The sequence below is a fragment of the Zingiber officinale genome, chromosome 8A (assembly GCF_018446385.1).
Source record: "Zingiber officinale cultivar Zhangliang chromosome 8A, Zo_v1.1, whole genome shotgun sequence".
Classification (NCBI taxonomy): Eukaryota; Viridiplantae; Streptophyta; class Magnoliopsida; order Zingiberales; family Zingiberaceae; genus Zingiber; species Zingiber officinale.
In genome coordinates, this window is record NC_056000.1 from 47034819 (window position 1) to 47178997 (window position 144179).

General features: G+C 36.6%; 10 protein-coding genes and 1 pseudogene across 24 annotated transcripts in view; 8 read left to right on the forward strand and 3 right to left on the reverse strand.

Annotated features, from left to right (window-relative positions):
- LOC122008840 (endoglucanase 16-like) overlaps positions 1 to 1350 on the forward strand; it is a 2161-nt gene extending 811 nt beyond the window's left edge. The window contains exons 3-4 of the mRNA XM_042564703.1: positions 1 to 251; positions 549 to 1350. The exon at positions 1 to 251 is cut by the window's left edge and continues 205 nt beyond it. Of these exons, the coding sequence (XP_042420637.1) occupies positions 1 to 251; positions 549 to 1202 (905 nt within the window). The 3' untranslated portion in view covers positions 1203 to 1350. The remainder of the gene's footprint in view (positions 252 to 548) is intronic.
- A 3563-nt stretch (positions 1351 to 4913) lies between these two features.
- LOC122008841 (probable serine/threonine-protein kinase DDB_G0291350) lies at positions 4914 to 11129 on the forward strand. Of its 4 annotated transcripts, none has more exons than XM_042564705.1 (8): positions 4914 to 5069; positions 5233 to 5496; positions 5709 to 6066; positions 6380 to 6522; positions 7731 to 7874; positions 9822 to 10007; positions 10314 to 10438; positions 10746 to 11129. In XM_042564705.1, the coding sequence occupies exons 3-8, from the start codon at positions 5859 to 5861 to the stop codon at positions 10984 to 10986; spliced, it is 1047 nt and encodes a 348-aa protein (XP_042420639.1). In that variant the 5' UTR covers positions 4914 to 5069; positions 5233 to 5496; positions 5709 to 5858; the 3' UTR covers positions 10987 to 11129. The 4 variants fall into 4 exon arrangements, with proteins under 4 accessions (XP_042420639.1, XP_042420641.1, XP_042420638.1 ...); XM_042564707.1 differs by having other exon boundaries at positions 4921 to 5080; XM_042564704.1 differs by having other exon boundaries at positions 4921 to 5496.
- A 5751-nt stretch (positions 11130 to 16880) lies between these two features.
- LOC122011555 lies at positions 16881 to 19194 on the reverse strand. Of its 2 annotated transcripts, none has more exons than XM_042567943.1 (5): positions 18903 to 19194; positions 18428 to 18583; positions 18263 to 18355; positions 18095 to 18196; positions 16881 to 17354 (listed from the first exon to the last, which is right to left on the reverse strand). In XM_042567943.1, exons 2-5 carry the CDS (start codon positions 18428 to 18430, stop codon positions 16971 to 16973), a joined length of 582 nt encoding a protein of 193 aa, XP_042423877.1. In that variant the 5' UTR covers positions 18431 to 18583; positions 18903 to 19194; the 3' UTR covers positions 16881 to 16970. The 2 variants fall into 2 exon arrangements, with proteins under 2 accessions (XP_042423877.1, XP_042423876.1); XM_042567942.1 differs by having other exon boundaries at positions 18860 to 19194.
- Positions 19195 to 23979: 4785 nt separating this feature from the next.
- LOC122011476 (biogenesis of lysosome-related organelles complex 1 subunit 2-like) lies at positions 23980 to 26678 on the forward strand. Its single transcript, XM_042567870.1, has 2 exons — positions 23980 to 24175; positions 26228 to 26678. Exons 1-2 carry the CDS (start codon positions 24074 to 24076, stop codon positions 26495 to 26497), a joined length of 372 nt encoding a protein of 123 aa, XP_042423804.1. The 5' UTR covers positions 23980 to 24073; the 3' UTR covers positions 26498 to 26678.
- Positions 26679 to 29538: 2860 nt separating this feature from the next.
- LOC122008844 lies at positions 29539 to 31315 on the forward strand. Of its 2 annotated transcripts, XM_042564713.1 has the most exons (6): positions 29539 to 29665; positions 29794 to 29903; positions 29986 to 30026; positions 30096 to 30177; positions 30603 to 30652; positions 31100 to 31315. In XM_042564713.1, the coding sequence occupies exons 2-6, from the start codon at positions 29816 to 29818 to the stop codon at positions 31313 to 31315; spliced, it is 477 nt and encodes a 158-aa protein (XP_042420647.1). In that variant the 5' UTR covers positions 29539 to 29665; positions 29794 to 29815. The 2 variants fall into 2 exon arrangements, with proteins under 2 accessions (XP_042420647.1, XP_042420645.1); XM_042564711.1 differs by lacking the exon at positions 29539 to 29665 and having other exon boundaries at positions 29726 to 29903.
- Positions 31316 to 31803: 488 nt separating this feature from the next.
- LOC122008843 (nuclear intron maturase 4, mitochondrial-like) lies at positions 31804 to 34894 on the reverse strand. 3 transcript variants are annotated; one of them, XM_042564710.1, is made up of 3 exons: positions 34684 to 34894; positions 34255 to 34485; positions 31804 to 34162 (listed from the first exon to the last, which is right to left on the reverse strand). In XM_042564710.1, the coding sequence occupies exons 2-3, from the start codon at positions 34406 to 34408 to the stop codon at positions 31836 to 31838; spliced, it is 2481 nt and encodes an 826-aa protein (XP_042420644.1). In that variant the 5' UTR covers positions 34409 to 34485; positions 34684 to 34894; the 3' UTR covers positions 31804 to 31835. The 3 variants fall into 3 exon arrangements, with proteins under 3 accessions (XP_042420644.1, XP_042420642.1, XP_042420643.1); XM_042564708.1 differs by having other exon boundaries at positions 34255 to 34500; XM_042564709.1 differs by having other exon boundaries at positions 34255 to 34540.
- Positions 34895 to 35681: 787 nt separating this feature from the next.
- Positions 35682 to 39219, reverse strand: LOC122008845 (heterogeneous nuclear ribonucleoprotein A1, A2/B1 homolog). Its single transcript, XM_042564714.1, has 6 exons — positions 39090 to 39219; positions 38935 to 38975; positions 37422 to 37585; positions 36978 to 37077; positions 36714 to 36886; positions 35682 to 36516 (listed from the first exon to the last, which is right to left on the reverse strand). The coding sequence occupies exons 1-6, from the start codon at positions 39128 to 39130 to the stop codon at positions 35908 to 35910; spliced, it is 1128 nt and encodes a 375-aa protein (XP_042420648.1). The 5' UTR covers positions 39131 to 39219; the 3' UTR covers positions 35682 to 35907.
- Positions 39220 to 39981: 762 nt separating this feature from the next.
- Positions 39982 to 46268, forward strand: LOC122008846 (calcineurin B-like protein 3). 2 transcript variants are annotated; one of them, XM_042564715.1, is made up of 10 exons: positions 39982 to 40197; positions 40746 to 40802; positions 40880 to 41031; positions 41404 to 41486; positions 41726 to 41785; positions 42789 to 42897; positions 43513 to 43565; positions 44405 to 44485; positions 45110 to 45222; positions 45896 to 46268. In XM_042564715.1, the coding sequence occupies exons 3-10, from the start codon at positions 40911 to 40913 to the stop codon at positions 45948 to 45950; spliced, it is 675 nt and encodes a 224-aa protein (XP_042420649.1). In that variant the 5' UTR covers positions 39982 to 40197; positions 40746 to 40802; positions 40880 to 40910; the 3' UTR covers positions 45951 to 46268. The 2 variants fall into 2 exon arrangements, with proteins under 2 accessions (XP_042420649.1, XP_042420650.1); XM_042564716.1 differs by having other exon boundaries at positions 40746 to 40793.
- Positions 46269 to 49206: 2938 nt separating this feature from the next.
- LOC122008847 (elongation factor Ts, mitochondrial-like) lies at positions 49207 to 55323 on the forward strand. 4 transcript variants are annotated; one of them, XM_042564719.1, is made up of 10 exons: positions 49267 to 49328; positions 50039 to 50091; positions 50192 to 50324; positions 50400 to 50572; positions 51409 to 51498; positions 52084 to 52258; positions 52636 to 52820; positions 53400 to 53525; positions 53707 to 53795; positions 54980 to 55323. In XM_042564719.1, exons 2-10 carry the CDS (start codon positions 50089 to 50091, stop codon positions 54990 to 54992), a joined length of 987 nt encoding a protein of 328 aa, XP_042420653.1. In that variant the 5' UTR covers positions 49267 to 49328; positions 50039 to 50088; the 3' UTR covers positions 54993 to 55323. The 4 variants fall into 4 exon arrangements, 3 of the variants coding, with proteins under 3 accessions (XP_042420651.1, XP_042420652.1, XP_042420653.1); XM_042564717.1 differs by having other exon boundaries at positions 49207 to 49328; positions 50039 to 50324; XR_006119408.1 differs by having other exon boundaries at positions 49207 to 49328; positions 50039 to 50324; positions 53400 to 53795.
- Positions 55324 to 61001: 5678 nt separating this feature from the next.
- Positions 61002 to 68660, forward strand: LOC122008848 (cell division control protein 48 homolog C-like). 4 transcript variants are annotated; one of them, XM_042564721.1, is made up of 10 exons: positions 61002 to 61908; positions 62848 to 63455; positions 65225 to 65377; positions 65504 to 65620; positions 65708 to 65812; positions 66643 to 66708; positions 66802 to 66866; positions 66941 to 67136; positions 67450 to 67590; positions 68376 to 68660. In XM_042564721.1, the coding sequence occupies exons 1-10, from the start codon at positions 61044 to 61046 to the stop codon at positions 68421 to 68423; spliced, it is 2364 nt and encodes a 787-aa protein (XP_042420655.1). In that variant the 5' UTR covers positions 61002 to 61043; the 3' UTR covers positions 68424 to 68660. The 4 variants fall into 4 exon arrangements, with proteins under 4 accessions (XP_042420655.1, XP_042420656.1, XP_042420657.1 ...); XM_042564722.1 differs by lacking the exon at positions 68376 to 68660 and having other exon boundaries at positions 62848 to 63273; positions 63343 to 63455; positions 67450 to 68346; XM_042564723.1 differs by lacking the exon at positions 68376 to 68660 and having other exon boundaries at positions 66941 to 66979; positions 67069 to 67136.
- Positions 68661 to 117307: 48647 nt separating this feature from the next.
- Positions 117308 to 118230, forward strand: LOC122010768 (annotated as a pseudogene).
- The last annotated feature ends 25949 nt before the right edge of the window (positions 118231 to 144179 follow it).

The following is a 144179-nucleotide window of genomic DNA, read 5'->3' on the forward strand; positions in this document are numbered from 1 at the left end:
TTGAGTTCGGAGACAAGTACAGGGGGAGGTACGACGAGAGCATTCCGGCCGCCAAGAGCTACTACCCGTCGGTGAGTGGCTACGGCGACGAGCTGCTCTGGGCGGCAATGTGGCTGCACCGGGCGACGAGGCAAGCCAAGTACCTGACCTACGCGGTGGAGAAGGCGGCGGAGTTGGGCGGCGCCGGCTGGGCTGTGTCTGAATTCAGTTGGGACATCAAGTACGCAGGCTTGCAAATTCTCGCCTCAAAGGTAAAATAATTTTTTTAAAAAATAATATTTATTTATTTTTATTATATATATTTCATTAAAAAAATAGACTTAGGTTGGTCGGAACATGTACCAAAAATACCTACTAGAAAGAAGCTCAAGTAGGTTTGAATGAGAGTAGTCAGCCACTGGTAATCCACTTAATGACTAACGTAACTATGATCTTATTAACAAATCCCAAAAATATTAGGAGCAATGTGCATAATTTTTAGATTCAATTGGATTTTGATGTGTTATGGAATTAAAGTAATTGTGCATTTTTTTTTTTAATGTTGTTAGCTTTTGATGGAAGAAGGGAGAAGGAATTTAGAAGAGAAACAAGTAGAGGTACTAGAGCAATACAGATCCAAAGCTCAGCATTACATTTGTTCTTGCCTCAACATGAGCACCGCCGATAGCAATGTTCGTCGCACCCCTGGTGGCCTCCTCTTTGTTCGAGAGTGGAACAACATGCAGTACGTGACCGGTGCCGCCTTCCTCCTTACCGTTTACTCTGATTATTTGACTGCCTCCGGCGAGGTGTTGCATTGTCCTCGAGGATCCTTGGGTCCTCGGGAGATCTTATCGTTTGTGAAGGTGCAAGTCGACTACATGTTGGGCTCAAACCCGTTGGGCATGAGCTACATGGTGGGGTTTGGACGCAAATACCCGAAGCGAGTGCACCATAGAGCCGCTTCAACCGTATCTTACAAAAAGGATGGGTCCTTCATAGGGTGTGCTCAAGGCTATGACAAGTGGTTTGGACGACGAAAGGAGAATCCTAACATTCTCATCGGTGCCATTGTCGGTGGCCCGAATGGCAAGGACAGATTCAAAGATATGAGGGAGAACTACATGCAAACGGAGGCGTGCACATACAACACTGCACCGATGGTGGGAGTGTTTGCGAAGTTGCATCATTTGAAAGCACAAAGCTCATCTTCATCTTCATGAAGAATGATAAAAGGGTGATCACAGAGCTCGTGTTCTTTGTGTGTCCATTGTACTGCATTGACTTCATTGTTTTTGTGAAGTAGAAGATACAAAAAAATAAATACAAATAGGAAAAAAAAAACATATACAGATTAAATAGTTTCAGTCAAGTTCAAACATAAAATTCTAATTTATTGAGACAAAATCATTCTTGTTTTATAAACAAGTTGATTAAACTTCTCATATCTACTATACTGTTTCATTGAAAATCACAACTGCCATATGACTTTAAATCTTCTTTGTCACCGATCAGACATCCACAACATGTCTTCAAAATTGCGAAGGAAGAGTTATCCACCATGTTGTAAAGTTGGAGTCGCTGACAAACACATCCCTACATAATTGGCCTTCATTTACTCATTGAAGCACCTTCTCTTCGAGTTTTAACACCCTCAGGCTTGTTATCTCGGGTTTGAGCTCTTTGATAGATGCCCAGAACACACTCGAGCTTGCAGACACTCTTCAGCATGCTTGAGCCATCTCTGTCTGTATCGGTAATGTTATGGCCTGCCTTTCGCCATGTATGGACCTCTATCCTCATTCTTAGAGTGCCTGTACCTTCTCGACTATCTCATACCAAAGCCCTGCTAGCTCAAGTCTCTTCGCACTGGCGTTGAACTCTTCCACATCTTTCTGAAGTTTGAAGGTATCATAGAAACCTCATCCTCAAAAGCTCCCATATGGATGGTGATCTGGTGATAAGGTCAGGTCCCGCCTTGTAGGAGGTCAGCGTCACATGAAAGGTCAAAGTCAAGGCGATCAACGTCTCCAGGCTAGTGTCCAATCGGACGACCCCATCAGTCGATCGGACTAAGGAATGGTTGGTCCGACGTTACTACAGCTCGATCTCGCACCGAGCTTCCGACGCTCAAAGGCCCAGTATCACCAAGGCAGGCGCCGACCGGCGGGACATGTGTCAGGCGGATATCCCGATCAACCAAAGATCATATCACAGCCAACGAAACGGAAACACGACCCAGCAAGCCTAGATAGTGAAAGTAGCCGAGCGACCAACCCGTTCGGCCCAGACAACGAAAGTAGCCGAGCAGCCTCCCCGCTCAGCCTAGACAGCAGAATTAGTCGAGCGGCCCACCCGCTCGGCCCACTTGCAGACAAAAGCTGGCCAAGCGCCCCACTCGCTCGGCCCACTAGCAGACAAAAGCAGGATCGACTGATATCCTCCTCGAGACTCGTGCCACAGATAGACATCATGATCAGCGGCATGATCAAGCAGAGAATCGTACAACGGAAGCTTCCACTGTCTTGTCAAGATATGCTCGGGTTGTTGAGGTATGGTATCAGGTACACTTTTCTGACACGTCCTATCAAGGAAAGTTTTGAGATGCGTACACGCCTTGAGGAGCGTGCACGCACACTCCTAGGAGCCCTATATAAAGGATCTCAAGCTTCGATGAAGGTATGCTCATTCTATTGTAGCTATAGTTACGCTGTTACTTTTGTTTCTTTGCTTGTTTACTATTTTCGCGGGAGATCTGATTTGAGCGTCAGAGGTCCATCATCGAGGAACCCCTCCCTGACTCAGCACTGCCGCTTTTGTGTTTGCAGGCTAGTCTCATCGGAGGTCCACACATGATCGACAGGAGCGTCACATCCCAACATCCGTCACCTCGACTCTCGGACAGGATCAGACAGATTTTAATTTCTTTAAGGAACTTAAGATATTCTTGTATTTTATATTTTTATTGTAGTTGGAATCGATTTTCTCTAAAACTCCACGAATCACATCGGCTAGGTAATTCGCATAGGAAGTAAACAAGTAGACAGTTTTGTATGTATAAAGTTGAAGCTCAAACTAACATTTCCAAGTTATTCATCTAAAGACAGTATAATATGATGTTTGTAAATCGTTTCTTTAGACTTTGTGAAACAAAATCAGAATAGCTGCACTTTCAAAGAGATGAATGGATAAGAAACTCACCAAATCGATGTCATTGAGCAGTGTTTTGAGTGATTCGACCTCATCACTGAAGGATAGAGGAATTGCATCTGGAGAATGCACTGACACAATGTTCTGCACATCAACGAACTTTTTTATCCTCACTTCGTAAAGAAGATGCTCCAAATATTTCTGCACATCATATGGAACCTGATGGTTCGATATGGAACCAGGGAGCTCTCTTCAGGCTTTGGATTGAAGTGCTATGGTTTTGAACACAGGAAATGTAGAATTCTCTGGAATTCTTCATTCAAATTTGACAGAGGCGAAATCAAACAGCATTGAACGATACCACCTAACATGGCAAAATGCTAGAAGAAGCAAGTCCATTCTTCATTTATGGAGAGCATGAACAAAACCACCATTTCCGACAAGAGGAATCCCAAATGTGACACAACAAAGATCAACCTGATCATGCAAGTTGTTGAATTTTCGATTTTGTTGAATCAAGTGATTCCTTATTGTGCAGGATTTTTTTGGTTCCAATGCGGAAAAGAAACAAACAGGTAATAGGCAAGTTTTGCCTACACAAGTGATCATATTCGGAATTTGAGTCAGACGAAGATCGGCTGAGATGGTGTTAGTATTGACGGAGAGATGATTTTGACACACCTAGCGTATGTGCAACAGAATAACAGCCCTGCACGTGAAACTCAGGGATAGTGGTGACAAAGCCAATAGTACTCAGGCGCTGCGCACACTCAGACAAGCACACGAAGTATTAGAGACCAGAAACCAGGGAAAAAGTCTCCGGTGCAGACCTTCTGACGCTTAAGTTAGGTACTTTTTCTCGTCCTCTGATGTCAAGGCAGATACTTTTTCCCCATAAGGACAATGTACGAAGGAAAAAAAACTGTAGAAGACAAGTGCAAATGTGCGCGTACTCTGACTAAGGGAGAAGAGCTCTCTTTTTATATGATGCTGCGTACCTTCAGAGCATGCATGTTGTCAGAGAATGTCGGGGATCAGGGCCTGTCGGGTGAGAAAAGATGTATGGTGGGCTCCTATTGATGGAAGGAAGGTTTCATTCGTATGTGATAGTAAACCACTGGAATACTCCCTGATGTATGACAATTATTCTCTGGCAGAAGGTTACGATTCTCCGACATTATTCGTCACTTAGTACTTTCCATCCCGCCCAAGTTTAGCTACGGACAGCTCGTGATAATCATTTAGAGATACCACCTAACCTGAGTCTCGATGAGCAGGCTGAGCCATGGCGACCCGTCCAAACTTTATCTGTTATCTGTATCTGAGACTGTGATGAGGCACCCATCCTTCACGCCTTGATCGTTTCAAGGCCGACTGAGAATTGTTTTAGTGAAAGTACCCGACCTGCTCACACAGCCCGAGCTGAGAAAGTCCAATCAGTTAGGGGTAGGTCAAGAACTAATCCAGGATGCCTCTTATGTCTCAGATTTAGGGACCTATTCTGCCTATGCCCGACCAAGAATTATCCGACTAATGACATCAATTACATGAGACAGTCTAACTTCTTCTTTCTCCTAAGTCCTAACTGTTGACTGTCACACCCCTTGATTTTTGATCGTCATGTCCTCCTTGACTTTTGACTATCCTTGAGTGTTATGTCCCCTTGACTTTTGACTGCTTGTCCTTATCGGACCACACCTACATGCACCGTATCAGCAAGGATTGCCAACCAGACAGATTAGCTTACATCCACAGCGAGTAAAATGCTTTCGAATTAGTAGCTCGAAATATTTAGAAACAATGGGAACATATGGAATTGATTCTCAGCAAAACTAGATTAAAGCTGCGATTTCTATTCTCGTTTACAATCGTAGCAAGTATCTCCAATTATTAGCTTGAAATGCTGGGAAAAGATGAACAAAGCTTCGATTGATCATCTTGTAATATCAAAGTTGGGATTTTTTTTATCCTCGTTTTCTGTCACAGAAAGTCAAATATCTTCGAATTATTAGCTTGAAATGTTCGGAAGAGGCGAGAAAAGTTTGAAATTAATTTCTTAACAAAATCTGGATTGAAGTCGGGATGGATTCTGTTCTTGAATAGGTTACCTCCGTTGGAATCGGAGAAGCGTCAGGCGATTCTTGAAGGAACGGAGAAAGGCTCCGTTGACTGCGGCGGCGGCGTTCTCGATGCTCTTGATCGAGGTGAAGAGGGTGGCATCGAGCTCGGCTTCGCCGAAGTGGGAGCAGGCGCCGGGAAGAGTCAGTCCTGCGAGGCGGCGAGGGCTGCCCTCCTTAACCATTTTCCTTCTCGATCCTTTTCGACCTCCTTCGCCGGCGTCGGAGAGAGAAAACGAGAGCTGCCGAGGTTTGTTCCATGAACTGGGTCCGCCGGCGTTGACTAAGGACAGACGTTGACTTAAACTTGGTTCGCAAACACATTATTTATAAATTAAATAATGAATAAAATTATTTTCCCCTTTTTTCTTGCATTTTTTCATCCATCTTTCCATCTTTTTTTTTTTAAAGAAAAATCTGTTACTTGTAATTTTGTGATTCTTATAATTTATATATTTGAAGTTGACTTCTGGACAAACAGCACAAACCTTGCTCGAGAACAATTTTAGGTTTTTATCAAAGAGATTGCTGGATTCTACAGAGCCCAACATTGCCTCCAAGGCTTAGGGGAAAGAGAGAGAGCGAGAGAGGGCGAGAGAAAGAGGAGGAGAGATGGGATGCTCCATCTCGGGCCTCAACGCCCTCTACGATGCCGTTAACGGCGGCGGCGACGACGTCTGGATCAACGACAACCGCTTCCGGATCCTGAGGCAGCTCGGCGAGGGCGGATTCGCCTTCGTCTTCCTCGTCAAAGAGGTCGTCGCCGATGGCAACTCCACTCTTGCTAGCAAGAAGTCGATCAATCCCTCCCACAACTCAGGTATCGCGTCCTGTCTGCCATCAATCTACACTTTCCTTGTCCGAAATCAACTCTTGATTCTAACTTCGTGCGATTGGTGCTCTGATCGGCTGTTCTTTCTTGCCCCACAGAATTGTTACTTGTGGTCTAGTTTAGTCAACTGCATTACTCTTTTGTTCTGTGTGAAAAAGGGTTCTTCTTTTCCGGAATAGTTCATCGGACCTAGTCAAAATTGCAACTCATTAGATCATCTGGAAGACTGAAAAACCCTGGGACAAGTTAATTTGTTGTAGTTGTACAATGAACAAATTTGATGATTTATGCTTTGCTTTAGATGATGGAACATATGCCATGAAGAAAGTCATTATCCAGACAGAGGAGCAGCTGGAGCTGGTTAAGCAGGAGATCCACGTCTCGTCCCTGTTCAATCATCCTAATTTGCTTCCTCTCATTGACCATGCTATCATTCCTGTTAAGGTCTAAATTTCTTCAGTTCGCTGTTTTTTTTTTCTATAATTAAATGCAAATATTGATGTTTATCATTTAGCTCGATGACAAATCCATCTTAATAGTAAGGAAGGTCAATTAAAGGTTTTGTCTTACTTTTGTATTAGTATTATTTTTCAAACATGTGTGTTACTTATGGGGCTGGAATATTTTGCAGTTTCCTATGTTTGTTAAACTCTTGATTACTAATTAAAACATTTGTATTTCATCCTTCTTGCAAACTTTCTAGTCATATATGATGGAATAATGGCTTGATTTGATTAGCAAACCGGTAGTAGTTGAAGAAAATTAGACAGAATACACAAATCTATTATGCCATGATATATTTGAAGGACTGTCATATTGCTAAGCATATTGACTTTATTTTTACACTTTTTCCTTCGACTTGGCAAGTCAAACCGATGCTCCGTCAATCTATGTAGTTTAAGTTCATCTATACCAAATTCTTCATCAAAAGCAACAATTTGATTCATTGGATGGTTTGAACTTAAAACCATTTTACAGTAATCACTTGCTGCAAATGCATTTATGTTTGGTGCAAGTGCAATCATCAATAATACTTGATTGAGATATGGGTTGTTATCCTCCATTATTTGCAGCATGCTTTCTAGCTGACATTTTGACTTTTTACTCTATAGTCTATACTGAAGGGGAGCCTTGGCACAATGGTAAAGTTGTTGCTTTGTGACCAAAAGGTCACGGGTTCGAATTCTGGAAATAGCCTCTTGCAAAAAGCAGGGTAAGGCTGCGTACAATGGATCCTCCCCGGGACCCCGCATAGCGGGAGTTTCGTGCACCGGGTTGCCCTTTAATCTATAGTCTATGCTATGAAGTTGTCAATGGAAGTGCTTGAATATGTGTATTGTTTAAATATATTGTGTACATACACCAAAGTTCTTGAATTGAATAATTAATTGGATCATTATACACGGTCTTTTAAAGAAACATCAATTGTGTTTCGTGAATGTCTGGAAGAGTTGACTTTTTCATGCTTGAACTATTGCTAATTTATAGAACTGATATTGTAGGACTATTTTTTATTTTCACGAACTTGGAGGACATTGTAGGCCACTTTGTGCTAACGAAGTTTCTCATGTTATTTTCTTTCATTATCATTGATAGATGAAATATTTATTTGACATGATAAGTTGAGTGCTGCTCTATTTATTGTCATATAGGGTACACAAGATGGATCACGAAAGCATGAAGCCTACTTATTGTTCCCTGTTCATCTGGATGGAACTTTACTTGATCTGGCAAAAATTATGCAATCAAAGAAGGAAAGTTTTCCAACAATCACGGTTCTTCACATCTTCAGACAGGTAAACTTATCTTCTTTTCCTCATATTTGGTTCATTTATTTTGAACGTATCTAACATACAAAAGTTGTGCTTCATCAAAATCGATTCAATTGTCAAATTCATTTAGTTTGATCAGAGATTGAACTTGGCAACTTTTCAATTGTGTACCTTTTATAATTAGCATATTGTAATTCAGTAATTTTGATCCATGCGTGTTAAAATATGGATAGATAAAAACAGGAGCTACTAACTCTTCTCTGTCTTGCCTAAAAAAATCTTGGCAATGAAGAATTGAAGTTAGAGCTATGTACCATAATTACCAGATTGAAACAGATGACGACGACAACAAAGTCTTATCCCACTAGGTGGGGGTACAAAAAAAGTTTAAGTTGCTCTATAAAGCATAAAACATTTTACCATACCATTGACTTCTTCCAAAAAGTAAAAGTTGTGCAGTGATGAATGTGTCATAAGATAGACGAGTTGACAAGAATTACTTATTTTTCTATTTCTTGAACAAATCAATTTTGTCTTTGAACTGCAATTGCTACTGAAAATGAGGAACTGTTTATGTTGTTTTGACTGAATTTCTTATGTTTTCATCCACTAACTACTTGCTTGCCAAGCTTTTTCATCTTAGACACTTATTATATTCATAAGTTGAAGCGTATGAAGGGGCTTGAACCATTGCAAGTGGCTTTTCCCCTTTTAGTTTCTAAGAAATACCTTAGTGCTGCACCTGCAATGGTCATTTATCCTTTGGAAATTTCTAGGAAATACTCTTGCGCCACTGATGCAACTAACCTTTTACGGTTCTGCACTCCACAAGGTTTTTTTCTGAATTTATAATAATTCTTTGCTCAGCCAAAGTTCAAAGTGGCACAACATGGCAATTATGTGTGAGTGTGATTTCTGAGAAAAAAAAATTGTGCTTTCGGTTTGTAAAATTTGCCACCAGTTGTTTATGTAGAGACAACTAGCTGGTAGTTCGGAAATTTATCACTCATGAAATGATAAATGTGATCTATGTAGGGGTTAAAATTTCTTTTTGAGCTGGAATTTTGGTGGTCTATCAGAATGAGGTGATTTCAGTACTGTGTTGAAGTTTTATTCCGATGCATGGTGTCGATTGAAAATTGAAAATTGAGAGAGGATGAAAATGTAGAAGAAGAAAAAAGAGAGGACAATTACATAATTAGGGTCAAGGTTCATTTTACTCTTTCTCTTGGTTTATTTACCTATAAAAATAAGAATACAGTAATCATATTAATTAAATAAAATATTAGTAGTACTATACCGTATCAATTTTCGACATGTTTCGCTATGTGTTAAAGCATGCCAAGATTAATTCAAATGAGATTTACTCATTAATGTTATTTCTCTTTTTTGTTTTTGAAAAGACTAATCAATAGTTAATTGAATTAAAATTTACCCATATTTACTTTAATGTTTATCTAGATGAATTATATGAGGTTTACTCCTACAATCTTCTTCTTAAGTAGTTTACTTTTAAAAATAAAAGCATAACAATTACACAATCAATAAGATTAGAATTTTGGAAAAAATAAATAAATTATAAAATAATAACAGTGATTACTTAGAATCATCTTGATGCATGTCGAAGTGTGCTAAGCTATGTTGAGTGTCAGCATTATAAGCACACGACATGGGTGAGATTACTCGTCATTATTATCGGTACGGTATATTTCAACTATTTTGCCAGACATAGTATGAGATTTCAAACTATGCATCAACGCCCCATGGGCCATTAGTTCATTTATTATTAAACTTGATTTTGTATTCAAAAAGATATGGTGGTGTTAATTGATCTCGATAACAATGTTGTGCCCTCTGTGGACATGAGTTTGCATACTTTAAATGCAGCTAGTTACTTTCTCAGGCTTCTATTGTTATATAGTCTTCTTGTTAGTAATTTAGTATGACATATTGCCTTTTGTCTATATGCAGCTTTGTGATGGCCTGAAGCACATGCATAGTTTTGATCCTCCATATGCTCATAATGATGTAAAACCTGGTAATGTTCTCATAACGCACAGGAAGGGACAGCCGCCCATTGCTATTTTAATGGATTTTGGAAGTGCACAACCTGCGAGAAAAGAAATTCGCTCAAGGTCAGAGGCATTGCATTTACAGGTATGAATCAGTTTACCCTTGAAGTGGTTGACTTGAACACTATGCATTGTATGTTTGTGCTAGTAATTAAATTCTCAAAAGCTTTGAAGTTCGGAATAGGATGATCTTTCTGCATTTCATCATTTTAGTATTCTCAAGATAGTTTGATAAGGTTGTTTCAATTATTTCATGGATGTATTAACTCGGTGTTGCAATCATATTATCTTTTTGCATCTACTAAATCTGATTTACATAGCCAGTACTGCTAACAAAAATTTGACGGAAGTTAAAGCCTTTTTTTTGCTTGTTTGATGGATTTCTGTGTAGGAATGGGCTAGTGAGCATTGTTCTGCACCTTTCCGGGCTCCTGAGTTGTGGGACTGCCCAAGCCATGCCGATATTGATGAAAGGACAGATATATGGTCTCTTGGATGTACATTATACGCAATAATGTGAGATTGTTTATGCCTTCTCCTGTTATGCTAATTACTTTCGAGTATTACGTTCTCTCTCATCTTGTTAGATTTTTCTCTTTTACTTTGGTGCGATCTAGTACAAATGTGTAAATTGTATGACTAATGGCATTTACATACCTTTTGAGGTTAAGCATGTGATAAAGTAGATCTATATCTATAATCGTACCAAGTAACATCCATATTTTCTAAAGAACATTTAGATGGAACAGAGAGCCTTTAAAATAACATTTATTGGCTGAGTTGTGATACCTCTGGGTCTCAATTAGCTGCTGGTTCTTGGCAGGTATGGCACATCCCCATTTGAGTATGTGCTTGGCGAGTCAGGAGGTAGCTTACAGTTAGCTGTCATGAATGCCCAGATCAAATGGCCTTCCGAACTGAACCCGCACCATCACCCTCACCCTCACCCTGAGAGCCTCCGCCAGTTCGTGGCATGGATGCTACAACCCCAACCTGCGATGAGGCCAAACATTGACGACATAATCATCCATGTAGACAAGTTCATATCCAAGTATTCATCCTGAAGTGTGAAGAAATTGTTTGTGGATCGACCTTTGTAAGTTTCTTCTTTTTTGGGTTGTATTTGCCTTTTATGTGATGAAATTCTGTAGATTCAACGATAAGTGTTACAGATGCTCTTGTTCAAATATAGTTTGTTATTTGCCTTTGTGGATTCTTGTTTCTGAAATGGCCTACTATTAACCTCTTTGGATCAATTTACAAGCTTTTGTCAAGAGCACTCTCTATTTCTTCATCTATTTTTTTTATGGTATTATTGGAAAGTGGATCGTAATTGAAGGGGTGTTTTAGCGGCAACGGTAAAGTTATTATTGTGTGATTTTGTAATTAATTAAGGATTCGAGTCAAGGATTGTTGAGTTTTCTATAATATATAAAGAAATTCAGTTATTTCTAATCCATCTTATCACCAGAACGGCATTTTATTTAATTTCAGAGTGCATACAACATTCTTGAATCAATCATATCATACGGCGATTATAGCCCTGAACAGGAGTAGTGCTCGTTGAGCTACACGTCCATTTACAGACGCAGAAGGCAAAAACATAGCAGTGCCCACCCTCTCGCCCCTGCCGTATGCATGATTCTCTGCACTTTTTATCTGTGAAGCAAATCCCCCGATATTTCTTATTCAACCCGACGCATAAATGTTCGTTGGGAGATATTTCTGCAATATATAGTTTCGATCAGCAGCTATACTCTGTTCTTGATTAATTTCATCAATATTTGACTATATATATATAGCAGATTGATTAGCTGATAGAAGATTACCTGAAGCAGCGTAGTAATGAGTAACCTGAAGGAGAAGCAGCATTGTTAGCAGAAGGAAGTACATGGACTTCATGGTGCTCAACTTACTGTGCAAAGGGAACTCTGACCTTTAGCTTTATAATGTTGGAAAACTGGGAAATGGAAGGTGATATATATATATTTTTATTTCTTTTAAATTTAGTTTTAAATGGATAGAAAAATTTATATTTATTCCGTGGAAATCTTGCATTAACTGCATGAGTATATAAAATAAATCCTTGCATTGACTGCCCTCCTATTTTTATCCATTAGACCTGTACTAGTCATCTAGACCGCCCAAGCATGGCTCACCTAATCAATACATGCATCCACCCATGTAGATTGTCCAATTTGCTCAACCTATTAGACGTCGTAGATGGCTTTGGACAATGGTGGTGCAACTATTTATTCCTTTAGTGGTGAAGGTCGATTGAGTGACGTTGTGGGGAGATTGTGGGAGCAATCATATCTGAGTGTCAATCGACTCACTTTTATGATTTGTCAAAGAGTTTAAAATATGATTAATGTGATTATCAAACCGCTCAATTGGAGGAAGGAGTGTCAATTATACCAGTTAAAATTGTGTACAAGAGATCAAATATGATTTGATCTTTGTTTTTCGAGATTCTGCATTGGACAATGCAGAAGCTTGGTACACCAAGTTGCTCATTTATCAAATTATTTTATTAAAAAATTTTATAAATACATTCCAACGCTAGATTATAGAACTAGAAAATAATAAATATTTTACCTTAATTTCTTGTCAAATTAAGCTGCATAATAATACCATTACACTCAAACACACTAAATTATAATTACATGAGGATCTTAAATTGGTAATTATTTTAATTTATCAATTTATTTCAACAAATAATTGGATAAATATTAATAGAAATTGTTATAATTTAACAATAGAAGAAGAGAGAATTGTCTTATTTAATCGTTTTACTATACACCCCTATTTATACGTTTTACTATACACCCCTATTTATAGGATAGGTGAAGTGATATAGAAATAGAAGAATACAATGATATATATATCAATCGACAAAATCAATCATCTATTATAACACTCCCTCTTAAATGATTGATAGAGAATCTAACGTTGTCTCGATAAAACTTTGTCAATAAAACTCATTAGAAAAAACCTAGATGAAGAAAAAAAATAGTACAACAATAGATACTCCCTTGATTTTACTTACTGAAGATCCTTTATTTGATGCATCAGTATTTTGTACACCAGTTTCTTGGATGTCAATGAAAGCAATGTTTTTTTTTTTTTTTGAATAAATCAACTATATTACTATTGGAATGAATTTATTGGACATTAATATCACATTTCTTTTAGAGTTTATGTGTATAAAAGAATTTTGGTAAAGTATCCTTTGTTCTATCCCCATAATATAATCTCGCTTTAGTTATTGTTAGTCCGCATGCATTCTCAACTTCCTCCATGCATTGCAATGATTCTATAGTGATTTAAAGATGTCACTATTAAAGCTTGTTTTGTTGACTTTCATGATATAACCGTGCCTTGTATAAATACGTAATATGTTTGAGATCTAGTTTTATGTTGATCTGAAAGATATCATGCATCTGTATAATATCCTACTAAAGATAAATTTGATCTTATCGAATAAAATAATCTCATGTATGTTGTACCACAAAGGTAATGAAATATGTGTTTTACACCATTTTAATGTCTTCGGGCTGGAGGAGGTATATCTTGCTAGAAGGTTAATAGAAAATGCAATATCTCGGCGAATGCAATTGACAAGATATGATAATGCACCAATTGCACTATGATATGACACTTTTGGATGAATAATGTTTTCTCCATCTTTTAGTGAATGAAAAGTATCCTTTTTTTGTGTCAAGTGATCGAACAACTATTAGTGAAGGTAATGGATTTGTATTATCCATAGAAAAGTATTTTAGTATTTTTTTTATGAGAACTGATGAACAAATATTATTTCTAGTAAATGTTCAATTTACAATTCAAGATAAAATTTTATCTTTCCTAGCCTTTCATCTCAATTTCACTTTTAAAATAATTAGTAGTCTTGTTGAGCTCTTCGAGTGTCCCTATAAGATTTAGATCATCGACATATACTACCACGATTACAAAACCTTCTTCTGTCCTTTTTTAAAAACACATGGACAGATAGCATTATTTGTATAACCTTCTTGTAATAAGTATCCACTTAAGTGATTATACCACATTCACCTTGATTGATTTAATCCATATCATGATTTTTGCAACTTTATTGAGAACATAGTCTTGAGGGTTGTATCATTTTCTTCTGGTGGTTTGAATTCTTTAGAGATTTTCATCTATATATCACTATCAAATGAACCATATAGATATGCAATGACCACATCTATAGTCGCTTGTCTAATTTTTTTGATACATCCAAACTAATCAAGAATTGAAAAGTAGTGGTATCCATCACAGGTGAATATGTTTTTTTTCTAGGCCTTTGTGAGAAACTTTGGGCTACAAGTTTGGCTTTGTATCTCACAATTTCACCATTTTTAATTTTTTTTTGTATAAACACCCATTTATATCCTATTGGAATTACATCTTCAGGTTGTTCGAACTAAGAGCCCAAAGACTTTACATTTCTCTAAAGATTATAATTTAGTCTATATAGTCACCTTCCATTTTGACCAGTTATTTCTTTCTTTACAATATTTAACAGATTATGGTTCAGATCTTCATCACCTTGCATGATGTCAAGGGTCATATTGAAAGTGAAAATATCATCAGTGGCTGTATTATTTTGATCCCATATTTTATGAGATATCAAATAATTTATTGAAATTTCATTGTTTTCATGTAACTATGATATTTTAAGAACAACATTTTTCACATCTTATTCATTAATTTCTCTTACCTTATCATCTGGAATTGCTTCTTCTAGAGCTTTTGATTTTTTTTTTTTTATATTTTTATTTTTCAAGGTACGATATCTTTAAAGACAATTGGTCACCCACACTTCTGTCGTGTTCTATATATATTTGCAAATAGAGTAATAGATGGTCCTACAAAACATTGTATAACTTTATTACATTTTTGGTATTAACAAAAGCATCAAGTAATTGGTTTGCAATTATTTGCAAGTGCATGATTCTTTCCATGTTTTTTTGAGGAACGGTAAATATATATAGATCAAAGAAACTTACTAGCACTAGATGTCTACAAATTGGTAAAAGTGAGTCTAGACTCTCAGGAACATCCTCTCAATACAAAGTCCCTCACCCTCAACCCTCAAAACGAGATCGGTTTTTAGCTTGCCATACAAGGAAAAATCACACAAGTCGCAGCTAAGTAGTGGGCTTTCTTGAACTTTCCTTTGCCTCGGAATTGTCACCAGAAGGCTCGGATCAAACTACCTGCTATGTAGATAGCTAGTCGGATACTTAGGCAGTCTTGAACTTTGTCCCACGATAGCCTTGTGATGGGGTATTGGTAGAAAATGTGATCATTTGACTATATAGCTTGCTGACATAGTGAGCAGTGTTTGTGAGGGTCATAAGACAACTTATTCGTTGTTCGTAATCGTCGAAGAGCAAGCAACTAAAAGGTAAACTGGTGCTTGGGCAACAGGTCGTGCTTCCAGACCACTGCTGCCTAAGGTACAACCATTCTTCGCGGTTAGAGAAAAAACTATAAGCATTGGCTACACCATGATTGTCTACTCCAAATCACTCCAATAGCTTCATATCGATTGTTGCAAGAATCAAAATGAGCTAATATTTTTCATTCCAACAAATTTGTATTGTTCTTCAGGATACAACTTTTCTCCCCCAGCATTGGAAAATTCATTTCATCAAAGTGGCAATCTGCAAATCTTGTAGTAAACAAGTCATATGTTAAAGGCTCCAAATATTTAATAATGGTGAATCATATAACATTTAAATCTCAAGTCCATGTTATAGACCCATTTTAGTTCATTGTGTAGGTGAGATAGGGACATGTAATGCACAACCAAATACTCGAAGATGAGAAACATCAAGTTCTCAACCATAGACATGAGCAAATAATCATAAAAAAAACCATAGACATGTTGTAATCATGAGTATTGGTGATAATTAGTTGGTCTTACATGAATCAATTATGCAATATATATTATGGCATGACCATCCCAAGTAGAAGATGGAAGTTTTATTTTTATAAATAATGGTCTAGTAATTAATTTCAACAGCTTAATAAATGATTCTACCAGTCCATTCTATGTATGAATATAGGAAATTGAATGCTCAATTAAAATTCTAATTAACATATAATAGACATCAAATGCTTGTGACTTAAATTCAGTAACATTATCAAGGCAAATTGTCATGATTGAATAATTATGGAATTGAACTCATAATTTAATAATTTGCCCAAGTAATTAGTGAATGATACATTTCAAGATGAAAGTAAACTAACATGTAACCATCTAGTTGAAGCATCAACCAATACCATGAAATTAGAGCCGTCAATTTGGATTGTGTCCGTTGGGTTGGTCTGACCCTCCAAACAATTTAAACGAGTTTGGTTGGAATTTTATCAACTCAAGCATATCTTGGGCACACCCAACACTACAAGAAATTTTACATTTGGTGGCGCTGAAACACGTCGCCAAATGTAAACAAAATGTGTCGCTGAACATTTGGCTACGCCAAAACGCGTCGCAAATTGCTCGTATGCAAATGTCGATTTGCTATTTGGCGATGCGTTAAGGAACACGTCGCTAAAGGTGTAGGCATTTAGCGACGTTTCCCGTACGCGTCGCCAAAGGGTATTAACCATTTGGCGACGTTCACCTTGCACCGCAAAATATATTTCTCGATTCAATTTTTTGAAATTATTATAATCATTTGGTGATGCAAAAATGTGTCGCCAAAGATATTAGACATTTTGTGACGCACTTCAAACGTCACAATTTGTTTATTTATTTATTTATTTTAATTTTTATGATACTATGAAAGCGTCGCCAAATTGAGGAATAAATATGAATATGAAATAAAATACTTACAAACAATGAAATTTAATAGACGTGCAATTTACTATTCACAAGTCAAATATTTTTCAAAAAGTTAAACAACTAGTAAAACAATATCCAAAACATAATTAGTCAAACACCAATTAAAAAATGTCTCAAAATGAAAGACTACATAGGTGTTGCTGAATGCCAATGATATAATGGAGGAAATCATGTGGAAGAGCTTGTCGACGGAGGTTGAAAAGAGAAACCAGGAATGACATGTTGAAGTTGTTGCAATAATGCATCAAATCTTTTTTGCTGCTCACCTATCGTCTTTTGCTGCTCACATATAGTTTGTTTTTGTTCATCGATCATTTGTTGCATAGCCGTAATTTTTTCACCATCATCATTATACTTTGAGCTGATGTTTGTGGCCCTAGGACCACCTGCTATAGATAGTTTAGGTAATGGACCTAAACCCTTGATGTAACGAGACCGTGAGCCTAAGACTTGCGTCATGATATCAGCATCTTTAGGATGGCGCACATTATCGATAGTAGAGACAGAAACTTCACTTTCTAGCTGAGTCGACCGAATTTCCACCATTTCAGCCTAAAAAGAAAATAAAATTAGTATGAAAATTAACTAGATATAATGTGAATGTCACCTAAGACAATAAAAAACTAATGAATACCTAAAAATTATACAAAGACATTTAAACCAAGGTTAAGATATTTGATACAGCAAATAATTAGAATGACACCTCAAAATCCGAGTCACTCAAGAAATGTTAATGAATAGCACAACCTACCAAAGTTAACACTCAACACTAAAAAAGAAAAATCAAATAAAGAGCAAAACATATGAATACTGACTTTCTAGGTGAGTAAGATATAGTTATATTCAGATAAGGTAGATAAAGTCCCTCAGGCTCTACGAGAACAAAATACTGAAACCATTGAGTTGTATCCTTGGTGTCCATGGAAAGCCATAAGAATGTTACAACTTACAAGACATGGTGAAGAATAATGTCAAACAAATATAAAGTATGAGATGTATGCAGTAAAAGATGATTTTAACAAATATAAGATCAATAACTCAATTATAGAAAAACATCAACACATATTTGACACATGCCAAAAACGTGCAATCAGCATTCAAAGACACAATCAAATATAATCCATGCCAGCAAAATTGTTGAGAGAATATTCAATCTACCAAACTAGAATCTAGTAAAACTAATTCAATCCATCAAAAACCAAAATCAATTCCAAGACATGAATACACCAAGTGGGAAAAAAATAATTAGTATCCATCGCTCTCCTACAACAAAAATAATAAAATACACTTACATATTTTTGTGCAGCCCAATCATTTTTCCATTGTCCTCCTTTATGAAAGAATTGCTCAAAAGTGTCGATCATGCTTGGAAGCTCTCCCGTCACAGTATCGGCCTTAAAAATTAAAGCATTATTATCATATAAATTTTAAAATAAATATTATTTTAAAATAAAACTTACAGTAGTGTGATAGTGTTGGACCAAAGACTTCGATCCATGAGCGCCCTCAAGTGGCCTACAAAATCGATTATTCGTATTCTTCTCAGATTGTTCCTGAAAAAATAAAGAATAATATTAGTTTCGGTAATATTAAAATATTTATCAACTAATCTCATTATTACTAACCATTTGTTCCTTTTTTTTCCAAAATAATCACAAAGAAAATTCCAATCATCTTGGTTTACTCCCTTATACGGTTTCCTCTTTGGCACATCCTTATTTTGCAACCCATCGAGCTGCTTCTAGTGCCTCCTCATCTTACACCTTCGTTCTTGAATATATCTGAATCATATGCATAAAGAAACAAGTATAACAAGATAAAACATCGTATAGCCAAAAACAACCATAAAAAAACTTACAAGAAAATAACTTTTTAGTTTATGAGGCACAAAAAACAATTCTTGTCCAATCCAACTATTTCACCGTCAATACAAGTTTAATATAGCAATGCAAGCAAATGCCTAAAAAAGGAGATATAGGCAGAAAAAAAATTAAATACAACTAAATAAATAATAAAAAATAAAAAGAAACTGAAACGAATAGAGAGAGATGACTAACAATAGGTTGTTATTGGTGATATGCACAGGTGTGAGCGGCGCACCCAAAACGTCGAGAATCAGCCTTAGATCGGACCTCGAATAACCCAACTTTGAAGTCGAAACAGGAGGAGCACGACAAAGCCAATGGGCCCAACTCTCATTCCACGATTCCCCTTATCGATTGCAATCAAATTTTGACCATGCCTCTTCCGATTAACAGCAGCTCCCTGAGAATCCTTCACTTGAAGCCACTTTCCAATAGAAAAAATAGATTTGGAAGGAGATGATTTGGGGATTTTAGGCGGGGAGAGAGTGTTGATGATTTTTTAGGGATTTTGACTGCGACGGGAAGATGTGGAGTGAGGAGGGTTTTGGTGGGAGATGAAATTTTACACATTATATATACAATTATTATTTAGATATATAATACTTATAATAAATAATATACCAATTTTGCTATGTTCAACCCTTAATGGAATAAGGAAAGAGAAATTACGGTTTGGTAAAAAAAAACACTATTCGGCAATGTTTGGAATGCGTCGTAGAATGATATACCTATTTTGCGATGCTTCTAGCTTATCTTTTTGCGACGCATAATTGAGTCGCGTTGCCAAAAGATAGAAAGGGGGAGGGAAAATTTCCCGCTACATTTTAGCGATGTGAGTGTTCTTCGCGTCGCCAAATGCTCACATATGGCGACGCATTAAGTTTGTCCGGTCGCCAAACAACCTAAAATAAAAGAGGGAAAAAGTAGCTGCGCAATTCGCAATTGTAGCGACGCTGAGCATATTGTGCGTCACCATATGGTAACATTTGGCGACGCTGATCATGTCATGCGTCGCAAAAAGTCATATTTCTTGTAGTGCACCTAGTCCTGTGACCCGTGCAGGTTGACCTGCGATGGGCTTGGATTGACCCGCGGATTGAGAAACACAAATAACCCAAGTTTTATATCAATTTATTATTATTATTTAGTTATAATTTTGAAATAAAAATATTACTTTTTATCAAACATGCATACCTGTCTATTTACATTTAAAATATCTGTTTCTAGATAAATTTGATTGATGAAATATTTTTGAAGTAAAACATTGAATTTCAATGGGCCCGCGGGTTGGTTGTCCTAACCTGCAACCTGCCTTGGATTGGGTTAGAGATTTACCAACCCGCCAAGACCCCCCCCCCCCCCTCCCCCAAAAAAAATCAAATGGTCAGCCCGTCATTGGTTGACCAACCCCGCCATGAGTTGGCTAGTCTAACAGCTCTGCATGAAATATCAAAATGGTCCATATAGTGGATGTATAAGTCCACATATATCTCCATGAATCCTCTCCAAGTTTGGAGTTTCAACATCAACCTTTGTAAGGGAAAGTCTTATAATTAATTTGTCTTGTGAACACGTCACAAATGAAAAATTATCATGTAAAAGAATCTTTTGATTTTTTTAAGAATGTTAACGTGAATTACTTATTATTCTTCACATCATTATTGTTTAGGATGACCAAGTAGATCATGTCATAATATGAAACTATGCTTATCAATAAACTTCTAGTTTGTTACTATGTTTGTCTGAACTATTTTTATTATAGTACAATACATCATAGACGAGAGTGTACACGATCTTGTTTTTATCTACTTCTAGCTAGATATAATAGATACAATGTAAAGATATTCAATATTATTTTCATTAAATATTTCAATATAATATCTATTTAAAGCTAAACAAATTTCTACTTAATTTACTAAGATACAGTGAATTTTCAATAAAGAGGCTTGTATCATTTTGTAAAAGAATTTTTACTTTTCCATTACCTTCAATAATTTTTAATGCACCTGATATTGTTATGTCATTATTTTTAGATAATGTTAACTCTAAAATAATATCTTTTGCTTTAAAGCATGGTATGAGTTGTACCATTATCTGTCATATACGGCATACCTTCTTCTTCATATTTCATCATTAATTTTAAAAAATAAATGTATAAATAAAAGAATTATAATTTCATACCAGATTTATAAATGAATATTTTATTAAATAAAGATATGAAGTAGTATCTTATATTAACAACTTAAAATAAAATCAAAGTTCGAAATAGAAAATACATTGCAATGGAAGAACAATCATTCCATATTTTCTAGCATATCTTCACCAATCAAATGATCAATATTATCATTTGATTGGGCAAAGAAATCAAAGACATTCAAATGAGTTATATCATTGGCAAAAATTGTCTCTATATATTTTTCCTGTTTCTTTGATCGATTTTTTTATATAGATCCACAAGATGACTTGGTATACAACAAGTATAAAACCAATGCCCCTCCATCCAACATTTAAAACATTTAGCTTTATTTTTTTTTTTTTATGTTCTTTTCTCTTTTTTACTCCTTCATTGTTATATCTCCACTGTTGGTGGCTAATTTAAATCTTTTACCATTTTGTTGTTGATAATTTTTCTTTTGGTCACGCTCATGACTTATCCCAATTTTATAATTTTGAGATGAGTTAACATTTATCTCAGGGAATGATATTCCATTTGCTTCAAGTATCGGTGTAAATCCAGTCAGACACAGTTGATGATTTTTTCATAAGTAACTCATTATTTTGTTTAGCAACTAGTAGGTATAAGATAAGCTTAGAACATTTTTTAAATTCACGCTCACGTTATTAGTGTAAGAGCACATTCGATGCATGAAAAGTAGAAAAAAAATTCTGATAAATTTTGATAATAAGTTTTGCTCCATAAAATGTGAGTTTCGAGCTAATCTTGACAGTGCACATCAACATTAACAGTCACATCAACGATATGCGAAGAGGGAGGTGGCGTATAACTTTTTAATATACGCTTTTAATATATCTTTTTTCTAAATTTATATTATTAACAGTGCACATCAACATGCACATCGTTAATAATACTATTAACGGCGTGCTTTTAATGTGTGTTATTAATAGTGTGTTGCGAAAAGTTATTTTTGTTATAGTGAGGTATGATCTACGCAAGCCGAATGCCAAACTTCGAACTTGCTGATTTTTCTATAATATATAAAGAAATTCAGTTACCACTAATCCATCTTATCCCCAATATAATGCTACATTTTATTTAGTTTCAGAGTGCATATATAATTGATTACATTCTTGAATCAATCATATCATATGCTGATTATAGTGAAGAGCAGGAGTAGTGCTCGTAGAGTGGCAGATCCATCGGCAGACGCAGAAGAAGAAAACATAGCAGTGCCCACTCTCTCGCCCCTGCCGTATGCATGATTCTCTGCACCTTTTATCTGTGAAACAAATCCCTCGATATTTCTTGTTCAACCCAATGCACAATGATTCCTTTGGAGATATTTCTGCAAGAGTTTAATTCGATCAGTAACTATATTTTGCTGTTGATTATATATATAGCAGATTGATTGACTGACAGAAGATTACCTGAAGCAGCGCTGTAATGATCAGAAACCTGAAGAAGCAGCAGCATTATTAGCAGAAGGAAGTATATGGACTTCATAATCATAGCGCTCGACTTGCTATACAAAGGGAACCCAGACCTTTAGCTTTATAATGGTGGAAATGGAAGGTGAAATATATATATATATATATATATATATATTTTAAATATATGCTGGAATATAATTAATTACTATATATATATACATATTTCTTTTAAATGTATGCTGGAATATAATTAATTACTTTAAATGGATAGGACATTTATATTTATTCCGTGGAAGTCTTGCATTAACTGCACTCATTAATTGAGTACATTAAATAAATTACTGCCCTCTTAGTTTATCCATTAGACTTGTACTAGTCATCTAGACCACCCTAGCAAGGCTCACCTAAGCAATACATCTACCCATGTTGATTGTCCAATTTGCTCAACCTATTAGACGTACATGGCTTTGGACAATGTTGGTGCAACTATTTTTTCCTCTGAGTGGTGAAGCTCTATGAGTGATGTTGGCGAGATTGTAGGAGCAATGAGAAATCCAAGTTAAGGGACACTTAATACTTGATGAAAGGAGATATGAATAAGTTAAGGATGATCAAATATCCGATAAATGAAACTTTTGATAAATTAAGATTGACTAGATATTAGATAAATGAAACTCGCGTGGAGGCGAGGTTTATTGGGAAAGGAAGTTCCAAAGTTACACCTTTTGACATACAAAGAAGTCAACTTATTAGCAAGTTAAATCTATATGGGCCGAGAGCCTACCTTTAGATGACAACTTGACTTTAAATTGGTTGTATTTGATGTTTTCAATTTACTTATGTGTGAGTTGATCTAGGATGATCTACTAACAAAATAGAATGTTTTAGATAGTTATGTCTACTTGTATGTGAGACGACTCAAGATAATTTGTTCTCAAATTGAATAATTTTGTTCAAGTTGGACACAATTGGATAGTTGACTCAATCAAGATTAGTTGACAAGGTAGTCCATTGAACTTTTGATAAAGTTGGAAGAAGACCTTTGATTTGACTAAGTTTGTACAACCACCAAAACATTCAGCTAGAAAAAGAGCAATCAATCTCTCGGAACGGTCTAATACTAGCCCATGAAGTGTTATCATCATAAAGTCTGGGATTCGAATCTCGACAAAGTCGAAATAAATACATCCCTTATGTGCTAGTCATTATTTCAAAGATTAATTGTCGTCTGTGATTTACCTCTTCCGTATTAGTCTGAGGACGGATTGACAGAAGTATTAAAAAGGTTAAGGGAGACACTGAGGAAATTAACAAAAATACTAAGATAAATGTATTCATCTTTAACCATGATGATGAAATAAAGAAGCAATCAACTAAGCAAGTGAGATGGTGTGTATCAGATTGTCCTTTTACTAAATATTTTTATAAATAACATTGCAACATGAGGACAAACAGATGATAATGAGAAATTAATAATTATTTTGCCGTAATTTCAAATTAAGCTGCATAATATCGCACATTAAATTATTGTAATTTATCAATTTATTTCTACAAATAATTCGATAAATAATAAAATATCAATTAAGAATGCTGTGAATTAGATCGATTAAAAATACTAAAATTTGCATTAACTTAGTAATTTATTCCTTAATTGCTTCTCGATTCTGGTCAAACCGGTTCAACAGCCTGAACCGGGCGGACGGAACACTCCGGCCGGCTCGGTTTGCAATTTCCCGAATCCCGGGCGGGTGAAGATGCGAAAGGGGATCCAGAACCGATCAGACCAGGAAGGCGGCGATGGCGGACGAGAAGACGAAGGCGGCGGCGAGGGATGAACTTGCGGAATCATTGGCGGACCTCTTCACCAACATCTCCACGATGGTCAAAGGCGAGCTCGAGGTTTGCCTTCCAAGTAGTCTCTTCGATTCCTTTTCATCATTTTTTTTAGCTGGTGCTGGATCATGCCACTAGCTCAGTTTTAATCAAATGTTATTTTATATATCTCCATCAAAATTACTTCTTTTGTACGTTTCTTTAGGATTCGAATCTGTTGCTACACCATCATTTTCTTTGGGAATTTGTTAATCCTAGAATGATACTTTTTGACGATATGTTCCATTTTCTTTTCTGATTGTTAAGGCATAACCGCCATGAAATGGTTCAGACCCAAATTTCTGTTTATCACTCAATTAATCTGATGATCTATCTAATTTTCTTGCTCGAATTACAAAATCATTGTTCCTCAAAGAATGCCCTCTCCTTAAATTTGTTTTCTTTTTTATGGTTGTTGCTCTTTTCTGGTCGCTTCTGTATCTTCTGTTGACTAAGAAACATGGAATTCATTTTTGTTATTTCAATTTCCTCAAAGTTTAGTTTTTTCTAATGGATGGATTCTGGGCGATGTGCATCTATTACTAGAGGATCGATAGATTAAATTAGTATGACATGTTCTGGGCAGAAGGTAAGGTACAAATGAATGGATTTGATGTTGAAATGGATTGTGCATTAAAGCTGTGTAAGATGCTTCAAGGTTCATTGTTCATGTGGTCTGTTTAGAAGGAACTAACCTACATTGCGTTGAGCAATGGAAAAGAATTAATTTTGACAAACTAATTGGAATTCTGAAAGTAATTAGACTTCACTTCTCATGGCGTGATGACCGAACAAATGATGCCTGCTGATGCAGTGCTTCCTACTCTGTTTTTCCATGTCCAGGAATATTCTGCAATAATTATTTTGATGCAAAAGATCAAGACTAAGATGTCTAAGTTGTAAGAACTGTTAGTCTAGGATGTGTGGATGATAAAGTAGCATATCAGAATGAAGCTTAGTTAACTTGAATAAAAAATAAATAGGTAAATAAATAACAAATAAGGCTTTGTTAACACTGGAATGCCAAATACTGCTGATTCTTGTTGTTTTTCTATGTAAGATATGTGATCCAGCAAGCTAATTTTGTATCTTATTGTCTGCTTGTTTGATGGAAAATGTCTTATTGAAAAATATTCTCTAATGTGCACAATGGAAAATCATGATCAATGGAAATTATACTCCTAGACTATGGAAAATGTGTAGCTTTGTTTTATTGACAAAACCAACTTCTGGTTCTGGTTGAAGAGGGCAAAGACAAGCTCAATGAGGCGCCCTCGGTCTACACCAATACATTTTGCATTAGCCCTAGGCGTTAGGTTTTGCATTGGCCAACACTACCTCTCCGTCTTGTTGGCAGCACAACGGAGATAGATTGGGAAAGGAAATGAATGAATGAAAGGAGGGGAAATATTTTTCTTTTCTCACAACCAACTGAGGAAAAATATCTGATGTTCCTTGTAAAAGTTCTCCTCTGAAAACATTTTATCCTTGTAAATTATTTTCCATGAAATAACCATATCTTGGTGTCATTCAAGCATCAAGCTTGTCATGATTCCTTAACATATCGAGTCTCAAGATAGCAGGATTACCTACCTAACATCGAAAATGTTTCACGTAGTAGTTTCATGGTGGAGGAATAGTTTCTTTCTGCAGCCGTATGACATTTACAAACATCATTATAGATGATAATTGTTTGCCTACGGGATCCCTTATTGTATGATAGCATAAAATGAACATAATTAAACCGATGAAGTAGATACTATATTCACTTTTGCTCGGATGATGTTCTCATATCCATCGAAAATATAGAACTTCGTTTTGATACACGTGCACTTCAAATTATATTATCTTGCATGATTGATCACATGCTGGATATCTTAATGTAGAAATATTTCCCCATAACTATTCAAAAGGGAAAGAAAACTATATGTTACTTCTGATGACATTTTGCTTGAAATTGATCAACCTAAAACTCAATAGAATGGAAATTACTTTGTTGGTGTTTTGTGTGTTTAGCGGTGGTTATGTTAGAATAGTCAGGTTCGTCTCTCATTTTAATCGTGAGTTTATCACATTCAGGGAACAAATAACCAGCTATTGCTGCTGGAGAAAATGAACCAGAAAGTGGCCGAGGAATACAATGGCTACGGAGACATTGCATCTGGTCTGAGAGTATTCGTCGAACAGTTAAGTGCAAAAAACCATGGTTTTGCAGAGTATGTCCAACGAATCGAGAAGATAGATCAGCAAGTAACTGAATTTGAAACTGTCATATCGATGCTTGATAGATACACCTCTTTGCTGGAAAGGAAAGTGCAATCTGCTTGTCACAAAATGCCTACTACATGAAAATTTGCTTGCAAATCAACAATTGTATCCCTCCTGTAACAACACTCAAATCATTCGAATGGATGCTTGTTTTGTGACATCCGCTTGTGATCGTGTTGTTACGATTGTCATATCTACCTCAAAGTTATCATCTGTGGATTTACGACTTGTTTGTTTGCCGAAGAATAATTTATTTGTGTTAAATATTTTCTACTGCTTGTTTTTCTTCCGCGAGGTTGCTGCATCCTTAGGTGTCGGATACTGGCAAAATATCTAGAACAAAACTATGATGGTGGATCAATGGAAGAATGCTTGTCATAGCATTTTTTGTCAAACTTCATGAGCAAAAAATCTCTGAAAGAATGGTTGGAAGACATGAGCAACTTTTTGAGCATGCTAAGCAAAAAACAGAGAATAAACTAAACACGAGGACAAATTAATCCTTTGAATAAGCACCTCGAAAAATGAGAAAAATAAAGAAGAAAAGAAAAACTGTCCACAACCTTCCTTCCTTTCAAAAATCTGACTCCTGTAAATTGCACCAAGAACTGTACGGAAGATCTGAAAATAGAGCTTGCAGCAACACAAAATTGATATTTTTTTTTGTTTATTTGTATGGAAAAGAAACTTTGGAAGAAGTGGGTTTTAAACAATATCGTCATCTTCTACACATGCACTCCACTTCAGCACAAGTCTTGTTCATTTTTTTTATTTGTTTTCATTCACTATGCACTGAACCCATAGGGCTATAGTTTACAAAATCACTATCCGGATTGATCGTACAATCCAGAAATACCAAATCTATCCAGGATTGTTTGGAATCATCTTTTGCAGTGGAATCGGAGCAAAATCAGTAAAATCATATGCAATAAATAAAATCGATACGATCCTACGTTACAATGATTCTAAACATTTTTTTATTAGAGTTGTTTTGTTGTCTTTAAATCCGATCATCTTATTACATTTTTTTCCCCAGAAACCCTATATCCTAAAGGTCCGATCCTAACCAATCTGATTATATCGATTCAACCTTGATCCTATACCGATTTTGCATAAGATCACAATCCTATGTGCACTATGCATATATATGTTTGTGTGAATGTGTTTTAATTTTGAAGGGGGTGTGTACATGTGTTTATTAATAGATTAAAGCGGATGATCAACTTCTAAAAGGTAAAGGAGTTCTTGAAGTTAGAGTTGGTCCAATTGCCTTAAGCCACAGACACTCCTCAAGGACCACACTGTGAACATGGAACACCTCAACTTTTATTCTTTACTGAAAAACTTCAAAAAATAATACAATACAATATGAATGCACAAAAATATATGATATAGTAAAATGCTTTATAGTGTTTGGTCAAATCCTACATCTATAAAATTGTTTTTCCCTTGGCCTCTCTCTTCATTTAAAAATCTTGTGTGTGTATGTGTGTGTGTGAGAGAGAGAGAGATCTTAGACTTTGAAGCTTAATTTGTTTGGAACTCCATAGCTTAAGTTGAATATAGGGCATGAGAATTGTGGAAGCAAATAAAAAATGAGATTAGGGTGTGTGAACAAATGATTGTCTTGTTTTATTCTTGTATTAGCGTATTCAGTGCATTGATCAAATCGAGATTGTTATATGATAACACTATACGTAGCCTATGACCAATACAATTTTCATGTCCATATACCTTAAAAGTGGCATAACATCAATCACATTATAATAAGTCATGAATTAATAAATTTACAAAATGACACAACTAGAGAATATATAGGCTCTTACCAAATTGAACATCAAATATACTTATGAATATTTAATTCATTTATCCTCCTATTAATGAACTACAAATAATAAAGCAATAACTCCACCTCAATCACCATAACTTGGTTACATAAAACAAATTGACAAAACCAATCAGTTACCCACAAGGAAATATGCATGACCCATACAAAATTTAATAAAGGAAGGAAAAAAAATAATGGTAAAGTGGAGAAAAATCCCCAATTCCATTCTTAATTTTGCATGCAGTCCCCCTATCTAAAAAAGTTTGTTTCCACTTTCTACATGTAAAGTTTCCTTTGCTTCAACTCCCCTCATGTAAATATCATGACCAAATTGTCCTAAGATGTTTTAGGTATAAAAAGTTTAAAAACGAGTATCATTATGATTAAATTCAGTACTTTATAACTAGAATTCAGTACTTTATACTAGAATTGAGTATATTTTCTATCAAAATTAACCCTCATATTTTTCGGTACAAATACTCTAAAAATGAGTATAATTCCTATTAAATTCAGCACATTAAATTAGAATTGAGTATATTTTCTATTAAATTGAGTACGATATTTTTCCTGCTTAATATAATTACTCAAAAATTCAACATCATTTACCATTTAAAGAAAATCTAGTAAATTTTTCATCCAATTGAGTCATTTAAAGAAAGTCTAGTATAATTTCCATTTAATTGAAGTGAAAAAAAATCGTACTCAATTTGATAGAAAATATACTGGATTCTAATTTTAATGTACTGAATTTAAGAGAAATGATACTGATTTTTGGACTTTTTATACTCAAAAATATCATGGACAATTAGGTAAACATACTTGACTAGGGAGTGGAAACAAAGTTTTTCACCACTAGGAATTGCATGCAAAATTTTAGTTACCAATGGGGAGTGCATGCAAAATTACCCAAAAAATAAACTACAACCAAAAAGATTCTTGTGGGGAAGTGTGCTGATACTGTGTTTCTTCCTCCCTTTCAAACTCACTATTAAAACTAAACTCTTAACTACCCTTCCAGTCCACACTAACCTAACAAAGCTCACAAAAACCAAGCCATAGCTTGCCATCTCTGCATCGAACCTCTCGCAACCACACAGACACAGCTCATGGAGATCGCCACCCAAAAAGAGTGAGGCACAAGCAAAGCCCTGGACCATGGTGCGAAATTTGTGCTCCCTTTGGAAAAAGAGCCCCATCTACTCTTAAATTAGTACACCAGCTTCCTTGGGTTGACAAAACCTTGCATCTGAGTTTTGACCAGCAACATCGTTGCATGCATGGCGGCATGCAAACTGCTCTTGAACAACGAACACGCATTTCTTCCACTCTGCTCCTTTTTACGTGTCTTTCTTTAATCACAGAAAAGGGCTTTAGGTCCTTCCTTCCAAGTACACCCCTGCAAGCAAAGCTAATGAGAACAAGTTAAGAGAAATAGTTAAAAAAAAGATTGTTGGAATCTTGCCCTTGACCTATGAGCTGCAATGCTAGCTTATAGAGCTTGGATCTTTGAATTGTTTTCATCCTCTTCCTCCCTTTTGCTGCATGACAGACATTCTGCTCAGGACAGAGTCATGGGGTGCTTGAGGTCTACAATTACTGTAGTTGTTATGCTTGTCTCTTTGATTTCTCTGGAGGACTTCCTTAGCCTTGCTCATAGAGGTATGTAGAGTAATTATTTCTCTTTGTTTAAGTACTCTCTATAGTTATACTGACTAATTGCACTCTAACTCCTTTGTTTCAGATTTGAACAAGAACAATATTGTGATTCTTAAGAGCGATGAGGTATAGTTTGACAAACACTCTTCCATCTTGTTGGAGTTTCAGAATTCATTCTTACAGACTCAATGGCAGGGACTAGTTCAGGCCAAGCGATGGTACAGAGGGAGGAGAATGGTGATTGAAGACGAAAAAAGCAGCATGAAGCAGAGTACAGGTGCAAATCCCAGCTCTGAGAGAAAATGTGGGCGTGGAGAAGAGAAGGAACCGAGAGTAGGGTGTGAGTTGAGCAGTAGAATTCGCCCTTCTTCTAGACTACACTTTGCTGGGCTTATACCTTTCAGCGCAGATTACCGTGCGCCAAAAAACCACCCTCCAAAGAACAACTAAAACCGAAAGGCAGGGTTGTTAAGCCATTTACATATGTCTTGAGGTCTAACTTTTTTGTCTATTTACCCGTTAAAGTGATAGATAGTAGAGAGTAACAGTTATGTATGATGTATATCTGTCGTCTAAATTAAGTTCTGTTTTAAGTGGTTTTGATCTAAGCATTAGATTGTCTCTCTAGTGTCGATTTGGGGTTATGAAAGAATTATTTCAGCTTTGTTCAACTTGAATCCATGTTTGCTCTTCTCTATGCAGGGGATGCTAAGAACACTTTAACCAAGTTGCTTCAGTCATCAAACACAGAGGTAAATGTTCATGCTGTAATTTCTTAACAATAGCTTATCCAAGAAAAAAAATTAGAAAATGCTAGCTGCAAATAGAGGAAAATATTAGCAACTTCAGTTTATCAGTAAACTAATTCACTCAGACAAAACAAATATATTCATAATGCACCTAAGCACCATTATGTAGTTATGATAGAATTTTTACTATTGATTAGATAACATCATAACAAGGACCGTGATATGTTTGAGATGTGTTCATGTTTGTAATTCCTCTCCCTGCCATTTACTTAGATTCTTCTTTAAGCCACCGCCAGTCCTAGACACAGTTGATTGATCAAATCATGTTAAAACCCAAATCACTTTTATTAGACATTATATATCTTGCATTCCTTTTAGGTGATTTTGTTTCCAATGTGCTAGTCTTAGTGTGTTCATGTAAATTATAGTCTGTTTGTCTTCTTATCACAGGAATCTAGTACCAGCACTACCAAACCCCACTTGAGAAGTGAAAGAAATAAAGCAAGTGAGATACAAGGCAAAGCCAAAGCCATTAAGGACTCATCTAATGACACACGAGACAACATTGAAAAGCTAAAACTTTTAGAGGCTTCTGATCAACTTTTCAAAATGCTGAACAGGGACTATGATCTCCGGCCGCGTCGCCATCCGCCAGTGCACAATTAGAATGTAACAATGTTCAATGAGTTAATTTAACAAAAAGTTTTGACATGGGAAACCATGTATATTTTGGTTTATTAACTACTTTGGCGATCCATAATGGCTCAGCTCATTGTAACTTTGGTCAAATAAGAAACACTACAAATCATCAAGGTGTATCGTGTCTCAAACTTTATACTGCAAATCCTAAAGGCGGATCATGTCGCCAAAATTTATCAATACTTTGAAAAAAAAAGGGAAAATTGAGTAGCTACAGCCTACCATTGGATTTATATTGATTGACAAGATCAAGTCATGTTCAAACGAGTTACTAATACTTGTATATTGCTTCCTAATAAAATTTTGGATGCCTTTCAGATTTAAACATAATTTAGCCACCAGAAACATACTTTATGATTAAAGACTCAAAAATTAAAGTTATTAAGAAAAGAGATTAAATATTTCTTCAAGGGAAAAAACAAGAAAAGAAGTTACATAAGATGTTGCAAAATACCTGAGTACAAGAGGCTCAGGCTCTAAACACACATCAACTCAGAGAACCAAACTCAACATTTTGCAGTGATATATGACCCAGATATAGATCTTTAACATGTTGACTACACAAGCCAATGCGCTTTCCATTCAAACTGGGATGGATCGATGAAGAGAATCCAGTCCTCCATCCAGGAAACCTTTGCCTCTCCTTCACATGAAGCGTGTAGAGACTTGGAGATGGAATAGTGCATCCCATTACAAAACAATCGAACACTCGAGCTGCCACTTTCACTCTTGACAAAGACAGGAGACATAATCCACTACCTAAAATCCCATACATATAGTATTCATCATCATCTAATTTAGTAGTAGCATTAGCATCGAAGTCCATATCTTCTAACGTCAAAGGGATGCCATACTGCTCCAACTCAAACTTCTTCTCAATTAACCCTTCATACATCCTATACTTTGCTGCAATAGTTCGAATACAAGACTTCCTAATGCAATGCACCATCAAGAGCTTAATATCCCCAAAGTTATCAAATTTCTCATACCATCTCAGCCACCGCTTAACCAATCCAGAGAACCAGCTTATAATCAGGTCATCATCTTGTAACACAAGTTTGGACACATGCATTGGGAAGCCTTCCATATTGATCAAACCATAACGATGCAGACATTTCTTTATAGCATTCAAGGGCACTTCCAATCTGAGCACTGTTGTGGATTTTGTAGAAAGTCTTGGTTCTATGCAAGGATCACGCAATAGTTCAACAGTGGCAGCTGTCTCAGATGAAATATACACCTTAGCCTGCTTCTGGAAATTGTAGAATGCTTCTCGAAGATCTTGTGGCACTGCTGGCTCTGCAATGTACTTAGAGAGGAGCACCTCCTCATTATCTTCTAATTTGGCAATCACATCTTGCATCCAAATTTTGAGTAAGGATTTGAACCAATGATCTGTTTCCATGCCGCCCTTGCGAAACTGTGAAATATAATCTAGCAATGGAGTGCTAAGTCCAAGCTGCTTGATTTCTGATTCTTTGATTCTTCTCAAACCATGGGCCAGCCACTTCTTGCCAATTCTAAGTGTCATGGCATCCCAGATCTCTTTCTTCTGGGAAGCAAATAGCTTGACCTTGTCCTTCAATTTGTGAACTGCTTTCAATTCAGCACTTTCTGGAGCAGACAACCTGATCACTGTACCGATAAATTGTACACCAAGTGAATTCTTTCTGATTGATGAGAGATTCATTTTATCTTCTACATCTAAATGAAGTGTGTTCTTCAAATAACTTATTACTTCAGACTTTATTTTCATGGCTGTTTCTTTAGAACCTGAAACAGCAATAAATATCTCATCCATGTATCTACAAGCACAAATTCTCGTCCGTACACAATCACCCAATTGGTTAACACTCTTATCATCATTAGCTTTTATTTGTTTACGCATCCAATTGCGAAGCTTTGAAATTTGGACATCTTTGTTGACACTATCTTCAAGACCAAGGCCCTCATATCTCATGCACATCTCAAAAATCACATGATCTAAGTTGTCCAGATATACATTCATCAGAATGGGCGAGAGGACTCCCTCCTGAGGAAGGCCATGGCCCTTTGGGAAACTACCAAACACCAAATTAAGTACTTTGGCATCAAACATATTCTGTATTAAATTGAACAGCATGGAATCTTCAATCTTCTCATTCATTTCAGATAGAATCTTAGAGAGAATTAGCTGGTCAGCTTCTTGGTTGATGAATAATGTAAACCACCAATTGTGATTACTAATCTCCTTCCCAACATAGTTTAAGGCTGATCTTTGCCCTCTTCCACTGCGGCAACCATGAGATATTTTAGAGAAATGTTGTCTGTAGACAACTTCCAGAACTAATCTAATAGCTTCTTGCACAATTTTGAGCTTCAACTTAGGAAGTGTCAAACACTCCTTCTTCTTGCTCTTTGATATAATTGATGTGGTGTGTAATTTCACATCAAAATCACCAGTTGCTAGCTGCTCTGCTAAGGAGTTGAAACAAATATCGTCCTTCTTTGATGTCATGTTGATATTAGAGTTAAGTCTAATTATATCGTAAGTGTCAGAGAGGGTATCAACATTAGCAATGACTTTGTTCATTAGATCATAATACTTCCCATTAAAGAAGTGTGCTTTCACCCTCTTCTTGATTCGAAGTTCAATTAGACGCTTGTGCTCCATCCTGCTCAGAGGCTTCTCTTTATGCAAAGTCAAAGATTCATCAGGTAGGCATGCTAAGCTCTTTGCCAACGACATCCCCTGCCTAGTCCTATCATTAGCATTTTCAAACTCTTCAAGCATGAAATTCGCCGCAGAATATCTCTTTCTTCCATCCCACTTGCCTGTTGCACAGGTAGAGAGCTCCGTTAGCACAAACTCGAGTGAAAGGCACCACGCAAGTGTCAAAAAAGAAAAGGCTGATGTGAGAAGATACCTTTAAGCATGAAAGCTGGACCGAGACAAGCATCAACCTTCAGGAGCAAAGAGGATGAGCTCAGGAGAACTCGCCCCCTTGCTGCAATCCACATTGCGTGAATACTGTATGGAATCGTAATTTTACGTTCAATGCAGCATTCTATCGAGCACATGAAGCACGCGTCTTTCTTCTAGTTGATCTTACCAACTATTAACCCCCATCGCTAAACATGCATATCCACTTACATTCCTTCCAGAAGTGTGACTAGTTTCAGATCGACAAGTAGTCAAAGTCGATTCTTTTACTATTAAAACGATTAAATTCACAGTGTAGGAAAGCCGTGAGGAACAGTTTTGATGAAAACAATACAAAAGTTGGCAGTAAATTTATCTGGAAATGAAAAACCGTTCTAGATCACGCGACATCGTGGAACGAAATCAAAGATACCTTTTCAACTCGAACTCGACCTCAATCGTGGCGGAGAGATTGGTCATCGCCGCTGAAAGGAAACCGAGGTCCGGGCGAACTATTTTTCGGCGTTCAGATTGGACAGTGTTAGAGGAGCTGGAGGCGCGGCAGTGGCCGCAAGAGGGGACTCGCCGTCGCCGACGAGTACGCGTCGGGCAGGCTCGAGGCGGCCAAGTAGTGAATATGGAATCCTCTTAAATAGCAACAATCGGCAATGCCATCGCTAAAAGGGAGTAGCTAAATGGGCCGAGCTCGGTCGGCCCATCTCAGCACATTACGATCGTCTGGTTCGTCCACAACAACGAATTCATTTAAACCGCTCAGCCCATACAGACTAAACCCATTCAATTCGACAGGCTCTTTTAGAAATTATAATGCGTTATAAAAAAAAAGTGCAAATAAAGAAAAAAAAAAATCTAAAATGTTATTGGGGATAACTACCACAAAATAAGCACAGCAACAGAATTCTATTCGATGAAACGGGTCAGTTCCTATCTTACATGCTTCCTGCAAAAAGTGTGCTTTCGTAGTCCCAAACCAGCACATTTTCCCGTCTTTAGAGTATGTGTCTATATAGGCAATACTAAAACACTACGAACCGCCATCAGTGAGCTTGCAGGCGCAGTGGAAGTGGTCAGCTTGCTTCACCCCAGTGCATGGCTTTCGAACGTCCTCCGAACCGTCGTCCATACCCTCAACTACAAACTTCTTCCTCTACTGCCTTTCCTCCATTAGCAGCCTCGGGACAGAGTGTGCTCCACGACGACACCAGATTCATGCTCCGCAAGACACGGCGCTGCCCCCGAGTTCAAGCTCTTCACAGCCCCGGCCACACAATGCACGCCATAGTTCACACAAAGCAGTGGGCAACAAGAAAGTCAGTTATTTAATCATGGCAACCAGCTACACCAGGTCCAACTGATTCGAACAAACAAGTTAACTAAAACTATGTTTGTAAAATTGAAGGAAAACAATAATAATCAAGAAATGATTTGGATAATTTAAGTTACAGAGTAGGCTACTCCAAGCTCAAAGCGCTTCGATGTTACAAGTACTGAATAGAAATTACAAGTCGTCGATATGAATATCAACGCTGGCTAATTCTCAGCTGTGCTACATTGTCCACTGCCTACAAGACTAACAACATCAATACTTCCCCGGAACACTTGCAGCTATTCCAGAACTGCATGGCATCGGCCCTTCCTATCTTCCATAAGGATGATATCTGCCAGCGCCGCCTATGCCAGGGCCCGAGCTGGTCCTGCCACCATAGTGTCCTGAGCCATAACTGTTCCCAGGTGAACCATAGCCAGCGCCAGCACCACCACCGCCACCATAGCTAGAACCACCATAACTCCCAGCTTCGCGCCCATATCCACCACCTACACTACCTCCATACCCGCTGCCATATCCTCCACCGTATGAACCGAAACGACTAGAATATCCAGCGGAAGACGCTCCACGATAGTCTCCTAAGCTACCTCCGTATCCGCCATAACTACCACCGTATTCACTAGCAGCACCCCCAAAACCACCATAACCACCAGGTCTAGGCCCAAAACTAGCTGGTGTCCTGTAGGATGAAGGACCATAGCCACCAGCACTGCCAAAGCTGCCGCCACCGCTGCCATATGAGCTACCAAAGCTGCCACCAGAGCTACCACCATACGAGCCACCAAAGCTGCCAGCACCACCACCATACGAACCACCAAAGCTGCCAGCATTGTCGCCAAAGTGACGAGTCCTAGATTCACCGCCAAAAGAAGGTGGGGCATTGCCAGGCTTCTTTGGTTCAGCCTTCTTGATTTCAACCTAAAAATGAAACAATGTCATCAACAGAGCCCGTACAAAGGGCATACAGAGTTGAAGTAAACTTGGCTCAACAAAAGAAAACTAATTACTGGTTCGATTGGTTTGAGATACTAAGAAAAATTGTATCAAAATTCTAGAAGACAAAAACTATCCCCATGCTAATGTTAAACTGTCTATCAAATCTTGCACTAACTCACCTTAGTGCCAGCTAGATCAATCATATTTCCTTTTTTCGCTAAGAGATCATCTACATCTTTTTCATTCTCAAATACTATAAAACCAAATCCACGAGATCTGTTGGTTGTATGGTCCCTTATGATTTCATGTTCCTCCACCCTCCCAAACTCAGAAAAGTAGTTCTTGAACTGATCTGTTCAGTTTGAAGTAAACATCGGATCCTAGTGTCGTCAGCATTTTTAATAAAGTGACTACAAATTATATAAAGATAAAAGATAAATTACCCTCAGAAAGTGTAGTCGGTATTCCACCAACAAATATCTTCCTTGTCTTGAAATCTTTCAAAGGAGCAGCACCTTTTGGAATAGTTCTTTTTATTTCCACCTTCAGAATCCATGTAATGAAAGGTTAGAAATGACACATTAAGGACGAGAAGGGAAGTGTCAAATACTTGGGATGTAATCTTGTAATAATGTATCAAAGGCATTTTTTTCCCCTCATTCAAACAGGGGAAACTCAGACCATAAGTACAAGATACTAACAGGAATGTCACATAAAATAAAAGATCAGACAAAATAACAAAACCAGAAACACAGCAGATACATATTGTTATAAAGAGAAAAGGCAGGATATGTTACAATTGCTGCAAGTTTACTGGTAAAAAAAATCAGTAATGATACAGTTAGAAAGAAATAATAATGAGTCATGATCACCAAAATAATACCTACCATTTTTCCATTAAACACATGTGAGTCCTCAATGACTTTGTCAACTATAGAAGCATCTTTATACGTGATAAACCCAAAACCCCTTGGCTTGTTTGTATGGCGATCTTTCATTATCACTGAATCTACTATCTCTCCATACTGCTCAAAGTGTTTTACAAATGCTTCTGCAATAAAATGAAACAAAGCATTCATTGGTTTACAAAAGTCATATTAATATTCATGTTATCCCCAGAGTAAGCATGTTTAACAAATTGCACAATAAAACATGCAGAGAGATAGAGAGAGAAAGGGGGGATCTGAGACAAATCCTGAGTCATAAATATCTGTCGGAAAGAAACAAGGTAATGGAATCAAAATCCATGGAGTTTAGACAGTCAGCTTTCATGAAGAGGTGTCCATGAAAAGAAAAGGAAAAAAAATAGAGTTCAATTTAATGCAAGTTACAAAAAAAAAGATACACAAATGATATACCCATGAAGATCAGAATGGATGAAATTTTCTTCCAGCAACAGATTAATTGATTAGCAAACCACAAGAATATAGATACACAAAGTAGCCATTGAAAAATTTTAAAATATATAATATAGAAATTTGAGCAGTCACAATGTAGAGCAGATTATCAGACATCAATGAATAATGTTCATATAGAACAAAAGGGTAAAATTTGAGCAAAAACAACTTACTGTTAGTATTACAGTAAGATAAAACAAAAGGCATTACACAAAGGTCATGCAAGAAGAAGGTTGATGAGCAAGTGTCATGATGAGATGCACCAGCAAAAGGTTTCCAACAATGAAATAGTTTACACTCCAACTATTTAGCATTTTGCACTTAAGCTCCTTTCTGATTTTCATTGGTTTGCTCCACTAAAATGGAATGACTAGTGCTGCTTTTTTCAGCCTATCTGCCAAGCTCGAAAATTTCTCAAATAATTATATCGATAGTATCTAGAACATGGAGCAATTTGCCACTATTCAAACCTTCTCTTGCTTCTTTAGCTAGCAGCTGATATTTGTATTCAAATGACAAGAGGCATGCGTCAAACCTTAAAATTACAGAAAAGTGCAATTCCAGCACTAAACCTGAATTACTGCAGCATAAACACGCAGAGAATCTACTTTACAAATTAGTTATTTCCTTCTCGGAGGAGCATAATAAGAGAAGTAGTTATTTGTTCTGTCAACGACCAAGTTGCAACAATGCTGCACAATTTAGGACAACTTCATACGCTATGTGAAGATAGAGAATAACGAAACATCATTAAATGTCGCTATTTATTCTTATCCTTGACCAAACGCTCTGTTGTTTTTTTTATTATTTTTGCGATATGTATCATAGAAAATCCAACTCGAAATGTAAAGGAAACCTAAACAAGTATATTAACAAGATCAATGTGTGGGCAACTGATCGAGAGATAGATAATCAAGATCTACATAGAAAGAATCAGATCTCTTTGATGAAAAAATGGTTAAACGAGTTTTATACTAATCAGAGCAACAAAAAAGCAACTAACCTAGCGACGTATCTTTCGGCAACCCTCCAACGAAGATCTTTCTGCAGCAACAGAAAAAAAAAACATCTAAGAAAGTGATGAAACGCGAGCAGGAAGCGAACGAAAAGACATCAAATGGAAGACTAAAGCCGGGGGAGATAACAGAGGATACTCACGCAGGGCTTGCGCCATCATGCTCCTGCATTCTCGAGCCCATGGCGAAGGCCGCGCTACGAGTTAGATATCCACACAAGGCCGCGCTTTGAGGAAGACCAAGAATTAGGGTTTTCTTGACGACTGGGGGAGGCTACGCGATGCGCTTTAGTCGCTTATAAAAATATCGGGTGCGAAGAGAGAAGTGATCTCGACCGTAGATCTGGTAACATAATCCAAGTGAGAATTTGATAGACACCGTTGATTCCGGAGCAAACCAGAGAAGGAAACCGGCCACGTTCAAGTAAACCCGATTTGATTTCTGATTTGATATAGGTTTTTTATCAAAATGATATATAAAATCATTTTGTGACCCACTTTTTTTAGATATCAAAAGTGTTTGACTCAATAATCTTACTGGATTTTATAAAAAAAAATTCATCGATCATTTAAATAAATTAAAAAAAATAATGATATGAAAAAAAAATTTAAAATAGACATATAAATTCATGATTTATCATTTCATTTTTTTTGGACTCCATCATTTTATATATTTATTCCTGAATTTTTCTTTAAAATTTTTTTCTTTTATATATCATTTTTCTTAAAAAAAATATACATACAAACTATAAATACTTAGACTATTACGGAAGACACCGTGTGCTCCGGGCAACACTTCGACGACTAGCTTAGCTGTGAAATCACGACAAATTTGTTGTGAAATAATAGTTAAGATTTAGTCATGATTTAGTCGTCAATTGGGAAGTTCTCACCTATTTGTTCGATCGAATAGTGAAGGGGACAAGGCCTAAGTTGAGCCGAAATCGATCGGTCTATTACCAACTCGGGCCGGTCCTCGAAAAAAAATCGCTGCCACAAGGAGAATGTTTCCTTCAGTCGAAAACGGGACCACAAAATAATCACAAAAAAAACGAAGAAATATTGACGAAATAATATCATCGGCGTATCACCCTGGAGACGACGACGCATCACACGGAACCCCTCCTCCCCTTTTCGATTATCTCTTCTCATCAATCGTTGGCCGCCGCCTCCCCCTTCAATCCTTGTTCCGCTACTATTCGGAGCTCCCGCCTGTCTCGACCATCGCCTGTACCTACGGCTTCAGATCCGGTAACTTTAATCTATTGTTCTCTTTTTGAATCTCGGAATCTTTGTAGCAGAGAAGCACGACATGAGATTTCCTAATTTCTCGGCTTCATTCCTTGGTTTTGATTGGGTTGGTGTACGATCAAACTAATTCAATGATTCCCTAGTACTATCACGAGGGAGGTAAATCATGGTAACTGACGGGCCAGATGGATGGGAGGGTGAGTCTTCCAGGGTGCAGGGATTTATGCCCTGCCAGCCCCAGGTTCGACCCTCGTGCTCAATGTGCAAACCACCATGGATCACCTCAGCTAGTCCGTGGGGGCGAGGTCCTTTCCATCTAGATACAACGTAGTGGAGTCTAGTTCATCTTTTAATATTTTTCTACTATTCATTTTTTATGATCTGTCTTCAAAATTCTCAAGATAAACAATCTTAGACATGTTATTATTGTTTTGTTGAATCCCTGCTGTCACGCAAGGCTTGTCCTGTGAACATTCAAATTTCTGTTCTCATCAGTTTTCTGGTAATCTGTTTCTTCTTTCAGACTAATGGTTTGATTGCATCTTCAGGCGTGCCTTGTAAGCTTGGACAACAGGACAAAATAAAATGTTGAAAAGGTTGTTCAGGTGAATCACATGCTTGTTACTATTTTGCCCAGGCTATTATGAAATGTTTAATTTTCTTTTGTTTCATCAAAATGCAGGTATGGAGTGTGCTAGCAAGAAGAAAATATCATGTTGCAGTGTCTAGAATGGTTCAAGCATTTCATTGCCATCCTAGGGAAGTGTTGTGATCTTGATTTTCACCAGTCCAAGGAACTCAAGGATCCAGAACGGTTAGCTAGGGAAACAGTGTGTATGTTGCCTTCTGCCTATATGCATATAAAGTCTCATTTTTATTATCTTCCAATTGATTTAGTCATTTCCTTTCTTTCCTTCTTATTTGCCAATTCTGTTATTTTTGGCATTTATATTTTGAAATTGCTACCATGGTGTTTTCCAACTAAATTCTACTTGATCGTTTTGTGGTTAGCATAACTGAACTACAATCTCTTGTAGGAACTATTCAGTTTTTTAATTAATTTATATTGTGTTTATTCTTTTTTTTTTATTTTAAAAAACAATTGTCATTCTTGATTGTTATAGTTTGTAATTGCTTTTGTTAATTATATGTGGTGTTCTTTTATTCATGTCCATTGTTATTCATCTTTAGAACCCATTTTTGCAGTTAGTGTGAGTGAAATAGAAGCATTGCATGAGCTATTCAAAAAGAATAGTAGTGCGGTAATTGATGATGGCTTAATCAACAAGGTAAGGAACACATTTTTTTCTTATTTGCCATGTCCAATTTATATATTGTATATGATAGTTCCTAACTATTATAGTTTGTAGCTGTCAATCAGATATCATATTTTTCAGATGACATTAATTACATACTTATAAATCACTGACGCTCTTCATTTTACCTACCCCTAATTGAACTTGTGCAATTTTATGTTAATTTACATTTTGTAATCTTCATAGATTAAACATGTTTTTCTATTATACAGGAAAAATTTCAGTTGGCACTATTTAAGACTAAGAAGAAGGAGAGTTTGTTTGCCGATCGGGTTTGTCTCTACCTCTCCGTTCCCCTCCCCTTTTGTTTGCAGCTTCTCAATCAAATTTAATTTCAACCTGAGCTCGGTGCTCAAGTGTAATTTGAATAGGAAAAGGAGAATAAAACACTACTCTTTTTTTGATTTGTTATTGCACTTAATATTCCATTGCTTATTGCTAGCAAGATTGAGCTATTAATAGTTTTAGAAAGCTCAAGAATTGCCTCATGATTTTGCTTTATTGCATATTACTGATGAAATTAGATGGTGTTAGCCACCACAATGTGTGGGGGACACGGTGTTGGTCAATTTGGATACATGCTATGTACTTTATGGACACCCACTTGGTCATTTGATTACATACTGCCCACATGGCTCAATCTCAGCCTCTGCATGATGGACCATCAAATGCAGCATTGCTATCACTATCCTTGTTGAGTGCTCTCATTTCTTTCATCTCCAGGCTTTAGTGAATGCCTTGCTTAGTTAGATACTTTTGTAACTCGTGTAGGTATTTCTGCAGCCTTCTGTAGGCATGACTTCATTCTTTTTAGCTTCACCTTTTTTCTGTCAGTGCGCTGCTCTGAGGTTCAAGGAATTGATGCCTGCGTGCTCCAATACCTCTTTTTCTGTTTCTTCTATGTGCGCATATTATATTCTTCATTTTATGATGATTATGTCTCATTCGACATTTGTTAGTGGGTACTTTAGTCCCATATATATTTTTTCTTTTCAAGGTGTAGTGTTATGTGTTTTGTCATATATCCATTGAATATGTGTCTCTTACATTAAAACTCTAATTTTCCCTCGCATCAACATTTTCTTCCAAATTTTCCGTGAGCTAAAAGGTGATTTTCAAACTAGTATGATAATTATAAGTTGGATTTGAGCTATTGTCAATCAACAAAGAGATTGTGGAAACCCTTACTTATGTGTCCTTTTAAGGCTAGATCTTTGGGAGCCATCTTTTTTTAGTTTAGTGGCTAAATTTTTTTGAATTTTACAAAATTTTCAGGTGTTTGACTTGTTTGACACAAAACACAATGGAATTCTAGGATTTGAGGAGTTTGCACGTGCACTATCTGTCTTCCATCCAAATGCTCCAATTGATGATAAAATTGATTGTAAGCTTGACAGTTTTTCTTGGTTGGTTATGGATTATTTCTAAAAAATTTGCAATTTTTTTTTTTTTAAATTTGGTTTTCATTCGATAAAAGAAGGACCTTTTTTGCATCTGAGGTTCCAGTTATCAGTGCTCTATATACCCTTGAACATGAGAAAAGGAAATATCACGAATCTCATATTTTTCACAAAATAACATCACTCGCCACTGCTTGAACTGTTTTCTTTAAGTAAAAATTGGTAGTTTTTTAGGAAATCTGTTATTTATGGAAAAAGTTATTTTGTATAACTTTTGTACCGGACTATACTTCCTAAAATTTATGGTGAGTGTAAAATTTTGTTGGAAAAATTATTGCTTTTAATGTTTTGATTATGTAATTCAATAGCAGGCCCCACTTGCTAATAGCATGGTCTTGTTACCTGATACACTACTAACATGGCATTACATGCTTGGCAAATTCAACTCTGGATAAGGATTATGATCCTACTGAATTAGTAAATTTGAGTTGAATTAGTGCTTCCTTTTTTTATGACACTTAAAAAAATCGTCTCTTAATGGAAAATGCTTTTTGATGCTAAAAGTTGGAATTTACAAGATATCCCATTTCTTATTGCAGTCTCTTTCAAGCTATATGATCTCAAGCAGCAAGGTTTTATTGAAAGACAAGAGGTACTATGCTTAATATTTTGACTATTTAAATATCCTTTTTTCCCACTAGACAATTTTCAAATTTAATCACTTCTTAACATGTATTATAAACTTCATTTTCAACGTAATAAAAAGAAGGTTCGAGAAGAGGAAATAGTTTGTCAGGTAAATGGAAGAAGTTGAACTCTACATGCAGCATATTTTTATTGACAATGTTTTAAAAAATAATAATAATAATAAAAAGACTATACAATCAAACACCTTACCATTTTTATAAATCAGATAGAAACATTCTTTTTTTATTTGATAGGTAAATGTATCTTTTATATGAATAAAAAGTGATGCAAATCTTGGAGCCCTGGGAGAAACATTCATTTTGAATGAAAGTTTTCTGGATCTAGAAAACTGAAACTGCATTCTTTTGATTCTGCGAGGAAAAATACTGCAGGTCGGATAAGCCATCTGAACTAGTTTGTCTTTTGGTTTCCTTAGATAAGCCATCTAATCCAGCTTTGTTTTCTGGTATCCTCAAAATTCGGGTCCAAAATCCTTCCCATGCTGTATGAATATCAAAATCTGGCAAAACTGCTTGTCCATGCCAATCAACAATGTAAGAATTTAGCATAGCTGCCTGCAAGAGTTCCGTAACTAGATTTAACTCTTCTTGCATATGTAATTCTAGACATTTAAGCTTTGAATCATGTTGGAAGTAAGCAATACGTTTCCAGAATGCCAAGCAGAATTAAGTTTTTATTTTGATTTGCTAGCATTTAAATTACCTTATACATCTCTGACTGCTAATTGGAAATTGAGAGCACTATTGCAGCAATTTTATTATCTTTTTGAATTTTCTGAGCCAGGTTAAGCAAATGGTAGTCGCAACACTTGCTGAATCTGGAATGAATCTTGCAGACGATGTGATAGAAAGTATCATTGACAAGGTTGAGATTATTGGAACTGAAATTGCTTCATCGACATTTTGCACGCTGCTTTTTTGTCTTCTAAATTCATCTTAAATTCTGTTTTTTCTTGAAACTTTACATTTTCTGAGGTTCTGCCACATTTTGATATGAAAACTTATATCCATGAAATTAAGACTTGATTTTGTTCGAGCTGCAAATTTATAATAGTAACCTGTTTGGTATTGCATGGTTATCTTTCAACCTTACATATTCTGTGCTCGAAATGTTTTATACTTTTTGGTTTCTGAATCTCATGTCCCAAGCTTGTGTACCTAAAAACACACAAGCATTTTTTCTATTGTCTATTATTTGGTGTTTCAATCCCATCTGCCCTTTTCTTATGTAAACTTTGTAGGCATCAAGTTGATTTTCATTTTCTGGATGGGTAAATGGAATGAATAGTTTATATTAGCATTTGAAAAGAAGCTACTAAACACAATGACTTTTATGTGCTATGAAATTAATTCAAGAAAGCACTTGGATTTATTGGATGAGGTGCTTATTATTTCTTCATGCCATCTATTTGAGTATTTAAGTGTATATTAAGACATATTTTCTTCTAAGTTCTAATAATCATATTTCTTCCATTTTGTTCTTATCCAGACTTTTGAGGAGGTTGACACAAAACATGATGGAAAAATTGACAAGGAAGAATGGCACAGCCTTATCTTGCAGCATCCCTCCCTTTTAAAGAATATGACTCTCCAATACCTCAGGTAAACAATTGTGAAAATTGTTGCCATTATGTGGGGATGAGAAGTTGGATAATTTAGAAGAAAAAAAATTGTTTACTTTGAAAGATCTGATAACTTATTCATATAAACTGTTTTACTTCTCTTCAGATAACACAAATAGGTCAGTTTTTTCATAAAATAACAGGACAAGAAGTTGCTTTCTGGTTCTCATTTAATGTACAATATATGATTACACAATAGCACAAATCTACATAATTCTCCTCCATATTATACCTTCTAAGAAGTGCCAAATTTTTACAAATCTATATGAGTTCTTAGGTGCATAATCTCATGTATGTGCCATGTGTAACTTTCACTTGATACGAAAATCTTGCTGATTAGGTGTTACTCTTCCATGATTAACCTAACTCCGATCCTGATTTCTAGATTTATTCTAATATCATGAACTGGTGAAGATGTTTTTCTTTTGTTGCACAAGCAAAGTTAGACGAAAACCATACATGTCGTTAGTAGTGGTAGAAGATGATTTTTATAGAATGGCACACTGACAAGAGCTGAAAAGTTCCATGCAAGCTTGTATTGTCTTGGTTTATAAGATCGTTAAGCGGATTACCTTTTTGGCTGTAACAGAATGCAGCAATGCAGTCTCCTTTTTATTTTTCAATTTCTCACTAATTTTGTCTATCTTGAACAGGGACATCACGACAACATTCCCAAGCTTTGTTTTCCACTCTCAAGTTGATGATTGATACATAAGCTCATGCCACTGGTCTGGATTAAACAGTTTGTGCGGGCTTGTACATCTCCGCACCATATTTTTAATTCTTTTTTTTTTATTGTAAATCATTAAAGAGAATGCTAGTAAGTCGGGAACTGGTTACCATAGGCAATTCTGGTGTGATTTGTATTTATTTAGCCACTATCATGCTCTGGATTCCTGTGAATGTTGAGGTTTTGCATCCTTCCGTCGATTTGTTTATTGAAACCAGCAGGATGCTGCAGGTATGGTGTTGTTTTGGTGTAAGAACATTTTATAATCATTCACTAGCTGATGTGTCTGTCCCGTCCCATAACTGTGTTGGTGTGTTCAAGTTAAAGCATGTTAATGGATTGATAAGTCAATGAGACTAGGGTGCAAATGAATCAAATAGTAATATAAAAATATTGATATTTGAGTTTAAATTTAAAAAATATATATAATATTCAAAGTTTGAAGTTTGAAAATATAACTAATTTTGACTAGAGCTCGATTTGAATTGTTGGAATATGTAATTGGATTATAATTTAGAATAACTTAAATTTGAATTTGGTTTGAATTATTCCAAACTTGATTTGTATATATTTAAGTTAAAATTGTGTAAAAATAATTAGAATTAAGTTCGGTTTGTGAGTGGTTCGTGAATAATCAAATAAAATAGTATAAATTTCAATTCGGATTGAAAAAAAATTAAATATGTTAGAGTTCAGTTTGAATTTGATAATGTTAAATATGAATTGAATATTTTTTTAAGCTAATTTAAAAAAGTTCATGAACAAGTTCAGTTTATTTGCACCTCTGGATAAGACACTGATCAAATCTAATTTATTAATTTATCAGTTAATTTTAAAAAATATTTAAAAAATTACTTGATTTTAGTTTTAATAAGACGCTTCGTCTTAAAATTTTTTTACAAACTATTCCTCATTACCTTAGTGATAAACTCATCATACAACAGTTTTATTTTTTAATAAACACAACGCAATAACCGGCAAATGTACTATAATATTTATGAAAAAAAAGGTAATTAAAAAAAAATAGAGTGAATGAATTTTTTTTCCCAACATCGGCAAGGGGTCAATGGGCTATATGAATACCATGATAGTTTTGTTATAATGGGATAAAGATATATTCCTAATAAGTATTGTTCTTGAGATTTTCTTTTTAATTATAAATTGATTATATAATTTATCTCTTTTCATATAATCTGAGGACAAATTGTATATGAAGAATACTTACATGAATATAATCATCTTTTTACTACCATAATAATAAAAAATCTTTCAAAATAAAAAATAAACATAGAGTCAATTCTTCCTTCATATAATTTGGAAATGAACTGTAATTTGGGAACAGACTGTGACACACATGTAATCATTGTGATAATAAAAAATCTCTCAAAATAAAAACAAAAATAGATTTAATTCCATACCGTTCTAATTCCAAGCAAGATAAAAATCCACAAATCTAAATCAAACATATAAGAAGCCAAAAAACAAATAATCTGTCCAGGTTGGGCTTAAGCCTATTTAAGGTCCTAAGTGGGAAAAAATTTTCAAACACCTTTTCAATCAGACTTGGGATAAAAAAATAATGGTTTAATTATTTTTTAACAAATTAAAATATTTTTTATAAAATTTAATTTTTTCATTGGTTGGGATGTAAAATTATTAATTAAATTTTTATATTCAAATTTTGATAATTTATAAATTTTAAACATAATATTATTATTAGATATAATAATACACCTCAAAGAGATAATAAATTTACAATTCACTTAGCTAGAAAAAAAGTGTATTCAAATTGTTTAAAAATGAATAAAGATGAAAGATGGAAAAATAACCCATACAACAACAAGAAACAAAATTAAGAAAATAAGAAAAATGAAATAGAATAACAATAGAAAAAAAAATCATGCGCTCAACTCATCATCATTTACGAAGCATAAAAAATAATTAAATAAAAATTATATGTATAAAATAACAAAACACAATACAATTATTAAAAAAATAAAAAACATAGTGGCATCAAACCGATCATTATCATTTATCAAAAATTAAATGGAAATCTTTTTAGGCATAGAGTAAAAGAAAAAATAAATCATATTTTTCATCATCTAAACCATAACAATTGTAAATGATAGAATAGAGACAAAGATAAAATCAAACAATTTATGATTGTAAATACATCTAAATAAAAATTACACTTAATGTCTATCAAGGAAATGAAATGGTAAAAATATCTAACTATTATTGCTCAAAAATAATAAAATCTTTTATTTCGATCTAACACAATATGGATGAATACATCAACATTTGAATTTAATTAAGCAAGAAGTATAGTAGTAGCACCAATCGGATCAATGTATTAGTGTAAGGTATGATTTCTTTTTTCCAATCTCAACTAGCAAGAGAAGCACAGAGAGAGCGAGTTGGAAAAAGGGAAGAAGGAGAATTAAAAAAAAACTACCTTTTTCATTTTATATTGCATGGATAAAATTAAAATTTTCTAATTCATATTCTTATTGATCAAATGAGAAAGCATCATCAAAGAGAAACTTAACAAGAGAATATTATAATTGAGAGATATTAAAGATTAATAGATTTGATCTTATAAAATAATATTTATAATTAAAAATAAATTAAATTTGTTTAAAAAATAGAGTCACTTTATAACTTTATCCATTGGAACCATAATAAGATATTTGCAAAATCGAAGCTTTGATTTGAAATTGAGATCATGTAAATCTTTAATCCTGTCGATCCTATTATAAAAATATATTTAATGTGTTATAAATAATGACCTTAATTTTTAGATAATGAGATTGTTTAATCTTTTATCAAGTGGATCCTATTCTATTTCATTATCTTTAAAAAATATATAAAAATATATTTAATATATTAAAAATAATGGCCCCAATAAAAATTAAGGTATTAGGTATAATGACCTATATCTAAAGTCGGTCCTATTTCTATTCAAAAGAAGAAATATATACATGTGAATATATCTTCATTCTCCCTATTTGTGTGAATATGTCCTTGTTGATTAGATAGTGACTAACATATGTCTTTAAAAAAAATTCCATTCATCCCTAATCAATTTAGAAGTCGACTATAAATTTATTTTATAATTTATCTCTCATCCTATAATTTAGGAAGGCTGGGAGGCAATACATATATTCATATATTTTTATTTTATATATATATATATATATATATTCGACGCATTCTAAAATTAAATATGAAAAATTCTTCAATAAATCAATAAATCAAACTGGATCCCCCATCCGACAAAATATTCGATATTAAAACCCTGCAGCTAAAGCCTCTCATGGCCCTGTGAACCCTAGCAATCCAGCAGAATCAAAGAGGTAAGCTGCTTCTCGCTGTCTTCTTGATCTGCTGCTTCTCGCTGTCTTCTTCATATGCTGCTTCTCGCTATCTTCTTGATCTGCTGATCATTATCTAGTGATTTTGTTGCTATTTTGCCTTGTTTTTGGCCTCTGATTTCCTTACTCTTTTCGCTTTAATCCGGCTTCTTGATATTATGATAAAAATTCCTTGATTGGGATACAACGGTAGGTCATATTGAGCAAATCGTTTTCGATCTGGAAAGGTTGAAGCAAAATCCTTGCCTTGCTGGAAATCAAAGTAGAAACCTTTGCGATTTAAACTTTAAACAAGAGGAGAGTGGGGTACCATTGGCACCGAAGGTAATCGCAAAGTCAGCGGTGTCTGATGTTGGATTAAAGGTACTTTGTTCGGCTAGGTAGTTAATCTATAGATCGAGAGCCAGGGGCGGCGTGCATCGAACTTCAAACGCCAAAGGCGACTGTAAATTTTCCAAATCACCTTAACTTAATTCGATATATTTCTAAAGTGTCTTCCTCGTGTTTCTTTGGATCTAATTAAATCCTTAGTTTTTTTATGCTTAGTGCACTTCGTCAAGTCAGAAAGTCACGTACTAGTTGTTCGTGCTTTTTTATTTGAAATTCTTCTTGTTGACGCATAGATCATCGCATCTACTGTAAGGTCTCTCTTTTTTAGCTTATCGTTGGTGGTGTTATGCCTATGTTTACAGGAGATTGTTCTATCAGCAATGGCATTCAGTACAAGTGCAAAGAAATCCATATGGTTAGTAGTCAGCAAACTGAATACTTTGGGGCAACCAAGTAGGGGTTATTTCTCTCCTATTTCTCCAAGACAGTTTGCAAACCAGATTGTATGGAACCAGGTGTTTATGAGAAAGTTCAGTGCCGAAGTATCAGCTACTGATCAAATAAATCGCATCAAACAACTGAGGGAGAGAACAAGTGCCCCAATTAAGGATGTCAAAAGTGCTCTTGTTAATTGTAATTGGGATTTAGGTTGGTTGCAGTTTATCACTATTATGTGTTTATTGATGTTGTTAAATCACATAATCACTTTGCTTGATGCTACAGAGGCTGCGCAAAAGGATCTCAGAAAGAGAGGAGTGGTGCTTGCTTCAAAGAAATCTTCTCGGGCTGCATCCGAAGGTTTGCTCTCACTAGCACAGATGGATAAAAAGGCTGTTGTAGTTGAGCTCAACTGCGAGACAGATTTTGTAGCAAGGAATGATACATTTCAGTACCTGGTTAGTATTGATTTACCAATGGTGAAAACAAGTAGGGTATACAATGATGACCAGTGATACCATCATGATTTTGTCCTTGAAAAAAATGTGTATAAATTGCTTCTGCGTACTTCCCACTTGTTCTTATAATTTAAACACAGAATTTTTGATGGTTCAGTATTATCTAGAATTTGATGAATCACAAAATCTCCTCTCCAAGTAGATGAACTTCTTCCATCTTAAGAAGTTTCCTTTCATCTAATTTACATTAAATTTCTTATACAGTCATGTCTGATGTATTTAATATAGGAGATTTTGGATTCTTGGTTAGCAACATTGAATGCTGTGTATCTGCCATTAACTGTTAACAGAGTTTGACATGCCTTTTTTGGCAAGCACTTGTGTGATGCTTGATTGCATGCAGATTATTAGCATGAACCATTGGCAGGCAACTTGATTCTTCAGTGAATATTCATTTTTGATATTGTATGATGAGAAGCAACTGACCCCACTATGTGGGATAAATTTGTTGTTGTTGTTTGATAAAAAGTGCCTTGAAATTCAATTTCGCAAGATGATAAAGCAACAACAGAAGTTCCAATGGCAAAATATAGTATACCTTAATATAAAAATGGTCACCAACTGTTCATTTGAATTTTTTTTAGCAAACTTCGACATCTTAATTATCCAATGCCAATATATTCTTGCTGCCTAAATTTAAATGTCAGTTTTCAGCGACTGCTTCTAGTTCAGTGCTCCATGTACAATGTCCTTTTCGAAGTCTATGCATTATTTGTGGTAACTGAATGGCTAAGTCTGGACCACTATCAACTTCTGACTTCTTGATCCTCATTCAGGCTTCTGCTTTGGCAAGGGCTGCTTTATCAATAGAAAATCCAACTCCACTATCCCAGGAAGCTTTTGCTTTTGGACCTGAATACTTGGAGGTACACATTTGTAGATTCACTTATTCACATGGTTATGCTTGCAAAGATTGTATAAAAATATTGTAACTGATTCAAATGCTGGTGGAAAAAATAGTTTAGGGTCTAAGGATGAAAGTAGAATTGTAGAATGTAGATGGCATCTGCCTTTGTGAAGTAGAAATTAATGCTCTCCATGCTTACAAGTGGAGATGTGAACTTTAAATTATGATGCAGGAAACTATGATTCTCTATTGCCTAACAAGAGTACGTGCATTTCTTTCACCTCTAATGTAAAATACTCTTTTTTTCTATTAACCTTGACTAGAATCGTGGGTTTTGTTTTCTTGTACTCCCTCCCCTTGGATTTAGAGCTATCCTTTGCTTAGTATAGTAACCACCAAAAACAAATAACTGTTCTTATAACTTTTTTTTTTTTCTGTATGTTATATTATATAATTGTTTTTAGTAATTCTTTTTCTTTCTACCATAGTGAATGAATATAAAAAATAAAATCTTTTTCTTTGAAGAGTCTTGCCATCATTATTTTACATCATAGCAATCTTGTCTTCACTAAATTTCTAATGCTGCCAAATTCTCATAATATAGAACATGAAGATTAATTTGGATCATCCCAAACTATCTGGAGAAACTACAGTCCAAACTGCAGTTACAGAAGTTGCTGCCATGGTGGGAGAGAATGTCAAGATTAGAAGAGGTTATGCATTGTCGTCGACTTCATATGGTGCTGTTGTATCTTATCTTCACACATGTCCCCAGCCAGGTAATATAACTGTAATCTTCTGGGCTGTTAATCAGACTGAAAAAACATACAATCCATCTGAAATTAGCATGTTCAATCAATAGGTTGGATTTTATAAATTCTTGTGCTTCTCTCACCATTATCATTTCTGTACTATTTAGCATGCTTCAAATTACTTTACTTTCCGTTGGTGTTTTCTAGTTTCTAAGTATGGTTTAATGAAGCTGTTTACTGGATCGGACTTTAAGTTTTGCCCAACTAATATGGTACTGCAAGTCTAGTCTGTTGACTAGTCTTGAATCTTTATAGATGAGATTATGCATCAAATTTTTAGCCGCTTAGAAAATAAATGCTATCAAATTTTACCAATATTTGGTGTTCTGATCTGCGTCTTCCAGGTTTGGGTCGTATTGCTGGATTGGTTACATTGGAAGTGGAAGATGGCAATGCTTCACTTGATGCTCTTCAGCGGGTCGGCTCATCATTGGCAATGCACATAGTGGCATCAAAGCCTTTGTTTTTGTCCAAGGAACTTGTTCCTTCAGAGGCATTAGAGAGTGAGCGTGACATACTGAAAACACAGGTGTTGTACTAAATTTGAGGAATCGCTATATTGAACTCTGTCAAAATGATTCTTGTTTAAACTGCAAATGATTTTAGATACTGGAACAAGAATAATTAAATAGGGAGAGAAAAAAGTGCTTTTGGGCTATGTTGTTGTGTGTTTATTATCTCAGTCTATCTACTACTCATTTGTTCAAGGGAGTTTAGTATTGGCATCTTTTGATGCTACTCTCCTCCTTTCCTTGTATCTCATTGTTGTAGAACATGATGTCCATACTTGTGAACTTCTGATTCTCACATATGTGTTTTTTTTATACTCACTAACTTCTTTGTTAATCTTTATAGAAGTGAGAGACTCATGCTTCTGATTTTATTTTCTTGAGCATTTATCCCTCAGTTTTTTGCTTGCATTATTTGTAAGAAACATGCTAAGCAAATTCTGTTTAGTTCCCTGGTAATACTTGTGTTGTCATTTATGTATCCTCAGCAGCAAGCAGCATTTAGTTTTCTATTTATACAAGAATATTCATTATGTTCAATTCTCTATTTTCCACTGAAGATGTGTCCCTTCTTTTTCTTTTTTTATTTTTTATTTCAGGCAGAAAGTTCAGGGAAGTCGCAGATGGTCGTTGAGAAAATGGTGGAAGGTCGTATTAGGAAGTACTATGAAGAAGTTGTTTTGTCGGAGCAAAAGTATTTCTTGGACGATAGTATTAGTGTGAAGGTATATCAGGCATCTTTTATTGCTTTTTTCTGTTTAGAAGCTTTAAAGGTTCAAGTGAGTTTTACTCGAGCCTTGCCCTATTTGAATGTTATGACAGTTCATATTTTATTATTGACAACTTTGAATGTCACTCTAAGAATAGAGTGACCAGATTTCATTTTGATTTTGATGTCATATGCAGTCTCTGTTGAATGATTTATCGAAGGAAGTTGGTTCCAGTGTTAGAATCGGCAAATTTCTCAGAATGGAGGTTGGAGAAGGAATCCAAAGGTAAGCATTGCGTCTCATTTTATTATTATTGTAATATCTTGCAGGCAAATGCAAATGCTGTAGATAACATTTGTTGCTATGTCGTTTGATTACCTGCAACTGCAATTTTTTTTTTTGGAATAGTAGTTTTTAAAAAATCTAAATTCCAAGCCTTTTAGTAGAGTTCCAGGTATACAGTAAATTGTTTTCTATTTAGTAGAAAAAAAGTAAAAAAACTATTTAATATTTGTACTTTTTTATATTTATAATGGAATATAACATGATTAGCAAATACATTGCTATGGTATAATAATTATTTGTTCTAGAGTATAATAATGTATTATTTTTTGAAAAACTTAGTTTATATTATAGTTCCTATAAATCTTCAAAAAACACAAACAAAAGGGGAATTTTTTTTCCTTGTTCTTTTATTTCTTATTGTTAATTAGGATTGCTATACCAATGATGAATTGATGATGATCACACATCTTTCAAACTAGCCAAAATGTTTTATTAATAGTGTTATTTATTTTTTTATTTAAAAATAATAAATCATGCTTCTCTAATTTTTTTTAAAATTATATACCCACACAACCCATTTGTTAAATTCTATCTTCATTTTATACACGTACAGTTTCCTGTTCTATTTTTGTTTCCCGTTCATACATTACTGTCTTTTTTATGCTCCATTCAGACTTCAAACATGAATTAATCGGTTTTATATCGGTTAACTTCAAACATGAGTTGCAACCATTTTAAGTTCCATACTATTTTCGCAACTTTTATGGTCTGACCTGTTTGGTTTATGAGATGTGTCCACCTAATCAGCTGGAAATGAATTAGAGACGATGAATAGATTTAAATTCCATCCTCTTCATTATTGTTTTCCAAACAATCAATAGAAATTATTCATTTTATTTCTTTTAGCCATAGTGGATGGGCTGTGTTCTGAAACAACAGCTTAGGTTGATCCATTCAACTACATCAGGCATTGATTCTTGAATCTAAAATCATGAGCCAGCTTTGTGGTAGATTTTGAATGCCTTCCAAAATAGACACTTTTTAGGTGCTCATTGTTCCAAAACAGTGCATTAAAATACACTTGCAATTTTTTATTTATCATCAACAAATTACACATTACATGAATCAGATACTTGTTCCTTCCTTTCCAATGTCTAAGTAATGAAGTTGTGTTGCGAATGCAGGGCAGGAGCTTAGCAGCCCTTCACACTGTTGTTCATGCTTCATAATCTTTATCAGCATTCTGAATAACATTATTTCTCCGAAGTACTTGGAGCAATAAACCCTGACAATGACTTGACGTTTTCTTCTCCATATGAAGCAAACTTTTTTCCTACTGCAATTTTTGTTGGAGAGCGACAGGAAATATCAATTTCACCTAGTGAAGTATTTATTTTATTTTTCGATTCAATCGATGAAACTATCATTTAATTTATTTTTCTCAGACATCTTTCGCTTGTTATTGTATCGTTTATGATGCGGTGGAATTAATCGATGAAAACATAGTATTTTGAAACGGTTATAGCTACATTGGAAGTGTTTGCTTGCTTGTTTTTTATTTTTTATTTTTTTGAACTCTCAATTTAATCTTTTTTTAATTATACTAAAAGTATGTTTTTTTTACTATTCGTTGTAGATGCACAATTAGATCAGTCTTATATACTTTAATTGTTTTCCTAACCAATACGGTCGTACTTTTATTATTATCATTTTATTTTCGAAATATCTTATAATTAATTTTTAAAAGTAACAATAAAACAACATAATTTGTAACACTCGTAAAAATGTGAATAAAGTTTAAAAAATTAATGCTGTTTTTACTATAAAAAAATACAAGATCAATCTATAGAGGGAAAGTTTTTTGTCGAATTTTTGAATGTTTGAATTTGATTCATTTATAATCGAATTTAAATTTTATTTAATAAATCCTAAACAAGTTTAATAATATAAATTATAAATTTAAATATTTATTAAAAATTAAATTATATATTTAGAGAAAATTATAATATTCTTATTAAAATTTATAATTTTATTCTGATAAATAAATTTAATATATATATATTTCATAAGTAAAATATAAAATTTATAAATTCAATCTCAAAATTATTATTTTTATTTAAAAGTTAATTTATGAATTTAACGAACATATTCACGAGCTAACGAAACTAATATTGTGAAATTAAAACTTGATTTATTTATCTTAACGACCCTTATTAAACGACCATTTATCTTCACGAACGCTATGGAAAGAAATTTTTTTGAAAAAAACGCTCAAGTCATTAAGAAGGAAGAACTGGCTTTACAAATCAAATAAACGGATTTTATATGGTTCGATTTAATTGATTTTGATGGTAAAGTTTAATTGTTCGGTTTATATAAAAAAAACTTAATTTGTTAGTCAATATATGTATTTGTTATGGATGTATTCTCATCTCTTTAAATAGTAATATGCTAGAATAATCAAAGGTTTTAAATGTTTTTTTTCTCTTAAACCATTTTTCTCAGATGCACATAGGAAAGATTATGAAAAAAATTTATGAAGTTAACTTTATTTATCATAAAATAATATTACATAGTTTTGTCCCTTCATCAACCATAGAAGCGCAGATGGGGAGTACATGGTTCTGTAGCTGAAAGGTCCAGGGGTCGATCCCCGGGGTGTCACTGCCTGGGGTTAACGTCTCCGCTATGCACTTTCCACCTGTGTACCTGCATTTACCTCCCTTCATATCCGTGGGACCGGCTCTAGGAGGGCCGCTGATGTGACGGTTCCACATTATTTTTTTTTTTTTTTGATTGCTTGGCTGGGTTTTGAGATTACAAAAGCAACTGTAATCAAGGCATTATATTTTAGGCAAGTTCAGTAGACAATCAAGCCATCGAATTTTTAGGTAATCTAAGAATTTTGTTAAGTTATCCAAATTATTACCTTTTTAAGTTAGGCGGAAATCTTGAGCTATTTGTTCTCATGTTTGTAAGCTTGTAACTAGGGATGAACAAAAGAAATATTAAATCGAATTAATGGATTAAATTTTAAATTTCAATTCAATTAATTATAAAAAATATTTTTTAAAAAAAATACCACAATTTAGATTTTAAAATTTCACAAATTTCGATCAAACCAATTAAATCAAAACATCACCAAAATACATAATCAATCGACTAATATACTCAACTCATTTTAAGTGTCCAAATATCAGCAAGTGAAGATATCCTCCATTAATTAATGACATCATCAATAGACTTATAAAAAAATATAATTAATTTGATAATCAATTGAATTAACTATTTTTTTATTTTTTTCCCAATTTTGATGGTAAAATTTAATCAATTAATGACATCATCACTTATAAAAAAAATAATTAATTTGATAATCAATCGAATTAACTATTTTTTTTATTTTTTTCCCAATTTTGATGGTAAAATTTAATCGATTGGATTTGTTAAAAAAAAATTATTAGGCTGAATTTGTTGTGTATGTATGTATCTTTAAATAGAAACACCATAGTGAAATCATATTTTAGAAAGTTTTTTTTCTTAAACCATTATTCTAAAATGCAATCTTGGAAAGGTATACTAAAAAATTTATGTAACCTAATTGACTGAATTAGAAAGTTCAGTTAATTCAAAAAAAAAAATACAAAAAAATATCAATTTTTTTTATTATTCAGTTCGATGGTTATAAGAAACTCAAATAATAAACCGACTGAATCAATTGTTCAATATCAGTTTATGAATGATGATGACATCATCGTTAATTGATTGATGACGATGATGATATGATCAATCGGTTGATAAGAAAAATTTATTCTATTTTAACACAAGTTGATTTGTTCAAAAAACAAACACCGATTTAAACGATTACAACTTATTCCATTCAGATTTTGCCCTCTGCAATACTTCATAGTCTTGTTCTTTCCTTTGAATGATTTGTATTTTATGGTTGTTTTTCTTTCATTGTTGAATCTGGGACTATAGGTATTGAAAAGTTTTATCCAGATTTGAAATTTAGGAAATGAAAACGCATGTGAATTCTCATTCTTTCATTAGTTTCATGATTAACATGCTTTTACTTTTGCCTTAAAATGTTTGTGAATTAGATTTTTCTAAAAACTACATGCTAGGTAGAGTTTAACTTCTCCATTTTGGATTCATTGGGTATAGATCCTATTTCATGTAGACATGACAATGAATCAAGTTTGGATCGAATTTTATATCCTTCGTCTTCATATTTATCGTACACTCATCGAGTATATGATATCCGATAGATATACTCATAATCATTAAAAGATCATATATTTTCTATATTTATAAAAACATATATACAGATCCTTTACCGGGTTCGAATAAAATTATCATCCCTAATTTCATGTGATTAAGCTCATCCCAAACATCCTTTATATAGTCTATCCTCAGATTACATGAAAGAAGGTAAATCACGGATCAACTTATAGTAAACCACCAAATGACTAATGAGTGAGAGCGATTTTTTCTCCAAGAATACATGTATCATCGAAAATAATTAATCCCTTACTCTATTATAATAACTCTATCATCTTTTGACCAACTGAGCCTCCTTTACACCCTCCAAATGTATAGATTAATGTCTTTCATAATAACATAAAACATTTAGAATAAGTGATTCGTCAGAACTCAACTGTTTCAAGGAGTCCATATCTTTAAATTTTGGGTGATAATATATAATATTATTGTTGGATGTAAACCCGTTACAATCTGTGTGATCTTCTCAGAAGCTCTTTTCCACCCACTTCTTAGTGCGTACCAGAGTCACAAGAACTTACAATCAAGTAGGTTTGAGCAGATAATCTTAAACTGTCGACTCTAGCGAGCCGAGCCACGCGCCGAGTAGATGAGTTGCGGACACCGTGAGTTGTCGAGCGGCGCCACGTTGTGCTAAGAGTTGCTGACAGGATGTCGAGAGCTGCAACACGAACTCAGAGTGGATGCCGAGTCCAACAGAGCGCTGTCTCCTTAAAATAGATTCGGCCCCTCTACGGTGTTCAGAGGATTAAGTGGGCGTCTGTTTCCCAGGATAAAACGGTAAAATCACGAGCACAACCGAGCGCTGGTTGTCGTGACGATCTGAACTAGATCCGAAAACTATCACTAGTTCTGTTGAGCAAAAGAAATGCACAACAGAAGGGAAGAAAATATAGGGATTCAAAGAGGAAGGAAAACAAGTGCTCATGTACTCTTCTCACACACGTGCTTCTCTCACACAAAGCTCACATAAAGCTCGAGTTTTGTTCTACTATTGCTTGAAGCTTCTTAATGGTCTTATATAGACCTCTGCCGATCTCTGCTTGCAACGAGCAAGCCCAACGAGCAAGTCACAACAGCAAGCCACAACGTGGCTTGCATGCATGCATGCTGTGGCTTGCTTGCAAGCTTGCCACGTGTTGTGGCTTGCTTGCAAGCTTGCCACGTGGCGAGCAGGCAAGTTTATCACGTGGCGTGTAGGTAAACTAGCGACCTTCCTTCTTTTGTATGTTGACCAACAAATTGTCTGACTGATGTTACAAATAATGAGGTTTGTAAAAAGACTCCTCGGATTGATGTCATCCGGGCCCTTAATTTTCATCCCCTTTATTTCAAATCAACCGGAAGACGTCATTTTCTTTGTGTGACTGAAACCACACGTCATATTTCCATTCAAGTTTTTCTAACAATTATCTCATGATCACCAGTCAAATATAATGAGATATACAAACTGTGTTGCATGTCCAGCAACTCCAAGCTTGTAACTTCTGTTTTTGTTTCTTCAATTTATTTTACCCATACGGTGTTCAAACTTTGTTGCTATGCATCAGTGTGCCTTTAATTTGTCGATGTTTCTACGTAATCAAGTTTATACCTTTCGAAAAACTTGAGAGTTATCTCATGCGGCTACAGTGCCATGGTTAAATACTCTTAGCATTTAATTAGATATTTAAGATTTTAATTCCAGTTGGCCGTTTAGATGGGCTTCGTGATCACTATCCTAGCTAGTTATCAATAGAAAATTTTCATAGGATGAACTAGTTAAATTTTTTTTTAAAAAAAAAATACTTGGGATTTCATGATGATAAAAGGTGAATATATTCGCCCTCAACGTCTCCGTCAATCCGTCCAAGGTCAATACGGAAAAGGTAAATTACGGATGACTATTAATGTTTGAAATAATGACAAACATATAAAGGAGGTATTTATCTTGATTTTATCGAAATTCGAATCCAGATTTTATGATGATAATACTTCATGCGCTAGCCACTGATCCATTAGAAGAGATAAATACTTGGGGCTTCATGATGATCATTATCATAATTGTTCATAATTGTCAATATAAAACTTTAATCAACTAATTGAACTTTTTTTTTTCAAAAAAAAAAACACTTAATAGGCGGACGACCTCTTGTTATCTGGAATATATTTTTTTGGTATCTTTTCCTCTACCTCTAAATTATGAGGCAAGATATAATTTTGTATCAGCCGTTTTTAATTACCATATATCGGAAGTAGTTATTGATTGATTTAATTTTAAATAAGGAAAATTGTTTTTTCTTTTGGAAAATTGATTTGTGACAGTTGTCCAATCTCATCTATTTTTAATTTTTTAAAAATTACTATCCAGTGTATAATTATTAATTTAAATAGTGAAAATTATTCCTTTTTGTCTGTGGGTAGTTTGCTTAATTTGCTAAAAATATTCCTATCTATTGTTTTTGGTATGTTTGTGATTATTTTGTTAAAAAATATTATTATTGTTACTTATAGTATTTATACAAATTAAATATATAAATAAGAGTATATAATTCAACTTACCATTGTTCTTATCTATCACCTTAGGTAATTAATTAATAAACAAAGATTAAAAAAATAATAATAACTGATATATAGTGGTGGACGTCAATTGTGATACAATTTGAAGCAGGGATTTAAGAAGAGAATATGAAAGAAAAGTATTATAAAAAATATTTAAATTAATTCATGCTCTCTTTATTTATATACACAAAGTCAATATAAGTTAAGTTTAAAAATTAAAGATTTTGATTAATCTGTCAATAAAGTAGGGGATGATTTCATGGTAGTAATATATTAATTTTCTTTTAAAAATAATTTTGATGCAAATAAGTTTTTGGATTATTTTGTCACGTGGGTTAGATGATGTTCTATATATAGATCGCACGTCAAAGAAAACTTGCAGGTTTTATCGCATAAACCTAGCTACTTCCTTCGAACCGCACCGCGATGGGAAAGCGAGGAAGGTGGGACTTCGGCCGCTCCTTCGCCGGGATCCTCCGCGATCGCATCGCTTCTTCCGGCATCAACTTCGAAGAAGTTGTAGATGTTGATGCTCTAATCGCTAATCTGCGCTCTTCGAATCGTGACTACGCCCGCCTTAAAGCCCAACCCTTTGCCCGCGCCGTACGGAGAACGCTAGCGTCTCTCAGCTGCAAGCCCGCCGCCGCAGCCGCTGCCCGTGAAGATAACGACATAGAAGATGCCGGAATTGATCCTGCGAGTCCCGGAATTTCTCGCAGCGCGCTCGGACGTGGTGACTCGGTAGACAGCCGTCTTCTTCGCTCTGAGACGGACGAGACTGTCTCCGACGCCCAGGTAGAGCCGGAGTTTGATCTGATGAAGTCCATGCTTCGTGATGGATATGGAAAGAAATCCAACTCGTCGAAAAAGGATGAGCTCGAGTCATCATGCGAAGAAGAACTGGATTTGGAAGTGGAGATGGAGAAGCCGAGGAAGATGAGGAAGGTGCAGAAGGCTATTGGCAGAAGTGGTCCAGGGAATGAGGCTGAGATCTCTATTGAGAAGGAGAATACTGGAGGTGGTGGGATATTGGATTGCGTGATGGAACAAGGGCCACGATTTTGTGATCTTGGTGGCATGAAGGAGATTATTGAAGAAATGAAACTGAAGGTGCTATATCCTCTTCTTGTGCCAGAGCTGGTACAGAATTTGGGAATTAAGCCAATTACTGGAATACTCTTACACGGCCCACCCGGTTGTGGGAAGTCAACACTTGCATATGCCATAGCTAACGAGGCGAAATTGCCATTCCACAAGATCGATGCAACTCAAATTGTATCTGGAATCACCGGTAAGATTTTGAGACCTCGGTCAAATTGATTTGTAGTGCTAGGACAAAACTGACCTTATCATTTGTTGTCACAGCTTAAAAATGAGGATTTCTGTAATAAATAGCGATTTTGATTGGTTCCTTTCCTTTTAAATTTATCATAATCATGGTAGTAATAGCTAATCTTGACCACTGCCAGTACTCAGACTCGTATTACACGCTAGATATAATCCTAGGTGCTCTGTTGAGTAATGCAAGACCCTTGATTCACATATTTACTGAAGTAATTTTCAATTTTCAATATTAAATATGATAAATGATTACCGGAACATTAAGGAATCATACTATATAGTCTGAATTCACAAGACAAAAGAAGCTGTCTCTTTGCATTCTTGCTTCTAATGGGCATATGGTCAAAACATAAGAGCTAGAAAAAGATGGCTCTTGGTTTCATTCTTGTAGAGATTCTTGGCCATAGAGTTTAAGCAATTTGGCTTTTACCTTCATGTTCACAGGATCTTTGATTTTCCATACTTGAAGCACTTGTTCTTGCCCTTTTAGGACGACAAAGTATTAAAATATTTTGTTTGTTTTGCCAAGTAAATACCAATCCTGGGATTTATGATGCAATTTTCTCATTGTGTGGAAGTCTTATGGAGTGACTTTCAATTTTCTCATTTTCTCCCTTTAAGGATTCCAATTCATGCCTTGCATTGGACTCAAGCAATGGAGTAAGAAATGGATCAATGAACCAATTGTTACTCATTTAGAAATGCACAACAACTTTACTGGTACACTTATGAGAGTTTAGTATTTCTCCACTTTATATTGTTGTTTTGCAGTCTCTAGATTTGCCTCACATTTCAATACTGTTTTTTTGACGTCTCACATTGAATTGCTTAATATTTACGTTTGTATTAAAGTGGACAATATGAATTGCCTTGTATTTTGCTGATTTAGGTGCTTCTGAGGAGAATATACGAGATCTTTTTTGCAAGGCACGTCGGACTGCTCCGTCGATAATTCTCATCGAAGAAATAGATGCCATTGCCTCCAAGAGGGAAAATGAGCAGAAGGGGATGGAGCGCCGAATAGTGAATCAATTAATGACTTGTATGGATCAATCACGGAAATTTCACAAGACACATAATACTAACTCAAAATCAGAAACTTTTGATTGGAAATCTGATTATGTTCTTGTTATTGGCACTACTAATAATCCTGATGATCTGGACTCTGCATTGAGAAGAACTGGACGATTTGATCGTGAGATTGCTTTAGGTGTCCCCGATGAAAATGCAAGGCTTGCAATTTTGTCTATTCTCACGCATAACCTATATCTTGATGGCCAATTGAATCTCTCTGAAATAGCTCGGCGCACATCAGGTTTTGTGGGGTCTGATTTGGTTTCATTGTGCAATGAAGCTGGTTTTATAGCAATAAATCATAATGTAGATGGAAGAAAAGTTCAACTTTCATTAGAAGGAAAAAGCATAGATGATTGGTGTGAAGAACGCCCTGACGTTGAAGAAATTAATAGTGTTAAGATTCGAATGTCAGACTTTAAGGTAAATTTGAAAACCGTTAATTTTATCATATTTTATCTTTTTCCCTAGTTTTTTGGTTTTATTCTCTTTAAACTCCTAGAAAATTACCAACTCTGATGCTACTTTATCTGTTACTCCATTATCCATGATTTCATTTGTTTGTGTAACCATTGTCTTGTGTAAGTCCATATTGGTATATAAATGGCTATATATATTTTTTAATTCTACTTGCTAGTCTGCTATATGTAATTATAGATCATTACTTTGTCAATGAGTTGTATGTGAAAGTTCAGTAAATCTATAGTTAACTTGTCATTTCATCTGCAAGTACACTTAAGGGGTGGAGATATGAAAAGGCGGTTTGGCAAATTAAGTTGTCTCCTTTGAGTGTGACCGCCGAATTAGATAATATTCATGCTGATTATGAATTATCACCGAATTCCCAGTCAAAGTTAGATTGGTCTTTGTTGGCCCTAATTCAATTCATCTGATCTCAATTAATGTTCAATCTAGGTTTACTAATTACTTGGGGAATGCCTTACAATATTGGACCTAGATCAATCCCAATGATTACTCAGATTGATTGGTTATGAGTCATTTTATCATTTATCTCCTCTTATTTCATTTCCATCATAATACTGTTTTTTGAATTTTTATAAAATATATCACATCTAAATTAACTGAATATATATAAGAACATAACATGAATAAGCTTTAGATATTAAATAGATTCATCTTTTTCTGAATATAGAGAAAATACTAATATGCCCTTAAATATTAACTAAATCCACCTTTTTCTGACCCCCTCCCCCCAAAAATAAATAAATAAAAGTCACTTTTTAGAAGCTTACCTGTCATATTATTTTCTCTAAATTGACTAAATATATATAAGAATATAGGATGTATGAGCTTTTGATATTACATTTTTAAGAAGCTTATCTATATATCATAGTAAATAAGTTTTTATATTATTTTATAGTATTATCGTCATCTTTCCTTATAGATAAGATTGCACAATCTCATAGTCTAGAATGTTAAATGCTGCTCCTTGTTTCTGGACCTATGATACTATTGATTTTAGTGCATTAGATGGATGTGATTATAGTGAAAAAAGAAAAATAACTGGGGATACACACATCTTAACTATTTATATAAATTTCTAATATATTATATATTTCATTTTCATGGATGAGCCTTTTTAATGAATGTGTGTTTGTTCTCCTGCGAGGGAAATGTCATTGGGTTAAAGTTGCATGGAGCACGAGTTGTCTCCCTGCTAGATTGTTAAATAACCCATATACTCATCTAGGGATGGTCCTCAATTAAAACACAAAGCAAAAATTTAGAACTAAATTTAAGTAGTCATGTACAGATACAACAATGTGTATTCAGCACAAAGATACATTTAGCAAAACAAGTAAAACAATTAGCATGCTATTTATAATCAGGTCTTATTGGAGTTCAATCCAAACCAAGTATTTTGCAAGCAATAATCTGTTTTTGTTGTATTTTAGGTTTTTATAGTTGGTTTTTGTTCAATGAGAGTAACATTGATGACTATATTTAATATAGCTGATGTCTAATATTCTGTTCCTTTTATGTTACCCTTTTTTCAAATTGATTTATTTGTATGAAGACTAAGTGATTGTTTGAATTGTCCTACATTTTCAGCATGAGATTAGCAAATTGAATCTTAGCATTGTGTAAAAAAAAATCAAAATTTTGCAATGTTGCAGTAGTGCTTTCAAACTTATTCTTTGCAATGTTGACTATTAAAATGTTTTTTGCAGGAATCACTGAAAATTGTTCAACCTTCTTCTATGAGAGAAGGATTTTCCCCAATACCAAACATTACATGGGATGATGTTGGTGGTCTTTCTTCATTAAAAAAAATATTTGAGAAGATTATAATTGATCGTATAAAATACCCTGAGGTTTATAAGGTAAGTTTTTCTCATTAGTTTTCTTGTAGTAATTTCCGTCTTGTGTATTTATAGAATATTCTTATTTTCTTCAACTTCTCCTATTGTATTATGTTTTTTCCATTCATGATTCTCTCATACTTTCAGAAAAATGGAGTCAAATTCGAGGATGGAATTTTATTGTATGGGCCTCCGGGTTGTGGTAAAACATTAATTGTCAAGGCAGTAGCAAATGTTGTCGGAGTCAATTTTATTTACATAGAGGTTTCCTCAGTCATGTTTTTGGGTAAATGCCCCTTGTTTTAAATGACTTTCAATGAGAATTTGATTCCTTTTATTTTTTTATGTTAGGGTCCTGAATTACTAAACAAATACGTTGGTGAAAGTGAGCGGAAAATAAGAAAAGTATTTCGTCGTGCTCAGGCGTGTTCTCCTTGTATAGTTTTCTTTGATGAGGTAAATGAGACATTATTTATTTGTAGAGATAGAAACTTCTCATAATTATTTGGTTTGGATTGTATGGTATTTTGTTCATTATATGTGAGAAAGCAGTGACACATTACTGAGCTCACCCTTTGACAGTTCTTTATATCGTATTTCAATATGAATAGATGTGAATACTCGAACAATACATGATGCTAGTAATTGTTGCCATATAAGAAAATGCTTGTTCTTATTCCTAAATTGGTTCATGAAAAATTCCTATTTTCAAATTTTGTTTTCCAGAAAGTAAATTTTGAAGTTATCATTAGCTTTTTAATGCTGTTGAATTTATTAGAGATGAATGGTGTCAATTTTTAAAACTGTTTGTTAACTCCGATGCCTCAATCGATTGTGCCTATCATCTATCTCAGTTTTCGTCATGCATTTTTCTTGTCTGTAATTCCTTATTAGCTATTTGTTTGCAACCTTCATGCAAATGATGGATTTTGATAACTTATGCAATAGAAAAACTTCTCTTGAATTCAATCATTGGCTTAATCCATGTGGAGAAAACACTTTTAATCCATCTATATAAAATATAAACCAACCTTTTTACTAGTTCTCAACTGCTAGCCATTTTGGCTTGTCATTTGAATCCAAAGTTCAAATAGATCATCCAGCTAATGCTTGAAAGTTATTTAAGTGTCCATATCTTTGTGCCTGGTAACTCAATCTCCATCAGTAATTCCTAGAGCAGACAGTTTTTTACTTGCTATCATACAGTTTATTTTTTAAAATTTTAATGAATGAGTTCAGTATCTTTGATACTTTTACACTCAACAAGCTTTATGTTCTTCCAATAGATTGATGTTTTGGCACGTAAGCGCAAGGGAGAAAATTCACGAGTTGTTGAACAACAATTGGCCCAGGTTTAACTGTTAAATCCCTTTTAGTAGTCAGGAGTTGACATATGCAACTTGTTACTTTTTTTTTTTTGCTCAATCACTTTGTCAATCATGTAGCTACTTCTTGAGCTAGATGGTGCTAAAGAGCGAAAAGATGTATTTGTTATTGCAGCAACAAACAGGTTTGATAATTCTAACCTCTCTTAATTTATAAGTTCTCATGTACATCTATGGAGTAAGATGTTAACCATTTCAGACCTGAGGCTGTGGATCCTGCTCTCCTAAGACCACGAAGGTTGGGCAAAGTTGTATATGTTTCATTGCCTAGTTTTGACGAACGACTACTAATATTGAAGGCACTTGCTCGAGAGATGCCTATTTCAGAAGATGTAGATTTGGTTGCTCTGGCAGAGGAATGTTCTAACTTCAGTGGTGCTGATCTAGCTTCTTTGGTATTTTTTTCCCTCTCCCTTAGGTTTAGTTTTTTTTTGCTTCTTTTGATGCTGCCATTGTTTGCTGAATGCACTTGTAATTTTGAAAGAAAAGCTGATCACTTCTTAACAAGGCCACATATAACTAACTTATCCTATTAAGTTTTTGTGTCTAGTCTTGTTCTGTGCTTAATCACTGCATTTTTCAGGGGAATGTGCAGATTATTTAATTTGGACGATTAAGACCTCTAGTATATGCACCAATCCACAAACTTTAGGCTATTTCATTTGCATTTGATTACACTTCAACCTTATTTATACTCTTATTCACCAGATGAGCGAAGCTGCCACGGCTCTTTCAACAGAGGAGATTGATTGCATAAAACAGGGTATTGAGATTACACAACAAAGTGGCATTAAGCCATTGCACTTTAGGCAAGTTCTGCAGACAATCAAGCCATCCGTCTCTGAGAAGGTAATCTTAGAATTTTTGCTTCAAGTAATTCTAATAATTTCCTTTTCAAGTTGGGCAGAAGCCCTGTGCTTTGGACTACTTATTCTCATGTTTGTAGGCTTGTAGCAATCTCTCAATCTAATGTTTGCCCACTGCAAACCCTTAGCCATTATTCTTGCCTTGAATGATTTGCACATTATGGTTGTTGTTTTTGTTTATATTCAATTGTCTTATTTCATTTTGAAAATCTTTCTTTTAGAATTGCAATTGAGATTTAGGTACTGAAAACACATGTGGATTCTCATTCTTTCATTAGTTTCATGACTAACATGCTTGTTATTTTTTCACTAAATATTTGAATATTTGTTCTCTAAAAACCACATGCTAAGCAGAGTGTAACTTGTCCATTTTGAATTCATTTTGTATGCAGACTTTTTTATATTGTGAATATACTAATTAACATCTATTAAACTGCAAATGCATATATTAGTACCTTTCATAGCAATACTAAATTTTTAGAATGAGTGGCTAGTCAATTAACTTTTTCAAACCGTCCATATGTTTAAATTTTGCATGATAAAAATATTATCTCATCACTAGTCAATTGAGATATGCAGGTCTTCAAACTTTGTTGCATGTCCTGCAACTTCAATCGTGTAACTTCTATTTTTGGTTCCTTTTTTTTTTTTTTTTTTATTTTAGCCATACAGGCCAGCTCCCTTCCTTGCTATATATTTTTTTTTCGTGCATCATAATGCCTTTCTTATGTTTTGACATGACCAAGTTTATTCTTTTTGGTGGAGCAGGAAAGAAAATATTATGAGCGGTTATCGAAAAATTTTAAAATTCGCTGATGTCCTTCGTCCATTAATTTGTAAACCTTGCAAGGTTTAGCTTCTTCACTATAAAGAGGAAAAGGAATATTGTTTTCGGAAAACTTCAAAGCTGTAGTCTTCTAGATATATATTTTTAGTTTAATGGTTTATTTAAATAAGGGATACTTTTTCTTTTATTTTGGGAAAGTTCATTTGTGAGAAAGTTATATAACTCCAGTTTTATAGCATATTTGCTTATTTGTCTGGAAAATCTGTGGGAAAGTTTTAGTCTCGTTTATCTCTAGTTTTATTGAATTTTAGGAACATTGCTCCATCAAAGGATTGTTTTTTTTTGTTTGATTTCTAAAATATGTTATTGTTGATAAAAAAACTTATCATTTTTTTATAACTAACAATTAAAATAATATTAATAATAATTGATTCAAATATTAGTGATCCATCTTTTTTAAAAAATATAATGTGATACAATCTTATACTAAGCTTCATCTAGTGGACCTTCATGATTAATGGGTACTAGCCATCGAGAATTTCCAATCTTAATGATTAAATGGGTACAATCTTATACTAAGTCTTAAAATTATTTTCAATATAAAAAGAATAAAAAATATTAATGTAATTTAATTTTGATCTTTATCAAAATTAGTTATTAAACAACATATTCTTGATTAAATAGTAAGATAAATATAGCTTGATGGTGATGTCAATTAAGCTACAACTTGTATAGATCAAGCATTTTAAGACACTTGAATTAGTTCAGTCCTTATTAAGCTTTTATAGTTATCATTTTATTTCCACACTTGTCCAAATATTTTATAATTTGTTATTGTTCTTTTACTATAACAACAATGATCCTGTCCACAAACCTTAATGTCATAAGAAATATAAGAGGAAAAGAACCGTAAGTTTTAGTACGTAGTTTTTGAAGGCCGAAGTTGATTCAAAAAAGTTTAAAATTAAACATTTTGATTAGTTTGTTAACGCTTGATGAACTGACATATTAAAATTTTGTACTCTGAAAATCTATTTCAATAGAAGATTTTTATAAGTTGAAATTTTCATACTGTTATTTTGTTTTACTGGAAGCTTATTAAATTTTTATCTAAAAATGAAAAATATGCTTTCAGATAATTTTGTGACAGTGGTGAGAATATTCCCAGGAAAGAAAATTTCTCCCTCCGTGTTACCCACACTTTTTACATGGTACACCCTATGACATCTTTTTTTTATTATTTTAAAAATTTATTTGTACTTAATATTATAATTTAACCTCTAAACCTTGGAGCTCAAAAAAATAAACAAAAATTTTTTTAAAAAAAATTAAAGATATGCTAGAGCCACGTATATATAAAAGTGTTACGTTCGGTGTTAACACTGTGCTTTAAAAAAATTAGGCTTTTAGTTATTTCAATCAAATTTTGTTTTTAGAATTTAGGATTACGTTATAGCATTAAGCAATTAAGCATAAGAAAAACTTCAAAATAATAAAATTTTTAAGATTGTGCAGCTTATAAATATATATAAGCAAATAAGCAATGCTACCCTAGATAGAGCGGCGAAGCTGCCTTCCATGCGATGAGGAAGGTGCAAATGTTTTTGACGGAAGTGATCGAGGGAGTGGGTCTGAGATCTCTGAAATTGCTTGATCTAACATAGCTATGATGCTTATTGCAGATCGAAGAAATTGAGAGGGCTAGCATTACAATGTCAGATATTGAGGTAACTTTGAAAATTAGATATGGTTATCGTTGGAAGGAACGGATGTTGAGATTAAGGCTCTGTTTACTTGAGAGAGTGGAAAGTAAAATTAAGGAAAAGTTTCCACGGTGGAAAAGTTTTCGTCGTTTAATTCATAAAATTTTTCGAAGGAAAAGTAACGCAATCCATCAGCGGATAATTTTGGAGCCAAAACTGATCACCTCAAAATCGGACGGAAAGCAGCGGATGGAAAAAAAATGACGCATGTACCCCTTTTGCATTCACAAAATTACATTATATACCAAAAGAAAATGACGCATGTAGCCTTTTTAACTCACAAAATTATACTATGTACAAAAAAAAATGACGCATGCACCCTTTTTTATTTACAAAATTACATCACAAATATTCACTTTCCTCTATCAAGGTAAACAAGTGTGCAAAGGAAAAAATTTCTTTACCCTTTCTTTTCTCTTCCTCCAAAGATAACTTTCTATCGTTGATTCCTTTCTTTTCCTCATCCACACTCTAGAGTAAACATAGCCTAAGTGTTTAGGAGGTATAAAGAGAAAGGAGAGGATAAAATATACTTAAATTGTAATTACAACTTTCTATTGAAAGTCACAAATTGAACTTATCAATTATAAGCACGGGTATTTATACTAAGTTATCAAGAGTCTCATAATTATCAACATTTAATGATGAGAGATCAAGAGACTACGGAAATAAATTCTAAATCGTAAAGGTCTTTTATTGATTTTGTAACTTTTGTGCATTTATCACTTTTCCAACTTTACTCGGTATCTCGATATCTCGGCATCTCAACTTAGCATCTCAAAATCTCGTAGCAGGTTGCAACTTGCTAGTGCAACCAGTTGGACTAGTTGTTCAGTTCTTTGTAATTAATTCCATTGGAGATATCGTGAGGCATTTTGACTGTACCTTAATGTCACATGCAACATTTTCCTCCTTCATAGTAGGGTTGCAAATTACGTCAAACTTCTTCCTAAACTTTTTGAACCTTAATCTTGACATGGGTTTTGTGAGAACATTTGTCATTATTTCTTCAGTTGAAATGTGCTCCATGTGTATCTATTTTTCCTTCTCCATTTCATTCAAATAATAGAATTTGATTTTCATGTGTTTTATTCTATTATGAAAAATGTGATTCTCACTTATTGCAATGACAGACTCATTGTCACACAAAATTATTGTTGTTGCTTCTTGATTTTGATTCAAGTCGTTCAACATCTTCCTAAGCTATACAACTTGATTTGTAGAAGTTGTTGCAGCAACATACTCGACCTCGACAGTAGACTGGACCACAACTTCTTTCTTCTTGGAGTTCCAGGTGATCATCTCTGATTTAAGACTAAAGCAGTGACCTAAGGTGCTCTTCATGTCTTCCTTTGAGCCACCCCAGTCACTCTCTGAATACATGTACAATACAACCTTTTCATTTTTTATAGCCTCAGGTTTCTTGTCGTACAATATTCCATAGTTGCTAGTACCTTTCAAGTATCTCAACATTCTTTTCGCTTCTACCATATACCCGCACAGTGGATTGGTCATATATCTGGATAGGTAGCTTGTTGCAAACATGATATCTGGTCGATTATGTGCTAAGTATAGTAGGCTACCGATCAAACTTCGGAACTTTATTGCATCAGCCGAACTCATTTCTTCAATGTCACAGTTTGGTCATAAACCATAGGAGTGGACATTGACTTACATTTCTCCATGTCGTGTGCCCTTAGAACTTGCTTGAGATATTTTCGTTGATGTAAGAAAATACCATTGTCTTGTCTTTGGATCTCTAGACCTAAAAAATAATTCAACTCTCCAAGCTTGTTCATCTCAAACTTCTCCTCCATAGCAGCTTAGAAATTTTTTATTTGAACTTGATAGCTCCCACTGATCATAATATAATCAACATATATAGAGATTGAGTATTTGTTCACCTTTTTTTGTATATGTAGAAAGTTGCTTTATTCCAAATCCTTTTGAATCCTCCCGAGATTAAATAGTCATTGATCTTTGCATACCAAGTTCTTAGCGTTTGTTTTAAATCGTACAGTGCTTTCTTCAGCTTATACACCTTCTCTTTCTCACATTCTTTGTAGAACCCTTCTAGCTGCTCTACATATATCTTTTCTTGGAGGTTGCTATTCAAGAAAGTGGATTTCATATCCACTTTATAGATTTTCCAAGAATGGTGAGCGGGCAAAGTTAAGATAAGCCGAATGATATCATATCTACCCACTGATACAAAGGTTTCAGAATAGTCTATTCCTTTCTTCTAAGCATAGCGCCATAGCCTTTGACAACCAGCCTAGTTTTATACTTGTTCAAGCTTTCAATTGGATTGAGCTTTAGCTTGTATATCTACTTCACTCCTATAGCCTTCTTGCTGCTCAGTCTGTCCACCAGACTCCAAGTTCTGTTCTTCTCTATCATCTCAAGCTCTTGTTTCATTACTTGTTCCCATTCAGGAATGTCGTTTGCCTCTTCAAAGCAAGATGCTTCTTCAAACAGCCATATTACATCTTTCATAGATGTCTAAGAGGCTTCGGATTCCTCTTACTGGAATGTCATCTTCGACTTCCTCTAAAATTAATTTTGATTGAATGTAAAATACCGGAAAATAGAGAAATAATGACAAGGGAATTTTCCGGAATTTTTGGAAATTTTTCGGGAATTTCTCGGAGCTCGTACAGACGAGTTAACTGGGATAAAAACAGGGTCCGGAAAAGCCTGTTTAGGCTACCCTATTTAAGTGAGGAAATGTTTATATTTCCTTTTCTTTTTATATTTCTTTTTCTTTTATTTATTTTATCACCGCTTCCTCTCCTTTTCCCCCTGCCCGACGCCCGTGCCCTCTTCTTACCCTAACCAGCGCCGCAAACAACCGTCTCACGCGACGGATTCCTCGCGATTAAAGCCGCGACCGAGGGTTGTCGATCCCCTTTCCTCTCTTCCTCACTTCTCCCGAGCGCCGACCGCTGTGCCGTGAATTTGAGCCACTCCGCTGACGCCCTCTTCTTTTGCAGAGTGTCGCCGCCGCACCGGACAGCTCCGGCCATCTCCACATTGTGCCCTAATCACGGACGCCGACGCCTTCCTCCTCTCCTCTGCCGATGCCGATTCTGTGAGAGCCATCACCGGCCGACTCTCTGTGCCGGTACCCGAGCCCCAGTGCCGTTGCCGGTGCCCTAGCCTCAGCCGCGACACCCCTCTCTTCAGCGACATCCGAGCACAGCCGACTGCCGTCCCTCTCTGCCCTAGCATCGGCAGCCAACCAATTTGCCTACACGGGTTCTCTGTGCCACTGTTCCCCTTTGTGCTACACTGCCCTTCCAGCGCTGGATCTCAGCCTTGGGTTGCTGTGAAGTGCAGACAGTGAGTAAGGTGATCAGACCCCCAAGGTGAGCCTTGATTTGGTCTTGCATGGTTGAGCATGTACACACTGTGAATTAGACATTTGATTTGTATAGGTGCTGATTTGGAAGGGTTGACTTGCTAGGCAACGGTTCCACCTCGCTCCGGATAGGATTATTGGCAGCAACTTCGTCTACTGTGCTGCTGCAACAGCGAATCTTCTCCCGCTATGATTTGAGGTGAAAATGTGTTTTATGTATGAATTGATACGTACCTAATTTGGTTATAGGATGATACATTGATGGCGGATCCTTGTTGTAGATTGAGTTGGTTTTAAATGAATCTAATGGAACGATTAGGGTTAAGACCATTAACCTTAGTCAATGGTTAGATTTAATTTTGGGTAGGCAATTGGTTATGTTAATTAGGGTTTTCCCTGATTTAGTTTCATGGATTTTATTAAGCTATTTAAATTCATTTGAATTGTAGCTAAATAAAATATATTTATATGTTCGACACAGGACTTTGATTCGGGACGGTATTGTTGGTTAATCCTAGGAAAACGTACCGGTTCCACTGTACAAAATTTTTTGTACAAGTGTCGAACCTTTCCTTAAATAACCTATTGTGTTCTTTAGAAGTCAAATTAGGAATCGCAGACGGAACTTAACATCATTGATTCCAAATTTAACTTATCTGTTCTTAATGGTTTAGATTTGAATCGCAAGCGAAACTTAACACTATTGATTCAAACCTACCTAGATTATTAATTCCATAAATATTAATTTCCAAAATTGGCTTCCAGGACTACATGGCGAGACACATGGCCTTCTTGGATATGGGAGCAACCACCACCGCCTAGGCAAAGCCTTTTAAGGAAAGCTAATATTTATTTCCTTAAATAACTCTAGGTCAACCAAAAGGAACAATCGAAACACAAGTTCGAAAAAGAAGAAAACACAAACTCGAAAAACTATTTCGAAAAACTAGATATAATTGCCTCTTGTATTTAGAATTCTTACAAAGAGAAAAACTAGCATGATGCGGAAAACAATTGCTAATTATACCTTCTCTTTGTATGCTAATGACCTCGAGATCTTCTGCCGTATTCCTCGCCTCGCCTTGGACGTCGTGTGAGCGACTAACCTCCAAGATGAACACCACCCAAAAGAGAACTTCTCCTCCTTGCAATATTCGGCCACCACCACCACAAAGGAGAAGAGAGCAAAGGGAGAGGAAAAAGGGAGAGGGCCGGCCACCAAGAGATCACCCAAGCAATAGAATAAGAGTTGTCTCTCATGAAGCCCCCTTACCCCTTCTTTTATATTACTTGCCCAAGGCAAATAAGGAAAGATTTTAATAATTTTCCTTTTCCCTTTTTATTTTCCTTTTCCTTCATATTGATTGAATTAATCATCAATCAATGGTTGAGATCAATCCTATTTGGTTTAGGATTGAGATTGATTTAATCCTATTGGCCGGCCCTTGCTTGGGCACCAAGCAAGGTGGCCGGCCACATTAAAAGGAAAGGAAAAATTTTACAAGATAAACTCTTATAAAATTTTACAAGCTCTCTTTCCTTAAGTAGGAGTTAAAAAAGGAAAGTTTCTAAAAATTAAAACCATGTTTTAAAATTTAAAAAACTCTCTTAAAAATTTCCTTTTTTAACATGATGATAGAAAATTTTAATTTTAAAACTTATCTCCCTTATTTTCTAAACCATGAGGATGGTTAAAAAAGGAAAGTTTTAAAACTTTAAAACTCTCTATTAAAACATGTGGCTAAATTCAAATTAGGAAAGTTTTTTTAAAAAAATTAAAATCTCTCTTTTAAAACTTATAGTTTTCTACAAAGAGAAGATTTTAAAAATTCAAAACAACCCTCCCTTTTTGAATTATTGTGGCCGGCCCCTACAAGCTTGGTCACCAAGCTATAGGGCCGGCCCCTTTAAGAGGATGTGGCCGGCCATTGCTTGGTCACCAAGCAATGGTCCGGCCCCCTTCTTGGACACCAAGAAGAGCCTTACATTTGGATGGATTTGAGACTATAATGAGGCTACGACAGGGATCTAGAGGAGAAATTGGTTTTGACCTTCCGATGAGCTTAAGTATCCCGTGTTCGCCCCGAACACACAACTCAAGTTCATCGATAACAACTCATTCCACTAAAGAGTTATTACCGCACTACCGCACCAATCCCAAATTACATTATGAGCTCCTTCTTATCATGAGTGTGTTAATCTCCCTGTGTTTAAGATTACGAATGTCCACTAATTAAGTAAATTACTGACAACTCACTTAATTAATATCTAGCTCCAAGAGTAGTACCACTCAACTTTATTGTCATGTCGGACTAAGTCCACCTGCAGGGTTTAACATGGCAATCCTTATGAGCTCCTCTTGGGGACATTCTCAACCTAAATAACTAGGACACAGATTCCTTCTATAATCAACAACACACACTATAAGTAATATCATTTCCCAACTTATCGGGCATATTGATTTATCGAGCTAAACCTCACCCTTTGATAAATCAAAAAAATAAATATTAAATATATGTGCTTGTTATTATATTAGGATTAAGAGCACACACTTCCATAATAACTAAGGTTTAGTTCTTTTACTAAGTCAGTAAAAAAGAACTTACCTAAATGATCCTACTCAATACACTTAAAGTGTATCAATGTAATTTATTAGTTAAGATAAACTAATACTTAATTGCACTACGACTATACTGATAGTTTGTTCCTTTCTATCTTAGTCGCGAGCAACTGTTTATAATTTATAAAGAACTGACAACATGATCTTCTAAGTGTGACACCACACTTCATGTTGTCTACTATATAAATTAATTGAACAATTGCAGATATTGACCAATATGATTCTTTTATTTTAGCAAATAAATGTTTACAAAAGCTAGACTTTTAGTATACACTCTAACAATCTCCCACTTATACTAAAAGACTAAGCTGTCATATCTGTTGCCTTACATCTGATTCCCATCCCCTCCACATGCCGATCAAAAGCTTTCGCTGGAAGGGCCTTTGTGAAAGGATCTGCTAGGTTATCTTCTGATGCAATCTTGGCGACGACAACTTCTCCTCGCTTGACGATGTCTCGTATCAGGTGGTACTTGCGCTCTATATGTTTACTTGCCTTATGAGCTCGTGGTTCCTTCGAGTTTGCAACTGCACCGCTATTATCACAATAAATTGTGATGATCTTAGGCAAACCAGGAATCACATCTAAATCCATTAGAAAGTTCCTGAGCCATACAGCTTCTTTGGCTGCCTCAGAGGCTGCCACATACTCAGCTTCCATGGTCGAGTCCGAGACGCATTTCTGCTTAACACTCCTCCATGCAATGGCTCCACCTCCTAGAGTAAACACATAGCCTGATGTAGACTTACTATTATCCCTATCTGATTGGAAATCCGAATCCGTGTAACCTACAGGGAGCAAATCGTCTGCTTGGTAAACTAGCATATAATCTCTAGTCATTCTCAGGTACTTTAATATATGCTTTACAGCAGTCCAATGTCCTTGTCCAGGGTTACTCTGATATCTGCTAACCATGCCCACGGCAAAACAGATATCAGGTCTTGTACACAACATTGCATACATAAGGCTTCCTACGGCCGATGCATATGGAACTGCCTTCATGTCCTCAATCTCTTTTGACGTCTTCGGAGACATCTCTTTAGATAAGGCTACTCCATGCCTGAAAGGTAAGAAACCTTTCTTGGAGTTCTGCATGCTAAAACGAGCAAGGATCGTATCTATATATGAAGCTTGGGATAGACACAACATTCTTTTCTTGAGATCCCTTATTACTTTAATCCCAAGAATGTATGCACATTCTCCTAAGTCCTTCATATCAAATTGTTTGGACAACTATACTCTTACGTCTGATAATACCTTGACATTGTTGCCAATTAACAAAATATCATCTATGTATAGTACAAGAAATATCACCACATTTTTGTTACACTTTTTGTATACACAAGACTCATCCGGACACTGTATAAATCCATATGACTGGATTACTTCGTTAAACCGGGTGTTCCAAGATCTTGAAGCTTGCTTCAATCCGTAAATGGACCGATTAAGCTTGCACACTATATGCTCTTTGCCTTTTTCAATGAACCCTTCTGGTTGCTTCATATGGATGTTTTCTTCAAGACTTCCGTTAAGGAAAGCAGTCTTGACATCCATTTGCCAAATCTCATAATCCATATGAGCAACAATGGATAAGAGTATCCGGATAGACTTAAGCATGGCTACTAGCGAAAAAGTCTCCTCATAGTCGATTCCCTCTTTCTGAGTATACCCTTTCGCAACAAGCCTTGCTTTGAAGGTTTCTACCTTCCCATCTGTCCCTCTTTTCCTTTTGTAGATCCACTTGCATCCAACGGCTTTTACACCATCAGGTGGTTCTACTAGCTCCCAGACCTTATTAGAATACATAGATTCTATTTCGGAATTCATTGCCTTTTGCCAAGATACTGCATCTATATCTTGGAGTGCTTCATCATATGTCCGGGGATCAGGTTCATGTTTACCTGGGATGAAGTCCGAAGACTCACCCAAAAATATGAATCTCTCAGGTTGCCTCACAACCCTCCCACTACGACGAGGCACCGTCTGTGGTTGTGTATCATGTGTTGCAGTCTCTTGTGGTACTTCATCTTGAACTGTTGGTACTGAAGTTGACGTGTCCTCTCTAATATCTTCTAGAACTATTTCACTCATAGGCTTATGGTTCATTACATAATCTTCTTCTAAAAAACGAGCATTGGTGCTAACAATGATCTTCTGATTTTTAGGATTATAAAACAAACCACCTTTCGTTCCCTTTGGATATCCCATAAACAGACAAACTTCTGTAAGTGATTCCAACTTGTCAGTATCTCCTTTCAGCACATGTGCTGGACTACCTCATATCCGGATATGATTCAGACTAGGCTTACGCCCATTCCATAATTCCATGGGAGTAGAAGGAACTGTTTTTGAAGGTACCATATTCAGAATGTATACTGCTATTTCTAAAGCATATCCCCAAAATGAATTTGGTAATTCTGAATAACTCATCATCGATCTAACCATTTCCATAAGAGTCCTATTCCTTCGTTCTGCCACACCATTCTGCTGGGGTGTACCAGGTGCAGTCAATTGGGATTGAATCCCGACTTCTGATAAGTAATTCTTAAACTCTCCAAAGAGGTATTCGCCACCACGGTCAGACCGTAGTGTCTTGATACTTTTACCAAGACGTTTCTCCACATCAGCCCTATATTCTTTGAATTTGTCAAAGCATTCAGACTTGCGGTGCATCAGGTAAATGTATCCGTATCTTGAATAATCGTCTATAAAGGAGACGAAGTATTCATAACCACCTCTTGCCTGGATAGACATAGGACCACATAAATCAGAATGAACCAGTTCTAACGCATCTTTGGCTCTATACCCCTTCGCCTTAAAAGGTCTCTTGGTCATTTTACCTTCTAAGCAGGATTCGCATGTTGGAAAGTTTTCCAACTCTAATGAACCCAAGAGTCCATCGGCTACAAGCCTTTGAATCCTACTTAAGTTAATATGTCCAAGCCTTAGATGTCAAATATATGTTTGGTTCATTTCCGAAGGTTCTTTCCTCTTATTAGAGTTAGAAGATGTGTTATTCATTTCTATATTTTGCTTTGTGGGAGAAATTGGATTTAAAGTGTATAAATTGCCAACCAATGCACCAGAACAGATAATCACCTTATTTCTCTTTATAACGACATTGTTACTAAAAGAGACTGAATATCCATCCAAATACAGTTTAGAAACTGAAATTAAATTCTTTCTAAAACTGGGTACATAAAGACAATTTCTTAAAATCAAATTTCTATTCCTATCAAAAGATAAGTAGACGTCTCCTACTGCAACAGCCGCCACCTTAGTAGCGTTGCCCATGTAGACGGTAATCTCTCCTTCAGTTAGTCGTCGGGTTTCCTGGAACCCCTGCAAAGAATTACAGACATGATCAGTGGCACCCGTATCTACACACCAGGTGCTAGTAGATAACACCGCTAAACATGTTTCAACTACTAGAGTATGAGATATACCTTTATTGTTCTGGTTCCTACGAGGACAGTCCGCTTTCCAATGTCCAGACTGCTTGCAGATGAAGCACTTGCCCTTCGGCTTCTTCATTCCAGCTTTCTGTCCTGTACTCTGAGGTTTATTCACCTTCTTTGCTGAAAAGACCTGTTTCTTCTTCTTCTTGCCTTTCGACTTAGAAGTAGAACCATTTTCAGCATAGTGAATCTGAGAACTGTGACGAAATATTCCTTCTGCTGCCTGTAGTTCTGTCAGAAGTTCCGCCAACGTATACTCTCTTTTGTTCATGTTATAGTTCAGGCGGAACTGCTCAAAACTTCTGGGTAGCGTTTGGAGAATTATATCGACCTGGGTTTCCCCATCGATTTCTCCTCCAAGGACTTGTATTTCATTCAGATAAGTCATCATTTTGAGGATATAATCCCTTACGGGTGTCCCCTCAGACATGGTGGCTGTCATTAACTTTCTCATTGCCTCTTGCCTAGCAGTTCGACTTTGGTGCCCAAAGAGTTCTTTGAGATTGTTCATTATATCATAAGCTGTTGGTAAATCTTGATGCTGATGTTGCAATACATTTGACATAGATGCCAAAATGTAACAGCGTGCCATCTCATCAGCTTTTACCTATTTCTTATGATACTCAATCTCCTCTGGGGTAGAGTCACCGTCAGGTGCTTCAGGGCAAGCCTCAGTCAGTACAAACTTATAGCTTTCAGCAGTAAGAACAATGTCCAGGTTTCTTTTCCAATCAATATAATTAGGACCAGTAAGTTTGTTCTTTTTCAGTATAATGGCTAGTGGGTTGAAAGTCATCCTAAGAATCACAAAAAAACTTTGGTCAAGACTCTAAATTTAGAATAATATTGATTCCTCAAACAATACTATTTTAAATTAACCAACACCTCAAATCACCGTGAATATTGCATGCCACGTTAGTGTGGACGTATACAAATTCAACATTTGTAAGAGGAGGGTGTGACCCATTAATTTTATTATCTTGTCATCCTAACTTTATGACAAATAAAATTAATAGTTGGTTTTACTTTGGTTACACAATACAATAGCAGTGACTCCGTTGGGGAGGATACTATTGAATGTGTCTAAGTGTATACCATTACTTGATACTAAGTCCATTAAATAGGATTGTGCCCCTTCAGTTGGAGAAGATCACACGCTCCTAAATAATTTCCTATAACCATCCATAAAAGGAAGTTTGATCTAGTGATCCGCAACAAACCCATCCGTTGTGGAGGGAGGCACTCAGAGCCAACACGCAAGCTTGTTGCATCACTTACAAACCAGTAATGGAGACCATGAGATTTATTAAAATCCCTCTCCCACTTAGTTATTTAAAATTGAGGATTTTAACCTATGCTAGCATACATCACATGCATATAAATATCACAGTAAATAAAAGCAATAAATTTGAAAATTAATTTTCCAACTATTATGACCTTTTCCCTCACTGTATTCAGTATGCTCCAACCCTAGTTGCTGCCATTTTTAGCCACTGCCATCGGGTCGAGTTGTCGCATCCATCTTGCTTCTTATTCTGCTGCGCCTCTGGTGCTCCAAATGTACCACGCCTCGCAAGAATCCGATTCGCGAAAAGAAAAGAATTTTACATATATCGATCCTATATTCCTCGAGGGAATGTACATGTAATCTAGATCGAAAAATAAAATTCTAAAAATAATACAGCTCCTGCTGTATTTTATACATACAATCATGCACACAAATAATGCCCTTGACATGTCCAAGGGTCCAATCACACATAATAACAATAAGCCATAATAGTTGGAGCCTGCAACCAAAGAGTTAGCACATCCTACTATTTTCCTGCCTAAATTATGCATGACATGTGCATAACCTATTTGAATTCTAAAAATACACAGAGGCAAACCCTAGCTCTGATACCAATTGTTGGTTAATCCTAGAAAACGTACCGGTTCCACTGTACAAAAATTTTTGTATAAGTGTCGAACCTTTCCTTAAATAACCTATTGTGTTCTTTAGAAGTTAAATTAGGAATCGCAGACGGAACTTAACATCATTGATTCCAAATTTAACTTATCTGTTCTTAATGGTTTAGATTTGAATCGCAAGCGGAACTTAACACTATTGATTCAAACCTACCTAGATTATTAATTCCATAAATATTAATTTCCAAAATTGGCTTCCAGGACTGCATGGCGAGGCACATGGCCTTCTTGGATATGGGAGCAACCACCACCGCCTAGGCAAAGCCTTTTAAGGAAAGCTAATATTTATTTCCTTAAATAACTCTAGGTCAACCAAAAGGAACAATCGAAACACAAGTTCGAAAAAGAAGAAAACACAAACTCGAAAAACTATTTCGAAAAACTAGATCTAATTGCCTCTTGTATTTAGAATTCTTACAAAGAGAAAAACTAGCATGATGCGGAAAACAATTGCTAATTATACCTTCTCTTTGTATGCTAATGACCTCGAGATCTTCTGCCGCATTCCTCGCCTCGCCTTGGAAGTCGTGTGGGCGACTAACCTCCAAGATGAACACCACCCAAAAGAGAACTTCTCCTCCTTGCAATATTCGGCCACCACCACCACAAAGGAGAAGAGAGCAAAGGGAGAGGAAAAAGGGAGAGGGCCGGCCACCAAGAGATCACCCAAGCAATAGAATAAGAGTTGTCTCTCATGAAGCCCCCTTACCCCTTCTTTTATATTACTTGCCCAAGGCAAATAAGGAAAGATTTTAATAATTTTCCTTTTCCCTTTTTATTTTCCTTTTCCTTCCTATTGATTGAATTAATCATCAATCAATGGTTGAGATCAATCCTATTTGGTTTAGGATTGGGATTGATTTAATCCTATTGGCCGACTCTTGCTTGGGCACCAAGCAAGGTGGCCGGCCACATTAAAAGGAAAGGAAAAATTTTACAAGATAAACTCTTATAAAATTTTACAAGCTCTCTTTCCTTAAGTAGGTGTTAAAAAAGAAAAGTTTCTAAAAATTAAAACCATGTTTTAAAATTTAAAAAACTCTCTTAAAAATTTCCTTTTTTAACATGATGATAGAAAATTTTAATTTTAAAACTTATCTCCCTTATTTTCTAAACCATGAGGATGGTTAAAAAAGGAAAGTTTTAAAACTTTAAAACTCTCTATTAAAACATGTGGCCAAATTCAAATTAGGAAAGTTTTTTTTTAAAAATTAAAATCTCTCTTTTAAAACTTATAGTTTTCTACAAAGAAAAGATTTTAAAAATTTAAAACAACCCTCCCTTTTTGAATTATTGTGGCCGGCCCCTACAAGCTTGGTCACCAAGCTATAGGGCCGGCCCCTTCAAGAGGATGTGACCGGCCATTGCTTGGTCACCAAGCAATGGTACGGCCCCTTTCTTGGACACCAAGAAGAGCCTTACATTTGGATGGACTTGAGGCTATAATGAGGCTACGACAGGGATCTAGAGGAGAAATTGGTTTTGGCCTTCCGATGAGCTTAAGTATCCCGTGTTCGCCCCGAATACACAACTCAAGTTCATCGATAACAACTCATTCCACTAAAGAGTTATTACCGCACTACCGCACCAATCCCAAATTACATTATGGGCTCCTTCTTATCATGAGTGTGTTAATCTCCCTGTGTTTAAGATTACGAATGTCCACTAATTAAGTAAATTACTGACAACTCACTTAATTAATATCTAGCTCCAAGAGTAGTACCACTCAACTTTATTGTCATGTCGGACTAAGTCCACCTGCAGGGTTTAACATGGCAATCCTTATGAGCTCCTCTTGGGGACATTCTCAACCTAGATAACTAGGACACAGATTCCTTCTATAATCAACAACACACACTATAAGTAATATCATTTCTCAACTTATCAGGCATATTGATTTATCGAGCTAAACCTCACCCTTTGATAAATCAAAGAAATAAATATTAAATATATGTGCTTGTTATTATATTAGGATTAAGAGCACACACTTCCATAATAACTAAGGTTTAGTTCTTTTACTAAGTCAGTACAAAAAGAACTTACCTAAATGATCCTACTCAATACACTTAAAGTGTATCAGTGTAATTTATTAGTTAAGATAAACTAATACTTAATTACACTACGACTATACTGATAGTTTGTTCCTTTCTATCTTAGTCGCGAGCAACTGTTTATAATTTATAAAGAACTGACAACATGATCTTCTAAGTGTGACACCACACTTCATGTTGTCTACTATATAAATTAATTGAACAATTGCAGATATTGACCAATATGATTCTTTTATTTTAGCAAATAAATGTTTACAAAAGCTAGACTTTTAGTATACACTCTAACAGGTATTTCAACGAGTATCTTGATTACCGGATTGGACCATTTTATCGGAGGCGGGTACTTTGACTTATGTCTTTTGATATGCATAATAATGTGTTTAACATATAACAATGATTGTGTTTTCCATTTGTTTCGGTTGGTCACTACATGATCTGTTACATGTTGCTTGTTTACTTATTATGCACTGCATGTTATTATTTATCTGACCATACATGCTTTAGGTAGTGACCCAACCATATGATATATTATGTTCAGGACCTAGGGTTTATTTGATACCCTATCTGTTTATGTACCTTCCATCTGATACATTGACTTGTGGTACACCTTTTATTTATGTATGGATCTTGCTATGCTATTCATGATATTGCCATGTTTAGTGTCATGCATCATCTTGCATGATTGCATGCTGTGCGACTGTCTGCTCCATTATTGAGAGCGCATCGCCAGTTACATGTATCTGTACACACCACCACTCATGGGTTAGTGGTATATCAGACAGGTGTGTGGCAGTTCTGCTGTTTGGCTCCGTTGGTCTGGTGACTCAGCGTGGTAGCCGGCAGTCAGTTCCGCTCTGTTTGGCTCCGTTGGTTTAGTGTAGCAGCGTTGTAGCCGGCAGGCAGTTGGACTTTGTTTAGCTCCGTTGGTCCGCTCATGAGTAGTGTGACTCAGCGTGGTTGCCGGTAGAGAGTCTTCCCCGTCATCATGTACCGGGAGATGAGAGCATTGCGCTCCCCCATTTATGATTTGGGGTAGGCGTATGTATGTACTCCGACAGCATCCCGTTCACTCGGTCACTCATCAGGGGTAGTGATGTCAGAGTGCACGGTTGTCACAGCCCTACCCACTCGGACTCACCATTGTGTGTGAGATGGCTGACTGGCGTCAGGGGTGACCATGTCATTGGCATCATATGCATGATGCATTTATTGTTTGTGTTTGCTGCATTTACTTGCTGCATTTATTTGGATGCATATGATTGACATGCATACAGGATTATGACACTCTCGGTCTGATGACCCAGTTACCTTTATACATTGATCCTGGTTAGTACAGTTTTCTCCTGTTTTTGTTCCAGTTGCATTTATCCTTCTCGTATTCAGGAGACTGTACGCATGATTAGTGTTGTCTGTTATTTACTTTATTTTGCATATCAGTTGTACCTGCTGAGTGTTGGACTCACCCCGCCTCCATTGTTGTTATATTTCAGGATGATGCTGTCAGGAGAGAGTTCTCGTTGTTGGTCCCCTGAAGACTCCGAAGACTTATGGATCTTTTGGTTTTGTTTTGCTTCTTATTTGACCATGTTTACACTTAGTTTCGTTTGATACCTGGATATTGTATGGATTCTTATCGTTTGATGAATTTTTTGTATGATTTGGATTTATTCTACTACATGCCTGCCTGGACGGCAGAAGAGGTTGTAAGACCGTTAGATTCGATAGAGGGGGGGGGGGGGTGAATATCGATTTGAAAATCTCGAGTTAAGACGCAGCGGAAAAGTAAAGAAGTAAAGAGATGAACACTGTTGATTTTTACTTCGTTCGGAGCCTGTGACGACTCCTACTCGAAGGCCCGTACTCCTTGAGTACTTTCGTTGGGCAATTCACTAGCAATTCGGATAATTACAATTTACGTACAAATATTGCTAATGAAAAGAAAGAAAACAAAGCTAACCGACAAACAATGAATTAAAAAGAGAGCCGGAGTGAGTCGTCGGAGCTTTGTGAACGTTGTTGGAGCGCAGAGTGATTGGACTCAGAGTTCTCAGAAGACTGATATGTTGAAGCTCCTGCCTGGGGCTTCTTTTATATGCTGCTCCGGGCGCCTGGATCCCTTCCGGGCGCCTGGAGTGTGACGTAACACTCCCAACCAGCATGCTCCAAGTGTCAACGTCGTCCTGGGGATAAAATTTGCCTCCGGGCGCCCGGAGCCATTCCGGGCGCCCGGACCCTCACTGTTCCCTACCTGCAAAACAGTGTTAGTCCGAGGCAAATAAACCCTGCAGCACAGTTTGTTAGCACATTTTTACAGATACGCTAAGTAATAAAAATTAGCATCAAGAGTATGACTTAGATTCCGTCTTTCCGAGACCGGAATCTAGTCACGATCTCGACTTAGATATCCGAAATGGATCTAAGCCGGATCGACGCCTAATGTTCCCTTCCCGGGAACGCGTCCTCGCAGTCACTCCCCTCCAGTGACTTACCTCACTTACCTGCCAGACGTCCGGTCAGCCCGTCGACCCGTCTGGACTTCTCGCCAAGCGTCCGGTCAACCCGTCGACCCGCTTGGACTTCTCGCCAGCTATCCGGTCAGCCCGTCGACCTAGCTGGACTTCTCGCCAAGCATCCGGTCAGCCCGTCGACCCGCTTGGACTTCTCGCCAGCTATCCGGTCAGCCCGTCGACCTAGCTGGACTTTTCCTGTCAGACAACAACACAACTAACTTAACCTACTTGTCATTCATCAAAACCTGGGTTAGACCGTTAGTGCTACCCGCACCAACAATCTCCCCCTTTTTGATGGAATGACAACCTGGTTAAGTTAGTGAAAGCATATGTACGAAACAACATGCATTTGTGTGGTTTTAAAGTCAGTTTGTGTTTTCAAATTGGTTTAGCTAACTTAACCACCTAACCCTTCTCCCCCTTTGGCATTCATCAAAAAAGCAAGGGTAAACAAGCATAGTGTAGAGTAATAAAAAATTCAAAGATATTGATAAAAGTACAATTTTTAACAGTTAAAAAATAGTCAAGTTGACTTGGGGGAGTTTAAGCTTTTGAAAATTTGTTTAAAGCATTAGCTTTTAGTTTTTAGAAAGCTAGCTAAGTGTTCATTTTCAAACACAAGTTTTCAAAAACCAGAGTTCCAAAACTAAGTTTGAAAAATTTATTTTTCAACACTAAGTTTGTAAACGATTTAATTTAAAACTTAAGTTTTGACAGTGATTTAAGTTTGAAAAAATCTAACTTTCATAATTTTTAACACTTGAGTTTTTGCAAATCAAATTTCAGTTTGTAAATATTGATTTTGAACTTTACTTTTAGTTTTCAAAGGAGTTTGGTAGAACTAATTTTGATAAAGTAAAATAATTAAATCTAATTTTTAAAAATCAAAATTTTAAAGTTCAAAAGTACTAGTTTCAAAACCATTGTTTAAAATATTTGAAAAGTTGAGTTTTCAAAAACTAAGAAAAATGGATAAAAAGTTTGTGATTTAAAAGAAACAATTTTGAGTTGATTTAAAAAATTTTCATAATTTTAAGCAAGTTGATTTTGAAAATTGATTTTTAAACTTTGATAATCAAAATTAAGGGAAATGATTTTGAGAAGCTTAGTTTGTAAACTTAAGTTTTGAAAAATCTAATTTCCACAATTTTCAAAACTAAGTTTTCAGAATCAATTTTCAATAAAAAGTAAAACCCAATTCTTAAAAACAACTTAGTTTTATAAGAGTACATTTTTCAAAAGTAGGTTTAAGAAATTTTTAAGAGAACAAAATTTAAAATATTTTATATAAAGGAAAATTTTTAATTAATTCCTCCCCCTGAACCTGACATAACTTTAACCAGCTGTCTAACCAATTAGGTACTAACTAACTATCAGAAGATAGTAGCTTTCACTTGGTTAGTCAGATTAAGTTAATTACAACCAGTCAGTGTTTGACTTGACTGATGAACTTTAATCTGATTAATATCTGAATTGTATTTAACGTACAGACTTATGTTGATGCACTGAAATTAGCATCTTAAGTCCAGACAGTTGGCCTATGCATCTCACCCCTTTCTATGTTTATCAAACACAAGCAAGGTAAACCTAAGGTGTTGGTGAGATGCTCAAGAACTAGACCTATGGGCACATGCATTCTAAGGATTCAAAACTAGTCTAAGGCCAAAACTGTTTTTGAAAAATCTAAAAATGGAAAGTTTTGAAAACAAACAAGTTTAACCTATAATTTGATAAAACCATTTTTGAAAGTATTTTGAAATTTCCTAGTCTATTAAGCACATCCCTAATTGTCGTCGTAAGTTGCTAAATTCACTCTCAGGGAGTGGTTTTGTAAAAATGTCAGCTAAATTTGATTTAGACTCAATGTACTTGAGTTCAATATCACCTTTAGTAACATGATCCCTGATGAAGTGATGCCTAACTTCAATATGTTTGGTTCTTGAATGATGTACAGGATTCTTGGTTAAGTTAATTGAACTTATATTATCAATTAATACTTTTACATTTGTGATATTTAAGTTGAAATCTTTTAGAGTATGCATCATCCATAATATTTGTGCAACACACTCGCCTATAGCTATGTATTCTGACTCAGTTGTAGATAGTGCAACACAGTGTTGCTTTCTACTAAACCAGCTGACAAGGGATGGACCAAGTAGTTGGCATCCACCACTTGTGCTTTTGCGGTCTAATTTGCATCCGGCATAATTTGAGTCAGAATATCCTATTAATTCAAAGTTGTTGGTCGGTTTTGTACATAGCAGGCTGTACTAACAGCTTCTGCCCAAAAATATTTAGGTAAGTTGTATTCGTTTAGCATAGTTCTAGATGCTTCAAGTAAAGTTCTATTTTTCCTTTCTACAATTCCATTTTGTTGGGGAGTTTTAGGGCAAGAAAATTCATGATGGTAGCCATTTTCAAGGCAAAATTTATCAAAATTATGATTTTTAAATTCTCCTCCATTATCACTTCTGATTCTTTTAATTTTTATGTCTTTTTCATTTTCAATTTGTTTGCAGAAATTTGTAAAAATTTCAAAGGTTTCATCTTTATTTTTTAAGAATTTGACCCAAGTGAACCTAGAATAGTCATCTATTATAACTAAACAGTATAGACTTCCATTTATTGATTTAACTCCATGGGAGTCAAATAGGTCTAAGTGTAAAAGTTCTAGGACTGAGTTGGTTTGGGATTCATTAATTGGTTTGTGGGTAGATTTTGTTTGTTTGCCTTGTTGACAAGCATTACATATTGTAAAATCTAAGTTAGGTAATTTTGGTAAGCCTCTAACTAGACCATTTAATTTACTTATGTTTCTGAAATGTGTGTGTGACATTCTTCTATGCCATAGCCAGGTTTCTTCTTTTTGTGTTAAATAACACTTGGCTGAAGAAGTGGTTAAGTTAATGGCATAGATATTGTCTTTTCTAAAGCCTTTTAGGCTTATAGTTGGATTATCTAGATGTTTGATCAAACATTCTGTGGATAGAAATTTTACCTTATACCTAGTGTCACATAATTCACTTATGCTCAGAAGATTGTATTTAAAATTTTCAACAAGTAGAACATTTGTAATTATGAAATCTATTTTTAATTCAATATTACCTATACCAATTACCTTGAGTTTACCGTTGTTTCCAAAGGCAACTGTTCCTAGGCTTTTGTAGGTTAATTGAGTGAACTTGGTGTGATCTCCAGTCATATGTTTGGAGCAACCATTGTCCAAAATCCACTTGGTTTCCTACAACAAGTAGGATTTTTATGTTAGTCTTAGTTTATCAATTTTTAATCAATCATTATTTAAGTAGAAAAATCTTAATTTTAAAATTTTGAAATTAATTTAAGATTTAGAATTTTGAAGTTAATTTTTTAAGTTTAAAATTAAATTTTGAAATCAATTTAAGTTTTAAAATTAAAATTTTGAAATTAATTTAAGTTTTAAAATTCAAATTTTGAAATTAATTTAAGTTTAAAATTGAAATTAATTTAAGTTTTAAAATTGAAATTTTGAAATTAATTTAAGTTTTAAAATTGAAATATTGAAATTAATTTAAGTTTTAAAATTGAAATATTGAAATTAATTTAAGTTTTAAAATTAAAATTTTGAAATTAATTTAAGTTTTAAAATTAAAATTTTGAAATTAATTTAAGTTTAAAATTGAAATTTTGAAATTAATTTTTAAATTTAAAATTGAAATTTTGAAATTAATTTAAGTTTTGAAATTAATTTAAGTTTTGAAATTAATTTAAGTTTTAAAATTAACATTTTGAAATTAATTTAAGTTTTTAATTAATTTAAGTTTTAAAATTAAAATTTTGAAATTAATTTTTAAGTTTTATTCATCTCACCCGATCTATATTATCAATCAAGGAATCCTATGATTTTGTGAGATGAAATTAGTTTGATTACAGAGTTTTGTTTTAACTTGTGTTAGATTCAGATTTAGTTTTGGTTTCCACAAATAGGCATTCTTCGGATAAATTTCTAAGCTTGGTGAGTCACATGGACATCATTAGAAGTAACCAACCTTTCGAAGTTTTCCGAATAGTCCTATCCACGGAACTTAGTACTAAATCTTTGTCTAACTGGTTAGGATTCGTTTAAGGGTAGCTTCGGTCAGTTCCACTTGGCCAAATGCACCAGATCGAAGCCATATCTTTTTAGACATGCGATGCCCAAGCTTCCCTAACGTACTATCATCCAAAACTTCACCAGTACCATGAGTTAAGTTAAACTTGGTCTCTCTTTAACTAATCCTAATTACCTGCCGGGTTAGTTTGTTTTAGGTTACCCTGTCGGGTAGGTTAGTTTTGGAGGTGCCAGCTATTCTGGAGCCTCCCCCTGAATTATTGGCCATTAATTTAGATTTTGGGTTTGTGTCGATTCTTTTTGTAGTTATAATCAACTTGGTGATAATCTAAATTTTGTTGAGTTTTGAATTTTGATTTTAATTTAGATTTATATTTTAGTTTTTGATCTGATTTATTCAAGTTTATATAATGTATTTTATCTTTAGGTATATAGAATTGATTAAGTCCTACTTGCGTGGTTAAGCACGCTTTCGGGACCCAAGCTTGTTTAGTTGCTTTGTGTTGGGTTAATAATGATTTAAAGGTTTTGTTTGAGTTTGACTTATATCCAAGTCCGGTTTTATTATAGCATGCCTTTTGGTTATTTAGAATTAAATCTAAATTTTTAGATCTTGTTGTGAATTTTTCCAACATTTCCTTTAACTTATTAAGTTCATTTTTTAATGATAAATTCTCCTCCTCAAGTGTTCGATCTTGAGTTGGATTCGAATTTTTTAATTGTTCCTTGAGGTTTTGATTTTCCTCAAGAAGCGATTTATTTTTATTTTCCAATTTAACTAATTTTTTATTCAAACACGAGATAATTCTAAAGAATTTATGATTTAAGTTTAGGTATACCTCTTTGGAACCTTCGGAAACGAGTACGGACTCGTGGCTCGATTCGGGTTCGGACCCGTCTTCCGATTCCTCTGATTCGTCTTCCGTTTCAGCTTCGCGAGCCATCAGCGCGAGGTGACTTTGGTGCTTTTGCCTTTCTCCCTCCGATTCGTCTGAGGAGGAATCGTCCCATGTTGCTTTGAGGGCTTTCTTCTTTGTTGACTTTGGTTTGTCAAGTTTCAATTTTGGGCATTCGTTCTTGTAGTGCCCCTTTTTGTTACATCCGAAACATGTGACATTTCTTGAGTCGGCTGGCGAACTGATCCTGTTTGCTGAAGCTTTTCTTTTTCCTGGTGAACATTTTCCTTACCAGGTTCACCAGGTATTCTTCGTCTTCAGAGTCTTGATCGGAATCTTCTTCAGATTCGGGCTTGTTCTTCTTTTCTTTAGAGGAACCTGCAAATAAAGCTACACCTTTCTCGACCCCGGCGTTAGTTTGCTCATGAAGTTCTAATTCACAAAAGAGTTCATCCAATTTTAATTTAAATAAATTTTTTGAAATTTTGTAGGCATCTACGATTGATGCCCACAAATTGTTTCGCGGAAAGGCATTTAACGCATACCTGATTAAGTCTCGGTTCTCCATTTGGTGGCTTATCGCGTGGAGACCGTTGAGGATATCTTTGACCCTCACGTGGAGCTGACTTGCCGTTTCTCCTTCCTGCATTTTTATATTAAAAATTTTATTTAACAGCAAATCTCTTTTTGTTACCTTCGCGTCGCTTGTTCCTTCGTGCAGCTCGATTAGTTTATCCCAAAGCTCCTTAGCGTTTTGATGCGGTCCGACCCGGTTCAGTTCTTCTCGTGTTAGTCCGCAGTGTAGAGTATTGATGGCTTTGTTTTCAATTGATGCCTTTTTATTTATATCATTTGTCCAGTCTTCAGGGTCTACTATGTTCCCGGAGTTGTCTACTGGAATTTTGTAAGCCCTTGTGACGCTCATCCATTGGTCGTAGTCTGTCTTCATGTAGACCTCCATTCTCCTCTTCCAGTACGAAAAGTCATCCCCGTTGAATAGGGGAGGACGTACTGTGCTGAAGCCTTCTTGTTGAGACATCTTATCCTGCACACACTAAATTAACTGGAAAACAAAATCCCAAGACTTCGTCTTGGATTAGCAGTGCGGGAGAAATAGAAACTCTAAGTTGGTGTTGCACCAATTTAGATTTTAAATGCAAAAAAAAATCTTCCAAGAAGATAATAATAATATCAGTTTTAAAAAATTTTCAGTTTGGTGGTTGCACCAAATCAGAGCGGTACCTGCTCTGATACCACTTGTAAGACCGTTAGATTCGATAGAGGGGGGGTGAATATCGATTCGAAAATCTCGAGTTAAGACGCAGCGGAAAAGTAAAGAAGTAAAGAGATGAACACTGTTGATTTTTACTTCGTTCGGAGCCTGTGACGACTCCTACTCGAAGGCCCGTACTCCTTGAGTACTTTCGTTGGGCAATTCACTAGCAATTCGGATAATTACAATTTACGTACAAATATTGCTAATGAAAAGAAAGAAAACAAAGCTAACCGACAAACAATGAATTAAAAAGAGAGCCGGAGTGAGTCGTCGGAGCTTTGTGAACGTTGTTGGAGCGCAGAGCAGCAGAGTGATTGGACTCAGAGTTCTCAGAAGACTGATATCTTGAAGCTCCTGCCTGGGGCTTCTTTTATATGCTGCTCCGGGCGCCTGGATCCCTTCCGGGCGCCCGGAGCCATTCCGGGCGCCCGGACCCTCACTGTTCCCTACCTGCAAAACAGTGTTAGTCCGAGGCAAATAAACCCTGCAGCACAGTTTGTTAGCACATTTTTACAGATACGCTAAGTAATAAAAATTAGCATCAAGAGTATGACTTAGATTCCGTCTTTCCGAGACCGGAATCTAGTCACAATCTCGACTTAGATATCCGAAATGGATCTAAGCCGGATCGACTCCTAATGTCCCCTTCCCGGGAACGCGTCCTCACAGTCACTCCCCTCCAGTGACTTACCTCACTTACCTGCCAGACGTCCGGTCAGCCCGTCGACCCGTCTGGACTTCTCGCCAAGCGTCCGGTCAGCCCGTCGACCCGCTTGGACTTCTCGCCAGCTATCCGGTCAGCCCGTCAACCTAGCTGGACTTCTCGCCAAGCGTCCGGTCAGCCCGTCGACCCGCTTGGACTTCTCGCCAGCTATCCGGTCAGCCCGTCGACCTAGCTGGACTTTTCCTGCACACTTGATCAAAGTGTCAGACAACAACACAATTAACTTAACCTATTTGTCATTCATCAAAACCTGGGTTAGACCGTTAGTGCTACCCGCACCAACAGAGGTGAGTTCATCGGATTTGAGCTTTACGAGTGTAGTTGAGTAGGGTTGATTTTGAGTTATGGTATTACTGCTTTGGTGTGCTTATATCTATATAAACTGTGTGGTGATGGTTTATTTACATGTTATTATTCCAGCCGCATGTGGCTGAGGTATATAGTGATTGTAGAAAGTTTCAGATTGTCCGCCGTACAGGGGAGGTGCTGCCGAAATTTCTTCGGACAGGGACTCCTCCGGGGCGTGACAATTTATTGGTATCAGAGCTTAAGTTTTGCGATCGTTGTTTTCGTATTTTGGATATTTGGGATAACCTGATACCAATTTATTTGGTATCAGAGCGCCAAAGTTTGACGATACTTGTTTGGTTTCCGTGTGTTGGATTTTTGAGTTTTATCTGATACCAATTTAGTGGTATTTGGTATCAGAGCAGGGTGTAATACTTGCTTTTAGTATTCTGGATGTATTGTGCTAGCCCAACTTTGCGAGTCAAACTGGGTAGTTATTTTTGGTTGCACGGATTTTTCATTACGTATATGTTTTGGACTTTCGTTTCGGATTTTATTATGGATTTCTGATGATTTTTCCGTATAGAATTCCGAGGTTAATTTGGGGACTGGACAGCGACGGAACATCTCCAGAAAGCAATTAGGTATGAAATTATTTTAGTAATTGTTGATACTTGTAGTAATATCTGTGATATAATTTAACAGATATGAGGCGATCTACACGTATTGCTGCGAGACGTGGTGCTGGACGACCACGTACGAGGACCGCGGGATCTCTGGATACGCCAGAGATGCCTTCTGTTGATGAGCCTGTCAGCCAGGGACAAACTCAGCATGCTGCGGGCGCGTCGGGCTCTCAGACCCCGATGGCTCCTTTAGAGGTACCTACCTCAGCTACACCGACAGTATCTACTCCTACTGTGTTTCCGGTACCACCAGGGGTACCATTGGCATACCCGACACCTGCTCCAGTGCAGCCTACGGTGTATCCGGCACCACCGCCACTTGGACCCACCGTGTATCCGGCACCAGCAGCCCTTGTGCCCCCAGTACATACAGTGTACCCAGCAGCACCTGCATTAGGGATACCGGCTGCTCCACATTCGGTACCATTGCCTACCGTACACCCAGCCGGGCCCACTTATGTTCACCCTACAGTGCCACCGACGGCATATGCTCCAGTTTACCCAGCAGCACCGGGAGTACCTCCTCCGGTTTATACAGCGGTACCACCCGTAGCATCAGCTCCAGTGGTTCCGCCAGTTCCGACAGCCGTTCCGACACACCTCACTAACTTTGTCACGGCACGAGCCAGGATTCCAGTGTTGGCAGAGTCGATGAAGAGTCGATTCACACTCTTCCGAGGAGACCGAGATCCGAGTGTGGCCTTGTCTTGGATTGAGACTATGGAGCGGACTTTCTTCTATATTGCTTGCTCCGAGTGGGAGAAAGCGGAGCTGACTGCTTTTCATTTATGGGACGCGGCCGACACCTGGTGGATTACCTAACGTTCCATCATCGGTGAGCAGAACATCACTTGGGCCAGATTCAGAGAGGCTTTTGAGAGCCGTTTCTTTCCACGAGCTTATCAGATGGCTCGCCGGCAGGATTTTCTGAGTCTGCGACAGAACACTCGGACAGTGACTGAGTATAATGCAGAATTTGACAGATTGGCCAGATTTTGTCCAGAGCTAGTTGCTGATGACAGTTCACGTATGCAGCAGTTCATTCAGGGGCTGGATGGACATTTGCAACTAAGACTTGTCGGTCTTGGTATCACATCTTATGCGGAGATGTTGGACAGAGCCCTCATTATTGAGTCAGCTCAGCAGAGAGTTTTTTCGGATAGGAAAAGGAAGCAGCCGAGTCAGACATCTGGACAGATCCAGCCGCCTCAGGCTACACCACAGCAGAGCAGGCGTAGTCGATCAGATCAGGGTACATCTGGGGTATCACGTAAACCTCAGAAATCAGGGTAGTCTTCTTCAGGACGTTTCCGGTCTTCCCAGCAGAACCGGAAACAACCCGCCAGCGACATTCGCTGTTTCAAATGTGGGTCCAGAGATCACATCACCTCAGCGTGCTCTCTGGGACAGTCAGTTTGCTTTCATTGCAAACTGTCTGGCCACCAGAGTCGGGATTGTCCGCAGAAGACTCAGCATATGACTTCCGGAGGGTCTGATCATGGAGGACAGTCCAGTCAGTCCGGAACTTATCGTGGAGGGCGAAGAGCCCAACCTTCGCATGGCCAGCAGCAAAGTGCTTCACCTGCAGCAGCGGTATTTGGCATGCTTGGACAGGAGTACTCCAGTGCTTCCATAGCACCCCAGGGTTCTGTTCCAGGACCTTATTATTCGACGCAGGGGCAGTATCAGATGCAGCCTCAGCCTTTAGGCCAGTACCAGACTCAGTCTCAGCCAGCTGCACAATATCAGTCGCCGTCCTCTCAGTCTTCTCTGGCACATTATCCTGCACCGCCTCAGTGGCAGGCTTCTGCTCAGCTGCAGCAGCCGCTGGCAGCGTTACCACCACCTCCTCCGCCAGAGACTGGACGTGTTCGTGCGATTACCAGGGAGGATGCGCAGCTAGCCGACAGATCCGTTTTCCGCGGTATGATTTCCATGTATGCATTTTCCGCTGATATATTGATTGATACTGGTAGTTCGCATTCTTTTATATCCCGTACCTTTATGCGGGAGATTTGTAGATTACCTACTTTTAAACTGCAGCAATTGACCGTGTCCCTACCGTCCGGTGATACTTTAGACGTCACCCAGGAGGTCAGAGGTTGCCCGTTAGACTTTGACAACATGATACTTACGGTAGATCTTCTAGTATTGGAGATGGTCGAGTTTGATATCATTCTTGGCATGGATTGGCTGTCAGTATATCATCCTACCATTGATTGCCAGACGAGGGTGGTCACCTTCCGGCCTCCGAACCAACCCTCGTGGGATTTCACTGGCATCAGAGATGACGGCATATCGATCATTTCGGCGATTCAGGCTCAGAAGCTGCTGTCACATGGCTGTCAGTACTGAGGACAGTAGTCGTTCGCAGCTCTCCGAGGTTCCTGTGGTCCGGGAGTACCTAGATGTATTTCTAGAGGTGCTGCCAGGTTTGCCTCCCAGAAGGCAAGTCGAGTTCGCTATTGAGCTGATTCCGGGGACCGCACCGGCATCGAAAGCTCCTTATCGTATGACACCAAAAGAGTTGAACGAGCTGAAGGTTCAACTCCAGGAGCTTTTGGATAGGAGATTTATTCGCCCTAGTGTTTCCCCATGGGGTTCTCCGGTATTATTTGTCAAGAAAAAGGATGGCACTATGAGGTTATGTATTGACTACAGACAGCTGAATGCAGTAACCGTCAGAAATAAATATCCTTTACCACGGATTGAGGATTTGTTTGATCAGCTCAGAGGTACATCAGTGTATTCCAAGATTGATCTGTGATCCGGATATCATCAGCTGAGAGTTAGAGACTCTGATATTCAAAAGACAGCTTTCCGTACCAGATACGGTCATTATGAGTTTTTGGTAATGCCATTTGGGCTTACCAATGCTCCAGCGGTGTTTATGGACTTGATGAACCGCATCTTTCTGGAGTATTTGGATCAGTTTGTTATCGTCTTAATTGATGACATATTGGTCTACTCTCGTTCCGAGGAGGAGCACGCACAGCATCTTCGCACAGTTTTGGAGATTTTTCGACGACATCAGCTGTACGCGAAGTTCAGAAAGTGTGTGTTCTGGCTATCCTCAGTCGGTTTTCTTGGACATGTGATCTCGAGCAGAGGTATTTCAGTTGATCCTCAGAAGATCGAGGCTATCACCAGTTGGGAGCAGCCGAAGTCAGTTCAGGAGATCCGCAGTTTTCTGGGACTAGCAGAATATTACCGACGTTTTGTCGAAGGTTTTTCGCGTATTGCTATGCCGCTGACACGCCTTACCAGGAAGGGCGTGAAGTTTAGGTGGACAGAGGATTGCGAGACCAGCTTTCAGGAGCTGAAGCGGAGATTAGTGTCGGCTCCAGTTTTGGTTTTACCTTCTGGAGAGGATGGATTTGTACTCTACACCGATGCTTCTCTACAGGGTTTGGGTGCTGTTCTGATGCAGCACGATAGAGTGGTCTCTTATGCTTCTCGTCAGCTGAAGGAGCATGAGAAGAACTACCCAGTTCATGACTTGGAGTTAGCTGCCATCATTTTTGCTCTGAAGCTTTGGCGGCATCATTTATACGGTATTACATTTGAGATTCTCACTGATCATAAGAGTCTCAAATACATTTTTACCCAGAAGGAGCTTAATCTCCGACAGAGGAGATGGATGGAGTTCCTGAAGGATTACGATTGTACCATTAGCTATCACCCGGGGAAAGCTAATATGGTTGCCGATGCGCTCAGCAGGAAGTCCAGAGGGACTTTGGCTTGCCATCGAGTTTCAGTTACAGACTTGATTCAGGGTTTCTCTGAGTTAGATCTGGAGGAGCAGGGACTGACAGAGCAGGGTATTCTGGTTACCATGGTTGCTCAGTCGTCGATCAGGACGAGGATCCGAGAGGCACAGGCTGGTGATCAGCATTTGCAGTCATTAGCAGTCAGATAGCTTCCGGGCAGCAGACCGAGTTTACACGAGACGAGGAGGGTATTATATACTTCCGAGGCAGATTATGCGTACCTCAGTCTCATCCGGTCTTACAGGAGCTACTTCAGGAGGCTCATCACTCTCGATTTGGGATCCATCCAGGCGGGACCCGTATGTATCGAGACTTGAGGCGTTCCTATTGGTGGAACGGTATGAAGAAAGACATCACAGATTTTGTAGCTAGATGTCTTGTCTGTCAGCAGGTGAAGGCTGAGCATCAGCGACCTGCCGGGTTACTTCAGCGGATTCCTATTCCTGAGTGGAAATGAGAACATATCACTATGGATTTTGTAGTGGGATTGCCGAGGACACGACGAGGCCATGACGCGATTTGGGTAATCGTTGATCGATTAACCAAATCCGCGCACTTCTTAGCGATCCAGAGGACTGATCCTCTGGATCGATTGGCAGATCTGTATTGTCGGGAGATTATCAGACTACATGGTGTTTTGTTGAGTATCATTTCGGATAGAGATCCACGGTTCACGTCTCGTTTCTGGCAGAGTCTGCAGCAGGCCTTGGGCACACAGCTCCGTTTCAATACAGCTTTCCATCCACAGACAGATGGACAGTCAGAGCGGACCATTCAGACTTTAGAGGACCTGCTGAGGTCATGTGTTATGGATTTCGGAGGCAGTTGGGAGGACCATCTGCCGTTAGTAGAGTTTGCTTACAACAACAGTTTTCATTCGACTATCCAGATGGCACCGTTTGAGGCGTTGTATGGTAGGCCTTGTCGGACACCCACTCTCTGGGATGAGGTTGGAGAGGCCCAATTGTTGGGACCTCATAGAGCTCAGCAGGATGCAGAGTTAGTCCGTACTATCAGGCGGAGGATGTCAGAGGTGCAGGATCGCCAGAAGAGTTATGCTGATCGGAGACGCAAACCACTAGAGTTCTCTATTGGCGACCATGTATTTCTGCGAGTTTCACCCACAAAAGGGGTGAAAAGATTTGGCCTCAGAGGTAAGCTGGCTCTGCGGTATATTGGCCCTTTCGAGATCTTGGAGAGGATCGAAGCGGTAACTTACCGGTTAGCACTACCACCGTCCCTGTCAGGCGTTCACGATGTATTCCACGTATCTATGCTGCGGAGATATGTGCCCGACCCGACGCATGTGCTGACAGATATTTCAGTTCCAGTTCAACCTGATGCTATTTATGAGGAGGTTCCGGTACGGATTCTCGACCGGAAAGAGCGTCAGTTGCGGAACAAGACTATCCGGCTGGTTAAAGTCGGATGGCAGCATCATTCGGACGAGGAGGCTACTTGGGAGCTCGAGGATACAATCCGAGCTCGTTATCCCCATCTTTTCACTTGAGGTATGTGATTTAGTTTACTGTTCATCATTTATACTCTTTACCTGTTGTTAGTACTTGCTGATTGGTAAATAACGAAATTTGGGGACCAAATTTTTATTAGTGGGGGAGAATGTAAAATATCAGAAAATAGAGAAATAATGATAAGGGAATTTTCTTGAATTTTTGGAAAATTTTCAGGAATTTCTCGGAGCTCGTACAGACGAGTTAACGGGGATAAAAACAGGGTCCGGAAAAGCCTGTTTAGGCTACCCTATTTAAGTGAGGAAATGTTTATATTTCCTTTTCTTTTTATATTTCTTTTTCTTTTATTTATTTTATCACCGCTTCCTCTCCTTTTCCCCCTGCCCGACGCCCGTGCCCTCTTCTTACCCTAACCAGCGCCGAAAACAACCGTCGCACGCGACGGATTCCTCGCGATTAAAGCCGCGACCGAGGGTTGTCGATCCCCTTTCCTCTCTTCCTCACTTCTCCCGAGCGCCGACCGCTGTGCCATGGATTTGAGCCACTCCGCCGACGCCCTCTTCTTTTGTAGAGTGTCGTCGTCGCACCGGACAGCGCCGACCATCTCCACATTGTGCCCTAATCACAGACGTCGACGCCTTCCTCCTCTCCTCTGCCGATGCCGACGCTGTGAGAGCCATCACCGGCCGACTCTCTGTGCCGGCACCCGAGCCCCAGTGCCATTGCCGGTGCCCTAGCCTCAGCCGCGACACCCCTCTCTTCAGCGACATCCGAGCACAGCCGACTGCCGTCCCTCTCTGCCCTAGCGTCGGCAGCCAACCAATTTGCCTACACGGGTTCTCTGTGCCACTGTTTCCCTTTGTGCTAATCTCAGCCTCGGGTTGCTGTGAAGTGCAGAAAGTGAGTAAGGTGATCAGACCCCCAAGGTGAGCCTTGATTTGGTCTTGCATGGTTGAGTATGTACACACTGTGAATTAGACATTTGATTTGTCTAGGTGCTGATTTGGAAGGGTTGACTTGCTAGGCAACGGTTCTACCTCGCTCCGGATAGGATTATTGGCAGCAACTTCGTCTACTGTGCTGCTGCAACAGCGAATCTTCTCCAGCTGTGATTTGAGGTGAAAATGTGTTTTATGTATGAATTGATATGTACCTAATTTGGTTATAGGATGATACATTGATGGCGGATCCTTGTTGTAGATTGAGTTGGTTTTAAATGAATCTAATGGAACGATTAGGGTTAAGACCATTAACCTTAGTCAATGGTTAGATTTAATTTTTGGGTAGGCAATTGGTTATGTTAATTAGGGTTTTCCCTGATTTAGTTTCATGGATTTTATTAAGCTATTTAAATTCATTTGAATTGTAGCTAAATAAAATATATTTATATGTTCGACATAGGACTTTGATTCGGGACGGTATCTCGACGAGTATCTTGATTACCGGATTGGACCATTTTATCGGAGGCGGGTACTTTGACTTATGTCTTTTGATATGCATAATAATGTGTTTAACATATAACAATGATTGTGTTTTCCATTTGTTTCGGTTGGTCACTACATGATCTGTTACATGTTGCTTGTTTACTTATTATGCATTGCATGTTATTATTTATCTGATCATACATGCTTTAGGTAGTGACCCAACCATATGATACATTATGTTCAGGACCTAGGGTTTATTTGATACCCTATCTGTTTATGTACCTTCCATCTGATACATTGAATTGTGGTACACCTTTTATTTATGTATGGATCTTGCTATGCTATTCATGATATTGCCATGTTTAGTGTCATGCATCATCTTGCATGATTGCATGCTGTGCGACTGTCTGCTCCATTATTGAGAGCGCATCGCCAGTTACATGTATCTGTACACACCACCACTCATGGGTTAGTGGCATATCAGACAGGTGTGTGGCAGTTCTGCTATTTGGCTCCATTGGTCTGGTGACTCAGCGTGGTAGTTGGCAGTCAGTTCCGCTCTGTTTGGCTCCGTTGGTTTAGTGTAGCAGCGTTGTAGCTGGCAGGCAGTTGGACTTTGTTTGGCTCCGTTGGTCCGCTCATGGGTAGTGTGACTCAGCGTGGTAGCCGGCAGAGAGTCCTCCCCGTCATCGTGTACCGGGAGATGAGAGCATTACGCTCCCCCATTTATGATTTGGGGTAGGAGTATGTATGTACTCCGACAGCATCCCATTCACTCGGTCACTCATCAGGGGCAGTGATGTCAGAGTGCACGGTTGTCACAACCCTACCCACTCGGACTCACCATTGTGTGTGAGATGGCTGACTGACGTCAGGGGTGACCATGTCATTGACATCATATGCATGATGCATTTATTGTTTGTGTTTGCTGCATTTACTTGCTGCATTTATTTGGATGCATATGATTGACATGCATACAGGATTATAACACTCTCGGTCTGATGACCCAGTTACCTTTATACCTTGATCCTGGTTAGTACAGTTTTCTCCTGTTTTTGTTCCAGTTGCATTTATCATTTTCGTATTCAGGAGACTGTACGCATGATTAGTGTTGTCTGTTATTTACTTTATTTTGCATATCAGTTGTACCTGCTGAGTGTTGGACTCACCCCGCCTCCATTGTTGTTATATTTCAGGATGATGCTGTCAGGAGAGAGTTCTCGTTGTTGGTCCCCTGAAGACTCCGAAGACTTATGGATCTTTTGGTTTTGTTTTGCTTCTTATTTGACCATGTTTACACTTAGTTTCGTTTGATACCTGGATATTGTATGGATTCTTATCGTTTGATGAATTTTTGGTATGATTTGGATTTATTCTACTACATGCCTGCCTGGACGGCAGAAGAGGTGAGTTCATCGGATTTGAGCTTTACGAGTATAGTTGAGTAGGGTTGATTTTGAGTCATGGTATTACTGCTTTGGTTTGCTTATATCTATATAAACTGCGTGGTGATGGTTTATTTACATGTTATTATTCCTGCCGCATGTGGCTGAGGTATATAGTGATTGTAGAAAGTTTCAGATTGTCCGCCGTACAGGGGAGGTGCTGCCGAAATTTCTTCGGACAGGGACTCCTCCGGGGCGTGACAGGTTTACTTCCTCATCTTCTTCATCTTCATCCTGCATGGCATTCGACATAGACATTACAGTGTGGACAATTTTCTTATCCTCCCAATTCTATACGGAATTCTGATCCACCTTAACATCTCTCGCCATGATAATTTTCTGGCTTTCAACGTTGTAGAGTCTATAGCCTTTGGAATGTAGGCTATAACCAACAAAAATGCAATTTTTTGCTCTACTATCTAATTTGTCTCTTCTAATCTCCGGAACCCAAGCATAACATGGACTTCGGAAGACTTTGAGATGTCCCAATTGTGACTTCTCACCAAACCAGGCTCCGTATTCCGTCTTCTCTTCCATAGCTTTAGACTTCGTTTGATTCTGCAAATAGACAGCAGTATTTACTGCTTCTACTCACAAAAACATTGGTAAGGATTTCTCGTGTAGCATGCATCTTGTCATGCCTTGGATAGTCTTATTCTTCCGTCCAATTATTCCATCTGAGGAGGAGTGTAAGGAACGGTTAGCTAGTGATAAATTCCAACGTCTCTCAGCATATCTTAGAACTGCCGTGTAGAGCCTCTACCATTTCCTTAAAGTTCTTGAAATTGTTGAACACTTATGACTTGGACTTCATAAAATAAACCTAAATATATCTGCTAAAATCATCAACAAATAACACAAAATATTGACCCCCACTTAACAAAGGTATATTCAAAGGACTAAAAACATCATTGTGTGCCAGTTGGAGCCTCTCCATAGCTCTTCAGACTTGCCTAGAGCTAAACGGTTGTCTGTAAAATTTGTCGAGTTGATAAATTTCACAATTTCATCCTTTTTCTTAATCTTAGGCATTTCTCTCACCAATTCTTTTCTCGACATACTAGCTAGCAATTGATAATTACAATGTCCTAGTCATTTATATCATAATTCACTCTCATCCAATTTGGCAACTATAGCATTTGCCAAAACTTCACCCCAATTCATAGGAAAGCTCCTATTCACCATTTTAATAACAACAATCAAGTCCTTCTTAGAATCTCTAATTGCACACTTTTTATCAAAGAACTGAACATCATAATCATCTTCCAATATTTGTCCTATGCTAATAAGACTTTGCTTAAGATCAAATTAAGAGTGTGTTAATAAAAGTGTCGCTACTTCAATGCTGCCTTTACCTTGTACATCGACCAGCTTTCCATCACCCAATCTCACTCTCGAGCAACTACATGAATGAACGGTATTAAACAAGGATCCGTTCAATGTCATGTGATATGTACAACCACTATCTAGCAGCCAGATGCCTTCTTTCCGTTCGATAGTATCATGCTCTTCCAGTTTAGCCATTAAGGCTATTTCTTCATCCTCCTTATCATCTCTTTTGGTTTGGGGTTGGGATTTACTTCTGCAATTTATGGCCGAATGACCTAGCTTATTGTAGTTATAACATTTTGCAGACTTGCTTATGTAAAATTTCTCCGACTGCCCCTTTCTGTTACACCTAGAACACAATTGATATGATCGGAAGTTCCATTCAAATTCCTCCTTTCCTCTTCAATCTCCTTTCTTTTCATTGAAGTTACCCTTGAACTTTGATACCCGCTCCTTGCCTTTCAATTTGGCCACCAAAACTGTCTTGGTTGCTTGGCCAATTCTATTCTCCTTCCTCAATTCAACAGCTTGTAGGGAGTTCACCAGCTCGGCAATACTTATCTGCGACAGGTCGCGTGAGTCTTCCAGAGAAGAAATTTTTGATTCAAACTTCTCTGGCAAGCTCATCAACACTTTCTCCACAACTCTTCCATCGAACATATACTCTTCAAGTAGTCTAATTTGATTAACTATTTTCATTAGTCTATCGACAAAATCTTTAACCACTTCCACCTCTGTCATTCTTATCAACTTAAATTCTCGTCTCAAGTTCAAGATTTGCATTTGTCTCATTTTGATACTTCCTTGAAATTCCTTGCTCAGCCTATCACATGCGCCTTTTGTTATTTCACAGTCCATAATTCTTGTGAAAATTATCTTTGATATAGTTGCATGAATCATGCTGAGCGCCTTGTATCTCTTGGCAATCTTCTCGACATAGAACCATTGTTGTTGTACAGTCGGGTTCTCTCTCAACTCAATAGGAGGTACATCAGACTCTATCAAGCTCTAGAGGTCGTCAGCTTTCAAAAAGGTTTTCATCTTCACGACCCACGTGACATAATTTTAACCATCGAAGGTTGGTGGTGCTCCGGCTGTGTTAGCGTGTCGCTTGTCATGTTGGAAGTGTTTAGGCTGTACGATACTTCGGGTTTCAAGTTGTTAGGGCTTTGATACTACTTGTTGGAAGGAACAAATGTTGAGGCTAAGTGTTTAGGAGACGTAGAGAGAAAGGAGAGAAGAAAATATACTCAAGTTGTAATCACAATTTTCTATTGAAACTCATGAATTGAACTTGCCAATTACAAGCACCCTCATGGGGTATTTACACTAAGTTATTAGAAGGGAAAAGTTTCTCATAATCATGAAACATTTAATGATGATAGACCAAGCAACTACAAAATAAATTCTAAATAATAAAAGTCCTTTATTACTTTTATAAAAGTCTTTTATTGCATTTGTAACTCTAAGTGCATTTATCACTTTGCCAATTTTATTCCATATCTTGGCATCTTGGCTTAGCATCTCGTAGCAAGTTACAATTTAATTTGCTAGTGCAACTAGTTGGACTAGCCATTCGATTCTTTATAATTAATTTCATTAGACATGTCATGGATGTCGTGAGGTATTTTAACTGCACCTTAATGTCACCTAGAACGGTTATCAGATTTTGTTTTATTTTTCCTATTTTTTTATTTCCTTCTCTTTAAAGTCCTAGAAAATTACCTTTGTCTTGTGTAATTCATATTTATGAGGTGACTTTTGAGGTAACTTTGTTATTTGTTGCTCTATTATATTTACGATTTCATTTATTTGTTAGCCTTTGTCTTTTGTAATTCATATTGATATATAAAAGGTTGTATTCTAAATTTCTTAAGTATTAAGCAAATAATTGCAAAAATATATATGTATATATATTAAAAATGAAACTATATTCACTTTCACCAAGGGAGATTCCCCATAGACTAGAAGTGTATTATGTGGCAAATTATCTTCAGTTCAAATTCATTTGAAATGACTTCCTAAAATTTGTTTTGTGAAATTTCATTGTTGAAATTTTCAATCCACGTTTTATTATTTACAATATCGAACCTAGATCATCATTATGGGCCATCTTATTATTCATCATCTCTTATTTCATTTCCATCATAATACTGCTTTTTGAATTTTAGAAAAAAAATACTATCACATATTCTAAATTGACTGAATATATATATATATATATATATATATATATATATATAAGATCATAACATGTCTAAGCTTTAGATATTAAATAAATTCACTTTTTCAAAGCTTATCTACCATCATGTTGATCCGAATTTATAGAAAACAATAATTTATCTTTTTATATTAAATAAATCCACCTTTTTCTTATCCCCTCCCCCGGAATAAATTAAATAAATAAATAAAATACCATTTAGAACCTTACCCATCATCATGCTAATATGCAAATTTCTAGAAAACAATATTATTTTTATCTAAATTGATTGAATATATTTAAGAATATAGTATGTATGAGCTTTTAATATTAAATCTTCTATAAACTTATCTAATCTTAGATCATAGTAAATAAGTTTTTATATTATTTTTTAGGATTGTTGTCATGTCACTACAAGAAAATAGATATTTTACGACCATCTATATTAAATAATGTGCCAACCAAAGCGTCGCAGATGTTTTTTTCTATGTGCATCACATCTAAATTGTGTCTCAACTTTAAATCTGGCCAATACTTTAACTCAAAAAATATAGACTTTTTTACCCAATTGGTTTCATCCAAAGATCGTTACCGCTTTTTACTTAATGTAGGATCCTTACTGAATGTCACTTGGGGTAATGCATTTAACTGTGCTAAAATCTCATAGCCATTAAGTCTTCGTGGTGGTCCTTCTTGTTCAACCTTTCCATTGAAATTCTTATTTCTACGCCATGGGTGTTGTACATTCAAGAATCGACGGTGGCATGTATAGCATATTTTACTCCGTAATCTTTGGGATTTAGTTTCATCAAGACATACTAGACATGCTTTATAACCCTTTGTGCTCCACCCAGATACTGTTCCATATGCTGGAAAGTCATGAATGGTCCACATCACAGCAGCATGTAATTGAAATACTTGTTCAGTCGATGCATCATATGTTTCCACCCCATCATCTCATAGCTCCTTTAGTTCGTTGATCAAAGGTTGTAAGTACACATCTATCTCTTTCCCAGGTGATTTAGGACCAGGAATTAAAAGAGACATTATCAAATATGATGGCTTCATCATTTTCCATGGTGGTAAATTATAATTTACAAGTATAACAGGCCACATACTATAAGCATTTGACATGTTTCCAAATGGATTAAAACCATCAGTAGCCAACCCTAAGCGAATATTTCGTGGATCACTAGCAAATATTTCATGTGATGTGTCAAATTCTTTCCATAATTCACTATCTGCTGGATGTCTTAATACACCATCTGTTTCAACCCGTTTTTCTTTATGACATCTCATATCTTTTGCTGTATGTTTGGCAATAAACAACCGCTTAAGTCTGGCCTTCAAAGGAAAATATCGAAGAATTTTCTGAGCATTCTTTTTCTTATTCATCCCTTCATACTTGTATCTGGGCTCCTTGCACACTGGACATATATCTTTATTCTCGTGCTCACCCCAAAATAATATACAATCATTCTTACATGCATGTATCTTCTCATATGTCAATCCTAACTCTTTTAACATTTTTTTTGCTTCATAATGAGAGTTTGGAATCACATTCAGTTTTGGAAATGCCTCTTGCAATAACTGAAGTAACATATTAAAAGATTTATTGCTCCACCCATTTAACACCTTCACATGCATTAACTTGACCAAAAAACTGAATGCAGAAAAATTAGTACAAGTATGATACAACTCTTTTTTGTGCTTCTTCAAACATTGAGGTATAACTTCCTCTAATATCATCTGCATTAATATCATCTAATTGAGGTCCACTGGTATTGATATTTTCTGCATTTCTTAAATCAGTAAACATATCTTCAAAATCATCCTCTTGATCATGTTCCTCTTCATTGACAATATTTATATTAATAGATGATGTAGTAGCTTCTCCGTGAAAGTTCCAAACTTTGTATAATTTATCAAATCCCCACCTATAAAGATGTCCTCGAACATAATCCAACTCATATTTAAACAAATTGCCACACCTTCGACATGGACAACGAATTTTAGATAAATTCAAACTTATCATATAATTCTCTGTCACCTTTAAAAACTAATTTAGTCCATTTATATATTCAGGCTCAATCCGATTCTCAATCATTATCCAACTTTTATCCATATTTATAACCTGATTAATAATATAAAAAAAAAATCATATTATTCAATAAAATAATCCTAAAATTAATTAATAGCATCAAAAGAACCCTAAAATTATCATCTAAGCATTAAAATAAAAAATTATCATTATATCTAAAGATAGGCTGGATGATTAAGAAATTTTATACACGTGACCTAAAATGACTATATTATCATTATCATTATCATCTATACCATAAAGAAGTAAACTAGATATTATCATCTATACTATAAATGACTATATTACCAAAAAAAAATATTACAATTCTGAACTAGGTAGGCAAGATTTGACACAAAGCTAAGATTAATTTTAATTACCAAGCTAAGATTTGACACAAACATGAGGAGTGGACGGGGATAACAAAAATGTAGACAAGAGATCACCAAGGACTAAAGAACTAAACTAGACAAAAGCACATAAAGATGAATAAAAATGAAAAACACAACTGACAGAAGGTTTCGAGATTCATGTCTCCTTCTGCGAAATTAACATTATCTTCTATACTATGTCCTCTTTCTGCGAAACCAGATGAAACTAGATGTTTCATGTCTACTATGTAGTTTTGAATCAAATCAAAAACTAAAGGAACAAGAAGAAGAACAGTACAGGCTTGAATGAAAAAGAGCAAACTTTGACACAAATAGGCACGAGTATAATAAACACTACATTACAAACCTATTTGGTGGAAAGAACTTATGTGAAGCACGTTCAAGAGGAAGAACACAAATCCACAGCAATAATAGGAGCAGGAAGGAGGGAAGATTCGCCTCGCCGGAAGGAAGGAAGAATCGCGTGCGACGGTGCAGCGTCGAGGGAGTCTCGCCGGAGGAGGGAGGGCACAGGAATGAGGGAGGAAGAATCGCGTGCGACGGGAGAAAGAAAGGGTCGGGAGGAGGAAGAAATGGTCGGGGCTTGCACGGGAGAAAGAAAGGGTCGGGAGGAGGAAGAAAGGGTCGGGGCTCGCACGGGAGAAAGAAAGGGTCGAGGCTCGCACGGGAGAAAGAAAAGGGTCGATTAGGGATTATAATGAGTATTAGCGACGAAATATTAAATTTCGTCGCTAAGATTTATGTTAGCGACGAATTTAATTGTTTCGTCGCTAAAATCTTAGCAGCAAACCAATTAAATTCGTTGCTATTTTTTTATTCTCGCCGCAAACTTCTTAGCGGCAAAACCATTAAATTCGTCGCTACCCAAATACTTAGCCACGAAATAAACAATTTCGTCGCAAATATTTTAGCCGCGAATTAATTCGCCGCTCGATTCGTCGCAAACATATATTTTTTATTTTAAAAAAACCATTTGCGGCGAAAACAAACATTTGTCGTCGCAAACATTTTAGAGGCGACTTAATTCGCCGCTAGATTCGTCGCAAACATATATTTTTTAAAAAAAAGGAAAACGTTTGCGTCGATACTATATTTAGTCGCAAATATCTATATTTAGCTACGATATATATTTCGTCGCTATTTTCCTAATTTTTTGTAGTGTGTTTGCTTATAGATAAGATTGCACGATCTCAGAGTCTAGAATGTTAAATGGTGCTCCTTTATTTTCGGGCTACGATACTATTGATTTTAGGGCATTAGCTGGATGTGATTATAGTGAAAAAGGAAAAAATAATTGTCCATATGCACACCCTATATATATATATATATATATATATATCATTTTCATGGATGAGAAACTAGCATGCCAACCAACGATTGAAATATTGTTCTGTGTTGGACGGTGCAGATGATTTTTATCGTTCTGCTTGAAGTGCGAAATTAGTATAGTAAGCTCCTTAATTTTGCATGTATCAGCCATGCGCCACGTGTGTACGTCACGTGATAGAAGCATCCTGGGGGTGTCATCGGATGTTTCCGACGCAGCTGGAGGCATCTCATGAAGCTTCCAATTGTGCCTGAAGTGTCCGCAAGTGATGTTGTGGGCGATATCATTGTGAAAAATTAAAATCATGATTTATTTAATTCAAACAATTCCTACGAAATATGATATTTCGAAAAGACTTTCATAAACATTATATAAAAATTATATTTAAAATTTTTTAAAAATATTTATTTTATTAATTGATATTCTGAAATTATTTTTACCATTTTAAATTTTATTTAAAAATTCTAATAAATTAAATTTATATTATAATAATTTATTATTATTATTTTATATATTTTTTTATTTTAATGTTTAATTGATATTCTATTTTTTTTTACTATTTTAAATATATATTATTTATATTAATATTTAATTAAATGAATAAATAAATAATTTATTCATTATTATATATAAAATAACCTCTTTGTATCAATTTATATAATTATGATTATTTGATTTGAGTATTGAAGAACTATAGAGTTACCTAAGTAGAATATTATGAGAAATGTTTTCATATGCCACTACTTTTGATATTATTAAGGTAATATATTATGATTTATCAAATTTAATTTGAGTCAGATCAATTTTTTTTTAAAAATATATATTTAATTATTTTTTTAATAATATTAAGTTATTCAATAATGAAAAACTTATCTAAAATTAATAAATAATTTATTTTTTATCTATCTATAATTACTATATATAAGTATAAAAATACTGAAACTGTATCGACACGGCATGATACGATACCCAAACCATATCAGTTCGATTGGGGACCGAAACCATGACACGGGTCGAGATTTTAAATCTTGATGCCAACAACCTTTATCTTATCCTTCACACACACTACAAGAAATAAAATCTTTAAAGACACATAAATACCCTTATAGTATACTTTTAGTGACACTAAAGCTATGACGACATCACCAAAAATTGTATTGAAATACAGTGTTGGCTTAGACCCTCTGGTATTATTGACATTTGTATAATGTCATTATAAAATATTTATACTAATTTCAATAATGTATTAAATATAGGAATATATTGACAATAGAAAAATATAAAAAATATTTCATTATGTATGCCTTATTATTATTATCTTAATAAGGATAAATATAAATGCCACCTAAACTAATATAAATATTATCTAAACTAATTTATATTGACAATTATAAATATTTTAAATTTGTATATAAGGACAATAAAATGTGTAATAATCTATAATGACATTAATAAATATCAATTATAATATTTTATAAAGACATTAAATATTATTACTGATATTTAATCAGAATACAAAATATTCAGTACATAATAGAAAAAAAATCCACATCATCACAATTCACACATTATACAGAATAAAAAAGTTTTATATCAAAAATATCTAATTCATTCACCATATCATCATCACAATTTACCCATCATCACAATTCACCCACTATACAGAATAGAAAATTTTACAACCAAAATATCTAATTCATTCATCACATCATCACAATTCATCCCATCATCACAAAAGTACAAATGCAATACTAACGTAAAATTATTGAATCCAAAACTAATTAAATATTAACAAAATATTGAATTTTAGAACTAACAAAGTCTTATAAAATAAAAACTCAACTAATTTACTATCAAACATCTTCAACCACCATATTATCAGCAAAATCCAAGTATTTGCCACCAACAAATACAATCCATAAATTTGTATAAGTAAATTAAACAATGAAAATATAAACCTTATAAAAATAATTTAAAAGAGTCAATATCATATCAAATGAGAAACAGATAACGTATCATTCTAGATACACCAATAGAAATCTTCACTTATTGACAACGGTAAATACATTTCATATTTATTTAAAATTTTAATAACATAATAAATATAAAAAGTTAATAATATTTCACTAAAAGGTTAAAATCATATAAGATGACAAGGCTAAACTATCATTCCTCCAACTGTATTCTCATACCTTTATAAAAGATCATAAAGTCTAATTAAATTTTCTTCTGGTTCTAGGACAAGTAGTACTTGTACTTCACACCAATTTGGTCCTAGTTTTTGTCTCCTTACTATGTTATATGGATCCATGTGGAGAAGCACTCCTTGTGCCACAATTTTTGTTGAATCAAATAAACTTTTGATCAAGATAGAACTTCCAATCTATATGAAAGTGCAAAATATAGCAAAAGTTTCAAGAGGTGTGGAACATATAATAAAATAGAAATTAAAGAAATCTTACCCGTAAGGTTGGACTAGGTATAGAACCATGTGGATTACTACTTGATGAAGTGTGTTAACTATTATTACAATTTGAAAGAGGATTTGTATTTGATTGATCAGAAATGTTTGTTTCTAACATTGCAATATGTTGGTCTTACTTTTTAATTTGCTCATTTATCTTTTCTAACTTTGTATTATGTTCCATTACTAGTCGATTGCATGTGCCACGATTAGGAACTATTCCCAATAAATCAGATGGGCTAACACCATCCCCAAGCATAGGTACTTGACTAGGTCTATCTGGTCTAATGATTTGAGCAAATATATCATTCAAGCTCACTTAGTCATTATAATCTTCAGGAAGTTGATTTTCTAGTTTTTTCATTGCAGCCTCTATAGACATGTTAATACATATTTAATAAGGTGAAAATTTTGTGTAGTTGATGCATCATATGTTTGCACTCTTGTCTCCCACAAATTAATCCTTCAAATCTTCAATAAGAGGTTGCAAGTAGATATCGATGTTATTTCCTGGAGGAGATGGGCCGGGTATCAATAGTGACAACATAAAATATGGTTGCTTCATACATATTCATGAGGGAAGATTATATGACATTAAAATGACCGGCCACATACTATGTGACACTTATATTTTTGAATAGATTAAATCCATTTGATGCTAAACAAAGCCTTATCTTCCTAGGATCCTTAGCAAATTCTGAGTGTTTATGATCAAACATTTGCCAAGCTGAAGAGTCAGTTGGATGTCGTATGTGTTGGGGTTGGGTCCTAACAATATGTAACCATCCTTTATGCGAGATTCAGAATATCATCTCATATGGGATGTTGTTTTGGATTACATGAACAAATATTGAAATCTAGGCTTTATTGAAAAATACTATAAAACCTCACGTGCAATTTTTCTCTTTTCACTGGTAGAATCATTTTCAAATGTTTCCCATATGGGCTCACTACATGCTTGTTTGCTCATTGCAAGGAAAATGCCATTGGGTTAAGGTCGTGTGGAGCATGAGTTGTCTCCCTTCTACATTGTTAAAGAACCTATATACCCATTTAAGGATGATTGCGAAAATTTAGAAAAATTAAGTAGTTATGTACATATACAGCAAGTGTATTCAGCATAAAGTTGCATTTAGCAAACACTTAAAAATTAATCTGGCATCATTTGAATTCAATTCAAAACCAAGTATATTGCAACTGATGATATGTTTTTATTGTATTTTACATTTTCTGGTTGCTTAATGATGACGATATTTAATATAGCTGATGTCTAAAACTTTGTTCCTTATATAGTTTCCATTTCTTCAAATTGATTTATTTTTATAGAACATTATTATTTTCTTCAACTTTTCTGATTGTATTATGTTTTTTTTACTTTCAGAAAAATGAATTCAAATTCAAGGATGGAATTTTATTGTATGAACCTTCAGGTTGCGGTAAAACATTAATTGACAAGACACTACAAGAGCTAATTTTATTTACATATAGGTTCCATGTTTTTGGGTAAATGCCTCTTGCTTTAGATGTTTTCCAATGAGAGTTTAGTTTTTTTTTATTCCTTGATGTCAGAGTCTTGAATTGCTGAACAAATATGTTGGTGAAAGTGAGCTGACAATAAGAGCATTATTTCAAGTTGAGGCACATTAGTCCTATTGTCAGAACCTCATTCTACATTGGGAGCTCATTATTGTTCTCACCCTTCGACAGTTCTTTATATCATATTTCAATATCAATAGATGTGAATACTTGAACAATACATGATGCTGATATTAATTTATTTGGTTGTTAATTTAATCAAATGAGATACTATCAAATATGAGACGTCCGACACGATCCTATGAAAATTTTTCACTAGTCGTTAGAATAAATCAGAAAGTGCTCGTGACGGACATATTTCCTTATTATGCTAGCATGAATTACAAATTTCATTTCTCTGAGAAGAGTTTAACGAAAGATTTTTTGGACTACTTGTAATTTTTGAAAAGCATAACGATTATGTTCCTTTGCTGATTTTCAATTTACATCCGAGAAGTTGGCATCCAACTGTTCTAGGAAATGCTCATCATACATAGGTTTCTTGGGGATTACTAGCATGCAAGTGTTGCTTAGATTGATTGCTTTCTATCAAATTTTTGCTGGAATATTTCCATTAATCTTTTGTGGGATCCCCTTTCAAAATCTTAGCCATGTTTTTGCTGACTTTCACTGCCAAGAACATCTTTTATTACTAGTCCTTGTGATAAAGGCCAGATCATTGCAAGCCAACCAGAGCATCGTTCGAAATGAACTTTTTTTTTTATTCTTCATTTATTAGGTAACAAAATTTATTTAATTTGCTCACTATTAACTTAGCAGTTAAGTATAGGATGTAGCATTTTACTCGATATAAGATTCACAAGTGTCAGAAACACATATCATAAGTATGTATATCACATAACAAGAAACAAAAGACCAACAATAGAAAATCATATCGACATGGTGGGGACTAGCAACTGGAACCTCCTAATGGCTTCAACTTGAAATAGGAAATAATCAACGGAGTGAGTTCAAGAATTCAGCGGGTATCGAGCAGACATGCATAGTAAGATATGTAGCAATCACAAGCAATAAATATAATCCATGCATATGATGCAAATAACACGATTACCCCTGACGCCAGTCAGTCACCTCACATGTGATGGTGAGATCAAGTGGGTAGGACTATGACAATTGTGTACTCTACCATCACTACTCCTGAGTGATCGAGTTGACAGGATGCTGTCGGAGTACACGTATCCTCCTACCCCAAACATAATGGGAAGCCTAAGCTCTCATCTCCCCGTGTCATAGTCAAGAGGAGGGATCTCTGCCCGCTACCACGCTGCAGTCACACTACCTATGAGTGGACTAGCGGAGCCCTAACAGAGCAAACTGCACACACCCTGCCTGATGTACCACTAACCCATGAGTGGTTGTGTGTGCAGATCATGTAACTGGCGATGTGTTCAACTATAAAGGAGCTGACAATTGCTCAGCATGCAAAATGGTGCATATATGACACTAAAGCATGTAACTCCTGAAAATATCAACCTCTATATAATATGTACCAAAAAGAAAACCGAGTCCATAACAAGGATCTAGGTATACATGCTAGATAAAAAAAACTAGATACACATGCCAGATAATAAATCTATGTACACATGCCAAGTATATCTAGTAGCTAGGCATATACCTGGTAATGCGTTGTATGTCACTAATTCTATGAACATAAATATATATGGCAAGAATCAAGAGGCATAAACATAAATGCATAACGGATAAATAATATGGGCATACTACGAGTATCAAGTAGTGACATACCAAGTAAATATAAACATAATTATTACTACTAATTATAACCTATTACGCATATCAAATAACAATATCAAAAGAGATAAGTAAAAGGTACCCGTCTCAAAACGAAGATCGTATCGAAACAAATCCCACGTTGAGGTGCTCGTCTCGAATCAAAGTCCTACAAATCACATAATGTATTTAGCTAATTATATTATCCCTACAATTTTTTAACTATTTTTTATACAACTAAAATGTATTTTAAAAACTGCCCAAGTGACATATTTGTATTCTATCACAATCACCCCATATCCTTTTCACTTGAGATGATATTATACTTGTCAATGTCTTGATCTAGCCTAATCAATTCTTTCCGTTCTCGTTAATACTTCTTTCCTCAGTAATTGCACTCTATAATTTATAATTAGCAGGGAAGAAGCCCTTAGCGATCATTTAGGCTTATGGGTCAGCAAGATAAGAGGTTGGCACAGATGCAATCGGGAGAAGGTAAAAATAAAAACAAAAACATATGTAAGAGAAATCAGAATGTAGGGGAGGGCAGGCATAATAGTTTCTTGATGTTGAAGAGGGAAGTTAGGTGAGAGGGTGAGTAAAATTTCGATTAAATTGAACTAATCAAATTTAAAAATTTAATTTGATTATTTTAAAAATTCATATTTTTCTTAAAAAAATAATTATTATTTCAAATAATTTTAATTCGATTTTAAATTCAAAACATAATTCGGATAAACTAATAAATTGATATTATCAACTGAATCGAACTGAAGATGTACCACAGTCTAATTAATTAGGTTGTTGGTATAATTAACTGATGTGATTATAAGTTTAGTTTGTCCGATTTTTATTAAAAAGATCGGTCGGTTCTGTTAATTTGAAAAAACTTCGATTTGTTCGATTTCAATTTAATTGGATTGGTCGGTTTGATTTTGAACCGATTGTTCTACCCTAGAGGCATGCTCAAAATGCGCAATAGGGACAGAGGTAGGACTACATTCACATATTACAACAGCTTGGAGAGGGGCAGCGACATTATGTATTTTAGTGAAAGAGCAAAGAAATGATACGAAGAAAACAAGTTATACGGTAGTATTTAGCGATCAATATTAATATATTATATTCAATTGTTAATTTTAATGATTTGACTAAATTAAAATAATATATCGGTTGATATTTTTAACAATCTACATTATATTCGGTCGCTTAATGACTGAATTAAAATCGATCGTTAAAAGTTAATAACAAAAGTATTAAAGATAATTTCTGTCAACAGTTGAATATTCGACTGACTATTTTCTTGTATTATGATTGAGGGAACCTATTTGTAAATAAAATTTGCTCTGCCTCATCTTCTATGACCTTGACAACTAATGTTTTACCGGTGGGTCATCCAATAAAATTCCAACAACTAACTCACTTACATATTTTTAAAAGAATATAAGAGAATCAGGAAGAGAAAACACAATAAGTTGACTAAATGAATAATTTTCTTCTATACATATGCAAAACAAAAAATATTACAAAATAATATTTGGAAAAAAATTACCTCATAAATTTTAAGGTGTTTTATATGTTGAATTATAAAATTCTCAAAATTTTCTTTTGGTGAAATAGTACCATCAATATCGTCCATGTAATATTTCTATTTGGGAAAATCCTTCTATTCTCTTATAAAAGAAAGTTTAACCTTTTTCAGTCAAGAGACATTTCAATGGTCTACATTGCAAAATAATGAGGGGGCGTTTGGTTTAAGGGAATAGAAGTAAGGAATGGGAATAGCAATCAATGTTAATGTTTGGATTACAACAATGGGAATAAAAATAAGGGAATGATTCCTTATTAGTAGGTAATGGCTTATTCCGGTGTCCCACCCCTTCAATCACTCATTCCTGTATTTACAGCAATCACCATTCCTCATTAATCCCAAAAATACCCTTAACCTAATTTCCCATCGCATTTCTCTCCTCCTCTCCTCTTTGCTTCGAACGACACCAACGCCGCCTCCTCTGGATGCTCAACGAGCTCGCCTCCCCCTACGGCGACTGCGAGCAGCACCTCGCCTATGCCTTCTTGCAGGCCCTCTTCTGCCGAGCCACAGCCTCCGGCGACCACTGCTACAACACCTCCCTCATCGTCGCCGAACGCACCGTCTCCTTCGCCTCACCCGCCGCCTCGCCCTCAAGTTCCAGGAGGCTGCCCCGTGGTCCACTTTCGGCCACGTCGCCGCCAACGGCGCCCTCCTCCAGGCCCTCGACGGTGAGCCTGCTCTCCACATCGTCAACGTCAGCAACACCTTCTGCACCCAGTGGCCCACGCTCCTCGAGGCCCTCGCCTCGCGCGCCGACGCAGACGCCCCGCGCGCCCGGCTCACCGTCGTCTCCTCCACTGCCGCTGGCGTCGTGGCCGAGATCGGAGCGCTCATCGAGAAGTTCGCGCGGCTTATGGGCGTGCCGCTCGAGTTCCGGGCTATCGCCGCCCCCGCGTTGTCGCGCCTCGCTGACGCGCTGTGCCCCGAGAAGCTCGAGCTCCGCGAAGGGGAGGCCGTCGCGGTGAACTGCGTCGGCGCTCTTCAGAGAGCCGGGTGCGGGGATTCAAGGGACTCATTCCTACGGGCTGCGGCGGCTTGCTCTGGAGAGGGAGTGCTTCTGGAGCCTCGTCGGACTGCTGGCGTGCGAGGGCGGCGCAGACGCAGTGGTGGACGGTGAGCGAAGGGAGAGAGGGAGGCAGTGGTGCCGACGGTTGGAGTGGTGCGGCTTCGAGACGTTTGGCGTCAGCGACGACGCCATCGATGACTTGAAGGCGTTGCTGAAGCGATACCGGAGGGATGGTCGCTGCTGCCGGCGAAGGGGGAGACGTCGGGCATTTACCTAACGTGGAAGGATAAAATTGAAAATTTATTTGATTCTCATTACTAATGTTGATTCGAAACAAACATCATCAATTATAATCATATTCATTCCAGATTTTGAACCAAACGCTAATAATGCAATCCTAATTCCCATTCCCATTGACTCCATAATCAAACCCATTACCATTCCGATTGATAAATTTAAACCAAACGCCCCCTGAGTTTGAATGCATTACACTGCAAAGATTAGATATTATATTCATGACAAAATAAGGACTGATTTACAATATTTATCACTATTTTAGCAATTAAATTTAAATGTATTTACTAAATTACTAACCGAATATACATAATTTTAGAGATCGAATTAAAATAATATATTGGTATCTAAAATTATCAACCGATTTTATATTTGATCACTAACAATCAAATTAAAATCGGTAATTAAAAATTAATGACAAAAATATTAAAGACAAGCAATTTAGGTTAATGTCTGAATATTCGATCATGACTATTTTTTTTTACTGTGTGACTAAGGGAACAAAAACACTTAATAAAGTCACACTGCCGGATTAGCTACGACAAGCATGCCTTATTAACTTATCTTAACAGAAAGGTCACACTCACTTTTCTCATATAATGAATAAAATATCACAAATCAGACTGAATAATTGCCATAAATTTTTATTTTCATAGATAACTAATTTATTCACATTTAACTCGTCAAAGAAAATTATACAAGAAGCAAATGTGGAAGTGCTACGAAATAATCTTTGTATTGCTATTGCTAGCACACCTTCTTTAACATATTCAATGAGAAATTGAAGATCTTGGCATTAAAGAATAAAAGGAACAAAACTCTCTTTTAAATACATGAAAAGCACAAGTGAAGGAATCTTTATGTGAATAAAATTTATTCCAGTTGCATTTGCTACTGTCATGTCAATTAATGTTAAGTGTTTTCTAAAAAAATGTATTTTAATGTTACACTGTCACAAAAGAATAAGTTTTTTAAAATTAACGACCGAATTAAAATTCATCACTAAATTAGTGACTAAATATATTGCCGGATTAGCTATGACAAACATGCCTTATTAACTTATTTTAACAGAAAGGTCACACTCACTTTTCTCATATAATGAATAAAATATCACAAGAATAATTGTCATAAGTTTCTATTTTCATAGACAACTAATCTATTCATATTTAACTCATCAAAGAAAATTATACAAGAAGAAAATGTGGGAGTACTACGAAATAATCTTTTTATTGCTATTGCTAACACACCTTCTTTAACATATTCATTGAGAAATTCAAGATCTTGGCATTAAAGAATAAAAGGAACAAAATTTTCTTTGAAATACATGAAAAGCACAAGTGAGGAACCTTTATATGAATAGAATTTACTCCGGTTGCATTTGCTACTGCCATGTCAATTAATGTTAAGTATTTCTAAAAAAATGCATTTTAATGTTACACTGTCACAAAAGAATAAGTTTTTTAAAATTAACGGCCGAATTAAAATTCATCACTAAATTAGTGACTAAATATACGGCCAGATTAGCAACGACAAGCATGCCTTATTAACTTATTTTAACAGAAATGTCACACTCACTTTTCTCATATAATGAATAAAATATCACAGAATAATTGTCATAAGTTTCTATTTTGATAGATAACTAATTTATTCATATTTAACTCATCAAAGAAAATTATACAAGAAGAAAATGTGGGAGTGCTACAAAATAATCTTTTTATTGCTATTGCTAGCACACCTTCTTTAACATATTCATTGAGAAATTGAAGATCCTGGCATTAAAGAATAAAAGGAACAAAATTCTCTTTGAAATACATGAAAAGCACAAGTGAGGGAACTTTTATATGAATAAAATTTGCTCCAGTTGCATTTGCTACTGCCATGTCAATTAATATTAAGTATTTCTAAAAAAAATGCATTTTAATGTTACACTGTCACAAAAGAATAAGTTTTTTAAAATTAACGACCGAATTAAAATTCATCACTAAATTAGTGATTAAATATAATATTGATTGTTAATATTTTTAGCGATCAAATTAAAATAATATATCGGTCATATTATATTCAATTACTAATGTATTAAAATCGGTTGCTAAAATTAATGACAAAAACATTAAATTAAGATTTTTGTTCTTAGTTAATGAATATTTGATCACAAAATAACTATTTTATTGTAGTGTGAAATAATAGCTTTCTTCTGTAAATATGCAAAACAAAAATTAATATAATAAGTTTAAGTTGTTTTATATGTTAATTATAACATAAGATTAGATATTTTTTTTAAAATATTTGGCAGAATGTTCAAATTAAATTTACTAATCTCATATTTAAAAATTGCTAGACAATTCAAATAATTATTAAGTTACGAGAAAAATAAATCAAGTAATTTAAAGAAATGACAACATAAAAAATAAGAGTATTAAATATCTAGCTGTTATTTAAATATCATCATCATTGAGCAATGTTATTCACATTAAACAAAACTAAAACAACTTAAAATAGAAGTAACAAATGATCTCTTTTAAAAAACTTAGTTTTGAATTGAATTCCAATGCCAGATCATGGGCTAATTGTTTTATTTATTTTGGTAATTCTATCCTTGTGGAACCGCCACATCAGCGGCCCCCTAGAGCCGGTCCCACGGATATGGAGGGAGGTAAATGCAGGTACACAGGTGGAAAGTACATAGCGGAGACGTTAACCCCAGGCCACCCCGGGGATCGACCCCTGGACCTTTCAGCCACAGAACTATGCACTCCCCATCTGTGCTACGCCCTGGGGATTTGGTAATTCTATCCTTGTTTGGTATATACATTGCTATATTTATACATGACTATTTAAATTTTTTTCATTTGTTTTTACATTGTGTTTTAGTTAAGTACCCCTAATAGGGGTGAGCAACAGTTAATTTAAATGAATTAATCGACTGAATAATGTTGGATATTAGAACCTTAAATGGACTAAAACGATTTAGAGGAAGGAAGCCATCAATTGTTGAAAGTCGTAATTGACTTCAAAATTGAAATCTACGATTCGTGTAGATAGATTTAGACTATTAATTTGCTCAAAACCGATTAAGGGTGAATGAGAAATTAATGTTTAAAGTCAGCCCAAAATAACATTTATTATTCATTAATAAAGTGCATGGGAGAATAGTCCCACATCGGAAATTCTCGATGTGTATTCTCTACTTATTAATGAAGATGTGTTAATGGAGTTAACACAAAAATAAAAGGATAGGTTACCCCTTAGCCCAGGGCGAGCAGGTGCTCGCACCTGTGAGCCCGCCACCCGCCACGTGCGCAATGGGCGCTTTGTAGGCGCACTTTGCACTTTGCACTTTGCACTTTGCACTTCGCACTGAGGAGCTTAAATTTATGCTCCAGGTGACATTGCAGTGCCTACGTGGCACTCGGGTGACGTGTCAGGCTCGTACATGACGTGGCAGCACCTATGCGGCATCCTCGTGGGCAAAGGGAGATGACTGGACTGTTGACTTAGGGAATGGATGGCTACCGTTGATCAACGTTGATCAAATAGGTATGATGGATCGCTTGTGATGCGATCTAGAGCGTTGGATCGCAAAGAGTAACGATCTGACGGCTTGGGATGAGACTTGATCTGAAGCATCGAATCAATGGATCCAGATCCGATGGCCGATGATAATAGGCGGGATCTGAGGGTCACAACTCCTCAGATCTGATGGATGAGATTGAAGTGGGCTTGGTGAAGGGTTACAACCCTTCAGAATGGATGATCTAGATCGATCCAGCCCAAGGAACACATCCACTCACCCAAAGGACAATCAACCTCTTCTTTCAGTATAAATAGAACCCTCCAGATGATGGAAAATTCACTCAATTCACTAAATCCTCGAGTGCTACGATTCCAAGACGTTCGTCGTCGTTGTATCTTGGGAACGAATTACAACAATCCGTTAAGCACCGTAGCGGAGCAATATCGTTTATGGAGATAGTGTCGAACACTAGCCTCGACGATCAGTTTGCATACTCCAGAAGCTACCCGGGGAACAACAGTCGTAAACGATACTCCTGCAAACTGATATGGCTACCAACGACATTCCGACGGCCGTTCCGACCGCCATTCCGACAACCATTCCACACGGAGAAAAGCCGGAGAAATTCACCGGAACCGACTTCAAAAGATAGCAGCAGAAGATGCTGTTTTATTTAACAACGCTAAACCTTGTACGGTTTTTGCACGAAGACACGCCAGCCGCTACGGAAGGTAGTAAGGCTGCTAGCGATGCGTGGTCTCACGGAGATTTTCTGTGCCGCAATTATATACTCAACGCCTTGGACAACACGTTATATAACGTATATTGTTCTCTGGAGACGGCAAAATCTTTGTGGGAATCCCTTGAGAAGAAATACAAGACCGAAAATGCTGGATTGAAGAAATTCATCGTCGATCGATTTTTGGATTTCAAGATGGTGGACTCAAAAAGCGTCTCATCTCAAGTCCAAGATATGCAATTAATACTGCATGATCTGGACGCCGAAGGCATGAAGCTGAACGAGACATTCGCAGTTGCTGCGGTAATTGAGAAGCTCCCTCCGTCATGGAAGGATTTCAAGAATTACCTAAAGCACAAGCAAAAGGAGATAGGGCTGCAAGACCTGATCCTGAGGCTACGAATAGAGGAGGATAATCGAAAGTTATCCGACTCCAGAGGAACCAAACGGACTATAGACGAAATGTCCAACCTGGTCGAGCCGAACGCCAAAAAGCCGAAGCAGTTCAAAAAGAAGGCTCAAGCAAAGAAGTTCAAAGGCTCCTGCTACAACTGTGGAAAGGCAGGACACCTATCCAAGGACTGCAGACGCCCAAAGAAGCCAACCAAGGGGCCAAAGGATGTTGCGAATCATGTCGCAACCTCTCTTGAGGACTTGGATCTCACTGCGGTTGTATTTGAAGCCAACTTGGTAGATACCAACCCGAAGCAGTGGTTCATTGATACTAGAGCAACTCGTCATATCTGTTCCGATAAAGCGATGTTCTCCAAGTATACTCCAATAAATGGCAGGAAGCTCTATATGGGTAATTCCACGACGTCGCCAATTGTTAGACTCGGAAAGGTTGTTCTGAAGATGACGTCCGGAAAGGAGCTAACACTCATTGATGTACTCCATGTTCCCGACATCAGTAAGAACCTAGTTTCTGGAGCGGCATTGGTCAAGGCCGGATTTAGGCTAGTGTTCCAATCAGACAACTTTGTACTTACGAAGAATGGTGTCTTCGTAGGAAAGGGGTACCTAGAAAAGGGTCTATTCAAAATGGTTGTAATGCCTGTACTCCGAAATTTTGATGGTAATAAAATAAATGCTTCCAGCTATGTTGTTGAGTGTTTTAATTTATGGCATGATCGACTCGGACATGTGAATAATAAAACTCTCAAACGTCTCGTCAAATTAAATTTATTACCAAACGTCAATGTTGACGGAACACTCAAATGTGAAGTGTGCGTGGAAGCGAAAAATGACGAAACTACCTTTTCATTCGGTGGAAAGGACGACAACTCCTCTAGAGTTAATAAATAGTGATCTATGTGACTTGAAATTTGTGCAAACTAGAGGAGGTAAAAAATATTTTATTACTTTTATCGATGACTGCACAAAATTCTGTTATGTCTTTCTTTTAAGAAGTAAAGACGAAGCCCTAGAGCCGTTCAGAACCTATAAAACAGAAATTGAAAACCAACTTGACAAACGAATTAAAATAATTCGAAGCGATAGAGGTGGAGAATATGGTGCACCGTTTGATGAATTTTGTACAGAATCTAGCATTATCCATCAAACAACGGCACCTTACTCACCTCAATCAAACGGTGTTGCCGAACGTAAAAATCGGACACTAAAAGAAATGATGAATGCCTTGTTGATAAATTCAGGCTTACCTCAAAACTTGTGGGGGGAAGCAATATTATCGGCAAATCACATTCTCAACAGAATCCCTCATAAGAAAAATGATAAAACTCCATATGAACTATGGAAAGGTCGCGAGCCATCGTACAAATACCTGAAAGTGTGGGGGTGCTTGGCAAAGGTCGAAGTACCTAAACCAAAGCAAGTAAAGATCGGACCTAAAACGTTCGATGCGATATTTGTCGGATATGCCCATAATAGTAGTGCATATCGTTTCCTAGTTCACAAATCAGACATTCCTGATATACATGTGGGAACAACCATAGAATCTCGGAATGCGATATTCTTTGAAAACATATTCCCAAATAAAAAGGGAAACGTTGAAAGTGATAACAACGGAAGTTCAAACAAAAATGACGTTACCGAACTTAGCTGTTATAAAAGGACTATTGACGATCAAAGTGAAAGCCACGTCGTAGCAAACGGGCTAGAGTTGAGAAATCGTTCGGGCCAGATTTCATGACTTTCATGTCAGAAATGGAACCAAGAACATTAAGTGAAGCTCTCTCTAGACCCGATGCTCCAATGTGGAAAGAAGCTGTCAATAGTGAAATTGAGTCTATCATGAATAATCATACTTGGGAATTAGTAGACCTTCCTTCTGGTAATAAACCATTAGGTTGTAAGTGGATACTAAAACGTAAGTATAAAGCTGATGGATCAATTGACAAGTATAAGACCAGACTTGTAGCCAAGGGGTACAAGCAAGAGGAAGACCTTAATTACTTCGATACATACTCACCGGTGACAAGGATTACGTCCATACGAGTGCTAATAGCCATTGCAGCACTGTATGACCTTGAAATACATCAAATGGATGTTAAGACTGCGTTCTTAAATGATGAGTTGGAAGAAGAAATTTATATGGAGCAACCCGAAGGGTTCATGGCTCATGGAAATGAGAAAAAGGTGTGTCGACTTGTTAAGTCGTTGTACGGACTTAAGCAAGCGCCTAAACAATGGCACGAAAAATTTGACAAAGTAATGTTGTCAAACGAATTCAGAATAAATGAATGTGACAAATGCATTTATGTCAAAAACACACCTGAAGGCTATGTAATTGTCTGTCTATACGTAGACGACATGCTAATAATGAGCAGTAATCATGATGTAATCATGACTACAAAGAAAATGTTGACCAGAAATTTTGATATGAAAGATATGGGTCAAGCAGATGTTATATTGGGAATTAAAATTCTCAGGACATCAGAAGGGATAGTTTTAACACAATCCCATTATGTAGAATCTGTATTGAAAAAATTCAATGCGTACGATCTCTCTACAGTGAAAACACCTATGGATCTAAGTCAATACTTAGCGAAAACCATGGTGAGACCATATCGCAGTTGGAATATTCTCGGATAATAGGCAGTTTGATGTATCTCACAAACTGCACACGTCCGGATATTGCCTGTACGGTCAACAAACTGAGTCGTTTTACGAGTAATCCAAACGACACCCATTGGAAAGCATTGATGCGAGTTCTCAGATATTTGAAATATACTATGAACTATGGATTACATTATGGAAAATATCCCGCTGTGTTGGAAGGATATTGTGATGCTAATTGGATATCAGATACAAAAGACTCCAAATCCACTAGTGGATACGTATTCACGATCGGTGGGGGAGCAGTATCTTGGAAATCCACTAAGCAGACTTGCATTGCTCGGTCAACTATGGAATCCGAGTTTATAGCACTGGACAAAGCAGCTGAGGAAGCTGAATGGCTGCGAAATTTCTTGGAAGATATTCCTAGCTGGGTGAAACCTGTGCTTGCCGTACTAATCCACTGTGATAATCAATCGGCAATTAGAAGGGCACAAAGTAATATGTATAATGGGAAGTCACGACATATACGTCGTAGACATAATACCATTAGGCAGTTGATCTCGAATGGAGTGATTGCAATCGACTATGTTAAGTCCAAAGATAATTTGGCAGATCCTCTAACGAAGGGGTTAGTCGAGATCAAGTATACTGCTCATCAAGAGGAATGAGATTAAAAATCTACAACTAAAAACGACTGTAGCGGTAAACCAACCTTGTTGACTGGAGATCCCAAGATCTTGGTTCAATGGGACAACGAAGTTACAGAAGTTGTTGTCCAGCACATTAGATAGTTTATCTCTATCCCAATCCTAGGATGAATTTGTGCTGTCCTACCTCATGTAGTGAGGTTAAGCTTATGCTTTTAGTGACTTCTATACCTGATAAGGTGGAATATGGTAGGATACGCTTGATAGAAGTGTCACCTATGTGAGTGTGAAGACAGGCCGCTTCAATGAAACACTCATGAATCCAAGACGGTATCCATGGCTAAAACGGAACCAACCATGAGAACCTAAAGTAGGTGAGATAGATCTCTGTGTGGGTGTTATTGTCTCAGTATATACCAACAACTGAGCAGTTCAAGACATCACGTTCACTGCGTAGCCTAGTATACTCGATAGCATTTCACTACGGAAGGTTCAAAGCCACAAGCTACCTCTCCCGATGCAGTGACTTATCGATTGGACTCTTGTAAAATGTCAGCATGCATACACGCATTGCATTAATTTCCATTCATGTGGGGGATTGTTGGATATTGGGGCCTTAAATGGACCAAAACGATTTAGAGGAAGGAAGCCATCAATTGTTGAAAGTCGTAATTGACTTCAAAATTGAAATCTACGATTCGCGTAGATAGATTTAGACTATTAATTTGCTCAAAACCGATTAAGGGTGAATGAGAAATTAATGTTTAAAGTCAGCCCAAAATAACATTTATTATTCATTAATAAAGTGCATGGGAGAATAGTCCCACATCGAAAATTCTCGATGTGTATTCTCTACTTATTAATGAAGATGTGTTAATGGAGTTAACACAAAAATAAAAGGACAGGTTACCCCTTAGCCCAGGGCGAGCAGGTGCTCGCACCTGTGAGCCCGCCACGTGCGCACGTGCGCACGTGCGCACGTGCGCAATGGCGCACTTTGCACGTACGCATCGTCGCGAGGAGCATTGAGGAGCTTAAATTTATACTCCAGGTGACATTGCAGTGCCTACGTGGCACTCGGGTGACGTGTCAGGCTCGTACCTGACGTGGCAGCACCTATGCGGCATCCTCGTGGGCAAAGGGAGATGACTGGACTGTTGACTTAGGGAATGGATGGCTACCGTTGATCAACGTTGATCAAATAGGTATGATGGATCGCTTGTGATGCGATCTAGAGCGTTGGATCGCAAAGAGTAACGATCTGACGGTTTGGGATGAGACTTGATCTGAAGCATCGAATCAATGGATCCAGATCCGATGGCCGATGATAATAGGTGGGATCTGAGGGTCACAACTCCTCAGATATGATGGATGAGATTGAAGTGGGCTTGGTGAAGGGTTACAACCCTTCAGAATGGATGATCTAGATCGATCCAGCCCAAGGAACACATCCACTCACCCAAAGGACAATCAACCTCTTCTTTTAGTATAAATAGAACCCTCCAGATGATGGAAAATTCACTCAATTCACTCAATCCTCTCTTCTCTTCCTCAAGCATTCATCTTATCTTGTGCATTCAAGAGTCCAAGAAGTCTACTAGAAGGTTCGCTGGTCTCGGAAGTCGGAGTGCTACAATTCCAAGACGTTCGTCGTCGTTGTATCTTGGGAACGAATTGCAACAATCCGTTAAGCACCGTAGCGGAGCAATATCGTTTACGGAGATAGTGTCAAACACTAGCCTCGACGATCAGTTTGCATACTCCAGAAGCTACCCGGGGAACAACAAATAATTCGAAATTAAAATTCTGTTCAATTAATTTAGAAATTTATTTATTTTCTTAAAATATTGATTATTTCAATCAGTTCAATCTTGATTTTAGAAATTTAAATTTGGTTAAATTTATTAAATTGAATTTAGTTATGTCTAAATTAGAACTGGGAATTTAAAATCTCTAATTCCTTAATTCATGACTTTCCTCTTATTTGAGTCCCGATTTAATTAAAAGTTTTGTTATTTAGGTTTTTGATTAATTTAATCATGCTTTATCAGTTTGATTTATTCAATTTTGTACGAAAATTTGTTCGGTTTAGTAAGAAAAAAATGGATTTATTCGATTTCAATTTAAATGGTCAGATGATTTGGTTATTTACCGATTGCTGACCTCCAACCCCTAGGTGGGCATATAAGTTGTTCAACAACTTGGATTGGAGACAATTGGTGAGCCACACAACCTTGGATCCAGTGACATTTCTCTTGCAAGCGCGCAAATAAGTATCCATCATTTTATATGTGTGACGGTCGTTGGTATGCTATTTTTTCATCCATGAAAATGAAATGTACAGGGTCATCTCTAGAAAATTAGAGGCTCTGATTTTTAGATGAAAGTCCTATATAATATTTTTTATTAAATATAAAAATATTACATATGAGCCGATAATTAAATGCATATAATTATCATCAATATTCAATATGCTAAATTCATTAAATTATAAAAAGTGACATATATAAACTAAATCTAATAACAAAATGTTTATACTCTTCGCGCTTTTTGTCGTACAAAATTGTCAACTAAATCTTCATAATCAAGCTTAGCTGCCATCTTTTTTTTAAATAGACAATATGGTCAAACCATTCAATCTATCCTATGTCATAGTTGATTGAAGATAGTTCTTTATCAACTTAAACTTTGAGAAACTTCTTTCAGCGGAAGTTACCGTAACCAGTATGATTAATAATATTTTATAAGTTATCCATGCATTAGGAAACCCATGATGTAAATTTTTGACATACTCCAAGACTTCAAGTGGTTTGGTAATCCAATTTGGCAATGCTTTTCTGAGTAATTGTAATTTAGAAAATAATTCAAGTGCATTAATATTATAATCATCCTCATGTTTCAAAAAAAACATCCAGTGCAACACATGAATTATTCAAATATCATCATCTGCGTCTTTCAACTTGCTCAAGTTAAATAAAATTTTAAAAGTCTTTTTATATTTCCGAAACTATTCAAATATTGTCTTGAGTGAAGAAAGATCATTATTAACTATCTGCAAAAAATAATTTACTCGAAAGTATTCTTCAGCTCCTTCTATTGGTTCATCTCGAAAATTTTCATCAAAGAATCTTTTTCTACGACGAATACGACTTTCATGAAATATGGGCTCAACCTCCATTCCTAAAGCAATCTTTTCAGCTTCAGTCTTTGCGGCTTCAAAACTAGTATTTCTGTATTCTTCCAAAAAGATAATCAAACCTTTTAAGAGACTAATATCATCATCAATAGCAATATCTTTTCTTTGAATCTTGCTGACTTTATTTACTTTCTGCAATACTTCAAACCATATTACCATGGTCATAAAAAATTCAAAACTTTAAAGATCATAATTTGCCAAAGACTTTGCATCACTCACTGTTGTTGCATCACCACTATATTCTACTAGATGCAATAGTGCATCTCTTATCTGAGGAACTTGAAATGTTATAGCTTTTACGCTATCAAGATGACTTTCCCAATGTGTATCTAACCATGATTTTAATGTAAGTTCTTCTCTATTGTGACCTTTTACCAAAGATTTAAGGACCTCCCATCGTTTTGTTGACCCAGAGAACAATTTATAAATTCTTTGTATCACTCCAAAAAATGATTTAGCTTAAACACAACTCATAGTCATATCACAAATGGCAAGATTAAGAGAATGACAACCACATGGAGTGTAAAATGTCCTAGGATATTCTTTAAGTACTATGTTGCTTACTCCTTTATATTGTCCTTTCATATTTGAATCATTATCATAACTCTGCCCTCTCATGTCATTAAAATCAAATTTCAATATTTCCAAAACAGATTTAAGCTCATTGTATAGTGCATCCCTTGATGTTTCAACGACTTTCAAAAATTGAATAAAGAACTCCTCCACTGTTAGAGTCTTCGAAATATCAACACATCTCAATATAAGGGGCATTTGTTCTTCATGACTAATATCTGGAGTGCAATCAAGAATTATAGAAAAATATTTTGATGCTTTAATGATTTCAAGGATCTTATTTTTAATCTCGCATGACAACAAATGTATTAATTCATTTTGAATATTATGGCCAAGATAATGGATACGATGGTCTCCTTTCATGGAAAAATTCTTAAAATATACCTTTTTTTTAAAATATGGATAACAGTATGTTTCTTTTTGAAGAAGCTGCGCTTGTATGCCTTTCGCATTTGCAAAATGAGAAATTTAATAAAGTTTCGCATTCTTCGAATGCGAAACTATAGGCGTTCCAAAAAAAAAGTTTTATTTAACATTTTGCCACTTTTGCTGTTTCGCATTTCTTAAATGTGAAAGTTGTAAGCCTAATCTTAAAATGTTTCTGCCGACACCTTTCCTCTTTCTGCCAACACCTTTCCTCTTTTTTTTCCTCATAGTCCGTCCACCCCACATCAAGCCACACTAAACCCTAAATCGCCGCCGCCTCCTCGTCCTTCTTCTTTTCACAGTGTCCGCCCGCCCCATTAGTTGTCCGATCTTGCCACGCCGAACACCTAAACCTTAAATCGTCGCCGCCTTATTCTTCTTCTTCTTCTTCTACTCGCGATCTCGTGGCTGCCCGCCCCAGGAGCTGTCTGATCAGGCCACGCCGGAGCACCTCATTGCGAAGGATTAGAAGGCAAGTCTAACTTGTTGCGAAGTATTAGAAGGCAAGGCCCAACTGTGAACATAAAGACCCGATTCTCGTCGAATTCGTCGGCATCGAACTGTTCTTCAACTTAACAACAGTGAGTTTTATGGCCTAAAAAATCTTCCTTTTTTTTTAAAAATAGTTCATAAGGTAATGTATTGATGTATTGCATATACCATTTAATTAGGGTTGTTTGGCTTATTAGTATGGTTTTAGAACGTCCAATTCCTGTGAGCTTGTTTTGGGGAGCTAAGATTGAATATGAGAATGATTCAATTAAGCATGGACAGTCTATCTCTAACGCTACCATAGTGATTGAACATAAATTGAGTTACGACGAGCTGGTAGATGAGATTTGTCAACAAATTGGTGTGGATAGAAAACATTTTAAGCTGAATATTATCTTGGATTATGAACAAAATGGGAAATCCAGATCCACCCTTATTACAAATGATAAGTCATTACAAATTTTATTCTATTTGGCCCAGACAGTTGCAGATTTTTGGGCTGACTTCTATGTTGAGATGGAAGAAATTCTGCAAAGTTCGATCCAACGGGAAGAATTATTGCCAACCGAACACACGAGCATGGTTGCACTTCTTAATAACTTTATGGGATCAATGTCTCATGTTGGATCTTCTAATGGATTTGTTGAACTGAATTATGTACCAAGTTTGATATCTGAACCTACAATTCAGATGACTATAGGTGAAAACATCAATATGGGTCCTCCGTTACCATCTCAAGATTTTGTTGAGCTTCCTCATGTAGAATCTCCAATGTATGATACCATGATTCCTTTTCCATTGCCACCGGAGGTGCAGTTGGATGATGAGGCACGGAGTAGTGAATATTCTCAATCTTCTGAAGATAGTGGGGACATTTTGAGCATTCCTATGGATGATGACTCTCCTGATGATGGTGATTGTGATACTCATCTTAATTGTGGTGAGATTCCACCATATAATGAAAGGGTGATGCACTTCATGAATGATATAGGGTGACATGATGCACTTCATAATGACAATGTAGATCGAGAAGATGCAGTTCATATTGATATTTGGAGTGAATCAAAAAATCAAATTCGGCTAGGAATGCTATTTGAAAGCAAGTCTCAACTGCGGAAAGCCGTGACATTATGGTCTATCAGTCAAAATCGGGAGTTTAAGGTAGTTGAAAGCAGAATCAACACATGGGTTGCAAAATGCAAAGTGGCGTCGTCAGACATAGATTCTAACACTGGGCCTGAGAATTATAGGTCTCCGTGTCTTTGGTGTATTCGTGCAGTTCATAAGAAGACACATAAGATGTGGCAAATCACTCGATGGGTAAATATGCACAATTGTCTTGGCTCCATCAGTGGCAATAATAATAGAAATTTAACTTCAGCTATCATTGCGTCTCACATTATTCATCAAATTGAGGTGAACCCTGGATATCTTGTAAAAAATGTCCAGGCTGATATTAAACAATCATTGCATGTTGATATTTCATACAAGAAGGCATGGCATGGGAGGAGAAAAGCCATAGAGATTGTTTATGGAAATTGGGAAAGTAATTTTGCTGGGCTACCTTCGTATATTGCAGCCTTAGAGCATTCTAATCCCAATACTATTGTTAACTGGCATCATCGCCCAAGTAGCACTGAAAATGTGAAAGTCTTCAAATATATATTTTGGGCATTTGGACCAGCAATTGATGCATTCCACATGTGTAGGCCGGTTATCAGTGTTGATGGTATACATTTGCGAGGGGCTTATAAGGGAAAGATGCTTATAGCTGTTTCTAAGGATGCAAACAATCGCATATTACCTGTTGCTTATGCTATAGTAGATGAGGAGACTATAGCTAGTTGGTGTTGGTTTTTTGAACAATTCAGGTATTATGTGGCACAAGATAGACAATTATGTGTTATTTCTGATAGACACCATGGAATTATTCATGCTATGTCAAATTTAGAGGAATGGAAGGAACCAATTGCATATCATAGATTTTGCCTTCGACATGTTCGAAGTAATTTCATGACAAAGTTTAAGAATGTCACTTTGAAACATTATTGTTGGGCTATTGGCAGTACTACTCAAAGACGGAAATTCAACAGATTTAGGAGACAGATTAGGGCACTTGATCCAACGGCATGGCAGTATTTGAGAGATATTGGCATAAGGCGGTGGAGTCTTGCTTACGATGGTAACCATCGATGGGGATGTCTTACAACAAACACTTCTGAGAGTTTGAACAATGTTTTGCGAGGGGCTAGATTGTTGCCAATTAAGGCATGTATTGATCTGTCATTTCATAGAACTGTTCAACTTTTTCAAAGGTATAAACAGGTAGCCCATCATTGTAATACAGCCCTCCCGCCACATCATTGGAGCAAATTCATGGAGGCTGAAAGACATGCACAAGGACATCACATTGATGAGTTTAACTATACAGATGGAGTGTACAAGATTGTACAAGAAGACAATTGAATGGTAAAGGTGGTCATGTACACACGGTTCTTTACTATGAAAAAGATTGCACATGTGGAAAGTGGCAGATGCATAGATTTCCATGTTCACATGCAATTGCTGTTTGCCGACATAGAGGGGATAATGCTATTGACCTTGTGGATGAAGTTCACACCACAAAGACTTACATGACACAATATTCTGGCAAGTTTTATCCTATTCATCATAAGGATTATTGGACAAATCCAGGTTGGGAGATTCAAGCAGATTACTCAAGATTGATCAATCATGGGCGGGGTCGGAGACGTGAAAGTCGAATACAAAACGAGATGGATCTGAGGCACCCTGATGAACCCCGTAGATGTGGAAGATGCCACCAAACTGGCCACAACAGGAGAAATTGTCAAAATACACATCCCAGGGTTGATAATGAAGTCGATAGTTGATGTTTTTTTAATATAATGTATCTCAGTAAGTGAATACCATGTGATGGGAATTAATATTTTGTATTGTATCGGAGTAAGTCAAATACATTTATGTTATTTGGGATTTGAAACCTTGTACAACTTTATTTATACTCTATTTTCTGGTGTTGCTATGATATAAGACTTTGTACTTTTGTCTTTATTTGTTTTTTTTTACGAATATTGTTTGTTTAATGTCAGTTCTTTATGCTGCAGTGAATAAATTAAATACCATTTAATTAATTTTTAAATTTTGCAGGGTGTTTAAAATGACATCACCTCCAATTTATAATTTAAATCCAGGCCCATTGATACCAGACTTGTTATTCTTACACAAAGAGCATAGATCTTCGGATCTATTTTATGGGAAAATCAAGGATGACCCACTTAAAGTAAGAAGATGTGATAGTAGTTTTTGGAGACATGTTGATAATATACCACAGCGTGTAATGCATCACATACGTGAAGCTGGGTTTGAGGGTGTCATTCGGTGTGGATATATCCAACTCGATCATGGTCTTATTACTGCTCTAGTGGAGCGATGGCGTCCAGAAACTCATACTTTTCATTTCCCTATTGGTGAGGCGACAATTACCCTACAGGATGTTGAGGTTTTGTGGGGCCTCCAAGTTATAGGATCTCCTGTGTGTGCTGCTGATATGAACAAATCATTAGAGCAGTGGATAGATATATGTGAAACTATGATGGGTTTTACTCCTCCGGATGGTGCCATATTAAATAATCGAATACTACTAAGGTGTTTGTATGATATCATCTGCAAGCCTCTACCTGAGAATGCATCAGATGAATCATGTATTCAACGGGCGAGAGTCTATATTTTGTATTTGTTGGGTGGTAATTTGTTATCTGATTTATCTGGTAGCACTGTGTACATGCATCACCTCATCAATTTGGTCGATATGTCTGTTAGTGCTTCTATGAGTTGGGGGAGTGCTATTTTGGCCTGTTTATATAGACGTTTGTGCAAAGCGTCATATTCAAAGGCGAATGAGATATGTGGTCCGCTAGTATTATTGCAGGTAATTGAATATAGCTTAATGATATCTTGTATTATATTGTAATTCTTTTAATATATATTATTTTATTTTAGTTGTGGGCTTGGGAACGGTTACCCACCATTCAACCCATCCGACACACTGATGAAGTCGATTTCACTCGCCCTTATGGATCGAGGTTCGTTTACTTCAATACAATGGATTAAATTATTTATTTATATTTTTTTATATATGCAGTGTTAAGTTTAATAATCTTCCATCCATATATATTTAAGGTGGAATGTGGAGTTTGGAGTGACTAGAGTTCCGATGCATGTTTTGCCTGCCTATCGAGATGCATTCGCCAGTCTACAACCTAATCAGGTATAAATGAACGATAATATGCTATATGTTTTTTATTCTTAAACGATAATATGCTATATTCGAAAGTTACAAGGAATCAAAGATAATATGCTGTAAACATAAAATGACACGCAGGATAAGAAGCTATTGGTTAAAGAAATAAGCTATTGGACCTATTACCAGGTTATAGCTTATATGCTGTAAACCTCGCTCACCTGCCCAGGTAATAATATTATTAGCATATTATATGCTATAATTGGTAATAATATTACCAGGTTATTATGTTATTATGTTTACAGCATATTATACGCTATTCCTTTAATATTAACATAAGAAGCTGGCTCTCCTGGTAATAATATTAAGAAAATATTATTCCTCATCTAATAATATTATTACCAAGGAATAACTTCTTAATATTAACATTTGTCAAAGTTTATTTCTTAAACTTGCTATATTACAGATTGTTTAAACCAGGTAGTGTAAACAATTTAAGTTTATTCTTAAACTTGCTATTTCTGGATGGGTTTCTTATCCTTTTCAGTTTATCTGGCTACCGTATGAAGAACATGTTCTTGAATTATTGCCTTCGTATTGTACAAGAGGTCGAGCATGTTGGAGATCTGTCACCTATTTGATATGTTGGGAGATTGTTGAAGCTCACTTACCAAACAGAGTCTTACGACAATTTGGTATGCATCAACCGATCCCTATTCCTCGCCTGTTAGATAAACATGTTGCATTGCATAAAATGACACGCAGTGGTAGAGCCAACACTAATTGGATAGAGACACATCAACAATATATTGATCATTGGCGTGATTCACTTAACCATGTTGAAAATGGTGAGTTAGTGAATGATCCAATGCATGCCTCTGTAGAATATATGTCTTGGTATTGGCAGCGGACAGTTATATACATTACAAATCCGAGTCAACGATTTTCTTCTAATGGCTTTCAGGGTGATGGAGAGACTACTGAGTATTTGGTATTTTTTTTTCCTATATGAAATTTTTAGTAGTACCTATTAATTTGCATTTATTATGTTCATACTAACTAATTCATCTATGTATATATTTAGATGGATGGCATGTGCCGAGTGTTCTACACATCATTAGACTTGATGGCGATCAGTGATGCTAAGCATGCTGGATATTTTGCACAAATTCGAGACATAGCTAGCCACTACATGCACCAAGCCAGAGGACAGCAACGTTTGGATATTAGGCATTCGCATGTACTTGAACAAGTTGATCACCAAAGTTCACTTACACAACAGATTCATAAAGAACCAAGAAATGTTCAGCGGGGAAGACAAGGTGGTAGGAGATGCCGAACTCAACCTACTCAATCTCATTTTTCAAATATTGGTCTTGGAGGTTCTTCAAGTAATTTGGAACATGGTAGTCACTCTGATACTACATTACCAACCCAGACCCCCACAGTTTGTCCATCGCCTATTACTCCAATTCACCTTTTTGATCAAACACTTGATTCTGGCATAACCAATGATAATGCACACAATGGTGGATCTAGTCAATTGCAAGTAAATGATAATGAGCTGGATGAGCAAAATGACATTACCGTTGAACATCATGGTGATCTCCCCATAGCTCTACACAAACAAAAAAGAACAGTAAAACATATTGGTTGCGGTACACATGGGAGGCTAGGGATGGGGCACTAATTATTACTTAGCAAAATGTAAATTTTATTTGGACAATATTGTATTATAAGAAAAGACTAACTTATGTTGGATGGTTTCAATTGGTAGTAGTGTATCTCTTAAGTTGTATAAGACTAACTTTAGATTTTCTCAGGATATTAAATCTGTGTGCATCATGTTTTGGCTTCATGAAGCATTCCTTAGTGTTCCTTAGTGTAGCGGATTATCTGTGCAGATTTTGCATTAATGTGTTAGAAGGATAAATTCATGTGTAGTGTGTTTGATGGATTTTTTGGTGGCCGGATATGGATTTCTTTTTGGTGTGATGGAATCTGAATTATGTGCAGTTGTTGATTGTAGATATTATGTGCAGTTGTTGTAGATATTGTAAAATACCGGAAAATAAGCGAATATTAATAAGGGAATTTTCTGAAATTTTTGGAAATTTTTCGGGAATTTTTCGGAGCTCGTACGGATAAGTTCACGGGGATAAAAACGGGGTCCGAAAAAGCATGTTTAGACTACCCTGTTTTAATGAGGAAAAGTTTTATTTTTCTTTTCCTTTTTCTTTTCTTATTCTTTTTCTTTTCCTCTTATTCTTCCCGCATGCCCTAGCCTTTCCCTTTGCTCGGCGATCTCTCTTCCTCCTTGCGCCGAGCCGCCGAACCACCTATGCCCTAACCGCCAGGAACCCCAGCACCGGCAGCCGGTTGATTGCCCTGCCCGAGCATGGATTGCGAGCCCTCTCCGCCAGTGAGATCAGGAAACGCGCCGGCAACGCTCAAGCCACTGCCGGTTTTTCCCCTTCTCGGCACCCTATCTCCGATCACCTCACATCAGAGCCGAACTCTCCTTTTTCCCCTCATCTCTCGCGACGCCGGCCTTCTCCACGCCGAGTTCTGCACAGAGCCACCGCCGACTGAGCCACATCCTGGTCCTCTCCTCCGCGTGGGCTGCGCCCTTTGCTCCTTTTCCCTAGAACTCGAGCCGCTGCTGTCGACCGAGATTGTTTCTGCCCTAACGCCAGTTGCCACCACCTCCGTGCCTACCGACGCCGCTGCCCTAGTGCTCTCTGCCTTGATCAAATCCACGGTGAGATTTAGTTTGGTTGGAAATTCTGTGAGTTCAAGATTTTGGATTAATTGCTGTTTTGGTTTGTTCGATTTGTTCCAGCAGCAACCTATTTGTACTGGTAGCCACAGTTCTGGTGTGGATCAACAAGCACGACTACGAGTTGGGTAAGGAAAATTAGGTGTTGCTGATTTTATGATGTCCTCATCTTAATTGGACAGTGGGAAAGAATTCTAATGGGATTTGCTGTGGTTTCCTTGATCCAGCAATTTATTTTGTTGCTAGCGGCGACAAGTCGATCTTCAGTTGTGCAGTTGACAGAAGCTTTAGAGTTGTGCAGATTTAAATTGGGTAAGATACTTAATTGAGTTTGTTTGGATATGTTTGATTCATTATATAGCTGGTGGTTCATGTGTAGTTTGGTTGACTTGTGGTTAAGTTAGGAATGAAACCCTAAGCTTTGGATTAGGGATAGTTAACTATGATTAACTATTTAATTAGGGTTCCTGGAGAAAAATAATTTGGTTTAGCTATTTTGCTTATAATTAAATTTAGCTAAACTATACGGTTTATTACAGGACTTTGATTCGAGACGAGTATCTCGATTGTCGGATTGGACCATTTCGATTGGAAGCGGGTACTTTTGACTTTTTGTCTTTGATATGCTTAGTAATGAAATTAACATGTTGCATTAATTGTGTTTTTTATCTGTTTCGATAAATCACTACCCAAATCTTGGTTCATGCTTGATTGATTGATTGGTTTGCATCTCATGTATATTTTACCTGTTTATACATGCTTATAGGGGGTAGTGATATACCATGCTTCACCATGTTCAGGACCTAGGTTTTTATACCTTCTGTGTACCTTTGATTCAATATGATTCGTTGACCTAGGGTGCACTTTTCTATATATATGGATTAGGTCAGGATGTTTATATGGTTATTGACATGCATCATTTGCATGATTGCATGCTGTGCGATAGTCCGCTCCATTATTGTTGAGCACATCGCCAGTTACATGGATCTGCACACACCACCACTCATGGGTTAGTGGTCGATTCAGACAGTGTGTGTTGGACTCTGTTAGGCACCGCTGGTCCGCTCATGGGTAGTGTGACACAACGTGTTATCCGGCAGGATTCCTCCCCGTCATCGTGTACCGGAGTTGAGAGCATTCGCTCCCCCATCTATGATTTAGGGTAGGAGGATAGGTGTACTCTGACCACTCGGTCACTCATTAGGAGTAGTGACGACAGAGTGCACGGTTGTCACAACCCTACCCACTCGGCCTCACTATTGTGTGTGAGATGATCGACTGGCGTCAGGGGTGACCAGGACGCATCATTGGCATCATATGCATGATGCATTTATTGCTTGTGTTTGTGTTTGCTGCATTTATATGCTGCATATTGTTTGGATACCTATGTTTGACATGCATACAGGATTTCCTTATCCCTCGGACTGTTTGACCTTATACTCAGGACCTGGTTAGTACAGTATTCTCCTGTTTACTTCAGATGCATTTTTATCTTTCTTATCAGGAGACTGTACGCATGATTAGTGCTAGGTGTTGTTTCTTTACTTTGCATATCAATTGTACCTGCTGAGTGTTGGACTCACCCCGCCTCCATTGTTGATATTTTCAGGTTGATGCTGTCAGGAGAGAGTTCCAGTTGCTGGTCCCTGCAGACCTCGAGGATGTGATTGGTTTTCGTTTGGTTCTCTTTTCTGTTCTAGACTGTTTGAACTTGTTATGTTCTGGATTTATTTACTTATGGACATGGTATAGATTTTATTATATCGATGGATTTGGATTTGGTTTTTATTCTACTACATGCCTGCCTGGACGGCAGAAGAGGTGAGTTCGTCGGTTTTGAGTTTTACGTGTGTAGTGGAGTAGGGTGGATTTCGAGTCAGAGTATTGATGTTTTGTTTACTATTATATAACTGCGTGGTGATGTCTTATTTTGTTGTTATTATTCCAGTCGCCTGTGGCTGAGGTATTTGTGAGATGTAGAAAAGTTTCAAATTGTCCACCGTACAGGGGAGATGCTGCCGAAATTTTCTCGGACAGAGACTCCTCTGGGGCGTGACTATTTAGTGGTATCAGAGCACAGTTATACGATCTTTTGTTTTAGTATTTTTGATGTTTGGGACAACCTGATACCAATTTATTTACTTGGTATCAGAGCGCCAAGTTTGGCGATACTTGTTGGATTTTTGTATTTTGTATTTTCGAGATTTATCTGATACCAATTTATTGATATCAGAGCAGGTTATGGATACCTGCTTTTGGTGTTCTGGATTTTTGGATGTTTATTTCGGTTTGTACGGATTTTCGTTATGGTTATGTTTTGGACTTCCGTTTCGGATTTATATGGATTTCCGGCGATTTCCTCGTTCGGAATTTTGAGGTCAGAAATTGGGGACTGGACAGCGACGGAACATCTCCAGACAGCAATTAGGTATGATGTTTAATTTTATAGTTTATGACATGTATTAGGATTCTTTATTTAATACTTGTCTGGTTGTTGTAACACATATTACATGTGATAGGTTAGCCATTGAGCATGGTTGACCTTAACAGAGATCAAGGATTATAATCTCTGGTGATTTTTCATATCATACCATCAGTAGTTTTAGTTTTTGTTACTACTATTAGGAGATGGAGGCACATATCAGCCTCTGCTATTGTTAGCTGGGTAGTGGATGATACCTGCATATTCCTGTTGACTTAGCCAGTAGAGTTGTTATACTCATATCTTTTGGATATTAGGATACCTGATACGATGAAAAATTGTTCATGGGGGAGTTACCATGTTTGATCATTATTGAGAATGATTTGAGGTTGAGGGATATTGTGAGATCAGATATTGTGATATGTTGATTTCTTATGATTTATGAGAGTAAATGTTATGTGGTTGTTTGATGATCTATTAGTGGATAACTATTTTGATGATTTATTATTTGGGTTGTCGTTGATGGTGACATAGTGAGTGTCATGTTTGATGTTCACAGGTTTGATGATTATAGTTGGTGATCAGGTGGAAAGGACTGATTTAGCCATATACCATTGTCGGCTTGGATAGTTTATAGAGGATCGATGTATCCTATTCCATGAAGACTTTGATCATGGACTGTATATACCCGGTTGGATGACTCAGAAAGTGCATTGGGATATGTGACCCCGCTAATGTCAGGAAGTGTAGAGCTAATTGCTTAACACTTATGGGATACAATCGTTACTAGTGTATACTGGGAGAGTACATTTGGATTTAAGATGATAAAATTTTTCCCATTAGATAGTCTTGGTAGTGTACGACATTGACTTGCAATGTTATACCATGGTGTGTATATCTTCCTTGTCCGATATTAGTTCCTTTGAGCCTAGAGCAGGGTTGTTACTGGATGATTAGGCTGCTTTGTTTTGGGTTGCTTTTGATTGATGTATTCATGCTTGATACAGATGCATGAATTTTGTTTAGATATACCCGAAAACCATGAGTGTTGGTAGCATAAGGTTGGTCTCTTTGGTTGAGCTGGTATGCGGATTTTGCATGTCTATGTTGTATGTATATTATGATTGTTATGTGTTGTAGGAGTCTTATGGTAGACTGTCCATTTGCAAGTAGTATATGTATTCATGTTCTGATATGGTTTGAAGGTTCCTTGTGGATCATAGATATGTAGTTCGGTGTATGCATCTGGATGCATTATTGAAGATATCTTGTCGATTAAATCCGAGTTGTAGTGTAGTACATCGGTGGTGTTTTGATGGAGGCATTTTGTCAATTTAATCTGAGTTGTGATATGTACATATGTGTTTGGTGTGGTATCTGAGGTATCTTTTTGATTATGTTGATATGTGAGTGCACCTGGGTTTAATATGCTTTATTGGAAGTATATGATGGTTATACTCTTGGCATAGGTGTATATATGCCATGTGAGGTTGTTTGAGGTGTATTGTCGATTTTACCTATGTTGATTTTGCACACGGGTTCGATATGTATTGTTGGAGATATCATGATGATTTATACCTATGTTATGTGTATGTTTGGTGTGTACTAATTGGAGGATTATGTCGATCATACATATGTTGTGTGAGAACGTGTGCCAGGTATATATTGGTAGCAGCATGATGATTCTACTTATGCGGAATGCAGAATGTGGAGTGACTGCATTATGTCATTTGTTGGATTAACTCATCAACTAATTTTCCTATCAGTGGATGACCCACTAGGATGCTGATAGAGTTGATGATGGATTTGATTAGTTTACTAGGTTGTTATAGCCTAGGCTAACCACAGTGATTTGTGGTAGAGAGATCTTGTACAGTCTCTAGCTGGATAGTTAGGTTCCTTGGGGTACTTATGTATTATTTTGTGGTGGAGAGTTGCTCCCACATATTACGTATTGCTTGTAGTGGAGCATTGCCCCTATATTTATTGCGATACATGTTATAGATTATTTGTAGTGGAGTGTTACTCCTACATATTGAGGTTTTCTTGTGGTAGAACGTTGCTCCCACATATGTGGTATTTTCTGTGATGGAACGTTGCTCTCACACTGGAGGATCTATGCTTAGATGATTTATATCGTTGGTGATCATATTTCAGATTTATTGTCGAGGATCTTATGGATTGGAAATGTCTGTGATACGGACATTATGTGTATTGGTTTTACCATTAGGGCTTGCAGAGCCTTAGATGTTTTCATGGACTAGATGATTTGGGTATCCCTAGGATATTGGATCAGAATTCGTTATCGTTATTGATGATGTGGTGTTTTATTCCTGATCTGAGGTGTATCACGTACACTATCTTTGCATAGTTCTAGAGATGTTTCGATGGAAACGTCTATATGTGAAGTTCAGTAGTGTGTATTTTGATTATCTCCTGTGAGATGTTTGAGACACACGGTCACCAGTAGGAGTATATCATGGTTCCACAGGAGATCGAGGTTGTTACCGTTGGGAGTAGACGGAGTCTATACAAGAGGCTTGCAACTTCCTTTGTTTGGCTTGATATTTCCGGAGATACGTTGAGTGTTTCTCACGGATTGCTATGCTATTTACACGCCTGACCATGAAAGGCGTGAAGTTTATTTGGACTGAGGATGACAAGACCAGCTTCTAGGAGTTGAAGCGGAGACTAGTGTCGGCTCCGATTTTGGTTTTACCTTATGAAGAGGACGAATTCGTACTCTACACCGATGCGTCTCTACAGGGTTTGGGCGCTGTTCTGATGCAGCATGGCAGAGTAGTCTCTTATGCTTCTCGTCAGTTGAAGGAGCATGAGAAGAACTACCCAGTTCATGACCTGGAGTTAGCCGCCATCATTTATGCATTGAAGATTTGGCGCCATCATTTATACGGTATTACATTTGAGATTCTCACTGATCATAAGAGTCTCAAATATATTTTTACTCAGAAGGAGCTTAATCTCCGACAGAGGAGATGGATAGAGTTCTTGAAGGACTATGATTGTACCATTAGCTACCACCTGGGGAAAGCTAATGTGGTTGCCGATGCACTCAGCAGGAAGTCCAGAGGGACTTTGGCTTGCCACCGGACTTCAGTTACAGATTTGATTCAGGGTTTTTCTGAGTTAGACCTTGAGGAGCAGGGATCTACGGAGCAGGGTATTCTGGTTACCATGGTTGCTCAGTCGTCGATCAGGACAAAGATCCGAGAGGCTCAGGTTGGTGATCAACATTGTCAGTTCATTGGCAGTCGGATAGCTTCCGGGCAGCAGACCGAGTTTACACGAGACGAGGAGGGTGTTATATACTTCCGAAGCAGATTATGCGTACCTCAGTCTCATCCGGTCTTACAGGAGCTACTTCAGGAGGCTCACCATTCTCGATTTGCGATCCATATAGGCAGGACCCGTATGTATCGAGATTTGAGGCTTTCCTACTGGTGGAACGACATGAAGAAAGACATCGCGGATTTCGTAGCTAGATGTCTTGTCTGTCAGCAGGTGAAGGCTGAACACCAGAGACCTGCAGGATTACTTCAGCGGATTCCTATTCCTGAGTGGAAGTGGGATCACATCACTATGGACTTTGTGGTGGTTTTGCCGAGGACACGACGAGGCCATGACGCGATTTGGGTAATCGTAGATCGATTAACCAAATCCGCATACTTCTTAGCGATCCGGAGGACTGATCCCCTGGATCGATTGGCAGATCTGTATTGTCGGGAGATTATCAGACTACATGGTGTTCCGTTGAGTATCATTTCGGATAGAGATTCACGGTTCACGTCTCGTTTCTGGCAGAGTCTGCAGTAGGCCTTGGGCACACAGCTCCGTTTCATTACAGCCTTCCATCCACAGACAGATGGACAGTCAGAGCAGACTATT

Excerpts from the sequence above, each read along its gene's own strand:
- LOC122008841 (XM_042564705.1), top strand. The coding sequence starts at position 5,859 with ATGGGATGCTCCATCTCGGGCCTCAACGCCCTCTACGATGCCGTTAAC. Across the intron at positions 6,067-6,379 it reads CAATCCCTCCCACAACTCAG|ATGATGGAACATATGCCATG; the intron begins GTATCGCGTCCT and ends GCTTTGCTTTAG. Across the intron at positions 6,523-7,730 it reads ATGCTATCATTCCTGTTAAG|GGTACACAAGATGGATCACG; the intron begins GTCTAAATTTCT and ends ATTGTCATATAG.
- LOC122011555 (XM_042567943.1), bottom strand. Across the intron at positions 18,197-18,262 it reads TCCAACACTATCACACTACT|GCCGATACTGTGACGGGAGA; the intron begins GTAAGTTTTATT and ends TTAATTTTTAAG. Across the intron at positions 17,355-18,094 it reads ATTGGGCTGCACAAAAATAT|GCTGAAATGGTGGAAATTCG; the intron begins GTAAGTGTATTT and ends TTTTCTTTTTAG.
- LOC122011476 (XM_042567870.1), top strand. The coding sequence starts at position 24,074 with ATGGCGGACGAGAAGACGAAGGCGGCGGCGAGGGATGAACTTGCGGAA. Across the intron at positions 24,176-26,227 it reads TGGTCAAAGGCGAGCTCGAG|GGAACAAATAACCAGCTATT; the intron begins GTTTGCCTTCCA and ends TATCACATTCAG.
- LOC122008844 (XM_042564711.1), top strand. The coding sequence starts at position 29,726 with ATGCTAGCTTATAGAGCTTGGATCTTTGAATTGTTTTCATCCTCTTCC. Across the intron at positions 30,178-30,602 it reads CAGCATGAAGCAGAGTACAG|GGGATGCTAAGAACACTTTA; the intron begins GTGCAAATCCCA and ends TTCTCTATGCAG. Across the intron at positions 30,653-31,099 it reads TTCAGTCATCAAACACAGAG|GAATCTAGTACCAGCACTAC; the intron begins GTAAATGTTCAT and ends TTCTTATCACAG.
- LOC122008843 (XM_042564710.1), bottom strand. The coding sequence starts at position 34,408 with ATGTGCTCGATAGAATGCTGCATTGAACGTAAAATTACGATTCCATAC. Across the intron at positions 34,163-34,254 it reads TCCAGCTTTCATGCTTAAAG|GCAAGTGGGATGGAAGAAAG; the intron begins GTATCTTCTCAC and ends CCTGTGCAACAG.
- LOC122008845 (XM_042564714.1), bottom strand. The coding sequence starts at position 39,130 with ATGGGCTCGAGAATGCAGGAGCATGATGGCGCAAGCCCTGC. Across the intron at positions 37,078-37,421 it reads ATGTGTTTAATGGAAAAATG|GTGGAAATAAAAAGAACTAT; the intron begins GTAGGTATTATT and ends TGGATTCTGAAG. Across the intron at positions 36,887-36,977 it reads ACCGACTACACTTTCTGAGG|ATCAGTTCAAGAACTACTTT; the intron begins GTAATTTATCTT and ends CAAACTGAACAG.
- LOC122008846 (XM_042564715.1), top strand. The coding sequence starts at position 40,911 with ATGTTGCAGTGTCTAGAATGGTTCAAGCATTTCATTGCCATCCTAGGG. Across the intron at positions 42,898-43,512 it reads AATTGATGATAAAATTGATT|TCTCTTTCAAGCTATATGAT; the intron begins GTAAGCTTGACA and ends TTCTTATTGCAG. Across the intron at positions 45,223-45,895 it reads ATGACTCTCCAATACCTCAG|GGACATCACGACAACATTCC; the intron begins GTAAACAATTGT and ends TATCTTGAACAG.
- LOC122008847 (XM_042564717.1), top strand. The coding sequence starts at position 50,057 with ATGGCATTCAGTACAAGTGCAAAGAAATCCATATGGTTAGTAGTCAGC. Across the intron at positions 50,325-50,399 it reads TAATTGTAATTGGGATTTAG|AGGCTGCGCAAAAGGATCTC; the intron begins GTTGGTTGCAGT and ends TTGATGCTACAG. Across the intron at positions 51,499-52,083 it reads TTGGACCTGAATACTTGGAG|AACATGAAGATTAATTTGGA; the intron begins GTACACATTTGT and ends CTCATAATATAG.
- LOC122008848 (XM_042564720.1), top strand. The coding sequence starts at position 61,044 with ATGGGAAAGCGAGGAAGGTGGGACTTCGGCCGCTCCTTCGCCGGGATC. Across the intron at positions 61,909-62,847 it reads AATTGTATCTGGAATCACCG|GTGCTTCTGAGGAGAATATA; the intron begins GTAAGATTTTGA and ends TTGCTGATTTAG. Across the intron at positions 66,709-66,801 it reads TTGAACAACAATTGGCCCAG|CTACTTCTTGAGCTAGATGG; the intron begins GTTTAACTGTTA and ends TCAATCATGTAG.